Source organism: Selaginella moellendorffii, unplaced genomic scaffold, assembly GCF_000143415.4.
Source record: "Selaginella moellendorffii unplaced genomic scaffold, v1.0 SELMOscaffold_31, whole genome shotgun sequence".
NCBI classification, from domain to species: domain Eukaryota; kingdom Viridiplantae; phylum Streptophyta; class Lycopodiopsida; order Selaginellales; family Selaginellaceae; genus Selaginella; species Selaginella moellendorffii.
In genome coordinates, this window is record NW_003314292.1 from 401453 (window position 1) to 535537 (window position 134085).

The 134085-nt window shown below is 44.7% G+C and overlaps 23 protein-coding genes across 31 annotated transcripts; 13 read left to right on the plus strand and 10 right to left on the minus strand.

The window, feature by feature from the left end:
• Positions 1-36231: 36231 nt before the first annotated feature.
• On the plus strand, positions 36232-38073 carry LOC9649383 (probable glucan endo-1,3-beta-glucosidase A6). Its single transcript, XM_002976454.2, has 3 exons — positions 36232-36325; positions 36397-37737; positions 37926-38073. Exons 1-3 carry the CDS (start codon positions 36268-36270, stop codon positions 37961-37963), a joined length of 1437 nt encoding a protein of 478 aa, XP_002976500.2. The 5' UTR covers positions 36232-36267; the 3' UTR covers positions 37964-38073.
• A 2288-nt stretch (positions 38074-40361) lies between these two features.
• On the minus strand, positions 40362-44270 carry LOC9649037 (protein TRANSPARENT TESTA 1). 4 transcript variants are annotated; one of them, XR_002993119.1, is made up of 10 exons: positions 44035-44270; positions 43889-43970; positions 43677-43814; positions 43037-43612; positions 42389-42963; positions 41688-42330; positions 41164-41615; positions 40940-41089; positions 40733-40883; positions 40362-40644 (listed from the first exon to the last, which is right to left on the minus strand). XR_002993119.1 is itself a non-coding variant. In XM_002976600.2 (8 exons), exons 6-7 carry the CDS (start codon positions 42324-42326, stop codon positions 41169-41171), a joined length of 1086 nt encoding a protein of 361 aa, XP_002976646.2. In that variant the 5' UTR covers positions 42327-42330; positions 42389-42963; positions 43037-43612; positions 43677-43814; positions 43889-43970; positions 44035-44270; the 3' UTR covers positions 40906-41089; positions 41164-41168. The 4 variants fall into 4 exon arrangements, 1 of the variants encoding a protein (XP_002976646.2); XR_002993118.1 differs by having other exon boundaries at positions 40362-40517; positions 40593-40883; XR_002993117.1 differs by having other exon boundaries at positions 40362-40883.
• A 332-nt stretch (positions 44271-44602) lies between these two features.
• LOC9649384 (phosphoenolpyruvate carboxylase 4) lies at positions 44603-49155 on the plus strand. 2 transcript variants are annotated; one of them, XM_002976455.2, is made up of 21 exons: positions 44603-44960; positions 45031-45194; positions 45262-45376; positions 45438-45515; positions 45567-45635; positions 45691-45769; positions 45827-45903; positions 45955-46050; positions 46109-46250; positions 46299-46409; positions 46459-46520; positions 46570-46773; positions 46835-46960; positions 47011-47112; positions 47162-47308; positions 47374-47472; positions 47536-47624; positions 47677-47803; positions 47856-48062; positions 48121-48995; positions 49052-49155. In XM_002976455.2, exons 1-20 carry the CDS (start codon positions 44805-44807, stop codon positions 48946-48948), a joined length of 3078 nt encoding a protein of 1025 aa, XP_002976501.1. In that variant the 5' UTR covers positions 44603-44804; the 3' UTR covers positions 48949-48995; positions 49052-49155. The 2 variants fall into 2 exon arrangements, with proteins under 2 accessions (XP_002976501.1, XP_024537259.1); XM_024681491.1 differs by having other exon boundaries at positions 48121-48959; positions 49052-49136.
• A 29-nt stretch (positions 49156-49184) lies between these two features.
• On the plus strand, positions 49185-52581 carry LOC9649038 (putative receptor protein kinase CRINKLY4). The gene is made up of 5 exons (XM_024681492.1): positions 49185-50654; positions 50728-50841; positions 50903-51726; positions 52070-52345; positions 52435-52581. The coding sequence occupies exon 1, from the start codon at positions 49255-49257 to the stop codon at positions 50650-50652; it is 1398 nt and encodes a 465-aa protein (XP_024537260.1). The 5' UTR covers positions 49185-49254; the 3' UTR covers positions 50653-50654; positions 50728-50841; positions 50903-51726; positions 52070-52345; positions 52435-52581.
• On the plus strand, positions 51675-54632 carry LOC9649040 (DEAD-box ATP-dependent RNA helicase 58, chloroplastic). Its single transcript, XM_024681437.1, has 11 exons — positions 51675-51945; positions 52070-52167; positions 52635-52888; positions 52946-53039; positions 53114-53227; positions 53273-53518; positions 53584-53739; positions 53798-53866; positions 53920-54009; positions 54056-54217; positions 54266-54632. The coding sequence occupies exons 1-11, from the start codon at positions 51675-51677 to the stop codon at positions 54521-54523; spliced, it is 1812 nt and encodes a 603-aa protein (XP_024537205.1). The 3' UTR covers positions 54524-54632.
• A 1-nt stretch (position 54633) lies between these two features.
• LOC112348674 (leucine-rich repeat extensin-like protein 5) lies at positions 54634-55899 on the minus strand. The gene has a single exon (XM_024681658.1). It carries the CDS (start codon positions 55820-55822, stop codon positions 55022-55024), a length of 801 nt encoding a protein of 266 aa, XP_024537426.1. The 5' UTR covers positions 55823-55899; the 3' UTR covers positions 54634-55021.
• A 1690-nt stretch (positions 55900-57589) lies between these two features.
• LOC9649385 (probable E3 ubiquitin-protein ligase LUL2) lies at positions 57590-59406 on the plus strand. Its single transcript, XM_002976459.2, has 5 exons — positions 57590-57697; positions 57783-58243; positions 58293-58800; positions 58866-59007; positions 59069-59406. Exons 1-4 carry the CDS (start codon positions 57656-57658, stop codon positions 59001-59003), a joined length of 1149 nt encoding a protein of 382 aa, XP_002976505.2. The 5' UTR covers positions 57590-57655; the 3' UTR covers positions 59004-59007; positions 59069-59406.
• Positions 59100-59420, minus strand: LOC9649042 (pollen-specific leucine-rich repeat extensin-like protein 3). The gene has a single exon (XM_024681438.1). It carries the CDS (start codon positions 59418-59420, stop codon positions 59100-59102), a length of 321 nt encoding a protein of 106 aa, XP_024537206.1.
• A 1186-nt stretch (positions 59421-60606) lies between these two features.
• LOC112348655 lies at positions 60607-61170 on the minus strand. The gene is made up of 2 exons (XM_024681587.1): positions 61042-61170; positions 60607-60975 (listed from the first exon to the last, which is right to left on the minus strand). Exons 1-2 carry the CDS (start codon positions 61143-61145, stop codon positions 60747-60749), a joined length of 333 nt encoding a protein of 110 aa, XP_024537355.1. The 5' UTR covers positions 61146-61170; the 3' UTR covers positions 60607-60746.
• A 76-nt stretch (positions 61171-61246) lies between these two features.
• Positions 61247-62450, minus strand: LOC9649386 (peroxisome biogenesis protein 19-1). The gene is made up of 6 exons (XM_002976603.2): positions 62364-62450; positions 62262-62310; positions 61997-62219; positions 61617-61936; positions 61446-61542; positions 61247-61369 (listed from the first exon to the last, which is right to left on the minus strand). The coding sequence occupies exons 1-5, from the start codon at positions 62401-62403 to the stop codon at positions 61485-61487; spliced, it is 690 nt and encodes a 229-aa protein (XP_002976649.2). The 5' UTR covers positions 62404-62450; the 3' UTR covers positions 61247-61369; positions 61446-61484.
• Positions 62451-62470: 20 nt separating this feature from the next.
• Positions 62471-64097, plus strand: LOC9649387 (putative receptor protein kinase CRINKLY4). Its single transcript, XM_024681585.1, has 2 exons — positions 62471-62622; positions 62789-64097. The coding sequence occupies exon 2, from the start codon at positions 62800-62802 to the stop codon at positions 63991-63993; it is 1194 nt and encodes a 397-aa protein (XP_024537353.1). The 5' UTR covers positions 62471-62622; positions 62789-62799; the 3' UTR covers positions 63994-64097.
• Positions 63253-65043, plus strand: LOC112348653 (serine/threonine-protein kinase-like protein ACR4). Its single transcript, XM_024681586.1, is given in 3 exon segments — positions 63253-64138; positions 64212-64521; positions 64523-65043. Coding segments are annotated over 3 exon segments (789 nt in total). The 5' UTR covers positions 63253-64046; the 3' UTR covers positions 64910-65043.
• A 257-nt stretch (positions 65044-65300) lies between these two features.
• On the plus strand, positions 65301-67705 carry LOC9649043 (serine/threonine-protein kinase-like protein CR4). The gene is made up of 2 exons (XM_024681439.1): positions 65301-66736; positions 66799-67705. The coding sequence occupies exons 1-2, from the start codon at positions 65301-65303 to the stop codon at positions 67703-67705; spliced, it is 2343 nt and encodes a 780-aa protein (XP_024537207.1).
• Positions 67706-79091: 11386 nt separating this feature from the next.
• LOC9649044 (tRNAse Z TRZ4, mitochondrial) lies at positions 79092-82031 on the minus strand. Of its 2 annotated transcripts, none has more exons than XM_002976604.2 (5): positions 81814-82031; positions 81633-81761; positions 80368-81573; positions 79894-80298; positions 79092-79831 (listed from the first exon to the last, which is right to left on the minus strand). In XM_002976604.2, exons 1-5 carry the CDS (start codon positions 82003-82005, stop codon positions 79568-79570), a joined length of 2196 nt encoding a protein of 731 aa, XP_002976650.1. In that variant the 5' UTR covers positions 82006-82031; the 3' UTR covers positions 79092-79567. The 2 variants fall into 2 exon arrangements, with proteins under 2 accessions (XP_002976650.1, XP_024537287.1); XM_024681519.1 differs by lacking the exon at positions 81814-82031 and having other exon boundaries at positions 80368-81254; positions 81311-81573; positions 81633-81746.
• On the minus strand, positions 82015-84324 carry LOC9649388 (pentatricopeptide repeat-containing protein At5g16860). The gene is made up of 2 exons (XM_024681520.1): positions 83973-84324; positions 82015-83857 (listed from the first exon to the last, which is right to left on the minus strand). The coding sequence occupies exons 1-2, from the start codon at positions 84232-84234 to the stop codon at positions 82059-82061; spliced, it is 2061 nt and encodes a 686-aa protein (XP_024537288.1). The 5' UTR covers positions 84235-84324; the 3' UTR covers positions 82015-82058.
• Positions 84325-84452: 128 nt separating this feature from the next.
• Positions 84453-86248, minus strand: LOC9649389 (pollen-specific leucine-rich repeat extensin-like protein 3). The gene is made up of 2 exons (XM_024681440.1): positions 86069-86248; positions 84453-85932 (listed from the first exon to the last, which is right to left on the minus strand). Exons 1-2 carry the CDS (start codon positions 86246-86248, stop codon positions 84562-84564), a joined length of 1551 nt encoding a protein of 516 aa, XP_024537208.1. The 3' UTR covers positions 84453-84561.
• Positions 86249-86338: 90 nt separating this feature from the next.
• Positions 86339-87808, plus strand: LOC9649390 (protein S-acyltransferase 11). Its single transcript, XM_002976462.2, has 3 exons — positions 86339-86702; positions 86788-87086; positions 87159-87808. The coding sequence occupies exons 1-3, from the start codon at positions 86420-86422 to the stop codon at positions 87663-87665; spliced, it is 1089 nt and encodes a 362-aa protein (XP_002976508.2). The 5' UTR covers positions 86339-86419; the 3' UTR covers positions 87666-87808.
• Positions 87809-87919: 111 nt separating this feature from the next.
• LOC9649045 lies at positions 87920-88567 on the plus strand. Its single transcript, XM_002976463.2, has 3 exons — positions 87920-88066; positions 88123-88182; positions 88250-88567. The coding sequence occupies exons 1-3, from the start codon at positions 87982-87984 to the stop codon at positions 88468-88470; spliced, it is 366 nt and encodes a 121-aa protein (XP_002976509.1). The 5' UTR covers positions 87920-87981; the 3' UTR covers positions 88471-88567.
• A 1378-nt stretch (positions 88568-89945) lies between these two features.
• Positions 89946-92637, minus strand: LOC9649046 (U-box domain-containing protein 1). The gene has a single exon (XM_002976607.2). The coding sequence runs from the start codon at positions 92354-92356 to the stop codon at positions 90302-90304; it is 2055 nt and encodes a 684-aa protein (XP_002976653.2). The 5' UTR covers positions 92357-92637; the 3' UTR covers positions 89946-90301.
• Positions 92638-92875: 238 nt separating this feature from the next.
• Positions 92876-93959, plus strand: LOC9649391 (ADP-ribosylation factor 2-B). The gene is made up of 7 exons (XM_002976464.2): positions 92876-92923; positions 93043-93196; positions 93249-93319; positions 93369-93488; positions 93553-93671; positions 93728-93809; positions 93864-93959. Exons 2-7 carry the CDS (start codon positions 93049-93051, stop codon positions 93867-93869), a joined length of 546 nt encoding a protein of 181 aa, XP_002976510.1. The 5' UTR covers positions 92876-92923; positions 93043-93048; the 3' UTR covers positions 93870-93959.
• Positions 93960-93988: 29 nt separating this feature from the next.
• On the plus strand, positions 93989-95271 carry LOC9649047 (protein COFACTOR ASSEMBLY OF COMPLEX C SUBUNIT B CCB1, chloroplastic). Of its 2 annotated transcripts, XM_024681547.1 has the most exons (5): positions 93989-94377; positions 94427-94560; positions 94617-94769; positions 94830-95014; positions 95117-95271. In XM_024681547.1, exons 1-4 carry the CDS (start codon positions 94024-94026, stop codon positions 95011-95013), a joined length of 825 nt encoding a protein of 274 aa, XP_024537315.1. In that variant the 5' UTR covers positions 93989-94023; the 3' UTR covers position 95014; positions 95117-95271. The 2 variants fall into 2 exon arrangements, with proteins under 2 accessions (XP_024537315.1, XP_002976511.2); XM_002976465.2 differs by lacking the exon at positions 95117-95271 and having other exon boundaries at positions 94830-95091.
• Positions 95008-96238, minus strand: LOC9649048 (transcription factor HY5). 3 transcript variants are annotated; one of them, XR_002993124.1, is made up of 6 exons: positions 96110-96238; positions 95866-96018; positions 95631-95790; positions 95382-95538; positions 95208-95320; positions 95008-95159 (listed from the first exon to the last, which is right to left on the minus strand). XR_002993124.1 is itself a non-coding variant. In XM_024681549.1 (5 exons), the coding sequence occupies exons 2-5, from the start codon at positions 95951-95953 to the stop codon at positions 95264-95266; spliced, it is 450 nt and encodes a 149-aa protein (XP_024537317.1). In that variant the 5' UTR covers positions 95954-96018; positions 96110-96238; the 3' UTR covers positions 95064-95263. The 3 variants fall into 3 exon arrangements, 2 of the variants coding, with proteins under 2 accessions (XP_024537317.1, XP_024537316.1); XM_024681549.1 differs by having other exon boundaries at positions 95064-95320; positions 95631-95778; XM_024681548.1 differs by having other exon boundaries at positions 95064-95320.
• A 20080-nt stretch (positions 96239-116318) lies between these two features.
• On the plus strand, positions 116319-116735 carry LOC9649392 (copper transporter 5). Its single transcript, XM_002976466.1, has one exon. The coding sequence runs from the start codon at positions 116319-116321 to the stop codon at positions 116733-116735; it is 417 nt and encodes a 138-aa protein (XP_002976512.1).
• The last annotated feature ends 17350 nt before the right edge of the window (positions 116736-134085 follow it).

A 134085-nucleotide genomic window follows, 5' to 3' on the forward strand; every position in this document is an offset into this window, starting at 1 on the left:
GATGGTGATAGAGAACCGGCCAGTCCAGGAGGTGGCTGCAAAAATCAACCAAATGGCAGATGGAACGGTATATCAGAAGCCATTTGATCGGACAGACACCAGTCATCATTTATGGCATGTATATTGTCTAGCCAAGCACTATCCACATCTCCATAATCTGCTCAACCGGATGGGTTCTTCGACCACTGAACATGAGCGTGGACGTATTAGAGAAGAGATGGCATTACTATTGAGTTTAAATCCTGATAGTGTGGAGAGTGATGAAATTCCAAGATTATTGTATAGGCGTTGGACCCTCCCTAGGTTAGACTGGATTTAAGGTTTGGCTACACTTCCCGCAGACACAAGTAGCCAAGCACACCAAGCCTCTAAAAGCTCTATTTCGTTAAAGTGGGAATTGTCATTATCCCACTTGTAAAATAAGGTTTCCAAACCTTTATATAGTATATAAATATAACAAAATTCAACTGCATTGAGGCACATGCCATTTTATTTTAAACAAGGAAATGTCTACTCAATCACTTCTCCTCCCCCTACCACTGCTTCACCTCTCTCTTCTCCTTGTCATCGTCGTCCAATTTCTTTCCATCCTTTTAATATTGGCTCAGTTGCTCCGAGTCTAGGTGGAGCCCAAGTCCCCATTCAATCTTTACTTTCCCCTTATTAATAAAACAACTTCGTAGACTTCCAATAACATGCTGTAACACTTCTAGTATAATGCAAATCCTCTCAAAGAATTGTCTTTTAATATTAATACAATGGCATGGAACCCCATGCCATAATAAGTTACATTTTTAAATAAATACATGCCATCTCAGACTGTTATTTTTTGCCGGATTGGGAAAGATTTAGAAATCTGTGGATGAATGGCTAACACTCCGTCCCTTGTGCAATAGGTAGCTGAAACCAAGTAGGACCAAGTAGGAGCTAGTATGATAAGCAGGAATATTGGCAAGGGAACTTAGCTAAAGCTAAAGCCATGTTGGTTGGATAGACGAGGTAAACTGGCAAATTTGAAAGAAAAAATTTGTAAATTACACTATATGGGATCTGAGGGTTAAAGGCATCTGCAGGCATTTTATGTCTCCATCTTTTGGACTTAGGGAAATGTTGCCTGTTCAAGTACACAGCAGGTCCACCGTCACTGATATCACCTTCAACATCATTAATAGCAAGTCCTCCTTTGTGGTGCTCGGCCTTCCTTGGTTTCAACTACACCAACCTCAGATTTATTAGAAGGAATTACAGCTCGTCTCTCCCACGTAACCATCTCTCACGTCTTCCCCTACCATTCATCGAGTCCAAATCAAGAAAAGTTCCCTAAACTCAAATTGGGGTTCTAATCCTGACTTTACGAAGTTTTCACCCTCTTTGCTCCCTATCCCTCAATCTTCTTTTCTCTCTCTTCCATCTTACACTAGACAGTATTCTCGTCCCATCATTCCATTCAGTCTTACGCCTTCTCCTATCTCCACAATCACTATGAAAGAACTCCTTCACAAAGAACTTGTTTTCCTTTTTGCTTTGCATGTTTCTCCTATCAGTCTTCTTAAGAAGTATCATGATTTTGGGGATGTGTTTGACAAGAAAAAAGCTAGTGTATTGTCTGTTCATCAGCCTTATGATTGTCCCATTGATTTACAGGAAGGAGCATCACCTCCGTAGGGGCCTATCTATGGGTTATCTCCATCCGAGCTTAAGACCCTCAAAGAGTACGTGGACAAGAACCTTGCCTCAGGGTACATTCAGCATTTGCAGTCTCTGGCTAGAACGCCTGTCTTCTTTGTCAAGAAGAAGGATGGGAGTTTGTGGCTAGTCATCCACTATCGAGGTTTGAACAAGGTGACTGTTCAGAACTGTTATCCACTGCCCCTGATCTCGGACCTATTGGAACGCCTCAGCAGTGCCCGCTTCTTCACCAAGATCAACCTCCGTGGAGCATACAACCAAATCTGGATCTGGCCTGGCGATGAATGGAAGACTGTGTTCCAAACCCACAATGGCCACTTCAAGTACACTGTCATGCTGTTTGGCTTGACAAATGCTCCAGTAGTTTTCCAACACATGGCGAATGACATCTTTCGAGAGTTTCTTGATCAGATGGTGATCATCTACCTCGACAACATCCTCATCTACTCAAAAACTTAGAAGGAGCATGACGAGTATGTGTACAAGGTGCTAGCAAAGCTACAGGAATACGGCTTATACACAAAGCTTGAGAAATGTTCCTTCGATCAAGAGTTTATGGATTTCCTTAGGTACATTGTCACTTCTGAGGGTGTCATGATGGATCCTGCCAAAGCCAAGACTATTCTCGAATGGGAGCCTCCACAATCAATGTCGGACGTTCAGGTTTTTCTTGGCTTTGCCAACTTTTACTGCAAATTCATTGATCACTACTCTGACATTGTCCTTCCTCTCACGCATCTCACTCGCAAGGATGTTCCCTTCTCTTGGTCTGCTGCTGCTCAGTAGGCCTTTGACACACTCAAGGCGACCTTCAATTCTGCTCCCGTCTTGATCCACGCTGATCCCTCACAACCTTTCTTCATCGAGGCTAATGCCTCCAACTTTGCCATCGGTGCTGTGCTATCTCAGTTTAGAGTGGATCAAGAATTTCATCCAATCGCTTTCCATTCTCGGAAATTCGAGCCTGCGGAGATCAATTAAGAAATCCAAGACAAGGAGCTCCTTGCCATCGTGGATTCCTTTGGAGAATGGCGTCGTTTCTTGGAGGGGGCAAGCCATCAAACAATGGTTTGGATGGATCACAAAATTCTCGAGTACTTTGCCACGTCCCGAGTTTTGAGCCATCATCAGGCAAGGTGGGCACAATTCGTGAGTCGGTTTGACTTTGTTATCAAGTACAGACCTGGAAAGCTTCAGGGCCTTCTTGATGCTCTTTCAAGGCGCTCCTATCTCAGTATCAGGCTTGGTAATCCTGTCTTCGATCAACAGAATTAGGTTATCCTTAGTTCTAATTGGCTTCAAGTTATGGCAATTGCCCTGGCCCCTCAGGAGTCTTCCTTGATGGATGCAATCAGAATTAATCTTTAATCCGATGACCTCGCCAGTGACATTTTCCCCCATCTTCAGGCTGGACACCCAGTGACTCCCGACTGCCGGTGATTTGATGAGTTCGAGTTCTTAGATGGCTTGTTGTACCGTGGGGAGCAGCTTTACATTCCTAAAAGTGATGCTTGAAAGTTGGTCCTGACGATATGCCATGATAGCCCAATTGCTAGTCATTTCGGCATTGCGAAAACCTATAAGCTAGTTGCATGGTACTTTTGGTAGCCCCACATAGATGACTACATCAAAGCTTTTGTTACCTCTTGTGACATTTGCACCCGGAATAAGGTACCTTGCCACCTTCCTTCAAGTTTGCTTTGTTCCCTCCCAATCCCTTTAGATCCTTGGGAATCCATCTCCATGGATTTCTTGAGTGATCTTCCGAGTTCTAGAGGCTTCAACAACATTTTAGTCCTAGTGGATTGCTTCACAAAGATGGTGCACTTCTTGCCATGTACCAAGGAGTTTTCCAGTGAGGATATGGCAAAACTAGTATTTAGGGAAATTTTCCGACTTTATGGGATTCCTATAGGTGTGATTTTGAATCGGGGACCTTATTTCATCTTTCATTTCTGGCAACAGTTCTCGCAGTTGTTTGGAGTGAAGACCAACCTCTCTTCGGCGTATCATCCTCAAATTGATGGATAGTCTGAGCAAACAATTCAGATGTTGGAACAATTTTTGAGGTGCTTCATCAACTATCATCAGGATGATTGGTTCGATATCCTTCCCCTTACTGAATTCTCTTATAACAACTCTGTTCACTCCTCCCTTTGAGTTTCCCCCTTCTTTGCAAACTCTGGCCGAAATCTTTGATTCAATCTCTCACTTCTTTCTTCATCTGAATTCTTTCATTCAAATCCCCGCTCTAAAGCATTTGTTTCCAACCTCCAGGAAATCCACAACTCCATCTCCTTCCATCTCCATTGTGCTCAGGAATCTCACAAAACATTCGCCAATGTCCATCGTTAGGATTGTCCCTCTTACAATATCAGGGATAAAGTCTGGCTCCTCAGGTGAAATATCTCCACCATCAGGCCATATCCCAAACTCGATTTCAAACGCCTCAGTCCTTTCCCTATCACTGCCATCATTAATCCTGTCACTTATCGCCTTGCACTTCCCTCCTCATATCAAATTCACCCTGTTTTTCACTCCTCTCTCCTTGAGCTTTATATTCCCATTCCTATTCCAAATCGGGTCATTCCTCCCCCTCCACCAGTGCATCTCGAGGATGGGTCTGAGGACGAGATCTAGGACATCCTTGATTCCAAGATCTCACAGTCTAAACTCTACTATCTGGTAGATTGAAAGGTTATGGACCTAAGGAATGCACTTAGGAACCTGTGGACAACCTGATTCATTCTCCTGACCTTGTTCAGGACTTCCACCACCGCTATCCTTCTTGTCCCAGCCTCATTCTTTTCATTCTCCCTCTCTTGTCCCTCGCCGCCCAGCTCATCCTCCTCTTTGTTCTCATTCACGTCCTCATTCCACTCGTTCTTGAGGAGGGGTGCTGTCAGGAATCCCTCCACATTTCTGACTCTCACCGGATTCCTGAACTGCAGACCATATTTCTGACTCTCAAGACACTTCCCTATTCCTGACTCTTTGATTTCCCATACGATTCTTGAGTCTCGAACCACATTCTTGATGATGACGTGGCACCTCCTTGACCTCTGCTATATTTAGGCCATCCTCAATCCAAGAGTGGTGGAGCTTTATCAACCTATAGTATATATAGGTTAGCTTTGTTCTATTTCTCCACAATTTGAATCAATGCCAATCTAAGGCCTTTTCTTCATCTCCACTAGCTCATCTCCACTTTCTTCTTCTATAGTTTCCAGTCCTAATCTTGTTGGGGGTCTTGATATATTCCACTTTGTTGTCCTTAGACATGTGATATGTAGCATATAGCATATGACATGTGGCACATAGAGGGTTAAAGTTCTGCTTTGTGGTTATCCTATGGTAAATCACCATACGATAAAGGGTGAAAACCTCGAGCACTACAATGACTTATCTTGGGTACTGTATTTTTCATGATGGTTTGCAAGTTGATCCTAACAAAATTGTGGCTTTTCTAAAGTTCCTTGCTCTGAAGTGTGAATGATGTGGAACATTTTTGTCAGGAATCCCCCAATTCCTTCCACATTCCTGACTCTCACTGGATTCCTAACCCACAGACCATATTCTTGACTCTTGAGACACTTCCCTATTCCTGACTCTCTGATTTCCCATACGATTCCTGAGTCTCGAACCACATTCTTGATAGGGCGAACCATGGCCAAGGTGGTGTGGCAGTCTACAGTGAGGCCACGCATCCTAGGGGGGCTTGGGATCATTGACCCCAGCGACATGGTGAAGGCGATGAGGTACAAGATTTTTCTCATGGGCCAGCAACAGGGGAGACAGCTGTGGCGACTCATGTTCCGGCAGAGCCTCCTAGTGATACGCCCCAAACACAATACAGCCAAACCGTGGGAGGAGGACCCATGGTGGCTCTTCGCAGAAGGACCAACTCAAGTAGTGAAAGGGGGCAACTTCATCCAGAGCCTTCACCGACTGTGGAGAGCCTTTCTGTTGGAGCAAACACCACTGACCAGGGCAGAGGACTGGTTTAACTAGCCTCTGTTTTTAAATGCATTGTTCAAAGTGGGAGGTGTGACACTAGGATGAGAGACACACCACACAATCTGGAGGAAAACGCATGCAAATGGCTTCCAAACCATGGAACAACTGGTGGGAGTGATCGACAGGGATTGGTGGCGAACAACAAGAAGGACTCAAGTTTTTGGACCTTGGAAGCGATGCAACATCCTATTGGACATTCTGTGACTCCTCCGAGTGGTGAACAACACGAAAGCATGGACGAAGTGGCCGAGAAGATGCCTTAAAGCAGGGGACTTTGTGGCAATCCAGCAGCAAACAGAGTGGGAGGAACATGATGCAGTGTGACGTCCATTGGGGATATGGCTCGAGCATTCACTACACCTACACCAGCATGGGAAGAGAGGTGTGGTTCGTCGCCACACCAGAGCACAACATAGGATGGTATTTTTGCGTCACGAGAGGAGATACGCTTCTCCAGATGGGTGAGAGACAAGTGATGTCAGACGTCACAGATGATGAGGTATGTGGGAGGATTTGTGTGCTTAGGTAGTCACCCAAGAGGCTGGAAGTGGTGGAATTGGAAGATCTACTGGAGGGCAATGGATCACTAAAATGGTGGCAACAGCAACTACTTGAAGATCTAGATTGGGACCCTACTACATGGCGACAAGGGACAGGAAGCTTTTTCTCCTATGCAGTCAAGGAAGCACGGAATGGACTACTGACATCACAAAAGGAGGCAAAACAGGAGATTCTAAAGCTGTGGCAGAAGTGGATAGCACAGGGGGTTGATGTGGAGCAAGTGGTGGAGAACACGATTCACTTCTGGAAGCTGCCCATGCAGGAAAAAGTGAAAGTCACCTCGTGGTTGGTAGCGAACAACGGGCTCCCAGTTGGATAGAGATTCCAGGATGACGAGAGTTGTAGGTGCAGGGAGTGTGGTGAAATCGAGACAGTCAAGCATGCGTTATGGGAGTGCAACACTGCAAAGGAGGTGTGGTGCTAGATCATTAAGGTAGGGAAGGAGTTGGGCGTTATTCAGGATTTTGAGGCCCGCAGTGGGGATGTGCTTCACTAGTTCGAGGGAGTGAGGGGTCTTGCCTAGGGCCCAGCCCTGCGACACATCAAGTGTAGAGGACGACACGGCTGGGGGATTCAAGTCCGCTGGGATGCAATTGGGGCAGAGATAGGACTCCCCGTATGGGAGGCGCTTGGCCATGCTCGATGGGTGGTATGGTGTGCGATAGGAGTCCAGGCCCTTTGGGAAGCACATAACCGGGCGCACTTCGACGGGACACAGGTCAGAGTATCATAGGTACTGGCAGAGTGGTGGAGGCTTACACTAGCGGTAGTACGGCTTCACCATGCTATCCTCCGAGACAGGGGGAAGCTCAAGAGGCTCAAGGAGTGCCAAAAAGAATGGCTGCCATGTTTTGGTGAAGGAGACCACAATAAGGTTCGTTGGAGATGGCGCCCCCCGAAGTCGATCTTGCTATTAGCACGAAGGGGGGACTTGGATCTGGACATGATATGACGGAGGCGACTACAGCCACTTCTACTGTAGGCCTAGTCTCACTTTAGATGAGGGAGATCTTCACTAGGTAACATGAGCTTCAGGCAGCATGCTTGGTTTTTGTATTAGTCCCTACGGGACATTAAGGAATGTACATATACATTTCATCAAACCACACTCTTAATGATGATGTGGTCCCTCCTCAACCTCAACTATATTTAGGCTGTCCTCAATCCAAGAGTGGTGGAGCTTTATCAACCTATAGTATATATAGGTTAGCCTTGTTCCATTTCTCCACAATCTGAATCAACACCAATCTAAGGCTTCTTCTTCGTTTCCACTAGTTTTTCTCTTTGTCTTCTACATTTTCTAGTCTTGATCTTGTTGGGGATCTTGACAATTTGATTTAGATTGTGTTTTTTGCTTTTGCTTTAGCTTGTTTTGATTATTTGACTACCTTTGCTTTTTTCCCCCCTTTTATTTTTTCTTTGCCGATGGAGTCTCCAAGCCATCCTGATTTCTTTGCCGAAGTCCTTGCAAAAATCCAGTCTGAGAATACTAAGCTGAAGGTGACCCTTCTTCACATGCAACAGGAGCTTGCTTCACTTTCGATTCAAGGATCAAGCAGAGTTCCTGAACTGAAGGTGAGTTTCCCAACGAAGTTCTCAGGCAAGCGTTTGAAGCTTCACGGACTCCTGAACCAGATGGAGCTGATCTTCTCACTTCAACATCGACGGTACCACACTCCCGAGTCTCAAATCGGTGCAATTGGGATGCTGTTCGAAGGTGCAGCTTTGTCATGGTTTTTTCCTCTCCTGGAGAAGAGCATGAAAGGGGTCATAGTTCTAGAGCTGACAGATCTTCAGTTGTTCAAAGAAAAGCTCAAAGCATGTTTTGGCAAGATGGATCGAGTTTGGGTTGCCACCACAAAGATGAGACGTCTTTCTTAGGGGTCTCGTCCTGCCTCGATCTATGCTACAAAGTTCCAACTCCTTGCCTTGGACACTCAGTGGGATGAGCAGGCCTTGATTGATCAATTTTGTTTCGGCCTCAATAATGGTGTCAAGGATTTGTTGCTCACCATGGAGGATCCCACGGACATGTCGGACACCATCAAAAAGGCTATTCAATGCGATAATCGTCTCTTTGAACGTCATTAGGAAAGTTGCTGTGCCGCCGTTTTCCCATCCCAAACTCAGGAATCCCAGCTTGAGTTTTCAGGGCATACTCCTGAACCTACTGCTCCGGTCCCGATGGATATTTCTGGTACTCTCCGACTCATCAGAGGGAAGTTGAGTCCTACTGAGAAGCAACATCGAGTATCTCATAATCTTTACCTCTACTGTGCTAATCCTAATCACAAAGCAGCTGTGTGTCCCAAGAAGCCTCCCCAACTACTCGAGTTCACTCTGCCTCAAGGTTCACCTCTGTTGCAGTCAGGAAACAACCCTGTCCAAACAGAGTAGGAGCTATCTGTTTTGACTCCCCAAATAAAAAATCACTTTTCTTTTTTATCAAGCTCCTCACCACCTTTCATCAAAGCCACTACCAATTCCCGTAACTTCTGCATCCCATGTCTCCTTTCTTTCACTGGATAATCAGGACTCAAGGCTCTGGCGCTACTAGACTCAGGTGCAACTTCCTGCTTCATAAACACGAACTTTGCTGCCCAACATCACATTCCTCTTTCTCCTACCATACAGGATCTGAGGGTTGAAGACATCGGTGGGCATTTTGTGTCTCCATCTTCTGGACTTAGGGAAACATTCCCCGTTCGAGTACACATCGGGTCCACTGTCACCGATATCACCTTCAACATCATCAACAGCAAGTCCTCCTCTGTGGTGCTCAACCTTCCTTTGTTCCAACTGCACCAACCTCAGATATGTTGGAAGGAATTACAATTCGTCTCTCCCACATCACCATCTCCCACGTCTTCCCCTGCTGTTCATCGAGTCCAAAACAAGAAAAGTTCCCTAAACTCAAATCAGGGTTCTGTTTTTGACTCTACAAAGTTTTTACCCTCTTCTTTCCCCTCTCTTCCATCTTACACTAGATAGTATCCTCGTCTCATCATTCCATTCAGCCATACGCCTCCTCCTATCTCCACAATCACTATGAAAGAAATCCTTCATGAAGAACTTGGTTTCCTTTTTGCTTTGCATGTTTCTCCTGTCAATCTTCTTGAGAAGTATCATGATTTTGGGGATGTGTTTAACAAGAAAAAAGCTAGTGTACTGCCTGTTCATCAGCCTTACGATTGTCCCATTGATTTACAAGAAGGAGCATCACCTCCGTGGGGACCTATCTACGGGTTATCCACGTCCGAGTTTAAGACCCTCAAAGAGTACGTGGACAAGAACCTTGCCTCGGGGTACATTCAACAAGATCGACCTCCGTGGAGCATACAACCTAATCCAGATCTGGCCTAGCAATGAATGGAAGACTGTGTTCCGAACCCGCTATGGCCACTTTGAGTACACTGTCATGCCGTTTGGCTTGACAAATGCTCTAGCAGTTTTCCAACACATGGCGAACGACATCTTTTGAGAGTTTCTTGATCAAATGGTGATCGTCTACCTCAACAACATCCTCATCTACTCAAAAACTCATGAGGAGCATGACGAGCATGAGCGCAAGGTGCTGGTGAAGCTACGGGAACACGGCCTATACGCGAAGCTTGAGAAATGTTCCTTCGATAAAGAGTCTATGGAGTTCCTTGGATACATTATCACTCCTGAGGGTATCACGATGGATCCTGCCAAAGTCAAGACTATTCTCGAATGGGAGCCTCCACAATCAATGTCAAACATTCAGGTTTTCCTTGGCTTTGCCAACTTTTACTGCAAATTCATTGATCACTACTCTGACATTGTCCTTCCTCTCACACATCTCACTCGCAAGGATGTTCCCTTCTCTTGGTTTGCTGCTGCCTAGCAGGCCTTTAACACACTCAAGGCTGCCTTCAATTCTGCTCCTATCTTCATCCACACTGATCTCTCACAACCTTTCTTCATCGAGGCAGACGCCTCCGACTTTGCCATCGGTGTTGTGTTGTCTCAACTAGGAGCAAATCAGGAATTTCATCCAGTCGCTTTCCATTCTTAGAAATTCCAACCTACGTAGATTAATTATGAAATCCACGACAAGGAACTCCTTGCCATCGTGGATTCCTTTGGAGAGTGGTGTCGTTTTTTTAGAGGGGGCAAGCCATCAAACAATGGTCTGGATGGATCACAAAAAGCTCGAGTACTTTGCCACTTCCCGAGTTTTGAGCCGTCGTCAGGCAAGGTGGGCACAATTCCTGAGTCGGTTTGACTTTGTTATCAAGTACAGACCTGGAAAGCTTCAGGGCCTTCTTGATGCTTTTTCAAGGCGCTCCTATCTCAGTCTCAGGCCTGGTAATCCTATCTTTGATCAACAGAATCAGGTTATCCTTGGTCTTGATTGGCTTCAAGTTATGGCAATTTCCCTGGCCCCTTAGGACTCCTCCTTGATGGATATGATCAGAAAAGATCTTCAATCCGACGACCTCGCCAGTATTTGAAGGTTGGTCCGTATGGCATGCCATGATAGCCCAATTGCTAGTCATTTCGACATTGCGAAAACCTATGAGCTAGTTGCATAGGACTTTTGGTGGCCCCACATGGACGACTGCATCAAAGCTTTTGTTACCTCCTATGACACTTGCGCCTGGAATAAGATACCTCGCCACCTTCCTTCAAGTTTGCTTTGTTCCCTCCCAATCCTTTCAGGTTCTTAGGAATCCATCTCCATGGATTTCTTGAGTGATCTTCCGAGTTCTAGAGGCTTCAACAACATTTTAGTCCTAGTGGATTGCTTCACAAAGATGGCGCAGTTCCTGCCATGTACCAAAGAGTTTTCCGGTGAGGATATGGCAAAACTAGTATTTAGGGAAATTTTTCGACTTCATGGGATTCCTGCAAGTGTGATTTTGAATCGGGGACCTTAGTTCATCTCTCATTTTTGGCAACAGTTTTCGCAGTTGCTTGGAGTGAAGGCCAACCTCTCTTCGGCGTATCATCCTCAAATTGATGGATAGTTTGAGCAAACAATTCAGACGTTGGAACAATTTTTGAGGTGCTTCATCAACTATCATCAGGATGATTGGTTCAATATCCTTCCCCTTGCTAAGTTCTCCTATAACAACTCTGTTCACTCCTCCCTTTGAGTTTCCCCCTTCTTTGCAAACTCTGGCCAAAATCCCCAATTCAATCTCTCACTTCTTTCTCCATCCGAATCCTTTCATTCAAATCCCCGCTCTGAGGCATTTATTTCCAACCTCCAGGAAATCCACAACTCCATCTCCTTCCATCTCTATTGTGCTCAGGAATCTCACAAAACATTCGCCAATGTCCATCATCAGAATTGTCCCCCTTACAATATCAGGGATAAAGTCTGGCTCCTCAGGCAAAATATCTCCACCACCAGGCCATGTCCCAAACTCAATTTCAAATGCTTCGGTCCTTTCCCTATCACTACCATCACTAATTTTGTCACTTATTGCCTTGCACTTCCCTCCTCATATCAAATTCACCCCATTTTTCACTCCTCTCTCCTTGAGCCTTATATTCCCAGTCCTATTCAAAATTGGGTCATTCCTCCGACTCCCCCAGTGCAGCTCGAGGATGGGTCTGAGGACGAGATCTAGGACATCCTTGATTCCAAGATCTCACAGTCTAAACTCTACTATCTGGTAAATTGGAAGGTTATAGACTTGAGGAACGCACTTAGGAACTTGTGAACAACTTAATTCATTCTCCTGACCTTGTTCAGGACTTCCACCACCGCTATCCTTCTTGTCCCAGTCCTCATTCTTTTCATTCTCCCTCTCCCGTCCCTCACCGCCCATCTCATCCTCCTCTTCGTTCTCATTCACGTCCTCATTCCATTCGTTCTTGAAGAGGGGGTGTTGTCAAGAATCCCCCAATTCTTGCCACATTCTTGACTCTCACTGGATTCCTAAACTACAGACCATATTCCTGACTCTCGAAACACTTTCCTATTCCTGACTCTCTAATTTCCCATACGATTCTTGAGTCTCGAACCACATTCTTGATGATGTGGCGCCTCCTTAACCTCAGCTATATTTAGGCCGTCCTCAATCCAAGAGTGGTGGAGCTTCATCAACCTATAGTATATATAGAATAGCCTTGTTCCATTTCTCCACAATCTAAATCAATACTAGTCTAAGGCCTTTTCTTTGTTTCCACTAGTTTTTCTCTTTGTCTTCTACATTTTCCAGTCTTGATCTTGTTGGGGATCTTAACAATTTCCTAAGCAAAGTGTAGTATAGTCATTTTATTGATCTTTCTGATCACACTACACTGTTATGAGTGTTATTGAAGTTGTTAACATTATCTTTCATTTGATCCATAGACTATGAGTGGGCATCTACAGATTTCAAAGAGATATTGACAACTTCTTTAATCTTGGCATATCCTGACTATACTTGACCTTTCATTTTATGTATGGAAACTTTTGATATTATGGGTTTTGAAGTTTTAAATATATAATTTCGATGTTGTTCATCATCCGGGGATTTCTATGGTAGATGGAGTCCAAGAAGAAGAATTTTATTTTACTACCTTAATCACTTTTTACACTTTTGGTCTTTATTACCTTTCCAGGAATATAAAGACCATTGTCACTACTGTTAAAAATACTCTTATTACTATCTACCAATCCTTCTATTATGTAGACTAGTTATTTCATGTGAAGCAATTAGTCATCCACCCATACCGCAGTTCCACAGTAAATATATATAAAACTTTTAGTCCACACATGTTATACTCATTTGGCTATCGCTTCAGCCACTACCACATAACACCCTTTCAAGTCCACTTATGGGGCTCTGGGATTTGTGTCTCACACAAAGCTCTCAAGAGAGTTGTGGCTCTTAACTTCCATTCACAAGGGCGTGAACTTGTAGGGAAGTGTGGTGGATTGTAAGAGAATAATTTGAGAGAGGTAAATAAAAATGCACACTTTTTTTTAATTGGTTAAGAGTTTTTGAGTACTTGGGGTTAAATGTCCTTGGGTTGGAATAGTACTAGATTGGGTGATTTCCTAAATTCAAGAGCTTACAAGATACCCCACAACAAAAAAGATATATATATAGATGCCTTATACATATGATTTAAAATTTAAGGGTAGGAATATAGCTTACCGATGGATACCTTTGGGGACATTTGGCAAGAAGATGACCATGGACAACTTCATCGCCATGCAAATGAGGATCATAAATATGAGGATGATTGTGTCTTTTAAGGTGGGAGAGGGCAACAGTCGACAACAACAGCAAGAAGATAAAATCTTTATCTCTGAATCTGGCACTATTATGCATGGGTAGTGATCTCCAACACAAGGTGGGCATTAGCAAATGGCTAGTTTCAAATTGCATATGCTTGAGTAGACAGAAATTGAACTTCTTGAGTGAACAAGAGTAAGTGGACAATTTTCTACTTGGAGCATCAGTTGCTAATATTAAGGGAATGCTTTCATGCTCTCAAAACTCCAAGTTTTAATCTACTTTAATTTATATTGGCACCAATGCATTAGCCAACAATATTAACGAGTCTAACATGCTAATTATAAGTTCATTATTTTGAGTATATTTGTGACAACCATATATATGCTAATGGCAATATAATGGATATATTCAAGGAATTGATGAATGATTTTTTTTCTGGAACTGCTTCATAAACTTACAAGGAGATAGGAGAGCAAATGTTACTGGCATGAGCATCATTTCAAGTGTAACAGAAGATGTTAAGATAAATTTCCTTGAAACAATTTTTCAGAATATTGCAAGAGAATGCACTGGGGTATGGCTCTGAGAAACATATTAAAACAAGTGCATGTTTTTTAAAAAACAAATTGCAGATACCTGGATACTTTGAAGTTGACAAGCTTTATCTAGTCTCTATACATACAGTTTGTTCATCATGCAAAGGATCAAGCTTGCAACAAACTTCAAAAAATGAAGCAAACCGTAAAATATGTAATTATGCAAAGAGCATGTCACATTAAAAATCAGTTTCACCTTGGAAAAGACACATACCAAGTAACTATACCTTCACATTTGTTTGACCAATTGTATGGACCAAAAGTATCTATACCATCTTACTGGAATGAAGACCCTACAAAGGCAAAACATTATATGTTTGGACATCTACTAGAAGGAAAATTCTGAGTAGATGTACCAGACAGGTAAAAGTTCAGTTCAAATTCAAAATGGGAAGAATATCTTGAATTACTTTTTCCAAAACTATATTCCTTTGTCTAGGTTCGAATACTAACACAATTTTATTAGAAGAAATAGATATAACAAAAAAAAGGAAATAAAGTGCTTTTGATCCTGAGTTCTATGAATCCTAGCTACTGATAGCATGTACTATTTGGTTACACTGTTCAAACACCTCAAGAATTTATTAGCCGTATGAGGCCACTTGGTCTCTCTCCACATGCACCATGAGGTTATCAATACCATCTGCCTGGTCCCTATCCCTTTGGTGATACTCAAAAATTGCCAGTGTCATCCAAATTGTTGTCATTCTTGATGACTTACATGATGAGTATCAATCCGAATCAGGGCCACAATCTCTAAGCAATCATCTACCATGTTCAACCGTTATTTGTCATCTATGATTATCTTGCTGATGACCACAAACATAGGGCAATAAAAATATATATATAATTATTTATTTTCTTAAAATATTTCAAGGCCTTTCATATTAAAAAAACATCATGATAGTAAAATGGAGAAAACACTTGCCTTGTTTTATATCCTTTATCCTTTGCCAAACTAACAGCAAGAAGGCTAACAGTAGAAAGCCTCACATAGTTTGTTAACTTTTGCTAGAAAAAACAAATGAGTGTTTTCAGCACATGTCTTTGGCTAGGAAATCTTGGACAATAGAAAATGAGTTTTTGTTTCCTCTCTCTATATCTTTGTCTTTTTCCTTGTCACCTTTTAGGTTCATTCATGCCTTCCATGTATTTTTCTTCAAACCCTAAGCGTAGTGCCTTTTCATTTCTTTGGTTTGGTTTGGTTGGTGACTTCAATGCTGATTTTTTGGTTCATGATTGGTACAATATGTGTTAGTTGTTTTTCTTTCTTATCCTGGGAAGTGGTTATTGTTGACAACGGGCTTTGATTCAAGGTTAATTTTTTGGAAAAAAATTTAAAAATGAGGTGTCCTAAGCAATGTCGCACTGGAAAATCATAAGAAAAGAGGTGGAGTTTTGAAAAGAATAGGGTCCTAGATCGTTCTCTGTCTTCAGACAGAGTTTCAGTATATTAGTATGGCCTTAAGAAAAAAAGTAAATGCATCTAGGTGAGAATGTATTGAAAGTGCTATGGATGTGGAAAGAATAAATAGCTCCCACGGGGGTTATTATTGTATGAGCCTGAGAGATCCTTGTCTTAGGAATCAAATTGAACAGAAAACCATGATGGGGCTAAGTATTGTATCCCTTGGGTTTTTTATACAAAACTCAAGTTCCACTCCATTGTCCTTGGATATGTGATATGTGGCAGATGGCATATGACACGTGGGTTTAAGTTCCACTTCGTGGTTATCCTATAATAAATCATCATAGAATAAAGAGTGAAAACCACATATGTTACATTTAGTATTAAAGGATGAGTCTCAGCAAGTATTATCTAATGAGATTGGGCAACTAGTCTCATTGCATACATAGAGATGAAAAAGATGATCCAAGTGGATACACATTTGGGTGCAAAGACTTCACATTCGTTATTTGGGTGTGGATTTTAATTATCTTTTTATACTATATTATATGAGCTTGTGTTTGGGCTCATATGATGGATTGAGATGTTCTATTTATACGAGTTTGCACTTGGACTTATGAGTGAGGCATATTAGCAACTCATGGTTACACTTTGAGTTCGTAGGATTAATATTAGCCTATCAGTGTTTCCGTGAGTGATTCCATGTACCGTGAGTAAAAGTAAACTTTCTCTAGGTTTGCTATAAGTGTCAAATATGTTAGTCCATAGCTGTTTAGCATGGCACTAGTGCATCCTTTTTAGGCATGATTATAAATGGATCAATCAAGATGTAAAGATTAGTCTATTGATTCAAGTATTCATTGTTGTGGCTTTCTCATAAACTTTTCTTGGATTGGACTAAAGACAGTGTGAAAGCAAGCTTGAGGTTTGGTCAAAGTAGAGTCCAAAAAGAGAGTTGTCAGAGACAAGGGATCAAACACATAAATCATTTTCTTTTTTTGAAAAGATGATTTGCAATTGCAATGATGTGTTAATTCATTACTTGTATTCACATCATACAATCAAAAGTCCCTATTTTTATGTATGTTGGTTATAATGGTCTTACAAGTAGTGAGTCATTGGGTGAAGCACTAAACTATTTTGTCTAGGCTTCCTATTGAAAACTTGGGTTGCAATGCTTAATTCTTTTCTAGGAAGCCTTGTGTCACGAATGTGACTTTGGGTATTGAAAGTTACTTGTCAGCTGTCCTTTCGGATATTCTTTCCTTATTGCTGTGATGGCAGGAGGTCGGTATTGTTAGTTCCCTTTATCAGCCCCTCTTGTTCAAGTGTTAGTTTATTGGGTTTAGCATCTGTACTTAGCCAGATGGACATAAAGTAGGAACTCCTATGTGTTTTTAGCTGAGTATACTCGGCCTAGCTCTTAGTTCTCTTTTCTCTGTCTTGCAATGGCTTGACAATAACCTTCGTGTATTAAGACTAATCCCTTAATAACATTAATTGATAACTTACCGTGTCTGCTAAACACCCTCGTTATCATGCCCTTTGTGTTAATCTCATTGTAGTCCCAAATGTTATTTATGGAAAGTGTCTAGATTTGCTCATTTGGCATATCTACGGAATGTAGAGATTGTCTTGAACACAATGGTGTTCATCCCATATCCAAATTTGCAATTTTGGGACATTTCATATTTAGTAAGTTTCAAACTTGTCCTAGAGATTAACTCCTAGTACTAAGGGAGGCTTGAGGTGAAAGCCCAAAGCGTGTGTTCCTAAAAGGGGGGGGGGGGGGGGGGGGGGGAGGTGAGGGGTTATAAGGGGTTCCAAATGTATAGCAAGGATAGTGGGTAAGTTAAGTATAGCTGACCAACCTGAGGTATAATTTAACTCCCACTTGTGTGCATGTCCTTCTTTTACATTTTGCTTGGCTTTAAGCCTAAGCTCCACACCATACTAGCTGGTGGAGTACCCATATCCTTGCGTTAAGCCACTGGTATGTTGAAATAGCACCAGACTCCGTTTGGCTCTGTTTTCCATGTTGGTCTTGGCATTTGGATGCTAGATGCTCTAGGACTGTTCAAAGTCGCTCCGTACTCCTGTTCCTTCGCTCATTGGGCTATATGCTCAGGCGTTGCTCCGTGATCTAGTTCCGTCACTCCTTGGCTCCATACTTAAAAGTTTGGCTCCGTACCATCATTCAATGGCCCAAGGCTTTGAAACTTGGGTTCCACACCACTGTCCTTGAACATATGGTATGTGGCACATAGAGGGATTAGGTTCCACTTCGTGGTTATCCTATGGTAAACTACCATAAAATAAAGGGTAAAAACCACGTGCGCTACACTTTACTATTACTCCTTGAATAGTTTGGTGTAGGATTAGTTTTTAATTTGGTTAAATAGAAAGTGGCATAAACTTGTTTGTGTTGTGAATAAAAGTCAATGGTGTTAGGTGTTATAAATCTCTATCAATAAGGTGTGGCATTTATGTTGCATTTTATAGAATCGAGTTGACACTTGATACTTATATAAACCTTTGTAGTAGTGATATGGGTGTTGCTTGTACTATTGCTTGATTGATGATTAAATCATTGTGATTTTCATATCATACTTATGTGATTATAAGCAATGTGTTTACAAAGTTACTTGGTTAGCTAGTGGAGTACCCATATCCTTGCGTTAAGCCACTGGTATGTTAAAATAGCACCAGACTCCATTTAGCTTCGTTTTCCGTGTTGGTCTTGGCATTTAGATGCTAAATGCTTTGGGACTATTCAAAGTCACCCTGTACTCCTGTTCCTTCACTCTTTGGGCTATATGCTTAGGAATTGCTCCGTGATCTAGTTTTGTCACTCCTTGGCTCCATACTTATAAGTTTAGCTCCATACCTTCATTCAATGGCCCAAGGCTTTGAAATTTGAGTTCCGCACCACTATCCTTGGATATATGGTATATGGCACATAAAGGGTTTAAGTTCCACTTCGTGGTTATCCTATGGTAAACCATTATAGGATAAAGGGTAAAAACCACATGTGCTACACCTTGCTATTGCTCCTTGAATAGTTTGGTGTAGGATTAGTTTTTAGTTTGGTCAAATAGAAAGTGGCATAAGCTTTTTTGTGTTGTGAATAAAAGTCAATGGTGTTAGGTGTTATAAATCTCTATCAATAGGATGTGGCATTTATGTTGCATTTTGTAGAATCGAGTTGGCACTTGATACTTATATAAACCTTTATAGTAGTAATATGGGTGTTACTTGTAATTTTGCTCGATTAATGTTTAAATCATTGTGATTTTCATATCATACTTATGTGATCGTGAACAATGTGTTTACGAAGTTACTTGGTTAAACAATGATTAACCCCAAAGTGATTGATAGTGAAGCTAGTCTACTTGGAAGTAGTAATATTAAAATAATTTTGACTTGGTTCTCAATAGTGGTCCATTATGCTAAGCTTGAGTTGGTACTTTAGTCTTTGAGAATTTGTCTATTAGGTGTTGGAAAAGGTTATAGCATTCATTTGCTATGACTTCCAACAAGCACTTGGAATAGATTGTTGGATGGAAAAGGTGTATAATTAAGGCATTAACATTGCTAATACCTGTGCTAGTGGAAATTACATTATTATGTTGAGTGATAAGGGATTTTTTTTAGAGCTTGATTTTCCATGTCATTTTTCTTGTTAGTGTTTTGGCTTCACATTGGATCTTGAAGGTGGTTGAAAAAAAGTGTTTGTGCAATATGGATATTTGATAATATGGTCCTTGTGATCAAGTATTAGATGATCATTTTATATTTTACATTTTGTGGATGTTGGTGTCAAATGTAAAATATATGGGCATGTTGATTGATACTTAAGCATTATTGGGTCATAAGAATTTATGCTGAGGTGAACCTATATGAAATTATTATTAGGAAAAAGTTGGTTAAGCCTTAAAAGTTTATAATCCCAGACTGAGAATTATTCTTTCTTTGGGATGGAAAATTTTTCACAAATTTTCTTAGACTTTTCCAATGGCTTATCTATTATTCATTTTACTTGAAAACCATTCCATTTTTGTAATTCAATACAAACTAGTGGAAGGGCTAGAATTGACTTTAGTTGGTTTAGACCTTAGTAGTTAATTTGTATGATGCAACCCGAAAAAGATACTAACTTTTGGGGCTAAGGCAATTGAGTTGAATAAAGTTTGGAATTGGTGTAAGAAAGTGGCTATTTAGAAATGTGACTTTTGTGCTTTTCTTCTGTAAAGTTATGTGTAAGCAATCAAAGAGAACGACTTGAGAGACGGTCCATGAGGTTCAAATATAAAAAGAAAGGGCCCATGAATAAGAGTGCACCCCCTTTTTCAATTGGTTAAGGATTTTGGGATATTTGAGGTTAAGCGTTTTTGGGTGTGAATAGTACTGGGTTGGGTGACCTCTTGGGAAGTCCAAACTCAGGAGCTTACATTATGCTAGGTAACAAGTTGCACCTTAAATTTTGTTAAATTCTATGAGAGTGATCTTGACTTGATTTTGGTAACCTTGCACCTTGGTGTGAGACACAAAATCCCTAGGCCCCAAAGTGGAGCTGGAAGGGCGCCACATCGTAGTGGCCGAAGCGAGAGCCAAACGAGCGTAACACGTTTGGACCAAAAGCTCCGACTTGAAAAGTCAAGAGCGGGAGTGGAACTCCCAACGAAGTGCTCGAGGAACGAGCACGAAGCGAGCAAAAGGCGAGGCTCCAAAAAGGGACCCAAAAGGACCAACACATGACACGTGGGAGTGTCCGAGATGGACTCGACTTGGAGTCCGAAGTGGAGTCCGAGATGGACTCGAGTTGGAGTCCGAAGTGGAGTCCGAGATGGACCAGAGTTGGAGTCCGAAGTGGAGTCCGAGATGGACCCGAGTTGGAGTCCGAGATGGAGTCCGAGGTGGACCCGAGATGGACCCGAAATGGAGTCCGAGATGGAGTCCGAGATGGACCCGAGATGGAGTCCGAGATGGAGTCCGAAGTCGAGACCGAGACCGGGACCGAGACCGGGACCGAGACCGAGACCGAGATCGGGACCGAGACCAAGACCGAGGCCGAGGCCGAGACCGAGCCCGAGCCCGAGTCCGAGTCCGAGTCCGAGTCCGAGTCCGAGTCCGAGTCCGAGTCCGAGTCCGAGTCCGGAGCCTGAGAGGGTGAAAGCCCAAAGCGTTCGTCTCCCAGACCCTGGGGGGTTTGGTGAGCCCCAAAAGTATAGTAGGGGGAGGACTGCAGTGGAGCCAGTTTGGCCAGGAAAGGCCAATTTGGCCCAGGAAGGCCAGACCCAGTGTTGGGTGATGAGCTGCCCACTGGGAAGTCCAAGACTAGAGTGAACACAGACCGACAAGCGGGGTAGCTTGGTGAAGTGTTCAAGAGCCGGCTCTAGTTCCCCCGGGAGATCGACTGGCCGATGCTCCCAGTCCAAGTGTGGGTGGCACTACCTACTTGGATACCAAGCGTGGCTCAATGGAACCTCGCTCTAAGCCCATGGCTAGAGCACCTAAAGGCGATAGGTGGGGAGAGTACCTAGGTGGCTCGCGTAAGGCCACGGTGTTCCGAAATGTTGTCCCAAAGGCCCAGACTGTGGAAAGGAAGAGGAGCAGTCCTCTGGGGTAGTGACCAAGGACACAGTCATGTGGTGAGGAAGTCCCAGAGGACCGTGGGACTTAGTGGTCGGGCCTGTGGGCCTCGATCCAGTGGCAGTGTTGGCAAACACGGCCAGGGGCAGAAAGGGACTTGGTAGGAACTGACAAAGGGACTTTGGGGAAGGCAACTCCCCAGGTCTGTGGGCATCCTAAGGATGCTAAGGAGTGGATCTAGGATGACCACTCGTGGACACATGGCCCAGTCTTGGAGAGACGAGGTGGTGATGCAAGTGGTGTTGAACCACTAGTGCAGCAAAGGTGAATGGGCATGGCCTTAGCGTAACGGGCCGAGATGTCAGTGGTACCTTTGGGTGTCGGTCTCAGGACTGGACACGTGGAGCACTTGGACCAGGTGCAAGTGTGGAGTGGCATGGATGCCATTCTTGGGACTAGCAAGTCCCAAGTCCTGAATTGGATTGATGGAGGTTGTGAATGAGACTCCTCCAAGTGGTCGGAGGTGTGGTTAAGTGACTAAAGTAGAATGGAAAATTTAGTCGCTTACAACTTGGTATCGGAGCTGTTCCTTAGTCCGACTTTTATTGGTGCTAAAGTATATCACCACTAGTGTTGGCATTGGAAGGTCTGAGGAGTGGGCCTATCCTTGAGGAGTAGCAAGTCGGGAAGACATGGCTCTCCATTACAGTTCGTGTGTGAACTTGTAGACGAGGTGGTAGATAGAAAAGGGCCAATAATGGAACGACTTTGGGATCTTGGGAACAGTATATGGTTTTCCTCAAAGGAGTTGAGGATGTGATCCAGATGAGCATTTGACTTAGCAAACTGGCTAATGTAGTTGTGGTAAACAACTACAATTGGGATCACGGGAAAGATAAAGACTCCAAAGCAATAAAGGAGTCACAAGATTTTCCTCATATAGTTGAGGTTGGTGCTCATGAATGTGAGACCAGAAGTAATGACCGTGGGAGGTCAAATATGGAAGAGGACTCAAGTCCTTGAAAAGGTAGCCGGGGCTACCTCTAATAAATGCTGGAACAACCCCAGGAGTTGGGGGTGTATTAAGTGGATGAGTTGGTGTTCTCATCACATGGACAAGTAGTCCTAAGGGGCAAAGGTTACCCCTAGAGAACAAAATCAAGTGTCGGAGTAACACTTGTGAAAATAGTCCTTTTGAGTAGGACAGGAATGCAAGAAGTGTATTCCAGTGAGCTAGTACCTCACAAGTAGGACCTTACGGGTCTATGGATTAACCAAGTCCAAAACTGCTGGATGACTCAAGTAGAGTCAACGGATGGTCCTAAAAGGACTGATGGAAGCATTTGGACTGAGGTGTGTTGTACCCCATAAAGGATGGGGGGGAATCATAGGATCCAAGGATGAGAACAGAGGGTATCTCATCAATGGCAAAATGTGCCATGCTAAAGTTATAGGAAAGGTGTTCCCAGAAGAAAACAACTTTGACATAAAGTTGTGTGTGACCTCTATGGTGCAGTGCTAACGGATGGTTGGCATGAGAAAGAGCGGTGTTGGTCTTGGCAAAGACTTAGACACGAAGGGGAAATGTCATAGAGGTAGGCTCGTGGAGCCAATGGTGTGGAGACACCAAATGTGCCAAGGTGTGATACCTTGAGGCTATGTTGGTGGGTTCATGAGAACCCCTTGCCAAAGGAATCCCAATGGAAATGGGAATAGCATAGCCTAAGTTGCAGAGCATGCAGTTGGAGTGTGGTGACCCAGATAATGATGGAGGTGTGAAAGCACCAAGCAATGAGTTGTAGGACTTGACAACTATAAGGCAACTAAGCAAGAGGTGCAAAATAACTGGTTAAACGGGTAGAAGGTAGCTACCCAAGACTTCTTAATAGCATAAGGAAGTTGGATATACCCTTACGGGGGATAAGTTGCTTGTGTTGCGATATAGTAAGTCAATGTCATAAAAGGAAATACTCATTGTCAAGAAAGCCATCATTGGGACACCCGGACACTCTAGAACACCAGAAGGTGGTGTTTGATGTCGCGAGGGCAATGGATAAAGCCCAAGGGACTAAGTCCCTAGCGAATGATGGATAGAAGATGCTATCCAAATGTCCAAGGTTGCGGAGACAGGAGAGACTGTCTACCCGAGTTGGACAAAGCCAAAAATGGAATTTTGGCAAGGCTAGTGATGGGCATGTAAAGGCCCATAAGCAACAATGTAATCCCAGTGTGTGGGATTATAAGGTGAGCATACCCGGATTGAGGAACCACTCCCTAGGCTATTGGGTAGGTTCATCCCTAAGAATACTTGCTAAAGCGTGATAGAAAGTGCAAAGCTACCCTCCTGGTCTGGAGGAGAATGACCAAAGGAAAGGTGTGAAGCCAAAAAGCAAGTAGTAAGGGGATAGAACCAAACCATAGGAATCGAAGGGCATAACCAAGGTTGGTTATGCCAGCTGGGAGTGGAGAATCAAGTGGGGGCTCGAGGGTGTTGCCGCTAGCAACTATGATGCCATGGAGAGTCTAAAATATGGAATTGTCCATGTTAGACTATGTGGCATTTTGAAGGCTTGCAAAAAGGGAGGCCTTAGCAAGCTGAGGGACAGAGTTCCTTCAAGGTTCCCAAAGACGATTCTAGGTAGCGTAGTACCTAGAAAGGCCAAGTGTAAATGGTTCATGGAATGCGCGAAATCAGAGTGGCGCAGCAAAAGCGTGGTCTTGAAGCTTGCCATGAGGCAAGGTTATCAAGGTTAGGGAAGAAGTTCCCGAGTGTTCAAAGAGAGGGCTTTGAACGAAAGTCGATGGTCAAGGACTTTCACGCTTATGCAGGAACCATGTTACAATGGTCGGAGGACTTGCCAAGTGAGATTGGCACGTCGGGGGAACAAAGACCCTAGTTGAAGGTGATAACTTCAAAAAGGGTGGGCCATGGGGCCGAGCATGGAGGAGTCCATGCATGATCACAGACATGTCAAGTGAGAGGACTTGGCAGTGTGGAGGAACTAGGTTCCTAAGCTGTGATCTGTAGCGCGCTTTAAAAATAGGTTGGTGCACCGGCGTGGGGAGTCACGCCAGGCATCTTGTGTGATGCCGTCCGTAGATGCATATACGGAGGTTGGGTTCGAGTCCCGACCCTCTAGTGCTTGGGTTCGAGTCCCAAATCACTAGGGCGTGGTGATGGTTTGGAATATGAGGACACTCATATTTCGGTGGTCATGGACTCTCAGTGGGGAGACTGGTTTGGGCACACCGCCAAGCGAGGGATGCCTCGGAGTCGTGATGCACGGTTATATTGCTTAGTGTGAAAGCTTGGCATATCTAACTTGAACGCTTTGGTGCAAGTGGCACCAAGGTCGTGGTGAGTGAGATGGGGACACCTAATCTCAGTTGCTATGAACCCTTGGCCGGAAGGGCTGGCTTGGGCGCACCGCCAAGTGTGGGGGATGCCCCCGGGGTCGTAGTTAACAAGTTAAAGGTCTGGAAGACCTAGTACCTATTGGCAAACCTGTTAAGGTGCCAAGGTGAGATCACTAGGTGATCTTGTGGCTAAATAAGGACAAGGTCCTTGTTTGGGTTAAGGAATAAGGTTCTTAGTTCAAAGTGTTGATTTGAACTATTGATGATGGTGTGGCTTGGTCAAAGTGACCAAGTGGGAAAAGCACCTTAGGGAAATGAGCTATGTCATTGCGATGGCATAGTGTGTCCAAGGAAAGTAGTCTCTAAAGAGACCCATGAGAGGGTCACGAAGTTGGGCCGTGGATAGAGCCCATAGCAGAAGATGCTAAAGAGACATACTAGGGGTGAACGTCCTCCGGACTTGGCAAAGAAGAGTCTTTGCTATGGAACCGAAACAATACCTCAAGGAGGGAGGTAGAGATTTGATGTTGCTTGGTGCAACAATCAACGGATAGGAGCAAAAGATGAGTGGCCAAGATAGGGCCGTGGAATCCCTTGGAAGGAATCCAAGTGACAAAGTTAGGCGAAGAACACTAATGTGTTGGACGCTAACAAGTTGCGGGAAAGGAAGTGTGTTTCCAAGGAGGGATTCCGAAATGCTTCGATTTGGCGAAAGTGGGAGCTCCAAGGGAGGGAGCGGTAAGGTAGCCAAATGATAGGGCCATGAACAGCCCTAGCACAAAGTATGATAACTGGAACTTTGGCACGAAATAGAAGAGAGGATGATGGTGCCCTCGAGTAGAGAACTTCCTAGGATGGGAAGTGGAGTTGCACAAAAGGTGCAAGGCAAGGTGTCGGAGACACCTAAGAAATTGACTCCAAGAAGTCAAAATTCAAAGTTCCAAAGTGCAAAGGTTATATCGATGGAAATTGAGACTACTCGAGAAGGAGTAGTGGGATTGACTTAGAGAAGGGTCTCTAAGAGGTTTAGCGAGAACTAAACCAATAAAAGGATGAACCATTACATGTGGTCCAATCAGTCTCTAAATTGGAGAGACTACGCTCCTTAAAGGATGGACAAGGCATGGTGAGCCTTTGATGTCAAACCATAGACAAAGATTGGCTAGGTGCCAAAGATGGAAATGGTAACACATGTGGGTGTTACTTTATGAAAGGGTTTACCGTTCGATGAGGACATCGAACTTCGTCTATGGGTGGTGGAGTTGTGAGACACAAAATCCCTAGGCCCCAAAGTGGAGCTGGAAGGGCGCCACATCGTAGTGGCCGAAGCGAGAGCCAAACGAGCGTAACACGTTTGGACCAAAAGCTCCGACTTGAAAAGTCAAGAGCGGGAGTGGAACTCCCAACGAAGTGCTCGAGGAACGAGCACGAAGCGAGCAAAAGGCGAGGCTCCAAAAAGGGACCCAAAAGGACCAACACATGACACGTGGGAGTGTCCGAGATGGACTCGACTTGGAGTCCGAAGTGGAGTCCGAGATGGACTCGAGTTGGAGTCCGAAGTGGAGTCCGAGATGGACCAGAGTTGGAGTCCGAAGTGGAGTCCGAGATGGACCCGAGTTGGAGTCCGAAGTGGAGTCCGAGATGGACCCGAGATGGAGTCCGAGATGGAGTCCGAAGTGGAGTCCGAGGTGGACCCGAGATGGACCCGAGTTGGAGTCCGAAGTGGAGTCCGAGGTGGACCCGAGATGGACCCGAGTTGGAGTCCGAAGTGGAGTCCGAGATGGAGTCCGAGATGGAGTCCGAGATGGAGTCCGAGTTGGAGTCCGAGGTGGACCCGAGATGGACCCGAGTTGGAGTCCGAAGTGGAGTCCGAGATGGACCCGAGATGGAGTCCGAGATGGAGTCTGAGGTGGACCCGAGATGGACCCGAAATGGAGTCCGAGATGGAGTCCGAGATGGACCCGAGATGGAGTCCGAGATGGAGTCCGAAGTCGAGACCGAGACTGGGACCGAGACCGGGACCGAGACCGAGACCGAGATCGGGACCGAGACCGAGACCGAGGCCGAGGCCGAGACCGAGCCCGAGCCCGAGTCCGAGTCCGAGTCCGAGTCCGAGTCCGAGTCCGAGTCCGAGTCCGAGTCCGAGTCCGGAGCCTGAGAGGGTGAAAGCCCAAAGCGTTCGTCTCCCAGACCCTGGGGGGGTTTGGTGAGCCCCAAAAGTATAGTAGGGGGAGGACTGCAGTGGAGCCAGTTTGGCCAGGAAAGGCCAGTTTGGCCCAGGAAGGCCAGACCCAGTGTTGGGTGATGAGCTGCCCACTGGGAAGTCCAAGACTAGAGTGAACACAGACCGACAAGCGGGGTAGCTTGGTGAAGTGTTCAAGAGCCGGCTCTAGTTCCCCCGGGAGATCGACTGGCCGATGCTCCCAGTCCAAGTGTGGGTGGCACTACCTACTTGGATACCAAGCGTGGCTCAATGGAACCTCGCTCTAAGCCCATGGCTAGAGCACCTAAAGGCGATAGGTGGGGAGAGTACCTAGGTGGCTCGCGTAAGGCCACGGTGTTCCGAAATGTTGTCCCAAAGGCCCAGACTGTGGAAAGGAAGAGGAGCAGTCCTCTGGGGTAGTGACCAAGGACACAGTCATGTGGTGAGGAAGTCCCAGAGGACCGTGGGACTTAGTGGTCGGGCCTGTGGGCCTCGATCCAGTGGCAGTGTTGGCAAACACGGCCAGGGGCAGAAAGGGACTTGGTAGGAACTGACAAAGGGACTTTGGGGAAGGCAACTCCCCAGGTCTGTGGGCATCCTAAGGATGCTAAGGAGTGGATCTAGGATGACCACTCGTGGACACATGGCCCAGTCTTGGAGAGACGAGGTGGTGATGCAAGTGGTGTTGAACCACTAGTGCAGCAAAGGTGAATGGGCATGGCTTTAGCGTAACGGGCCGAGATGTCAGTGGTACCTTTGGGTGTCGGTCTCAGGACTGGACACGTGGAGCACTTGGACCAGGTGCAAGTGTGGAGTGGCATGGATGCCATTCTTGGGACTAGCAAGTCCCAAGTCCTGAATTGGACTGATGGAGGTTGTGAATGAGACTCCTCCAAGTGGTCGGAGGTGTGGTTAAGTGACTAAAGTAGAATGGAAAATTTAGTCGCTTACACTTGGTTGAGGATAATGATGTCCAACTTAGTTATTTGAAGTTGAAATGTTAAATACTTATACTTGTCTAAGAAAGTTGTGTACCAATATGAGTTCATTGCATGGTCTTCATTTTAGTGGCAATTAACTATTAATCATGCATAGTTAGCCTCTTTAAGGCATGCTTAGAGTTATTGGTTAAATGTGTTAGTGAGCTTATTGTGGTTCAATTTGATTCGAGTGGTCCTTTAATTCATGTTTGTCCATGTTTTTATATCTTATATCTAGGATATTACTCTCATGATGGACAAATATATGACTTGATGACATGAGTTTAGTGTTTGGGTCTTGTGAAAGGCAAGTTGAAAAGTGATTGTTAGTTGTTTTGCGATTAATGATTGCTTGTAGACTTCGTCGAGGACTATTAACACTTGCTTCACTTGATAATAATTTAGCAATGATAAACTTGCTTTACCGGATAGTGTTGTGTGGAGGATCATGTTGTTAAACTTATATGGTTCTCTATTTTGGCATATCGATTCTACCTCTATCAATATCATTTAGTTACGTTTAGTTTATAGAGTTAAATTACATTGAGTTTTAGATGTGGTGATTCACTCTTTGATAATATTTTATCTATATGATTAGTCTTGGGTACTGATTAAGGTATCTTTGACTTTGGATAACTTAGTTGCTAAAAAGCTTTAAATGGTGATTCATTTTGCTTTCTTCTAGCTTTATTTTGGTGTTGATAGCATTGAGATGATGCTTTGTTGTTAACATTGTTAATGTTGAAATTTAAGTGAAATGAGATGTCTCTACATAGGATTGATATTGAATTTAAATAGTCTTGATGCAAATAATATTGATAATTTAGCTGTAGCTTTGTGTTATTGGCATTTGTGCATTCGCTAGTTAACAACTATACTAGCATTTAAATAAATTGAAAGACAAGTTGAGTTAGTTATGTTCTGGATAAGATTGTTTAGTACTTTAACTTTTCCTTGAAAAGTGATTCAATCATAGACTATACTAACTTTATAAGAGGAAGAGTTAGTGATCGATATTAAAATGTTTGAATATTTATTGGATTTATGTATGATTTATGTATTAAAATGTATGAATATTTATATCGATCATTGATGATTCTTTTTATGCTTGTTATGAAGTGAGTTACATCTTACTATAAAAGATGGATTTATGGAGGATCGATTTGGTGGTCACTTGTTAACTATAACTTTATTATGTTTGGCTTTTAGATTGATGCAGAAATGCTCTTCATTAGCTTTGCATTATGAAGTTTAGTTTATAAATGTGTTGAATGGTTATTGTGGGTTGTACCATGATTTCTTCTTTAGCATTAAAGTTAGTTCATATGAAACTCATGATCATTGTTAAGCGGATGGTGAATTCTATGTTTTCCAACTATAGTGATTTTAGTGGTTTCGATACTCTAATATTAGTTTATCAAATGATAACTTACTTAGAATACTTTTGTGTTTTAATCTAAGATTTATTCACTAATACTTAAGTCTCTAAAATATCATTGTCTTTAACTTTGATATTGTCTATCTCTTGATCTTTGGGTTTTGGCTAATACAGGCAAACTTGCTTTGGCACTTTGTATATATGGTGAAATCTTTAGTCATGGGGTAACTACTGTCGACTAATCATATCACCTGCTTCTCTCTTGATATTCCTTATTTTGTTTAAAAAAGATATGACTGTGTAAACAACTCTAACTACCTCTAAACCTATGAGGGTTAAGGCCTCTAGCTTCTCTCTTTATACCACTTGCAGATAAAGGCTATCATCTTTTATAAGTTAGGTGACACCTAGAGTAGCAAGGGTGGTTAACTCCAGTAGTCATTTCCTTGTTAGTGATGACCGAAAGGTGTATGAGTGTAGCATATTTGCATTAGATAGAGAAATTACCCTAACTCATTTGGTTCATTTCTCACAAAGTGTGAACATCATGAATTTTTTCTGGAGTTGTTTCTTTGGCAATGTTCTAGACTAAAATATGTATCAACAAGGATGTCGATCTTCCCTAAGGGGAGAGTGTCACAAATATGATTGCAAGTATCAAAAGTTATCTATTGGCTAGTCTTTTCGGATATTCTTTCTATACTACCACAATGGCAGGAAGTTAGTATTGCTGGGTCCTTTATCAATCTTCACTTAAGCTAGTTGAGAAATTGGTCATCATGTATGTACTTATATCGGATAAACATAAAATAGGGACTTTTATATGTTTCTTGTGAAGTATACTTGGCTCAGTATGAGAAACTCATATGTTAGCTTGCACTTGCTAATGTTGGGAACCCCTGTGATATTGAGTTTAGTCCCTTAATATTCACTAGATGATAACTTACCATATCTACTAAACACTCTCGCTATCATGTATTTAATTCCCCAATTGCGTGTTTAGATTTGCTAATTTGGTATATTTATAGAATGTAATTTTGTGTCCAAATTTGCAATCTAATGCCATTCTATATTTAGCTTTTTGCAAGGGCAAAGGGCCTATGGGGGGGTTCCAAATCTATTATAGAGGTAGATTGGGTATGGCTGACCAAATTAAGGCATAGTCTAGTTCTTATGTGTGTTTGTCTTTATTTTACGTCCAACGTGGGTCTAAGCCCAAGTTCCACACCATGTTAATTGGTGGAGTACATATATCCTCATAGTATGCTGAAATAGCATAAAACCCCATTTGGCTCTGTTTTGGATGCTATTCCTAACATTAGATATGTTAAATACTCTAAAATTGTTTCAAGTCACTCTATGCTTTTATCCTTTTGCTTCTTGGTAAGTTCCATTTTATGGTTATCCTATAGTAAATCATCATAGGATAAAAGGTGAAAACTATATATACTACAACGAAAGTTCCCAATAGTAGTAAGTGTAAGCCAACATATGAGTTTCTCATACTAGGCCTAATATACTTAGAAAGAAATATATAAGAGTTCCTGTTTATCTAGCATAAATACATATATGATGATTGATTTCTCAACTAGCTTGGATGGAGATTGATATAAAGTTCAACAATACCAACCTCCTATTGTCGTGGCAATAAGGAATGAATATTTGAAATAACTCGTTAACATGTTATTTTCAATACCCACAGTTATATTTACTATATGGATATGAGACCCCTCTAATACCAAATGTAAGCTCCTGAATTTAAATTTCCCAGAAGGTCATCTAACTGAATACTACTCCCATAGACACTTAATCCCAAATATCCCAAGACCTTTAACCAATTGGAAAAAGGGGTGCATACTTATTTATGGGCTTTTTTCTTTTATATTTGAATTTTTGTTTTTTAAGTTATTCTCTTTTATTTCTTATATGCACCATATGTTGAGATTAACATCTGGTAGGTCTAGTTCTAGGTCAATGGGGCTCTTGGGAAAGCTTCCATTCATAAGGGTATAAATTTGCAAGGAAGCGTGTAATGGATTGTAAGCAATCAAAGAGAACGACTCAATAAATGATTCATAAAGATTTAAATATAAAAGGAAAGAGCTTATTAATAAGAATGTATCCATTTTTTCAATCAGTTAAAGGAGTAATAACAAAGTTCTCTAGAAAGAATTGAGCATTATAACCCATAGTAAGCCTAGATAAAAATGGTTTAGCACTTTATCATTATCCATCCCATGATTCATTACTTGTAAGATTATTATAACCAATATCCATTGAAATGACTCTTGATTGCATGATGTGAATACAAGCAATAAAATCATACTTTGTTATAAATCATTTTTTGAAGAAAAAAAGATGATTTATATATTTGATCCTTTATTTTTGATACCTTAAGTTGCTAATATACCTCACTCATAAGCCCAAGCACAAACTCATGTAAATGGTACATCATAAATTCATTATATAAACGCAAACAAAAGCTCATACAATATAGTATAAAATTGTAGAAACCAAAATCTATACCTAGGAACACATGTAAAACCATAACACCTAAATATATACCCACTTGGATCATCATTTCCATCTCTATATATGCAATGAAACTAGTTATCCAATCTTATTAGATAATACTAGCTAAAATATATCTTCTAATACCAAATGTAACACATATAAATCCAAACTTCATTTGTTCCAAGTCATATTCCACCATCAAGTTGATACATCCCTATGACATTCAGGTTCAGTGCTTATTGCTTGTACCAGCTGAGTGTAGAAATCAGATGTCAAGTAGCTCAGAAAGGTGGTGTCAATGACTGTTCCACCAGTTCCATTGGAAAGAAATCCCTGAATTGGAACTTGAAACTTATAGAAATGGTAAGTATAGCTTGGCTGCTTGTGGGTTTGTGATCATGGGGGTGTAGGCCATGGACGAAGAAATAGGTCCCAATTACAAGCTTTCCAAGGGCAAACAGTAGATAAACTTGCTCCTCCAACGGGCTCAATTGCCCCATGAATGACACGTTACTCTTCTCAAAACCCACAAAACCAGACGTGTGGAGGAGTTCAAGCAGCCCCCCACTGTCGCGGCCACAACCCAAAGGACAAAATTGACCGCCACCTTTGTTTTCGTACGGAATCCATTGTTCTGACCAAGTCACCGGCAGAGGAGAAGTTAGTGCCGTACGATGTGTTGTAGGATGGTCCACAGCTCGTAGAAACGGCACTGAATGCCGAGCACGATGGAGAACCGCATGGAAGCTTGGTGTGAGAAGTTGACAAACCTGGCTGGAAGAGAGATGCGGTGGTGCAACTGATTGCACAGGACGAGGAGCATGCCACCCAAGAAAACCCGTAATCCACCGCGAGAGTGAAGTTGAGCGGCTGAGGCGGAGTTCCCAGGCTGAGATCCATGGCGAAGTTGAGTGCACCATCGAGAAAGAAGTTGGCTTCCAAGGCTTGGCTGCTTTTTCGAGAAGAGGGCAAAAACAGGCTAGTGTTGACAATTGGCGTCCTGTTGGCCTGGAAGAGACCAACACAACGGGAATCCTTGCACGCTGTCCTTGAATGCATCCTGCAAAAGTTACCAACAAGAGCGCAATTGCTACACAAGATCTCCTCATTTGGAAGCAAATTGCAAAGGCGAAGGAGCTATATATCTCGAGTTTACAATCAACATATGTTGACGCGGTTTTGTTCAGTAAAATTGATAAGATAAAGTTTTGAAGGTGTCTTACTTAAACAAGCAGGAGAGGAAAAAAAGAGAACGCTTGAGTTGTAGAAGATTTCAACACGAAGACGTATGTAAAACCAGAAGAAGTGTCAAGGTTCATGCTGACATTACATCCTGCTGTTCCAAATCCAATCTCCTGCTTTTCCAGATCAAACTCCACTGCCACATCCAGCTGCTGGTAGGTTCCTATAACATTCAGTGAGAACCCCACCTTCTGTGAGTTTCCAACAGCCAAGCACACAGTAGCATTTTCAGCATCATCATTTAGCAGAAACCATGTCCGAAATTCAACCTGTGTGCCATTCTCAAAGTAATAAGTCAGAGTTTGTGGTGGTGGTGTGTCACCATTTACAGAAACATTGTAGCAAATATCATTGCCGAGCAGGGTTGCAGTTTCGTTGCTCGATACTTGAATAAGGTTGGAGTTGAGGTTTTGTATCGCTTGCACAAGAGGGGTGTAGGAATCTGGTGTGAAATAGCTGAATGCAAACATGGAATCAATGATCGTTCCTCCAGTTCCATCTGCAAGAATGCCTTACACCGGAAAAGTCAACGTATCGTTGATACTTATGGATCTCAAGCCGATGTAATACAACGCAGTGGAATTTGGATTTACAGGAGTTCGATGATATCTTATAGTTGCCGAGCACGATTTTGCCGCTAAACGTATCAGATGGAACACAATAGATAAACTTGCTTGTATAGTCCATTTCTGCAAGCTGTCCAATGAATGACTTGTTTGTCTTTGCAAATCCCACCAGGCCTGATGTATTGAGAATTCCCAGCAATTTCGTGCTTTCTCGACCACATCCAAGTGACATTCTGAGGCTCTTATTGCCTCTAGTTTTACGTGGAGTTTTCATCGTTACAATATCACTAGCCATCTCACCAGCTGAGGAGTATTTGGGGCTGTAAGAAACATTATATAAGCAAGTCGTTCTGAAGATCCGCAAGCGTTTGTGGAGAAATCTCTCGAGCAGAAAGAAGAGGTGCAAGGGATTCTAGTGTAAGATGTGGATAATACCGGTGAAAAGCGGGGTTCGTTTGTGGAAACATTGCAATCAACGCAAGGAGAGCACGCAGCCCAGAAGAATTCCGAGTTAAGTGCCATGGTCAAGTTGTGCTGCACAGGAGGAGTTCCCAAATTGAGATTCACGGCGAAGTTGAGGCCGTTATCTACATAGAAACTCGTCTCTAGGCCTTTGTCTCCTCCTCTCAAACTAAAGTCGGTGAAGTTGGCTAGAGTTCGTCTTTCCTTCCATATGATCGCGCCTCCCTTTTTTAGGGCAGGCAAGAACTTGCGCGCAATAGGAACAATCCCTGAGATAGCAGCAGTCTCGACGTGAGGACGACTAAACTCCCAAATGCACACAAGAGCCAGTAGGAAAAAAAGCACAGAGCAACGCCTCTCCATGGAGGATTGAGGCAAGATTGGGGAAAACTAGATTGAGAAACTCTTCAGGCAAGAGTGAGGCAAGGATAATTGACATATATTTGATGACATATCTGACTCTTTCAATTAATACACGTAACAACAGTTTTCATAAACATCCTTTTTTGTAAAAGATAAGACCTCGGTTTAAGGGATTGATCTGGACACTTTAAATTATTTCGGTTTACCTTTAACCAGTATAAAAACGGGCACAGCACCATGTCACAGAGAGACAAAAAAAATGGCTGGATTGTGTATCACAATTTCTGCTTCTGCAATTGCTTTGCATGAGTCTGAATCCATGTAATGCAAATTTAAAGATCCTTTTCATCTCCTTACTGTAATTGAGTAGAGCATAAGCTCCAATGAGAGCCGTGCAAAATCACCACAGTTCTCTCAGGCATTCTCTCTTGGGAATGTCCCATTTGATTTATCTCACTCAATCTGTTTTGCTTGCAAGTCTGAGCAAACTCCCAATCTCTTAAGTCTCATGTTTTTTTGCAAGAAATTTACATTTTGACCCATGCATTTTCTGAGAATATCACCTAAATGTTCTATCCCTTTGATTGAGTTTGGCTTTAGTATTAGGTTTTTTTTTTCATAAATTGCTAATGCATAAATTACATTCACTACTTTCATCTTTTGCCTTGGTGTTGAAATGGGCCAACACAGAGAAAGAAAGGCAAGCTCAAAAGATGCAAAAGTCTCAAATGCTATCTCGTGCAACAAATGGTCCTTTGGCCACTCTTTTGCCTGCGTTTGCATCATTTGGAGACTTTTTATATTCAAATTTCAGCCCTTAGATTATAAAATCTTAGAAGAATATGTTACATTTGGCTCTTTTGTTTAAATATATGAGTATGATTCCCAAATCCACAATTTAAACACCTTATATTCCATGAAAAATATATTGCTAGTATAGAATATAATAATTTGAACATAAGAACTATATATAAATCCTACTGCATTAACTCAACAAAATGTGAAATGAAATTCATTTGAAACATCATACTCTTATTCTGAGTTTTCAGATATTGGTGTTTTAATACCAAATTTATGGTCATCCAAGATGGCCTTATGACGCTTGTAAAGTTTGCCTATCTTGAAATTTTAGCTAATAGCAATCATTTTGACCATGCAATAATAAAAAATATATAATGTATGCTTAGATATTGAGATGCCACATAATCTCTTGAGAGTTCTTTCCAACCTGTGAAAGTCTCCCATTGGTAATCTTCTGGGCAACACTTGGGCTGATCAAATTATTCTGGATGCCTAAGAAGCACCAATATCATACTCATCAGTTGGCTTTAACAACCCCTCCTCCATAGCTTTTGAAGCTTTGAGGGAGTCTTGTCAAGGCAACAGAAAACAGTTTACCAAAGAATTTGAAAAGATCTGTAAGAAGAGATCATACGGTGCCAGTTCTTGATGAATCTTGTCATTCATTTCTTCACTGCATACGGGTTGTGGATGCTTGTCATACTTTAACCACCTCAATTAACTAAAGGATTCGGACAGTTTTGTTTCTTGGTGCCCATATTCTCATCAGGTAAGTTCCCCTATGCCTTTCAAAGTAAATTTGAATGTATGAAGTGATTCTATATGCTCTTTTTGGGTCACAAGAAAATGATTGCATACAGCTTGTTCGTTGGAGGCGTGAGTGCTATCTGTTCTACAATGAGCATGGATTGGAGGATGGTACTTCTACTGTGGGCGATCACCTTCTGTGGATTTCTCACACGGGTTTGTTTGACAAGTTCTATGCAGTTTTGGTGATGAGTAATTTACAGATTTACATTGCTTCTGGTGCATTTCTACATGTTAGAGTCTCCACTTGAATTCCTATAAGCTTGTGACAATCAGCTCCAACATTCCAACTACTTGGGAATGGATATTGAGAGCTTGATGTGAAGCTGAGATTTCAAGAGATGCCTGACTTAATTATATTCTTACCTTTGGTTACTTTTAATCAAACTGATCAATGATTTTATTGACAAATATTTTTTTACAAAATAAAATATACAGCGTTGATTATATTTATAATTATTTTAAAAAATGTTTAGGGCCGTTTCAATTTCTTGGACCACCAAACACTAGCCAAGGAAAGAAGAAAATGGCCACAGCCTTGCTACTGTTGCTGCTCCTACTCGGACCAAGTGAGGCAATCCCAGGTGAGCTTCATTTTTTAGGATCTAAAGTAGTCAAGATCTCTGGATCTAACATCATCCATGATCTTCCAAAGTTCACAATCATCGCTACCACTACTACCCAATCGGCGTGAACTATGGTCAGCTTGGCAACAATCTCCCCGCGCCGCCCAAGTCCGTGGAGCTCATCCGGCAGCTCAAACTCGGGAGAGTCAAGATCTACGATGCAAATCCTTCGATCCTCTCCGCCCTGGCGAACACGAGCGTCAAAGTGACGGTCATGGTGCCCAACCAGCAGATCCCGAGCGTAGCATCCAGCCAGAGCTTCGCGGACGAATGGGTCAAGTCCAACGTCACGGCGTACTACCCATTCACTAGAATCCGGACGGTTCTCATCGGGAACGAGATTCTCTCGGACTTTAGCATCCGGCAATCCACATGGCCAAAACTCGTGCCGGCCATGAAGAACATCCACAGATCTCTTGCCAAGCTCGGGCTCCATCGCAAGATCAAAGTTAGCACTCCTCACGCCCTACTAGTTCTCCAGGGCTACGTCTTCCCTCCCTCCAATGGAACTTTCAGGGACGACATAGCCGAGCCCATTATCCGCCCCATGCTGGAGTTTCTGCACTCCACAAACTCGCCCTTCTTCGTGGACGCGTATCCCTTCTTCACCTGGGAGTTTAACCGCGCCACCGTTCCCATCGACTTTGCGCTCTTCAATGGATCCGGAACTCCATACCGGGACCCCGGGAATGGCCTCGTCTACGACAATCTCCTCGACATCCAGCTCGACTCGATCACCGCCGCCATGGCCAAGCTCGGCCACGAGAGCGTGAAGCTCGGCTTGGCCGAGACCGGGTGGCCAACCAAGGGTGGAATCGACGAGCGAGGCGCCAACTTTTACAATGCCGCGCTCTACAATCGCCGCCTGGCCAAGAAGCTCGCAACGAAGCCTCCTCTCGGCACTCCAAAGCGACCACACCAGCAAATCCCAGCTTTCATCTTCGCGCTCTTCAATGAGAATCTCAAACCCGGCCCGGTCACCGAGAGAAACTGGGGACTCTTTGCGATTGCAGACAATGGTTCCACCGCGATCCAAAAGTACGAGATCGATCTTACTGGCAGGCTTAGCGATGGTGACTACAAACCCATGGCATTGCCGCCACCCGAGCCTTTACCAGGTACTGCTAAGCTATGGTGCGTTGCTAACCAGAGTGCTTCGACTAGCCAGCTCCAGGGTGGCATAGATTTTGCTTGCGGCCCGGGTGGTGTCAATTGTAGCTCGATCACTGATCCCGGCCAACCTTGCTTCTTGCCAAACACCACAATCTCTCACGCCTCGATCGTTTTCAACGCGTACTACTTTTTCCAGAGGACGAACGGAGGGAGCTGTGTTTTCAACGGGGCTGCGTTTCTAACTTCCAGCGATCCAAGTAAGATCAAAGCTCTCCTTATTTTCTCTTTGAATGCTTTTCTTTTTTTCTTCTTTGTGTTCTTTTACTTCTGAGAGGTGTGCTCCATGCTTGAGTGAAAGAGCTGCATTGAATTTTAAGTACATCGTAAAGGAATTACTGATGTTTGTCCTCGTGATTGATAACGATTGCATGTACTGCATTCTCAGGCTACGCATCATGCGAGTATGCTCCAACTATTATCTGAGCGCTATGATCCTGGAGAAGTCAACTTACAAATTATGTTTCACACAAAACCAAAAGATTGAAAACTGGTGATTGCTTCTTCAAGTTGAAACATGATTGAAATGGAAAGCTCACAGGACACTAACTTCCTTTAAACACTTTTAACTCTCTCTTGTACCTCTTACTCCGTATTTTCAGTGGCTGCTTTGAAACGTAGTGTAATTTAAATACAAGTTTTATGATGGCTGAAAACATTGACGTGCTTGTTTCTACTTTGTGGGTGGAACTTGTGACGCAGACAAATTCAATATGAGGAATTTGGGCTCAAACTCGAGCCAAAACGTTAAGTATTTGATGGATGGAAAGGCAAAATATCTTTAATATGTTCTGCGTATATATGTACGCACCCCGCCCTGACCAGATGTGCACTTCTAGAAAAAAGACCTCGAACGAGTATTAGAAAAAAAGAAAAACAAGCAGTAGACCAAGTTGGTCCTTCTCCACACTTGAATCGGCAGGCGAAGTTGTGATGAAGAGAAAATTCCTGCCAGGATCATTTGATACGATGTTTTTTGTCAAGTCAATAACTTGGGTGATCTGGATCGGTGTGAGCGAGTGGTCCCCATGTGATTAAAGTACCTGTTTGATTGATGGATGTGGTGTGGACCTGGCAGGGCCGGCTAGCTGGAGAGCTTGTGTTGTTGAGAAGGGAATGTGTTGAAGGCTCCCTTGCCATAACTTACGTGAAGTATACGTTGTCTGTGCTGGGACGGCTTTTTCCTGGGATGAATGCTCTCCATGTTCAAGATGTGATAATCTTTGGTTTTTGTGATCACAGATAAGATTAAGAGCCATGTTTTCCAGATCAAAAGTCTGCGAGAAAGAGACGTGATCGCTGCGGCATATATACTGGGCTGCAAATTCTTTGGACTGATTATGCTGGCTTTGGTGGGACGAAAAGACTTGCAAGAGCACCACCCTTCAACATATATAGTGTTTATATCAAAGACGATGGACAGCGACACTGTGAGCAACGTAAGGCCTTTCTATTTATGCTAGAGCGCTCTGGAGGAGGCGAAAGCTTTGTAACAACGCGAGGTAATTGTCAAAGCCAAGATGTCAAGTCGGGTTGAAGAGACACAGCTACGGTTCCATGAAAGTCTGGCCTGAGTTTTTGTAGCTTTTTTCTTGCTGGGGGTATTCCTCTTGCGTCATGCCTCGGAGCTCTTGGCAGCAAGTGAAAACGAGTGATCAAATCCCAAGAAGGTTATCCAAAGGTTTACAAGCGCGTAACTTTAGAGTTGAACAAGACAGAAGAGCTTTGTTTGATGATGATCTCTGATCTTTCACGATTCAAGAATAAATCCACGTCCACGTTTTCGTCCTAGATGCTGGCATTGAATGCGATCAGGGGTCAGTCACCAGTTTTAAGGAGCATGTCCAGAAAGAACAAGGCGAAGCCTGGCCATGGCGATATCATAATTTAAAAGCAAAGTAGGGGAAAGCCATCGAAAGAGAGGGAGAGGCGTGCATGCATTGTTGCAACGCAGGCTGCAGGGCAAGGACAAGCTATCGTGCTCTGCTGCCAAGGAAAAGGAGAAGAAAATTTTGCGAGATCTTCGTCTCGCAACTCGGCTTTATCGGCTGCAGGCAACGCAGGCAAATCTGATCGCTTTTTCTTTTGTCCAGTCAGAAGTCCAGAACGCAAGGAAAACAAGAAAACGAAAAAAATTAACAAAAGAGCCAATGAATAGTCTCTTGAAATTTTCTTTTTGGAATTTTTTTCTTAAACTTAGCTTGTTTTATTTTCTCTCCTTTGCCCCCATGCGCAATCATATATTCGTTGCCATATATTTCATGTTGCTGAAAGAAGTCTTCTCTTCTCTTGATATAGATCCTGAGCCTGTATTTTTAATAATGCCTTTCATACTTTTGATCAAGGAAACTAAAGAACAAAGAAATGTCTTGTACTTTATTCTTCACTCACTTGAGTTTGTTTTTTTTTTCTTCTCTGTAATGTTTTTTTTCATTGCACCGACCAACAATGACAACGTCCTTCGTATCCTTCGTTTTCTTTTTTTTGCTTTTCTCGTTTTCCCGGAGCACAATGTAGCTGAGAAGGAAGGTCAAACACAATTGACTTCGAGACTAATTTGTAAGGCAATATTTTCTCAACCGAAAAAACAAAACAAAGAAAATAATACCACCACGCCGAGCAAGCCCGGTCGCGAGGCGGATCTATAGTCAACTGCCACGTGTCGCAGCCGGCGATCTTCCCGCCGGCTTGTCGGCCGTACGGTGTGCCTGAATCTATGACCTCACGCGCGGGCCCATGTGGTCATGGCACGTGGCAGATGTCCACGGTGAACATAACGGCGGGCACCGACAAAACGGGAGCACGTTCCCTGTAAGATTTCCTGTTAGAGAAACGAAGATAAACTTGCCATTTATAAACTTTCTCTTTTACTTTAGGTCCATATCTTTTGTCCTTGTCCCCCACTTCGAACCAAGCTAGAGACACGTTCCATTGTTCTTCGAGAAAATGCCACTCCTTTTGCGGAGTTCGTGCACCAAAACTAGACGAGAGAGAATCAACCAACCGATCGATCGATTAAACAAGCGAGGAAAAGATGTGGTCGAGAAGAACTGACCAAATCCGTCACGACGATCCATATTCTTTGCTTGAATCCGCCTTTGTCTCGTCTGCGAGGAAAACAAAAAGAATGCAATCGCTGGTGATCGATCGCAAACAAACTTTAGAAGTGGATCGAGGAGGGAAAAAGAAAATCACTCTCGATCGAGCAGCCTAGAAACCAGAGATCAAAGTGTTTCTTTCCTGGCGAGTTACAGGGATTTCTGTCCTCGACCGTGGCAACACGGAGCATGTGAGCCTCGAGTTGTTTTCACTTCTCACGGGCGAGAAAGAGGCCCCCAGCGCTGATCTGATTTGAGAAATCTGTAGGATGAGAACAAAAGTCACTGGTCATATTTACAGTACCTCAACACAAAAGAAACACATGAAGAGCCTAGCTCGACTCCGCACGAAACTTGGCTCCGTTTCAACAGCGCATTGGTGCGCTGGAGACCGCTGGACTTTGCGACTCTTCTTTCTTTCCTTCGATTAGATCCTAGTTACAGCCAATTCCTCCTGCAAGAGAGAGCAACCATTGATGAGTAAAAACCACCGAAACCGTTAGAAATGGAACTTAAACTCCGACTTACCTGCGTCACTGCGAGCCAGCGGACTGCTGCGAGTTGGAGCAGTCATCGTCCTCAGAGTGCTGGCCGTCGAAATCCTCCTCAATTCCGCAGGAAGCATGCCCGTTTCCAAAGGCACGGATGTGGTCCTTGAGGGAGCGCTTGTGCTTGAAATCTGAGCCACAAGAGCAGTACCACAGCTTGCCGCAATTCTTCTCGTGAGTCCGCCAGTCCCCTCGCACAGCAAACGCTTTCCCACACTTCCGGCAAGGAAACGGCTTGATGCCGTGCTTCCGCTTGTAGTGCGTCTGGAGTGTCCGAAAGTCCTTGAGTGGCCTCGCACGGGGATGGTCGATGTTGTTACGGCATCCAACAGCGCAGCAGTAGCATGGAAGCCTTAGCATGGCTGTCGGCTGAGCACCTCGCAAAGACTCTGGTCCCCGCCGATACTGAGAACCGTGCCCCCACATATGCATCTGGAAGAGAAACAAACGACATAGAAGTTTGTCTTGAACTTGCAGTTTCGAAAGAAACGAAAAGAAGTGAACCTGCATGTTGTTGTAGCGATTGAAGTTCTTGCTGCACACTGGACAAGAAAATTGTGTTGGACCGACTAAAATCTGTGCTGGAGTGGGAATCCAGTACTGTCCTTCGGAAAGCCTTCCTTTGCACCGCTGAAGCCGCTCTACTTCGTAAGCCTTCTTTATCTCGTCGTCACTTGTCTGGACTGGGGGACCGATGCTTAGTGCCACTGTTACGTTACTGCTCCCAATTCCATCACTTTTAGTCGAATCCTGGTCTTCTTCTTCTTCTTCATTTTCTTCCCGATACAAAGGCTGTAGGATGGGAGTCGATATTGGTAGGATTTCCTTCTTTGGATCAGCACGAGGCCCCAGGCTCAGAAAAGGCAATGTCTCCTCCTTGGAACTGGATGGCGAGGCCTGCACTGAAACATATGGGGTGTCCGATTGCTGCGCTTCTGTTTTGATCCCGGGCGACGAAGAAGCCTTCCAAGGAAATGTTTTGACACGAGCGTCGAAGAACGGAATAGCAACTGGCAGCTGCGAGACGGGTTGACTCACGTAAGGCTTGAGCCATTCCGAGAACCTGAGCGAATAGGCAGGAAGAAACCGAGTGTGCTGCTGAACCACAGTGACAGAATTCTCTCCATTGTATCTAGAGTTCATTCTCCTGCGATCAAGTAGCAAAACCGTGAGACACTCCACACATCTAAAGGCCGAAAGCCTACCTTTCAAAAGCACAGAGCTCTACAGCAAGGGTGAATTGGAATCAGAGGTTAGAGGTGCTGAAGACCATTATCGGTGTTGAGCTAAACTGGTTACATCGGCACGTGGGCAACCACATACGTACATATTTATCGATGTCCGCAAGAAAACACATACAGTGCGAGGACTGCGAGCTTTTGCTCGATAGAGCGAGAGCAGAGAGGAAGAGAGAAAGAGAGTGCGAGCTAGAGTGGCGGTGTGGCAGCTCTATCGGACAACAGACGGTGTGGAAAAGGGAGCTGAATAGAGACAAATAATTGAAAAGAGAATTGCAAAGACAAGCCCGGGTGGTGTGAAGGAACGATGGAAAAGCCGGGTGAGAGTGGGACCCGAGGAATCAAAAACTGATCGGTGACACGATGGGGAGTGAGGAACGTTTGGAGCAACACGTACTCAAAACGAGGAGGAAACGTAGTCCTAGAAATTCAAGAGGGTAAAAAGAAAAACTTAGCTGATCTCGAGCAGAGTGCTTGTAGTAGCAGAAGCAGCAGCAGCAGCAAGATCCACTTGTTTGCTCGGTAGACCTCCTTTCAACATCCTGTCAAAGCCGCCACCACCACAGGATTAGAACATATCAACAGTCTTATAGCACAACGTCACGGGACACAGACCATCTCCAGGTGGGACCAGTTTGTCAACTGTAGATAACAAGTGTTCTTCACGAACTGAGAGGCCGGTCAGCAAGACTATGCACCGCACGCTTATAGGAAACAAACAAAACACGAGTCCAAACACCATTCAGCGGTAAAGAAAGCAAAAACAAAGCTAAAGGTTTCAACCAATGCATTGATAAATACGTAGCTGCGAGTTACTTGCTCCTACAAAACCAGTCAAGAAAACATGCACAGCGGAAGAAGTTGACAACAAAGAGTCGGCCAGTTTGAGACAAATGATAAATGCTTAACTTAAGGACAGCAGCATTCGCCTCGATCGAGAGAGAAAGCGATTCGTCTGTTCATGCAACGAGCATAGCCGTAGCACCCATGAATGATCTATAGATCGCACAGTTAAAGTTTGCCGTGTTCTGTGAGCAACAAGAAAGAAAAAGCCAGCTTGATGTATATGCTTAACTTAACCACGGCAGCATTCTCCTCCACCAAGAGTCTTTGATTTGTCTGTTCATGCGACGAGCGTATGCGTAGCACCCATGAATGATCTTAAATCGCACACTAAAAGTTTGCCGTGTTCTGTGAGCAACAAGAAAGAAATCAAATGAAAAAGAAAGAAGAAAACTGGTACTAGAGAGAGTACCTTGCTTGATGCTTATATGCTTAACCATGGCAGCATTCGCCTCCACCAAGAGAATCTTGGATTTGTCTGTTCATGCGACGAGCGTATGCGTAACACCCATGAATGATCTTAGATCGCAGACTAAACGTTTGCCGTGTTCTGTGAGCAACAAGACCGAAAAAAAAGAAATTGAAAAAGAATGAAGAAAACAGGTACTAGGCTAGAGAGAGTACCTTGCGTGATGCTTAAAGTTCTTCGTAGTCAAAGGAGGCTATTGAGAAGCTGTTATCGATGCGTCCATCCAGGCTAGGCTCCCTGGAAAAATGTGAAGTACACATGGAAGAAATTTTCACGAACGACAATTCTCGGAAGATTTTACCTGGTGGAGTCAAGCCTGCCATCGCAGCGGCGCAAAGGATACTGTCAGGAAGGATGAAATCGACATGCGGCAAAGAAGCGCCACATCTCTTTTTTAAAAGCTCGCCGATCGATCCGACCCCGCCGAGTAAAAAAGATTAGAAATCTAGATCGAATCGAGGCGAGGCGAGGCGAACTTACATTTTCTTTATAGTTGCCCCTCCTCGATCGGCGGCTCCAGCGCCAGAAAACAACGCGATCTTTCCCCCAATTCTTTAGAACCCTAAATCCCGTTGAAGAAGCATATACCAAAATTGTGCTTGGCCAAATGGCCAATGGTCCATGGTCAATAGAACTCCCTTCGGCAATGTCAACTTCAAAGACTTCTTCGTGTACACCTCCACCATGTGGAGGTAACATTGAGTTCCAATAGGTGGAAATATATTAATGGTTCTCTTATCAGCTAATGGATTCGCATCTAACGTCATGTTTTGTATTTTCGAGATAGAATCTAGCACAGCATCAATGGATATGCCAAGGCATCTTCGGCAAAGGCCACGTGTCCGTAGGTTTTAGAGCATATTCCTGGGTATAGGGGAGAAATTTTAAGCTTCTTTCTCAAAGGTCGGATTTCTGGGGACGGCGCTAGCTCCAGCGCTCTTGCGGCATCATCCGGGCGCTTAAATATCGATCGCTCGCAAGGCATCGCCACCGATCTGAGCGAGAATAGGTTCGTAAGGGTCAGTAATCCGCTAGATCTGTCCGTCGCGGCAGCGCCCGGCTCTAGCGATCATGATCGACACCACAGACGATATTGCGGAGGAGATTTCGTTCCAGTCCTTCGAGGATGACTGCCATCTCCTGGGAAATCTCCTCAATGACTGCTTGCAACGCGAGGTGGGGCACGAATTCACCGAGAAGGTGGAGCGTCTTCGCGTCCTGGCACAGGTGAGTTCTTATCTTATCTCCATTCGTTTGTGTTGTCTTTATATCTCACTGTGGCTTTTGGATTTTATAGAGTGCTTGTAACATGCGAGCTGCCGGGGTTGACGACGCATCCGAATGGCTTTCCAGAAAATTGAGGGACGAGCTGGAGAACATGAGCTCGGAGGAGGCTGTGCCTTTAACCAGAGCTTTCAGCCATTACCTCAATCTCATGGGCATAGCTGAGACTCACCACCGGTACGTGCTGTGCTTTTTCCTTTCCTTCACTTTTTCTCACTAAAAGTGTCAACAACCTTAAATGCAGGGTGCGTCGCAACCGATCCACGCCGGTGCTGTCCAAATCCTGCGACGATGTTTTCGAAAAGCTGATTCAAACCGGTTATTCTCGTGAGGAAGTGTATGAGGCAGTGTGCAAGCAGGTCATTCATTTTCGTTGTGAAGTTTCCTGCGATGTGACGATTTTCTGTCTTCTCTGACCAGGAGGTTGAAATAGTTCTAACAGCGCACCCCACACAAATCAACAGGCGTACGCTACAGTACAAGCATGTCCGCATTGAGGTTAGAATATATTTTGTTTTGAAAAAAGCTCATGCTTATCTATCTGCGCAGCATTTGCTGGAAAGGAATGATCGACCGGATTTGACGCACGAAGAGAAAGAGCAAGTTTACGAGGATCTGGTAAACTGTTTTTCTATTGGTAGAAAGAACTGATCGGCAATGTCTTGCTTTACAGGTGAGAGAGATTACAGCCCTGTGGCAAACAGACGAGCTAAGACGACGTAAACCGACTCCTGTGGACGAAGCTCGTGCAGGTCGATTGCCTCGAGTTTGGAATATTGTTCTGATATTGTTTCTTTACTTGAGTTTAGGCTTGCATATAGTTGAGCAGTCGTTATGGAAGTCTGTGCCGCAATATTTGAGACGAGTGAGCACTGCTCTCAAAAAGGTACATATAAGTGGTTGATGATTCTGTACACTAAAAAGATTGACTCTTTAGCACACTGGTAAACCACTGCCTCTCTGTTGCACGCCCATAAAATTTGGCTCCTGGATGGGTGGCGACAGGGACGGAAACCCAAATGTAACTGCCAAGGTACTCGATTGACGTCTCGCCCCTTGGACGTCATAACTAACCGACTGATTTTTTGCAGGTGACAAAAGATGTCTGCCTATTAGCGAAGTGGATTGGTGCAGATTTATATCTGCGAGAACTTGATGCTTTAAAATTTGAACTTTCAATGAGCAATGGCAACGAAAAACTTATTCGTATGGCTTATCAAGTTCTTTCGGAAGGTATATGTTTTCTATTTTTCTTAGTACTGACGAGTAGTTTCCTTCAAGAGCATGGACAGACGGAAGAACACCATCGAAGTCATGCAAGACACACAGAGCACCATAATTTTGCGCTTCCTGTTCACCTTCCAGCTGGAGCAGATATGTGCGCTTCTACTGGTAACTATAATGCCAAACTTCTAAGCTGTTGTAATAACAAAAAGCCCAGAGGTCGATGGAGAGGCTCAATTACCGTCTTTGAAACTCCCGTTCAACCAACAAACTTATCAGGTACATCTTTGTGTTTGCTTTGCCTCTAGATTAACTTCCCTTATAACAGGCTCTGACGGCCAAAGAGGCCACATCCTCCCCTAGAGCTGTGAAAACGGAGACAGAGAACGGGCTCCCTCCAACCCCCGTCACCCCAAGGAAAAAACCCGGATCTGAAGTTCGCTCCAGCCTTGAGAAACTCTTAAATCCAGGTTTGGAAGCTCGACATATGGATTCTCCATACCGAATTGTTCTTGGACACGTGAGGGATAAGGTGAGAAGGATATTTGATTTGTTTGTTTGTCGATTGACTATCTCACATGTCACTCGGACAGATATTTAGCACTAGACGACGCCTCGAGGACATACTGAATGGTTTGCCAACCGATTACGAACCCGGCCAGTACTACGAATCAGCAGATCAGCTTTTGGAGCCACTATTGCTTTGCCACGAATCTCTGGTATGTGCGTTATATTTTGATGTTGCCGGCTGATCCAGCGCTCTTTTCAGCAATCGTGCGGCTCCGACGTTTTAGCGGATGGAAAGCTGGCAGATCTGATTAGAAGAGTGGCAACGTTTGGTTTAACGCTGATGAAGCTGGACCTTCGTCAGGTAATGAAATGCACTTGGAAGTCCAAAAAAGCTCACACTTGTTTAATAGGAAGCCGATAAGCATACAGAGGCCTTGAATGCAGTAACTGAGTTTCTTGAAATGGGGACTTATAGTCAGTGGGATGAAGAAAAGAAACTGGACTTCCTGACATCCGAGCTGAAAGGCAAACGACCGCTTCTTCCTCCTTCAATTGAGGTTTTATTTTATAATGTTTCTTTTCCTGAAAGCAAAACATTTTTTAATCCCCCGTAATGTCTCAGGTGTCCAGAGAGGTTCAAGAAGTTTTGGATACATTCCGTGTAGCTGCAGAACTTGGAAGCAATTCTCTTGAAGCGTATGTTATCTCCATGGCTTCAGAGGTCAGTCTTGTCTTCTTTTTTTTTTTTTGGTTTTTGTAAATAATTCCCGAAATTCTGCTACAGGCTAGCGACGTTCTTGCTGTGGAGTTGTTGCAAAAGGAAGCACGACTTATTGTGAGCGGGGAGCAAGGCAGGCCTTGTCCAACCGGATCGTAAGCTTCCCAGTTACACGTTGGTTATCACTTACATCACTGTTTGTAACAGGCTCCGGGTTGTGCCACTCTTCGAAACCGTAAAAGATTTAAGAGATGCCGGTACGGTTATCCGCAAGCTTTTACGGATTGACTGGTATCGAGCACACCTAATTGCAAATCACGATGGACATCAAGAGGTATACTTTTTCTTTTTGTCACGAGAGCTTGGATTAATCTCTTCCTCCGCAGGTGATGCTTGGCTACTCGGACTCCGGCAAGGATGCCGGCAGGTTTTCGGCAGCCTGGGAGCTATACAAAGCACAGGAGGACGTAGTGGCTGCGTGTAAAGAGCACAACATCAAAGTCACACTCTTTCATGGACGAGGTGGAAGTGTTGGACGTGGAGGCGGGCCTACTTATCTCGCTATTCAATCTCAGCCTCCGGGATCTGTCATGGTATGAACTGTTTCATGTGAGTATCCATGGTCACTGATTGTTACTTCAAATGTATCAGGGATCTCTGAGAGTGACAGAACAAGGAGAGATGGTCCAGGCGAAGTTTGGCGTCCCGCAGACAGCAGTCCGGCAGCTCGAGATCTACACGACTGCGGTACTTTTAGCCACACTCAATCCTCCAGACCCTCCACGCTCCGAGAACTGGCGGCTGATCATGGAAGAAATCTCCGACGCAAGCTGCACAAACTACCGCGACGTCGTTTTCAAGAACGAGCACTTCATCCCATACTTCCACGAGGCGACTCCGGAGGCCGAGCTCGGCAACCTCAACATTGGAAGCCGTCCAACTCGACGCAAAAAGGCGGGCGGCATCTCCCAGCTCAGAGCCATCCCGTGGATCTTCGCGTGGACGCAGACGAGATTCGTCCTCCCCGCTTGGCTCGGCGTCGGCGCAGGCCTGGAGAAAGTTTTCCTCGAGGGCCACAAGGAAGAGCTCCAGGCCATGTACAGGGAGTGGCCGTTCTTCCAGTCGACCATCGATCTCATCGAGATGGTTCTCGCCAAGGCCGACCCGTCCATCGCCAAGTACTACGACGACGTGCTCGTGAGCTCCGCGGCTCGCAAGGAGCTGGGAGAGGAGCTCCGCCAGGCCTTCCACACGACCGCAAAGTACGTCCAGGAGCTCAGCGGCCACCAGAAGCTGATCGAGAACAACAAGACGCTGCGGCGGCTGGTCGAGAGCCGGCTTCCATATCTCAATCCCATGAACATGCTCCAAGTGGAGGTGCTGCGAAGATTGCGCCAGGACGAAAACAACCAGAAGCTCCGCGACGCGCTGCTCATCACCATCAATGGAATCGCCGCTGGAATGCGAAACACTGGCTGAGAGGAGCTACGGTACTCCTTTCTCTCGATTATAAATTCTTCCTGGAGGTTTGCTCTTTCCTTTCTCTTGGATTTCTCTGGACTGATCCTTTCACTCTTTTCAGGGACTGCTTCCTTCCTTTTGCCCACCGAGTGTATGATATGAAGAACACCGAGTATATGATTACAATAAAAAGTTTTAAATTTGAATTTCCCGCAACTTCTTAAAGTTAAAATTCCCTCCAGGAAAAATATTTAGGGCAAATGGTTTAGGGTTCTTCATGGAGCTCGGAGCGCCAGGGTAGGCTCTGGATTGATCAGGGCAACAATGCTGCGCTGCAGTAGCAAGCCACTGGAAATCTGTGGGAGCTTTCTGGCGCTGGCGCTGCTGCTCGGGCTAGGGATCGACACGGTGCTGGCCCTTGGCGCCATGACGACCTTGGCGGCGATGCGCGGCAGCTTCACTGACGCCAAGAACTCGTTCGCGCTATGCGTTCTCCGCGCTGGCACAATGCAGCCTTTCTGCTGGGGTACCTTTGTCATCGACAGCAACATCTCCCCGCCAGGGAATTCCCTGCTCTGGGCGATGAATGGGGGCGCCTACTTCGCTTGCGGCCTCCGGGCGGATTCACGGTCTCCTCTCTGCTGGGGGCAATCGCCAGGCAGCGATGTCCCGGACGAATTCAAGAACGTCAGCTACGCGGAGATCAGCTGTGGCGGTTGGCACGCCTGCGCTGTGCGGTCCAATTCCTCCTCCACCGCTCCAGGCCAGATCGATTGCTGGGGCGCCAGCGATTTCGGTCAGATCAGCCGCCCGGATCGCCCCTCTCAGATGGTGTCCATCACTGCCGGGGACTACTTCTCGTGCGCATTGGTTGCTTCCACGAGGCGGCCGAGGTGCTGGGGGAAGATCTCCAAGTCCGGCAACACCACGGAGGTGATTCCTCACGACTCGGTGTTCTTCCGGATCTTCGCTGGAAGAACTCACGTCTGTGGCATTTTGCTCGCGAGCCGCGAGGCTCTTTGCTGGGGGAACAACGAGTCCGGCCAGTGTGATCCTCCAAAGGGTCTCTCCTTCGCGACTCTAGCCGCCGGGATCGACCACTCTTGCGGGATCCGAGACGATTCTCACGAGGTGGTGTGCTGGGGGGATAACAGGCACGGTCAGCTGGAAGTTCCATCGGATCTAAAGTTCTCCACGATAGCGGCAGGGGATTTCTACACTTGCGGGGTAACCCTGGGCGAGCGCCAACTTTTGTGCTGGGGAAGCGCCAGAGCTCCGAAAACTATCCGAGTGAAAGATGGACTTTGCGTGGCCGATTGCGAGCACGACCAGTACGATCTCATGAACACCGACGTCAAGGACTGCGCCGGACCCGAGGAGAAGATCTGTTTGCCGTGCGCGAGGTGCAAGGCTGGGAGCTACGAGACATCGCCCTGCGTTCCTTTCAGTGACAGGAGCTGCTCTAGCTGCAAGTGGTGTTTCTCGAGGGAGAAGCGGGATCACCCGTGCCGGCGAACTTGTCCAGCGCCGCGGAGCTTGTCGATCTCGGGACCGCAACCATCCGCCGCTGTAGCTTCGGAGCCAGCTGCTTTGGATTCTGGCAACGTGACCTTTCGACCACCGGTCGTCGAGCACTCTGATCAAAGTTTCAAGCGTTACCGGGACGTGAACGGAGTAATGCTGGTGATCACCATCTCTTTGGTTACAATCTTCACAGCCTAAACGTAAGCGTCTTTCAAACTTGCTTTCCTTTTTCTCGTTGGTACTTAACATCGAACTTTTTTTCTGCGAAAGCAGGGCAAAGTTTTGCGAGCTGACATCGAACCGTCAGATCGGTCTGTCGGTACCAGTGAGAAAATAAAAACTACGTATAAAATCGTGGAAATGGAAAGGGAATGTCAACCTTTGTTGGTAAGCTTTCCAGTTTCCATGTTCTCATAGGTAGATCTAACAAGCAACATTGTTGTGTCAGTGCTGCTAGCTCCATAATTTTTGGCGTCCGGAAGAATTTGAGCTGGTTTTCAAGCTCTCGAATGTCAGCCATCTTCTCGTTCTTACGGTAAGAAAGAATTGTTTCAGGTAGGAAAAGCTATGGTTCTCTTTGCTCTTGATTCTCAAGCTCCGATTTTTCTATTCGGTGCCTTTAAAGCCTGATGCGATGCTACAGCTGAGATCTCTTGGGCCATTTTGATTGATTGACTTCCAGCTAGCAAACTCCAACAAAGACTACAGTGATTTTCATCAAAGCTCCGCGGCATCGCAAAAGGCATCGAGAATTCTCGCGAGCGCGCCAAGAAACTCCGTTAAAATTTGTTAGAAGGGGATATTCGTCCGGCGGCCCACCGAAACCATGTGAGAAGCACCGAATAAAATTTGTGCCAGGAGAGCAAAAAAAGGAGTGATTTGACTCGCAAATTCTGTGCGCTCCCCAGCTCTCAATTGATCGTGAGAAAGTGACAAACGAAACGAGGACGAAAGAAAGCCCTAAATCTAAACTTCGCTACCAAATTGGAAGGGAAGGGGGGAAGAACAAATCCATGCTTTTGTTGCTGCTTCTACACACCGACATACACCGCCAAGAATTTAACCCATGGCGCAAAGTTCTTCGTTTCCTCTCTCTTTTTTTCCCTCTCTTTTGCCCCCAACTTTGTTTGCTTTTGCCTTTAAGAACAGGGTCTTATAATTTCCAGGAGGCCGCGGGGAGTTCGCAAGCACGATAGAGAAAAAAAAAAAAAAGGCGTAGAATGAGATCAGCAGTAGTAGCCACGATCTTCCTTGTGCTCGCAGTGGTACCAGGTACACACCGCAAAACATTCTCCCCGAATTCTAGCTATCAGGATCTTTCTTGGGTCTCGGCATTGATTGATTTCCTGGTTTTCCCATCGCGAATCCGCGTGATCAGAGCTGCTGGGCAGCTGCATTTCCGCTTAGACTCCCCAATTCGCCATCTAAGCCCCGATCTGGCCACGAGATATTTGCTTGTGGGCAGTGTGCCAATCGGGGGAAAATTCGCTTGTGGGTGACTGAATTCCTGCTCGATCGCCTTGTGGGCACTTGCATTCTTGCCTGGAATCCACTCCCCAGCCTCCAAAACCTCCGATCTCGCTGACCCAGTTGTGGATTTGGTTCTTGTCCACAGGTGCTCTGTTCCAGGACGCTGGAGCGCCTCCTCCTCCAACCTGGTGCATAGCGCAGCGCCGGGCGAGCCTCGCGCAGCTCCAGGTCGCGCTGGATTGGGTGTGCGGCCCCGGACAGGCGGATTGCACCAACATCATGGCCGGGCAGCCCTGTTTCCTCCCGGACAATTCCAGGGGCCACGCTTCCTACGCTTTCAATAACTATTACCTCAAGAACAACAAGGCCTATGGATCTTGCAACTTCTCGTTTCTAGCCACCGTGACCACCCATGATCCAAGTATGATCTCTTCTTCTTCTTCTTCTTTTCTGGGTTTTGGTTTGATCCTTCCTTCGATTCTACTAAAATTTCTACTTCTTTGGCTCTAGGCTATGGATCGTGCTACTATCCCTCGCATCTGTGACACCAATCTCACCGAAATCTATGTATCAATCATGGATTGCTTGGCTGGATGATCCGGGAAATACTTTTGTAATCGTTGAGTAAAAATCGAATCAAAGCACCTTATAAGAATATTCACGTTCAAAATGATGCCAGGAATATGCTTAGTGATAAGTTTGCTTATTAGGGTTTTAGAGAGGCGGGAATGGAGTGCCTACATCCATGGCGGCATTCCATCGGCATCGATTGGCGCAGGAGATCTGGAGCTCAGATTCTCGGGCCTGCGCGGCCGTTCCAGGTGAGCAAGCCCTTGGCGGCGCGGGCAAAATGCGCCAGGGCTTTGATGGATCGAGAGGAAATTTGTGGGATTGGAGGAGTAGACGCGATGCCTACATTGCGAGATCTCTGTGGGAGCAAGGTGCCTTCTCATGTCTTGGACAGGTAGTTTGTTTCCCTGAGGGCGTTTCAGATGGGATTTCTAATTTTTTCTTCTTCCAGAGCAGAAGAAGCTGGGCTTAGATTTCCAACGCAAGTCCAGATGGAGGCTCTTCCAGTGGCACTCGAGGGACGGGATTGTATTCTCCACGCACAGGTGCGTATAATGCTTGTTTTAATCCCCCCCTTCCCCCCCCCCCCTCCTTTTTTTTTCTACTAAGCTTTGAGCAGACAGGCTCCGGCAAAACTCTAGCATATATGCTGCCGATATTGAGCAAAATCTCGTGCCAGAGATCAGCAGTACAAGCTATTGTCGTGGTTCCCACTAGAGAACTTGGTATTCAGGTAAGGAAAGTGATTTTACTTGATGTTTCTTATCCTTTCTTTTAGGTGGCTCAAGTTGCTAGATTGCTTGGTGGTGGTGTAGTCCTGGAAGAAACCGATGAGATAGACACCGGAAAGCGGACTTCCGTGAGCGTCATGACTTTACTCGACGGTGGAACCTCAAGCAGGCAAAAGAAGTGGCTGAGAGCTGCTCCCCCTCAGCTAGTAATTGGGACGCTCTTCACAGTTTGCAGGATGATCGAGACTGGAAACTTGAAGCTAAACGCGGTGTCCACAATTGTGGTCGATGAGGTAGAATCAAATTTATCCATGAATGGGAATGTGTTTAAGCAGTGTCTTGCTTGGTTGCAGCACAGGTAGATACGGCTGTGCACAAAGGAACACAAATTCTCGTGTCGAATCTTCTCACCAAGTATTCTTTTGCGGAAAAGCGGCAAACCATCTTTGCCAGTGCTACTGTGCCTCAACACAATCGGTTTATCCACGATTGCGTCCAGAACAAGTGGACCAAGGTAAGCTCTTCACAACTCACACTGTTCAATCCATTAATGCTTTCTTCTTCTTTTGTAGCCCAAGATCGTACATATCTACGTCCGGCCAGAAGTGAAAATGCCATCCAATCTTTCTCACAGATATGTGGTAAGCTCTCCCTAACAATATGAATTCTACAAACTTGTTTTCTGTGCCTACAGATATGTGGAAACGAAGACAAACTTAGTGTTTTGCATGCGACCATCATGGCCGACGCTCCAAAAGCAGCGTTTGTTTTCGCCAATGAGCAAGTAAGTCACTATCTTTGCTATTCTCGTACTAAGGCTCCTGCTGTAGTCAGAAAAGGGGAAGAGAGAGGGGCTGGTTCCCAGAACAAGAGCAATGCTAGATTTCTTCGAGCAAAAGAAGGAAGAAATGCCCGAGTCGGAGGCAAGCCAGTGGGAGCTGCTGATACTGGAGGAGTGCATGAACATCCACGCGAGATTTGCAAACTCTCGGGTAAGTTTGTGTACCAGCTGCTTCCGATCTCTAAAACCATCCACGCAGAAGCTCAAAGACAGCAAGTTCCTACTGTTTGCGACGGACTTAGCTGCCAGAGGACTCGACGTCCCGGAAGTCACTCACGTCTACAACTTGGAGCTGCCTTCGAGCACCGTGGCGTACATCCACCGCGCCGGACGAACAGCCCGCAAGCCGCTGGAAGACGAGCAGTGCGTGGTCACGACGCTGTTAAGCGAGCGAGAGGAGTTCGTGATACGCAAGCTGGAGAACGAGATCGATTGCAACTTCGAGCTCGTGAAGTGACACGATCTACTCGAGGCAAGCTTTCCGGATGTTTACAAATGGATCTGTCTAGTTTTTGTAAGTTTCTCGTTCTTATTCTTGTTATTGATTAACGACCGATTCATGGACAGTTGGACTTGGTCTTCTAGCATTCCATGAGGAGAGAGTTCACGCTATACACGAGCACGTCATTGTGGTCCGTGGAATCAAAGGCTAGAGTGCCGCGTGCCAGGCGAGAGTGGCGATTCTGGCACTGGAAAGGCAGCGTGAAGAGTTCCACCCAAGCCGCGCAATTCTCCATGCTACCGCGAAGCGGATGCCGGAACTGGATCTTAAACTTGCCGTGCTTGTCCGTGGTGGTGACGAAGCTGGAGTGCGAGCAATCCACAGCCACCGTGACCCCTGCGCATGATCTCGGAGAGTTAGATCACTGAAGAACACCAAAGATCTTTGATCCTTGGAAACATCTTGGAGCGAAGGAATTCTCCATGCATACGTGAAATGATTAGGGAAGGGGAATTAGTTACCGGAGAGTGGCCTGCTTTTGCCATCATCGCCACACTTCTTGCATAGAACTTGGCCGCGAATCAAGATCTTGCTTGGCTGGCGGCAGTGATGGCCGTGGCCATGCTTGTGGCGATCACCACTGCTTGTAACAGGAACTTCTTCCTCGGGATCAGGAGTTCCAGCCGGAGAAGGGGCGAATTTACGCGATGGGAGAGAAAAAGCTGGAGGAGGAGAAAGAGGAGGAGCGAAAGTGGAAGATGATGGAAGAGGAGGAGGAACTCCTTTTGCGGCGGTGGTGGAAAGTTCTTCCTTGGGCTGGGTCGATGATCCAGGAGCTGGAGCGCTAGCTTTCGCGGGAAACGATGAAGATCCCTCTGGAGCTCGCGCTGGGGCGAGTAAGCTCACATCCTCCTGCCCGGGCGACAGCGCCACTGCTGCGTCGGAGCTCGATGGAGTCGTGGGCGATGACGATCTTGGCTTGGGCGGAATGGGATTCGGCTTTGGATCGCCGGGACTGGGCTTTGGATCGCCAGGGCGAGGAACCAAAAGAGGATGTGGGATACCGGGAGGACTGAGAACTGTGCCTCCAGGAGCTGTGCTTCCGGATTGCGCGGGAACGGTGCTTCCGGATTGTCCGGGAGCTGTGCTTCCGGATCCTGGCGACTGATCGCTGCCGGCAGAGGAGGAGAACGATGGCGATGGAGCTGAGGCAGCGAGTTCTTCCGCGGTTAGAGGAATCGTGGTGTTGCATTGAATCACTGCTTCCGACACGACGATCAGCGAGAGCAAGAAAAAAAACTCTAGATTTCTCATTCTTTGCTCTTTTTTTTCTTTGTTCCTCCTTCCTCGCTCAAGATTTGGCAGTGTTTTTAATTCGCCACGAATCGATAGCCGTGCAAGCATCGCTCTCGCGCTGCCACCATCTTTGCATTGCCATAGCTCGGCATTTTTTTCTTCCTTCTTTGTCCTTTTCTTATTGGGTGTAAGAGCGCATTAGGGCTTTTTCTAGGGTTTTGGGACGCGAGCGAGGCGCCAGGTACGTCGCCTACGATTCTCTGCTCGATCCTCGCCGGATCTTGCATTCTAGATCAGGAAGTTTTTGTGTGATTTTCTTGCAGAATCCTTGCTCCAAATTCGTGTTTCTTCGCAAATTCTTTCTCTTGAGTATTTTTCTAGAGATTCTAGTAGTAGTTCTTCTCATTCGCATTCTTCCTTCCAGAATTTTTCTTGCTTTCGTTCGTGTTCTCGAGCATTTATTCTTTCTTGTGCTTATTTTTGTTTCTACGTAGAAGAGTATCGAGTCGTACTGAAGAATCAAGGAATGGAGGACGGTGGTCGGACAACCGAGACTGAGCCTTCGGGAGGAACCAGGAGAATGTCCTTTGGTGGAGTGGAATCGGACGCTGGCGAAAGCGCTGCCTCGGATGATTTTGGAGGAAGAACAGCCGATGGAAGTGGTGGAGAAAGGAGAAGCTGTTCTGGAAGAGGTGGCGAAGCTGGAGTTTCAGCACTCTCCACGGGAGGAGGCGACAGCGTTGGAGTTCCAACGCTTTCTTCCGGCTGAGGTGGTGGCGCAGTGACCTGCCGGATGAAAGTCGAGGAAATCGGAGCTTTAGCACCGGGTGGCGGCCAAACGTTCTGCTTGGGAGGAGGTGCCTCAACACTGGGCTTCTCAGGTGGCGGCGAAAGAACTTGTCCGTGCGGCGGTGGAAGAGCAGTCGCGGTTGGCGCTGCACCCACAACATCGTGTCAGCTCGAAAGAGGTGAAAGAAGTCATACCTGGGGGTAACTGTCGAGGTTGGAAGCTGGGTGGAGATGGAGCTGGCGCTTGGAATGAAGGTGCCGGTACTTTGCTAGGCGGTGGTGCTAGGTGCTGCTGAGGCCTGTGGCCATGACCGCGGCCGTGTCCGTGTCTGTGACCAGGAGGAGCCGGATGCTGGTCGTGGCTTCCAGGAGAGCTACTCCTCGGGGAATGGTGGTGAGAACCTTTGGAGGGAGGATAGAAGCCTTTGCTGGGGTGATGAAAACGGTAGCGGTGGTCGTGGCGCTGGTGGTGGTGCTGGTGCTGGTGGTGATGATGAGGAGGAGGAGGAGGAGATTGAGGAGCATGGTGATGCGGAGGCGGTGGATGGTGGTACCAGTGGTGGTGCCCGTGGTGGTGGTGAGAATGAGCAGGGTGGTGGTGAGAGCTCTTGCTCGAATGGGTGACGCAAGCGGGAGGGCCGAAGACGAACCTTTTGACAACGAAAGTCGTCCCGCTGATGGCACTGATTTCGACGTCCCGGTGGAGACTAGTTTTCGCTCGGCTACAAGAGTATGGGAGGGTGGAAGTCAGCACGGACACCCTGCATTTCATCTTCTTCCTCGCGTAGACGTCGAAAACATACCGCCCTCGGTAGTGGGAGTTCTGGTAATAGGTGTCTCCATCGCACGAGAGCCTCAAGGTTACATCTGGTATGGGGATACAAAATCAGCGAAGAGTTTTCCAGAGCTCGGGAAAAGTTTCAAGTACCTGAGAGCGGAGTCGGCTCCTCGGAGGAAGAGCAGGTCTTGCACTCGACGCTGCCCCTGACGTAGACGAGCTCTTCTCGACTCAGCGCTACCGACGCAGCTTGCAAGAGGCAGAGAAATGCGACGACGAGGCGAATGCTGGCCATTGTCAACGCTCCCGGTTTTTTTTCTCTCGAGGTATGTTTCTTATAGCGGCAGCTATTTCAATCTAATAGTATTTGCGTGCTTGGCATTGTCCTGACGCCATAACTTTCGCATGCAGGTGAAAGGACGCGTTAGGTTCCCCCCAACTACAACAAACTGTTTTCACGGTCCCGGGAACCGGAAGAGTTCCGTTGGATATCGACGGTTCACGTCGAAAAGTGCGATACACGTCAGCCGCTCTAGGGTATGCGTTGCGGCTCTTTGCTCGTTCGTGGTTGGCACGGGGGCCATGGGAAATGGTCCGAGCACGTCCGGAAACAGTCAGGTGCAAAGGCGTCGGAGCCCGGAGTTTCGTTTCCCATTCTTCTACCAGCAGGGATACAGAAGTGGACAGTACTTGATGAGGCTGTCCGAGCATGGACTGGGTGTTGTTATGGTGCCTCCGCAAGTTCATCAAAAGGCCATCACTATCCGAAACGATGTGAACTTGAAGAGGGGAACTCTGCGGCTGGAGGAGGATAAAGAAAACGCGGGGAAGCACTTGGTGTCGTTTTTATTCGATGCAGCCGTTCCTGGGAGGTAAGCACTGCGTTTCTTTCTCACCTCCAGCAACATTTGTTATGTGCAGCGCTTCGATCCTGTTTCTCGCTGGCGCCGGCCCGAACTTTAGCCTTGTTCCTCTGAAGCCGCATTTGTTTCGGCCTCAGCGTGTCACCTTTGACAAGGGACTGGGACAGAGGTTTTGTCAGCTTCCAGGATCAGGTGTCAATCTCTCTCTCTTTGAGGCTGACGACTTATCCAAGGACGGGAAAGATGAAGTTTTCTCTTTGGTTGTCAGACTGGAGTCGATGCCAAAGGAGCAGTCGAGCGATGCCTCGTTACCAGTCGGTGGCCCTCTGCCGCGGAGTATACACGCACAGACAACGTACGTTCTTTTGGAACGGAAGGCTAGCGGTCAATATGGAGTTCGAGTGTTGAAGCAGATCATCTGGGTTGAAGGAACACGCTACGAGCTTCAGGAGATATATGGTGTTGGAAACACCGGTGACGGACATCCTGACAAACACGCAGGCAGGGAATGCGTCATTTGTCTCACAAACCGTCGAGACACAGCGTTGCTACCTTGCAGGCACATGGTAAATCTTTGCTTTGAGTTTCTTTCTTCTTTTTCTTCTTTGTCTAACTCTGTTGGGTGGTGCAGTGTATGTGTTCCGAATGCGCCAGGATTTTGCGATTCCAAACGCAGCGGTGCCCGATTTGCCGTTGTGTAGTTGACAAGCTCTTGGAAATAAAAGCTCCAAGAGCCGAGGACGATGACTTGGAGAATAGACTCGACTAGCTCGGTGAGCTCTTCAAATTTCTTTGGAACAGACATGAGTATAAGGATTCTTCTTTATCTTTCAGGATTTTCTACGAGAGCTTTTCTGTGCTCTACTCAGGCATGGGCTCGTGTATCGTCCGTGCTGCAAATGTTGCCGCGTCCTGGAGGAGGAGGTAGTGCCCGCCTTACAGGTGGCGGCGGTGTTCCGGCTACAGGCGGTGGAGGAGCTTGGAGAACTGGACTTGGTGTCGATGGCGAAGGGGCCAGGGAAGGCAAACGCGTCACCAGATGTCCATCTTCAGAACCAGGAAATTCAACCAATGCTGGAGAGCGTGGAGCTTCTACAGGATGAGTAACAGCTTCTAGAGTCCGTGGAGAATGGAAGTATTCGGGAAAATGGAAGTCATGAGGTGACGGGGAATGAGGAAGTTCCATGGGTGCTGGAGAATGGGGAGCTTGGACGGGTGGTGGAGGATCCGGAAGAGCTTGTGGTGGCGGTGGAAGCGGTGGTCGAATTATGAGCCGCTTGGCTGGTGGCGGCGGTGAGTGCACTGGTGGTGGTGGTGGTGGTAAATTTTTGCGGTGGGGTGGTGGATTGTAAGGAAGGTGACGGTGTTTATGACGACGGTGATGGTGATGGTGTCGATGATGGTGAACAGGGGGACGGTCGATGTCACAGGAACTGGGATAGAAGGCGAACCGGAGTGTTGACGGGTGTCTGATGTTGAGGGTCTTCACGGAGGGATAGCGGGGAAGAACTTTCGAGCACGATTTTGGCAAGGAGGACTTGTCGACTCGGAGCTTGCACTTTGCGACGCTCGGCTGACGGAGGCTGAAGTGGTAAGATCCATTTGTATCGGTTTTTGCATTGATCTCAAAGTCGTCACCGCAGGATAAAACGAGGCGAACACCTGCCCGGGAGAAGTCAGGAGTGTTCTTACAAAGCTGGAAAGCGAAAGCGTACGTACCTGCGATGCCTTTGATCGATCGGAAGCAGTCGAAGCAGAGGACGCTTGCGGCGAAGCTCGTGGTGGAGTGATGCTGCTCGTGGTGGTGGTGGTGGTGGTGAAGAGCTCGAGAATCTCTCCATAGCTCCGAGGCTTGCGAGCTCGCTAGAGCGAAGAAGAGAGTGCGCAGCAGCCAAGAGGCGAGAGGTAGCCTCATGGTTAAAGTCGGAATCACTTGGACACACATCTAAGGTATGCTCTCATCCTTTATACTTCGTGACTCAAGGTTTCTAACGTTTTTGTTTATTCGTTTGTGCGTAGAGCGCAATAGCGCGTGCTGTCCTCGCGATGAATCCATTCTCTTGGCATGCAAAGGTTGGTAACAAGAGAAATCTCTCCCTCTCTTCTAATAGTTTCTTCCAGGATTGTAGACTAGATTTGGAACGTCAAAAGAGTTACAGTGGAAGGTTATCTAGACCGAGAAGGAAACTAGTTAGATTAGCAGGGTGGTGGTGGTGATGGTGGCGGCGGCGGCGGTGATGGTGGTGGTACGATGGTTCTCGGTGGAAGTGGGTGAAGTGGTGGTAGCGGTAGCGGTAGTGGTGGTGGCGGTGATGGAGGTGGTGGTGGTGATGGTGGTGGCGGAGATGGTGGTGGTGGTGGTGGTGGCGGAGATGGTGGTGGGGGAGATGGTGGTGGTGGTGGTGATGGGACGGGTGGCGGCGGTGATAACGATGAAGATGGTGGTGGAACAAAGCGAGGAGGTTGTGGTTTTGGCAAGTGTGGATGACCATGGTTGCAGTGGGACTCGAAGTTAAAGCTGCTGCAGCGATAGAAATCGAAGCCTTGACGGAGCCCCGAGACGTCGATCTCCTCCACGGCGGACTCCGGGCGGCAGGACTCTGGCAGGGAGTCGCTGTCTACTCCAAGCTTGCATTTCTTGGATCTCCTCCGGTTGAAAGTAACGTCGATCCAGAAATTTCCAAAGAAGCTGGTCACGCTCTCGGCCGAGGCGGAGCCGCACGAGACTGTCACGCGGATGCCTTCATCAAACATTTCTCTCACAGTTAGAATGGAAACAGCACGAAAGAAGTGGAAGAAACAGGTACCTGGAACTCCCTGTGCAGCCAACGAGAAGCAACGCTTGCAACTCACTCGTCCCGACAGCCTCAAGAACTGCAAGTCTGGATCTCGGCGAACAGGAACCGGCCATGGATTGCGTCCCGGGAGACGATGGTGCCAAGGAAAATGCCACTGAGATGAAACTGCTGGCAAAAAAACTAGAGCGACCAGCAGATTAGCAACACTCATCGCTGAGTCACGGTAAAACTCCACCGAGAGAGGTATGTGCTTATATAAAAAAACAAAGGCCTTAACGTTCGCGCTCATACGTACCATCATCTTTGCATGCTGCTCTCTTCTTGTTTTCCGGTTGAGCTTAGTAGCGGAAGGAAAGCAGACAAAGAAGGAAATGGCTGCTCTTATTACCAGAAAAAAGTTTTTAAAAGTGTACCTTGCAACGGCCTCAGCGTGGTGGTACGTCGCATCCCATCTACATTACGCTACAGTTTGCATTCTCGCCTCCTTGTTCTCCAGGGAGAATAGGCAGCCTGGACGAAGAAAGTTCATCAAAAGAGCAAACGAAGAAGAGAAAAGAAAACTTTAGCTCTCGCTATATACTTACTGTGGCAATCCATCTTCGCCGAGTTGCAACCCAGGAGCAAGCTCCGCGACAATCTCAGCTGGCGGCTGTCCGCAGCCCTGCATGCTCTGCATAAGCTCCGTGATCTTGTCGAAATCGCCTGGAGTGGTGTCGTAGACTCGGCAAAGTTCCAGGATAAGTTGGTGCTGCTTGGAAAATCGGTCGCGATCTTCCTTGCTGAGCTTGGATTTGTTGGCTTCCAGCCAAGAAGGATATCTCTCGCCAATCTCCTTCATTGGCTCGTGGAGGATTTCCTTGGAAAGGATTTGCTGCATAAAATTCCCCACCAAGGATTCCAAGTCCTGGACGACAAAAAAAAAACATTCCTTTAGCTCAAGAACAAAGAAGGAAATGAGAGATACCTGTCTTCCTAGCAGACTTTCCAAAAGGCCTTCGTCCGGCTGTGAATCGATGCTATTGACCGTGTTCCTCGTCGTCTCAGCGAGTTTCTCTAGCGTTGCGGCCAATGGATCGGCCGGTGGTGCCGCCTTCGCCATGGATTTCTTCTTGGATTGTTGCAATGACGGCAATCCCTTCCCCAGACCCGCTGGATTCTCCGGAGTGACCGGCGCCTCTTCACTCTGCCTGAAATATCCAGATTCAATCGGAACTGGCTCTCCTTCTCACCTTGTCATTGAGCTCGCTGCCAAATCCCTCGTTAGATCGTCCAAAGCACCTAGAATCACGATCGCGATCAGAGAACCAAGGAATTCCATCTGCAACACTCACTATCGAGGAGGCTGTCGAGCGATTCATCCGTGCCCGCCATGAAAAACCCTACCGCCGTTGGCCAGGCTCGAACACGCGACTTAGTTTGAATTGCCTCGAATTTGAATTTTGGCGCCAAACTATGTTCTAGGGCTTAGGGTTCTTAGGTTTTATCCGCCGCTGCCGTGGCCGCTCCAGCGCTCGCCATTCGGCTCGATTCTCCACGCCCGATGCTTCCGCAGCCTCTTTTGCGATGGAGGACAGATCGCAACAGCGCCTGGTAAGTGATTCTCGCCATTCACTTCCTTTCGCTCCTCTCCCAGGCAACTCTCTTGCTCCATCTGGCCATCCTCCATTCTCCTCTGATTTCCATCCTCAAACCATGCTAGCTCCCAAAAACTTTTCGTTTGCCATGATCGGGTTTTTACTTGTGGCTTCCACGACAGGCTTTGGCTACATGAACACGATTAGTTCTATGGAAACAAGGGGCCTTCCATTCCACGATCCAAGTGGCTCCTTCCCGATATGTGTCTTGCAAGCCCAAGTCCTGACACCCATCTGTATCGACGACACGCATGTCACGCAGATGCCTCCTCCAGAGAAGAAGTTCTTCGCCATCTCTGGTGGAGCTCGGTTTACCTGTGGACTTGACTATGGCTCTCGCTTTCCACTGTGCTGGGGTAAGCTCCAGGTCCCAGCTCTTCTCCAAAACGTTAGCTACACGAGTTTGAGCTCCGGTGCAAATCACTGCTGCGCTATCCGGAGCAATGACAGTAGAGTGGACTGCTGGGGAGAGGAGCTAGCGATTGCCCTTTTGGAGGACGAAAGCCTGGTATCTGTGTCTTCCGGGGTGGATTTTTCTTGCGGGGTGACTCAAGGTGGAGAAGTTCTTTGCTGGGGATACGTGCCGGATCAAGTTCCACAGCCCAAAAACGAGATTTTTACGTCGGTGTTCGTGGGAGGCTATACGATCTGCGGGGTGACGAGCTCCACAGGGGAAACACTTTGCTGGGGACAGGACTCGTCGGCTTTCGTGGTTCCCGCTGGTTACAAGTTCTCTAGATTAGCAGGAGGATATCACCACATGTGTGGGATACGATCGGACAATCACCAGGTGGTTTGCTGGGGTTTGAACAAGGCTCAGCAGCTCCAAGTTCCCAGGGACGCCACCTTTTCGGCCATTTCGGCTGGAGACATCTACACTTGTGGGGTCACCCGGGATGCGAATGCAAGGCTTCTTTGCTGGGGAAACAACGCCGTCCAGTACCGGGAGATCGACTTGCATGTTAGCCAGGCGGTGTGCACGAACGAGTGTGGGAAAAACCAGTATCGGGTAAACAGGACCTCCTCTCCGCAGCAGTGCCCGTCTTTGTCTGACAAGGTGTGCTTGGAGTGCTCGGCATGCGTCGGTGTCGACTTCGAGATTTCTCCATGCGGAGCGGACTCTGATCGAAAGTGTGGCATGATAATCGGCAAAAACAACTTACCAGCAAGCTTCAAGGGCCCAGGGAGGAGAAATCCAACGGGTTTGTTCTTCATCATGCTGCCTTTGGTCGTCACTTCGTCGCTTGGAATCACGCTCATAGGAGTCTGGGCTTGTCAGGAGTACAGAGAGAGACTTGTTTCAAACAAGCAGCGGCTTAGGAAGTGATCTCTCTATCTTCAGTGGAACTCCGGGCAGCAACAAACAATTACAGCGAGGAGATGATCTTGGGGAGAGGTGCTTTTGGGACGGTATACAAGGGAGTGCTCCAAAATGGCCACCAAGTTGCTGTAAAGCGAGCAAATTCTTCCAGGTAAGCTACTAGAGTTTTGAAGTTCCTTCTTGTGATGGACACCTTACCAAAAGCTTGGTTTTCTTTTTACCAGCTCGCATGAGATGTTTGACAAGGAACTGGAGCTCCTTGGGAGAGCTAACCACTCTTGCCTGGTAAACCTCATGGGTTATTGCCAGGAAGACAAGCTGCTCGTCTTCGAGTTCATGGCCAGAGGCACACTTCTCGAGAACATCTCTAGCTGCGAATGGATAAGCCGGATGAGAATCGCGGCACAGGCTGCGCGGGGGCTCGAGTATCTCCACAGGTATGCGTCGCCAAGCATCATTCACAGGGATGTCAAGACTGCAAACATACTCCTCGACCGTGACTGGAACGCTCACGTCTCCGACTTTGGCTTGGCACTGTGTGGACCTCAAGGCAGCGCGAGGCTACTTGGATCCAGAGTATGGCCTCTCCTCCAAGATCACAGCCAAGAGCGACGTCTACAGCTTTGGAGTGGTTCTCCTGGAGCTGCTCTCCGGCCAGAAGCCGGTGGATTCGTCGAGAAAGTTTCAGAGCCTGGTGGCCTGGGTGCTCAATCTGGTGGAACGCAGGGAGTGGAGCTCGGTGCTGGTTCCGAGCTTGCCAGCGCCTTTGCAACCAGAGCCGCTCTATCGCGCGGTGAAGCTGGCTTTAGAGTGCTCCAAGTTTGCGAGCAAGCAGAGGCCATTTATGACGCTGGTCGCGAAGAGGCTCGAGGAAATCGTGGAAGCTATGGCTGGAGCTCCTCTTCTTTCCATCTCCTCCTAGATAGTTTGCTTCTTTGCTTTTCTCTCTGGAGCAAAGGAAAATCTTGAAGCGTTGTAGGGAGAAAAAAAAAAGAGAAAGATGGTGTGTTTGTATCGCTCGATCGACTTAAGAACTATCTTCCAGATGTGGAAAAATAGATACAAGTTCCAAAACCAAGTTCCAAAACAAAGTTCCTTGGAAGGGTTCTTAGATTTTCCCAGCACAGAGTGGAAGCGTTTGGACTCGACAATCGTCCGCTACGTCCCTCCTCGACGCAGGACAAAGAAACACACCTTGGGCGGTCTCAGCAATGCGCAACGCTTTTGTTTCCTTTCTCTTTTTTCTTTTGCTTTTTAACTCCATCTTCCATGAGCGACCAATGCGAGCGCGAGCGTTTTCTCTGTAGATTATCATGCTAGCTCGCAAGAAAATTCCATGGGCGATCACTATTCTCTTGCTGGGATCATTGGGATCTCTTTTTGTCCTTCCTACCGCAGGCTTTGGCTCCATGAGCACCATAGCTTCCATCTCGGCCCGCCCTCCATCCGTCCAGCCAGGTTCTTTCTCTGTGTGCGTTCTAGAATCGAAACTCTTGACACCAACTTGTATGGGCACGGACATAGCAGAAGTGGAGCTGAAAGACAAGAAGCTCTTCGCCATCTCTGGTGGAGACAACTTTGCTTGCGGCCTAGAGTATGGCTCTCGCTTTCCAGTTTGCTGGGGCGATCTCCAACTCCCAGCTCGTCTGCTAAACGTGAGCTACACGAGCATAAGCTGCGGTTCCAGCCACTGCTGCGCGATCCGGAGCAGCGACAGTAGAGCCGACTGCTGGGGAAACAACGGCAGCCCTCCAGGGGAGAACTTCTTGTCGGTGTCATCGGGAAAGAATTTCTCTTGTGGTCTCACCCAAGATGGCGCACTGCACTGCTGGGGCGGAGTTCCAGAGAGCATTCAAGAGGCAAAGAACGAGAGATTCGCTTCAGTGTTCGTGGGAGGACGATCGGTTTGTGGGCTTGCGAGCTCCACAATGGATGCTCTTTGCTGGGACGAAGACCATCATGGGCGATCTTCTCTCGTCCCTCCTGGCTTGAAGTTCTCGTTTCTCGCTGGAGGCCTCTCGCATACGTGTGGGATTCGAGCGGACAATCACCAGGTGATGTGCTGGGGGGATGATCACTTGCGGCAGCTCCAGGTTCCAAAGTCCGCCACCTTTTCCTCCATCTCGGCTGGGAACTTCCACACTTGCGGGGTGACGCGGGACGATCCCGCAAAGCTGCTGTGTTGGGGAAACAACGTGGCCGAGTTTGAGATCGTCAACTTAAATGCAAGCCAGGCCTTGTGCATGGGCGAGTGCGGCAAGAACCAGTTCCAGATGAACAAGACCTCGTCGCAGTGCCCGTCTCTGTCCGACAAGGTGTGCTTGGATTGTTCCATCTGCGTCGGGGGCAACGTCGAGACTTCTCCGTGCGGTGTGAACTCCGATCGACAGTGTGGCAGCGTCAAGATTGGCAGTGGCCGCGACGCCAAGAGGCAGGGTGGCAAGAGTGTCTTCGTCGTGGTCTTGTATGTCTCGGCGACGCTCTCGCTTGCTCTCATCTTCATGGGAGCTGTGTGGAGCTACCTCTGCCGGATCAGGAGAAGGAAGGGCAAGCTACGGGTCTTGTCCACCAGGAACAACGAGCATTTTGGCAATGGAGTTGTTTCTATCTCCGCGGAAGAACTCAAGTTGGCGACAAAGAACTACAGCGAGGAGATGATCCTGGGGAGAGGTGCTTTCGGAACGGTGTACAAGGGAGTGCTTGAGAATGGCTACCAAGTCGCGATCAAGCGAGGCAAGGCTTGCGAGAGGTAAGTACTTGAATCCTCGAGCTTATATAGCGAAAGCTTGCTCTAACTGGAAACTTATACAGGTGTGATGCGATGTTTGACAAGGAGCTGGAACTTCTCGCTAGAACTCACCACTCTTGCCTGGTAAACTTGTTTGGATACTGCAAAGAAGAGAATGTCCTCGTCTTCGAGTTCATGTCTCGAGGAACTGTCCATGACAACATATTCCAATCGCCAACTTCTAGTTCCGGCCCTCTGGAATGGGTGAGCCGGATAAGAATTGCGGCACAGGCTGCCCGGGGCCTCGAGTATCTCCACAAGTATGCATCGCCCAGCATCATCCACAGGGACATAAAGTCGGCCAATATTCTCATCGACTTTGACTGGAACGCACACATCTCCGACTTTGGGATCTCGCTTTGCGGGCCTCAGGACAATGCAACGCACCTGAGCAACATGACAATAGTTGGAACTCCCGGCTACTTGGATCCCGAGTATGGGACCTCTTCGCAGCTCACGATCAAGAGCGACGTCTATAGCTTTGGAGTGGTTCTTCTCGAGTTGCTATCCGGTCGTAAGCCGGTTGATCTATCGAGACAGATCCAGAACCTGGTGGCTTGGGTGATCGATCTGGTGGGACGTGACGAGTGGAGCTCGGTGTTGGATCCAAGGTTGGCAGTGCCTTTGCAACCCGAGCCACTGTTCCGGGTGCTAAAGCTGGCGCTCGAGTGTACAAGGCTCAAAGGCAAGCAGAGGCCATCCATGACTCAAGTCGCCAAAACTCTAGAGGAAGTATTGGAAGCGATTGCTTCTTCTCCTCCTCCTGGTGGTGGTGATACTTCTCCTCTTTCTTCCACTGTCGATGCCAAAAGCCTTAAGGAGATTTTTGAAGCGATGGTTGTCAATCCTGGCTCTGGTACTGTGACTTTCTTTCCCCCTTTTTTTGGAGAATTGACATTGATTTCTGCAGTTTCTGTGAAAATTGGCTAAGTTTCTTGTGTCCATCTCACAAACCAAACAAGCCCGTTCCTTTGAGAAACTTTTCAGATCCATCAACAGTGTCACTACAGGTTTGTATTTCCTTTTGGCTGTTCTCTAATATTTAAGAACTTTCTTTGTCCCAGGCAATTGCTACTGGATGACCTGGGTTTCTTCCACTGGAGATCCTTTCATGAAGACGCTGCCTCACATACGTCTGTAGTGGGTACTTCCTGCACCGTCAGAAACTAGCAGATGCTGCCATCCAGGAGTCACAAGAGATGGCGAACTCACGTCGAAAAGGATGGTGGCATGACTTTCGAAGCTGGACTTCCTCCTTTGGGTTGGACTTGGATTCCTTGCGCACAGAGCTATTTGGAGACCTTGAATATTGGACGTGGCAAGCTCTCCAGGCATGGTGCTGAGTTAATATGGTAGATAACGTCCTCTACAACAGCTACATTACCACAGTCAACTTTGACTTCCCAGGATCGCAATAGAAGGCTATCAAATGGGACAGCATCTACTTATGGAGGAGTTAGGACGTAGCACCAAGCAAAAAATCTCATGGCCCCACCGTGGTCCGACATATAAACACCTATCCCCTGGGGTGTCATCCTTGGTGGTACAAGATGGATGCGTGAACTCTTACAGGGCAAAGCCCTCATGATAGACATACCCAAAGGGTAAAAGTGAGTCATAGAGCAAAACCCCAGGAGGAGTGGTGGCCTCAGGCACACTAGAAGTGGAGATAGCAAAAGACATTAGCTGCCAAGTGGCAAAGACAATCATATTTAAATCCTTTGGTCTCATCAGAAGACCATATATATGAATATTATAAAAAAATTGGAATATTTACTGCAAAATGCAGAGATAAGCACGACAGCCCGCAATCATTTGCAAGTTGGTACATCAGCACCACTCTTTGTTTGTAGGCTTAAGCTGTGAAAGGGCCAAAACATTTTTTTTCAAGGACGCCTTTGCAAATCACACATGTATCTCCTTTGCTCACGCTGGCTTGGATTTAAACTCCCTTTCAGGTCTAGCAAGGATGCCAATATGCAAAACACAAGAGATCTTGATCAAAGTCACTCTCTTTTCATGGACAAGGAAATATCGCAGCTCAGGAAATATCCCTGCTGGTTAGCTCGGACCTTCGGCAGGCCTTCCATATGCAGGATTTAGCTTCAAAGATTTCTCGATAGATTTCTTGTTGTGCTCTCGAAATATATGTCGGGGTTTTAGGGCTTTACGGCTTTTCTCTGCCTTGCACAGCCACGAGGTTTTCCCAAGTTCCTACACTTTCTAAACTTACTGCACAACTTGGTCGTTCTTTAGAGGGCTTTGTTCGTGTTAATGCTCATGGAGTTTTGGATGGATCACCACTTTGCAGGGACGCTAGAGACACTGGTATGTTTGCTAGATTTGTGTGTAGGCTATTCAATAATTGATTGATGCAGACTCATCTTTCCTCCACAGATGCCATTGCAAATACATCATCCATAGGAAGGAAAGGTACTGAAGCGATAGGGTCAGGTAAGTATGAATTTTCAATCACTAAGGCTAGAAGAGATTTCATTGTTTTGCTTTATGTTTTGTAATTGGGTTGGGAGTTTCTTAATCTTATATGCTGTGTTCCCAGTGTCATTGATTCTTTGGTTCTATCCTTCTTGGGCAGTGCCGACAAGAGTGGAGCAAGCATACAGGAAGCATTATGAGGTGATCAAGGAATTTTTATGTACTGTAAATGACACCCACTTTGTGACTGCCCACATTCTAGTAGTGAAATGTATTAATCCTTGTAAAGAATAAATATTACTTTAAAATAATAATTTAATTTTACTTTTTCATATGTGAAGGTCATAATTTTAAAAACCCCAAGTATAACAACAATTTTTATAATTTTTTTTTCTTCCTCATGTTTATTTCGGAAATTTGAAGTCTTTATCTAAACCAAAAATAAAATATTTTTAGAAAAAAAATTTAATGAATTTTAAATTCATTCATCTCAAATTGAAACAAATACTACTATGTGGCAATTAAGCTTTTCTAATTGAAAAATATAATTTGTGAGTGCTTGGAATATGGAAAGGGAATATAAAAAATATGCATATCCATTAGCCCAAAAAACCTTAACTTATATCTAAAAGCAAGTGATCCGGATTGAAACCAATCTGACAGTTACCAAAATCTCACTACACTAATATTAGTATATAGCATTGTAGCCGTACACTTGGCCCTCACATCATCCCTTCTTTTCGGAATAATGGAAGACCATCAAGGTTCTCTTGTAGATGAGCCAGGATCTAGAGGAACGTTAGGAGGAGACATTGGTAGATCTATAAGTGGTATTAACTACTCCTAATCCCTTTGTATAAAGCGTTTTAATGTAAGCAATTAATTTTTCCATTCTCCTTTAATCACTTAACTGCATTTCCGACCATTTGGAGGAGTCTCATTCACAACCTCCATAAGGCCCATTCATGACTTGGGGCTTGCTAGCCCCGAGAATGGCGTCCATGCCACTCAACCTTTGCACTTGGTCCAAGTGCACCACGTGTCCGATCCCATGACCAACACCCCAAGGTACCACTGACATATGAGCCCGTTACGCTAGGCCACGCTCATTCACCTTGGTCACATCGGTGGTCTAACACCACCTGCATTGCAATCCCGTCTCTCCAAGACTGGGTCATTCACCCATGAGTGGTCATCCCAGATCCACTCCTTAGCATCCTTAGGATGCCCATAGACATAGGGAATAGCCTTCCCCAATGTCTCCATTCCGGTCTCCACCAAGTTCCTTTCTGTCCTTGGCCATGTTTGCTAACACTGCCATTGGATCATGGCCCACGGGCCTGACCACTATGTCGCAATGTCCTCTAGGACTTCCTCACTATGTGACTGTGTCCTTGGTCACCACACTAGAGGGCTATTCTTTTTCCTTTCCACAAACGGGGATTTTGGGACAACATTTCGGAACACCGTGGCCCTATGCGGGCCTCATGGGTACTCTCCCCGCCTTCCGCTTTTAGGTGCTCTAGCCATGGGCTTAGAGCGAGGTTCTATTGAGCCACGCTAGGTATCCAAGTAGGTAGTGCCACCCACACTTGGATTGGGAGCATCGGCCAGTCGATCTCCCGGGGGAACTAGAGCCGGCTCTTGAACACTTCACTAAGCTACCCCGCTTGTCGGTCTGTATTCACTCTAGTCTTGGACTTCCCAGTGGGCAGCTCATCACCCAACATTGGGTACAGCCTTCCTGGGCCAAACTAACCTTTTCTGGCCAAACTAGCTCCACTGCAGTCCTCCCCCTACTATACTTTTGGAGCTCACCAAACCCCCCAGGGTCTGGGAGACGAACGCTTTGGGCTTTCACCCTCTTAGACTCGAACTCGGACTCGGACTCGGACTCGGACTCGGGCTCGAGCTTAGTCTCGGCCTTGGCCTCGGTCTCGGTCTCGGTCCTGATCTCAGTCTCGGTCTCGGTCTCGGTCTTGGTCTCGGTCCCGGTCTCGGCCTTGACCTTGGACTCCATCTCGGGTCCATCTCGGACTCCATCTCGGACTTCATCTCGGATCCCTCTTGGACTCCATCTTGGACTCCGTCTCGGTCCATCTCGGACTCCATCTCGGACTTCGTCTCGGTCCATCTCGGGCTCCATCTCAGACTCCATTTCGGACTCCAACTAAGGTTCATCTTGGACTCGAACTCGGGTCCATCTCAGACTCCATCTCGGGTCCATCTCGGACTCCAACTCGGGTCCATCTCGAACTCCATCTCGGGTCCATCTCGGACACCATCTCGGACTCCACCTCGGACTCCAACTCGGGTCCATCTTGGACACTTCCACGTGTCATGTGTTGGTCCTTTTGGGTCCCTCTTTTGGAGCCTCGCTTATTTCTCGCTTCGTGCTCGTTCCTCGAGCACTTTGTTGGGAGTTCCACTGTTGCTCTCAACTTTTCAAGTCGGAGCTTTTGGTCCAAATGTGTTACGCTTATTTAGCTTTCGCTTCGGCCACTACCATGTGGCACCTTTCCGGCTCCACTTTGGGGCCTAGGGATTTTGTGTCTCATATTCAATTGCTGCACATGCACAATCTTTAGAGAATTGGCTTGCTAGACGTTATGCCAAGCCTCATAAACTTGTGGTCCAACTTGCCGCAACACCCAATACAGTCATTTCCATTGCACAAGGAGCCCTTTAGATGAACCACGTACCATAAAATGGGGAAAAAGGACTAACACTAAATCATCCACTTTATACTCTGCAGGTGGACTATAATGGGAGTTGTAATGCCGTTGTTGTCCCACTTGTATACAGCCTAAGTGCTCAGCAGACTCTACTCGGACAAGTGGAAGAATGTTGGTTAAATACTGATCCCATGACCTAGCATCGGCAGCTCGTGGCAATCGCAAAAGTAAACTGTTGGTAATATTGGATCATGACCATATAAAAGTTTATATAGTGAAGCACCAACAAAACTCTGCACCCCTGTGACATATGCATACCGAAGAGACAGCAAATAACCATCCTAATCCAAATGCTGAAAGTTCACATACTTCGCAATCATCCCTTTGAATGTTTGGATGAGGTGTTCCACCAGACTGTCTAATTGTGGATAATAAGCACTCGTGAAAGTGTGGCGTATCCCCAACTGAGACGTCAAAACATGAAATGCCTCAGCCATAAATGCGGGACTATTATCTGAAAGAATCCCCTCTGAACAAAAATGCTGGAACACCACTCGATTGAGAAGGAAGTATCCAATAGCAGTTGCAAAGGCGCTAGCAAGAGCACCAACCTCCACCCAATGAGTCAAGTAGTTAGAAACAATAATAATATAGTCATTGCCAGCAGTCGACTGTCCCATAAGATCAAATGCCACCAACTCAAACAGACGGGAAATTACAATTGACTTTAACTGTCCTTTCGTAACACGAGGGGGAGTATTACGAGCTTGGCACTAAACGTAGCTATGCATGTACCAAATAATATCACGTCACATTTTCAGCCAATAGAAAGACCTGTGCAACTTCTCCGTTACACGACAATGTCCCATATGCCCACCTAGAACAGAAGAATCATGGTAGGCATGGAGAAACCGCGGAATAAAAACAAAAGGCACCACTAGCCATAAATGATCATCAAAATCCATCCCCATAAAATAAAGAACGCCATCTTCAAGGTGATATTGAAAATTTAAATGCCGAAAAGGCAAGTCATTAGCAAGTGATGCAGGATTCTCAAACCCATCTCGAAGCCTTCAAATCCACAGCTCAATTATTTGAGCCTTGCGAACCTCATCAAGAGAATGTAAATCTTGCTCTGTGCCTTGTGAGCATTGAATGTCAAGTACAGCAATCGCCGACGGCACAAAATCCTCATTTAGAAAATCCACAAATGCTGGAACAACAAGTTCATCAAAAACATGAGAAGAGAGTGGAGAAAGAAGAGGAGCTTGAGAAAGGGCATCAGCATTAGCTATAGAACTCCTTGGGTGATGAACAACATCAAAATCATATATCTAAAGTTTCAAAGCCCATCAAGTAGTATAACCAACTAGGTTCTTTCGCTTTAATAATGAAGTAACAACAACATGGTCACCTTCAAGTAACGTCCGAGAACCATATAGATATGCATGAAGTTTCTCGAAACCCCAGACTACTACTAAACACTCCTTTTTTGTTGTGGAGTAGTTCATCTCTGTTGGTTGTAATATATGGCTTATATACGCAATGGGATGGCGCTAATCAGGCACACTCAAACTCTCTTGCATCAACACACTTCCAAAACCAATGTCAAAAGCATCCATACGCAAAATAAAAGGTCGAGTGTAGTTAGGATATGCCAAAACCAAAGGAGTTGTCAATAACCCTTTGAGATCCACAAATGCCTACTCACAATTTGAAGACCAGATGAAAGATGACATTGATGACTTCAGCAACGCTTGCAATGGTGCAGTGCGATAAAAAAGATGATCCACAAAACGACCGAGATACTGCACCTTGCCGACAAGAATTATGGTACCCAAGATAAATTGTGTCCTTGGACCCAAACATGCACTTCGACCGCTTCAGCTTTAAACCAACGTTGCGTAGCTAATTCAACACTTTACAAACATCACGAACGTGCTCCTCCCACATCCCCTCCGAGTGGATCAAGACATCATCAATGAAGTCAGTAGTCACCTCTGGCATATCACAAAGAACCTCGTCCATCATCTGCTGGAAAGTTGTTGGAGCATTGTTCAAACCAAACAGCATCACCAAGAACTCGTACAAATTAAATAGTGTATGAAAAGCAGTTTTAGGAATATCTTCTTTAACCATTGGTACTTGCTAGTACCTAGAAGCAAGATTTAGCTTGGTGAACCAACGACTTCGCCCTAGACAATCCAAGAGATCGGCAGTGTGAGGAAGAGGGTACACATCTGGGATCGTCATTTCGTTTAACGGACGATAGTCGATGCAGAAACGAATACTCCCATTAGGCTTCGTCACAAGATGAGGTTCACATGCCCAAGGACTTCGTGACTTCTAAATAACACCCTTCTCCAACATCTCTTTGACATTTACACGTAAAATCTTGATCTCCTTGGGTAACCGATGACAAACAGGAACCTTGATTAGACGAGCATTCCCGGTTGGAATCGGATGACGTGTGGCAATCTTGGCTCTGGACGATAGGTCAAATTCAAAGAGATCAGAATACTCCTTCATGAGCTGGTTAACCGCTGCAACACAAAGATCGTTGGAGGGATCGGAGAAAGGAAGAATAGAACAAGACAAAAACATAGGAAGAAATAATGGGGGAACAAAAGTAATAGAAGCAAAGGTAGAAGTAGAGGGACGAAGAGGTATGGAAGTGAGAGGAATGGATGAAACATAAGGAAGTATGAAACAAGAGGGAGAAGCCTCAAAGTCACACTTAGCATTATTGCACTGCAACCAATCTATACCAAGAATGAGGTCAAAAGTTTGACTTGGCACCACCTGCAATGACTGTAACTCAAGCTCGAAATTGCCCACATGTATAACTAGGTCCGCCTCATCCCGTGCACATGCATGTGTACGGCTGTTGCCATAAAAAATGAAAACGGGTTCCACCGCACGACACAAGTGTAGATGGCAACATATGGCAATAGGTTGAGCAATAGAAGATAAACTTGAACTTATATCAACCAACACGGAGAGAATAATAGGAGACCTCTTCTTATAAAAGTGAGTTTGGAAAGTAAACACTGGATGAACTGGTGCCGAGTGAACCCCTTGATGATACTCCTAAAAGAAAGATAGAGGGGTCATTGACTTATTCGCACAAGGTCCCTCCGTTACTTGCGCGACTCTTCGTTTCGCAGATGCATCTCGGTGTCCAAACCTTCCACTGCAGCAGCACCAATAGGACGTTGCTGACACCAAGGTCTCCACCCAGAAAATGGAGGTCACCAATTTGGAAAACACCGACAATGCTAATAAGTATGACCAATTTCACCACACGCCCAGTGAACATCACGGCCACGACCACGTCCTCGCCCTTGTCCTTGGACTCGAGCAATAGCAGCATCAACTTCCATTGGAACAGGACCATCACCCATAGGAAGTGAAGCTGAAAGACGTGTAACGAGAAGTGGAAAAGGCGACGTTTCATAATGTTGTGCCAAGTGAAGAGTATCATCAAGGGTGGTGGGAGCAAGTGCATGCACAAGACCGACAAGATCCTGACAAAGTGCTAGCCACAACATTCATAGCTTAATTCGCTCTGCTCTGCATGAAGCAAAAGACTTCGAAAACAAACGCTAAATTGCATCATCGACTCAAATGGCCCTTGGCGAAGACGATGCAATTGTTGAAAAGCATCATCACAGTCGTCGGTATGTTCGAAAGTGCGTTTGAAGACGTCTGGGAGAACATTCCAATCCCCACGAGTGGCTGCGCTCAAACCATTGTACCACTGCAATGCTATCCCTTGAAGACACATGGGAAACTCATGCAAACGTCGAGCATCATCCCAAAAATAATATGTGGCAATCACTATGAAGTGATCGAACCAATGGTATACATCATCCCCAGGATTCCCACAAAAGAACTTTAGCTGAATACAAGGATTGGCACCAAAAGTAGGAGGAGTTGTACCACGTGCCATGAATGCTACCATCAACTGAGTTTAGTTGTTCAATTACAAGTGCATAGCATCAAGCAATTGTACCAACTGTTTCTCTAGAGTCAAAGGAGGAGATTGTTAATCTGCCATAAAGACGAACGAAAAAAGAGCAAAAGAAAAAAAATGATAAAAAGTTAGAAGGACATGGTAGATCTAGATAATGTAAAAAGCTAGATCTAAACCAAAATCCTAAAAGGAAAGAACAAAAGAAAGGAAATGGAAAAAGCTAGATTTAAATGATGCAAAAATTAGATCTAAACCAAAATCCCAAATCCAAACACTCCTCAGGGACAATCAAAGGTGCCCCTCACCTCCACTAGTGTGAATGCTTGGAATATGGAAAGGGAATATAGAAAATGTGCATATCCATTAGCCCAAAAAACCCTAGATTGTATACAGGAGCGAAGGGTCTGGATTGAAACCAATCCAACGGTTTTATGCTAATATTAGCATACGGCATAATAGCCGTACACTTGGCCCTCACAAATTTACTTATTAAATTCTTTAAAGAAACAATTTCAATAAATATTCATAACGATCAAAGAATAAGTGAATTCAAATTTTTGAAGGAAAAATGTATTTAGTAAAACTCTTCAGTTATTAGTGAAATGCATTTTAGATAACACGTTATAGTTTAAAATTATCATCTAAATTCAAGCAGATAACAAATATAAATTATATGATGTATAATCTGCTATTTTATTCGAGTTGTAAGGAAGAGGTCGTTTGTGAATTCCTTTTAAAGTAATGCAAAAATAAACTTAAAAAACTTCAAGATTCTAAATTTCAAGAAATTCAAAAGGATGTAAAATTTACATAGTATAATAATATGTTATATAAAACTTCAAATAAATTTGTTATGTAATTTTTGGTAATAAAAATCTATATCAGTTCCTATAAAGAGTAAATATTAATTTAAAAAATAACAATTTGGTTTACTTTTTTATAAAAGAAAGCAAAAATTCTAAAGATCTCAAGTAACTACATTTTTATGAACTTTTCATTAGCATATTGATGCCTTTGCTATATATAATTCTTTGAACTATTGTTAAATTTTATGACGAAGTTATTTTAATCATTTGATTGCATGATTAGTAAAGCGTTTCTTCAACACTGGTGACTTAGATAATTTTTTAATTCTATAAAATAATTAAATTATATTTTTTCTTTATTATCAATGAAAAAAGCTAGTAGCCTTGCTTTCAATTTTTAATTCCATTTAAGAGGTATAGATTGAAAACATGTTAAAAAACTTTTAGATATAATTTTTCCTATTTAAAATTAAAAATGAGTTTTTTTTCTTTTTTAAGATAAAGACTTCAAGTTTTATGCAAAACATGTAAAAAAAAAGAAGGTAAAAATAGAGAAAAAAAATTATAAAAATTGCAATATTTATTGTGATTAGTAAATAAATGAATTTAAAGGTTTTTATAAATAGTAAATATTAATTTAAAATAATAATTTAATTTTACCTTCTTTTATATGAAGGCCATGACTATAAAGAGCCCAAGTATAATTATAATTTTCATGATTTTCTTTCTATTCCCTATATTTACTTCTTTATTCTTCTCTACTTCTTCCAGATGAATTTGAAGTCTTTATCTGAAAAAAGAAAAAAATCTCTTTTATTTGTTTTAAATAGAAAAACTATACCTAGAAAAAAAGTCAACATATCTTTTCTCAAGTTGGATCCAAAATCGAAACAAATGTTATTATATAATGATTAAGCTCTTTTAACAAAAAAAAACACAATTTACTTGTTTTATAAATAAAAAGGCTACTTTTACAATAAACTATTTCTTGAATTGATTGCTAAGTTTTATGAAAAAACCATCTTAGTCAATTTTCATTGCGATCAGAAAAGAAATGAATGTAAAAGTTCTTGTAAGAAATAAGTATGAAATCTAGAAGTTGAAAGACCCCAAATATAACCACAAATTTCATGATTTTTTTCTTCTTCTCTATAATTACCTCCTTTTTCTTTTCTACTTCTTTTATACAAAACTTTATCTGAAAAAAGATAAAAAAAACTCTTTCTTTTTCTATGGAACTCTAAGCTACTTAGATCTCAATTCCTGAGTATTGCTGGAGATGCTTTTCCTCTTTCTTCCACAAGAGACTTTGAAGTGATGGTTGTTTGTTAATACTGCAATTTTCTTTCTTTGTTCCATTTACTTCATTGTTTTCATTCATTTCTCAGTATTTGGTTCTGCATCTCATAAAATAACACAGGTTTGTATTTTCTTTTGGTCTTTAGGAACTCAATCTAATCTTAATTTTATGATTGATAATTCAATCAATTATTACTGAGACATGTGGGATGACAACGTCCTCCAAGTCTGGAACGAGATCTTCCACTATGCATGGAGCATTGCCTCCCAGCTCCATAACCACCTGTAAGAGGACATGTTTTTATTGTATGTTCAGGACTGACAAGAGTTGTGGGTGGAACTTATGGGTGCATGCAAGACTGAGAAGAAGGCAAAGAGTACCAGTGCTCCCAACGGATATGGGTGCATGCAACTGTGTGAGCCACCTAAGAACTACTCATGCTGCCTCAAGAATGGATATGGCTGCATGTGGCTTTGCAGGAATGGTGTGGAGCGCACTACTAGAATGGCTATGGCTGCACCAAGATGTGCCCCAAGAGAGTCACTTCTGGAAAGAGGTCAATGTCCAAGCGCTCTATGGTGTCGACCACCCATAAACTTTCGAAGACATCAATGTGTGTATGTGTGCTACTATAGATCTATGGCAGCCAGCTTTAAATAAAAACTCCGATTTTCTTTTCTGAGTCTCGAGCTTAAAATCCACTTCCTTCTTTCAAGATACCCCGTGAAGTTTGCTTTTCAATCAAATTGATTGTGTGATTGTGTCCAGTTCCAAAGCAGGAGTTTCTACAAAAGATCAAAGGTGAATAGATTCAAGCATGTATAAATAAAACAAGCCTTTCTCATTTTCATAGCTCCTTTTAGATGTGCCATTGGTGAATCGTGATTCCCATTGTTGGCAAGGGGGGATCGCCTCATGCAGCAGAATTGCGAACTTTGAGCATCAGATCGTCGTAATGCTTTATTTCCGAGGATCTACGCCCCCAAATTTCATGATCAACTTTGAAACTCTTGGATCGAAATTTCGATACGATCAAAAGCTTCTTGATGTTCTTGGTGATATTTCCAAAGTATGTTTATAAATATTTAGTGAATTTAAGCAGTTTTAATAGAATGCTGCCAACTTGCAAACAATTGCAGCATTACATTGTGAAAAGCTCCGCAATGTTTTCTAAATGTCCTAAACTACACCATTAAACTCTTGTGGCCTGATGCTGGCTGCAGCAACAATCTGCTGGGGAGAAATGCCTGATGCAATCCCAATTCTTTGTCAAACGAAAGAATTGAGCCATTCAAGTTCGTAAGCTCCACCTTCCTACAAAGTCCTCAAACATCCTCTAAGAACTGGACTGCATTGCCAATGAACCGGAGTATGAGGTTCGTGCCATTCTCGATTCCAAAATCCTTCCTCAAAACCACCAACTGCCCAGAAGTTCGTGGCTTTGGTTGCTGGAGCGCATGTAGCTTGTGGAATAGCAGCTTAAGGTCTGCTGGGGAGGTGAAAGGAGTAGTTTTAAAAGCTGTCGTAGCTTCTCCTCAAGCTTGTAGTGACACTGCTTTTGCCGGCGTATAGATTTTCGGGAAGTCTCGAGATGGCTGTTTAGTCTGATTCCCATCTGATGTGCTTGGGAACCGAGGGCGGCTTTGGAGCGTCGAGACTTCCTTCCAGATGTCGTTTGCGTGTATCACTTTGCCAGCCTTCAGGGCTTGGAGGAGCCTTGGCAATCCATGGATCCTGTGCTGCCAAAACCATACGCACTACTCCTTGCAATTCTCTCAAGCCCCTCATGCTCGAGCTTGTCACCACCATGCCGTCAAACGCCACACACGCATTTGGATAGCTGGTCACATCAATCTCCACAACCTGTAAAACGAAAGAAAAACAACATTAAAACTTGGCTTGTCCGAAGGTGAATCCATCCATACCTTGGGATACCTCTGGCTGAAGTGCGTCAAGATGACTTGCTCCGCTTGCATTCGACTTCCAACTTGCAGAGCCTCGCTCACGGTACAGTGCCGTTTCTTCCGAGCGTGACTTTCCAAGCAATCCTCAAACGTGGCCTCGTGAATGAGCAGCGTGCAGCCGGCTCCAGCTTGAATGAGCCGGTCCGAAGGTCGGGTGTCACCCGAGTAAACCAAGTGCCATCCAGTTTGTCCGTGTAGCACCAGACCATAGGCCTCGTAGCAGTGATTAACGGGAACACTGGCAATGCTCTTCAGCTGTAGAGTCTCTAGGACACGTCCAAGGTGGTGCGAGCCTTCAAATTCTTCGAAGTGCATCACTACGAAAGCTGGTAATGGAAAACCCGACTGTGCGTGAGCATTGCAAACCTGATAAGCAAAAATGATATGAGGAATTCGCAGTCCTTGTCATGAAGCAAGAAAAGAAGAAACCTGTACCTCAGTAAGCCACTTTACGACGGCAGTGGATCCAATAACCAGTAGGGGCTTTGTTCTCTCCCGTGCTTGCGAGCAAACAATGGCCACAGCTCCCAGGACATGGTCGGCATGTTTGTGGGATAACCACAGACACTCGATAGAGTTGACGGCTTCCAAAGCTTTGGCCTCGCCGTAACTCCTGAAAATCTGTCCGAGCACGCCTTCACCAGCATCGAGCAGCATTGCAGCGGAGCCTCGGAGACGAAGTAAAACACCACTGCTTCCCCGGTACTTACTCGGCTCTGCCGAGCCCGTGCCGAAAAACTGCACCTCAAAGTCATCGCTCGAGCACACTGCTGTGCGGCTTTGTCCACAACTCTTGCGTAGCATACTTCGTTTCATGGCTCTTGCCACGAGCTGGTTGGAACTGCAACGCTGGCTCTCCATGTTGAGAAGTTTGTCTCTGAGCCAAGGCTGCAGTTTTAAGAGGTCCTCTTGATAGTTCGTGAAGTTGAAGTTTTCGATACATTTCGAGTGATCCATGCGCACGACAATGTCACCGCAGCTTCCCCGTTCCAAAACTATCCGCGAAAGAAGGTGACCACTTGTAAGGCTTGAACGTTTCGCTGCTGAAGGCTCGCACTCATTGCAGTTAGCTGGGATGGGAAAGAACTTCTTGCTAACCATGTTGAGCATCGCTGTGGTTCGTAAGGAAGCCTGGAATCCATACTGCGGCGAGCTTGCATTAACCAGGACATGGAACGACTGATAATTCTCAATCCATCTGCTGTACTCTTCAGACGTCACCACTGGTCCCGGGCTCAAATGAATCACTGCTGCTATTCCTTGCGGGTGCTGCTCGCAGTGCAAGATGGCATCGGCTTCCATACCAGACAACGTCGAACAGTCTGGGATATCCAGTATGAGCAAAGAAGAATTAAGCTTCTTCAAGTAAAAAGTATACCCGAGGACAGTGGTGACAGGAGAAGAACCTGGAGCTGTACAATCCGCAATGCTGTGGTTGCCTCTGGTATCTCTGACGAAAACAGGATTGGAGTCTTCATCGAGCTCAGGCAAGAGATCTTCCTCATGATGCCGAGAGAAAGATGCGTTTTGCTGGTAAACACAAGACTGGCAGCGGTTTCCCGACGCCAGAATGGGGAAGATAACGACATACTCGTCTTCAAAAACAGGTACGTTTCCCTCTGTCCATTCACTGACAAAAACCTGTAAGAAGCTGGGATCAGTTTTGCAGTAGCCACTTAAAATGCAAACTTGAAACTCACTTTTGGATGCCGCCAGCGAAAGATGTGACGAAGTGCGTGAACAAACGCAGCAGAACCCCGTGGCCCAGTCACTTCTAGTTTTTCGTGACCATCTTGAGCGAGCCTTAGAATGAGACCACCGATGCCACCCTGTGCCAAAAACAGAATCAAGTCATAGGTGATGGCAAGTCCGAAAACTTACAGCTGCAACTGGACGAATCGAAGTAAGCACAAGGCAAGACAGCTTTGCACAAGGCCGAATCCTGTGCTCCAGAACAAGTCGACTAAAGCCCTCTGGAACATTCACCAGGTACTGGCCTGCTCCTCCGCCATGCGACAGCAGCAATGAAGGACCGACTCCATCGCCACTAGCATTCAAAATCGTGACTTCCATCGCCTAAAACCCAAAACCTAGTTCAAAACTTCTCTGCAAAACGGGCGAGTTAGCTAGGAGAAAACAAAGAGAGATGACTTATTGCGTGACAGTTCGTTCTTGGAGGCTGAAGCAGCGTATATGTTCGACATAAGCATGCACGCCGTTTCCTCCTCCTCTTCAGTGTCCGCTTTCATCCTTTTCGCCCGCTCGGTGTCCGAATGGATTTTACAGGCACCCAGGATCGTCGTCCATGCCACTGGAGTTGGCTCATACGGCATTCCACCCAGTAGCTCCTCGGCCTCTTTCAGCCTTCCAGCTCTTCCCAGAACATCAACCATTCCAACGTAGTGCTCCACGCCTGGTGCCAATCCAAAGTCTCTCCTCATCGACACAAAGTAGTCTCGGCCCTCGTCCACCAAGCCCAGGTGGCTGCACGCTTGTAGCACTGTCGTGAATATAATCTCGTCCAGCGCCATGCTCTCGAGTGCCATGCACCAGAACGTCTCCAGTGCCTCGTTGTTGAAGCCATGCTTTGCATAGCCGGAGAAGAGTGCAGTCCATGTAGCCACGTCTCTCTTCACCATGTCGTCAAACACCGCTCTAGCTTCTCCAAGGCTTCCACACTTGCTGTACATGTCTACCAGCGAGTTCTGGACGACCGGGTCTCCGTCAAAACCATCTCGGACGATTTCCCTGTGAACCACCATTCCGTCTGCCAGGGCTCCCATGCCTGTGCATGCGTTTATGACGCTAGCGTACGTAAAGCCATCCGGTCTCACGTCCCAAGTCTCCATCTCGTGATAAAGGTCGAGCGCCTTCTCCGGATGGCCACCTTGAGCATACGCCGAGATCATCATTGTCACTAGGATCGTGTCCTTTTGAGGTGTCAAGTCGAACATCCGCCTCACTTCCTCCAGATTGGCACACTTGAGGTACATGTTGAGCAGAGAGTTTTTAATCACAAAGTCCAGCTCCATCTTCTCGGATAGAATCCGAGCGTGAATCTCCCGGCCCTTCGCGAGAGATCCCACGCTCGAGCATGCGCGGAGAACGCTCGCATATACGTACGCGTCGGGCTTCTCCACTCTAGCAATCATCTGTTCGTAGAGCTCCAGAGCCTCGGACGAATGACCATCTTGGGAGAAGGCCACGATCATCGTAGTCCAGGCAACCACGTCCTTGTTGGAGATCCTGTCAAAGACTTGCTTCGCGTCCTTGAGGCTCTTGCACTTGGCGTACATGTTGACGAGGGCGCTGCTCACAACCACGTCGAGCTCACTGCCTCCAGCTCGCAGCCTCTCGTGAACAGCCTTTCCCTGTTCCAAGTCCCCGAGCCTCGAGCATGCGTCCAAGACGCTGGCAAACACGAACAAGTCCGGCCTCACTCCTTCCAGATCCATCCGCCTGTAAAACTCCAGCGCCTCCTTGAAGCTCTCGTGCCGGACGAGCGCTGCAACCATGGAGCTCCAAGAGATCACGTCTCTCCTCACTCCCATGCTGTTAAACACCTCCCTGGCCTCGTCCAATCTCCCACACTTGGAAAGCATGTCGAGCAGCGAGTTAAGCACTGGAGTCGTGGCTTCCAGTCCCTCGGACACCACCCTCTTGTAGAACAATCTCCCCTCCTCCGCAGCTCCCAGGTCCGAGCAAGCTCCAAGAACACACGACACCGTGAAAGCGTTTGGCGCTACGTCCATGGCCTTGAAAAGCTCCATCGCTTGCCGGGGATGCCCAGTGTGGGCATACGCTGCGATCATGGCAGTCCAAGCCACTGTATCCCTGTAGCTCATCCTGTCGAAAACTTCTCTTGCTCGATCCACGCTGCCACACCTCGAGTACATTCCAATTAGCCCGGTTGCCACCACGATATCTGATCCACAGCCACAATCCACGATGTGAGAATGGATTCTCATGCCGGTAGGGAGATCCCCGGGCTCCAAGCAAGCCGCGAGGATCCCCGAGAAGAAGAAACTAGTCGGTCTTACCTTGGCGGTGTCCATCGCTCGGTAGAAATTCAGCGCCTCGCGCATTTGCCCGTTCTGGGTGTAAGCCATGATCATCATCGTCCACGAGAAGCTGTTCTTGGCATCGATCGCCTCGAAAGCCTCCCTGGCAAGATCCGGAGCGCCGCATTTCCCATACATCTGGACAAGGAGGTTGCCGATGAGTGTGCTGCCGCTGTGATCGCTGCCTAGGACCCTCGCGTGGATCCGCTTGCTCGCCTCCAGGTCCCTGGAGATCCCGCATTTCCGTATCAGCGCCGAGAAATCCATGAGGCCGACGCTCCTCTTGCGCTCGTCGAGAACCTCCTCCGCAAGTTTTGCCCACACGAGGAGATTCTCTACCTGGAGACGCTTGAATCCGGCGATCCAGGAGAGGTAGCTTCCGGACAGCGATCGGAGCGGCTTGCCGGCGTGCCTGCCGAAGGAGACGATCGTCTCCCCGGCCCCGATGGAGGTATCCATAATCCCAAGAGCCCTAAATTTTCTTTCATTCAAAGGAGCTACATTGGAGCGCCATAGAAGCGCTCTCTTCCAGGTATTCAACTAGGCGATCGATCACTCCAGGGCATTCTCACGGGCACTGGCATTGCGATGGTGAATACGCCCAGGGTGATGGGATTGGGAATGGGGATAGGATCTGCGGAGGCGGTGAGATCGTGGAATTTGGGTCTGGTTCTTGAGGCGATGCCGGTGGCAAGACATCCGGGTCTGGTTCTTGAGACGATCGAGGTGGAGAGGATGGAGAGAGATCTGGAGCGAAGATTTCGGGTTGTTCTTGAGGAGGTGCCGGTGGGGAATGGGATCTTTGAGACACTGATGGAGGAAGGACCAAAACCACGTAGTTTGGTGTTGCTGCCGATGGAGGAGAAGGATTTGTAGAGGGCGCTGGTGATGGATTCGTGTCCTCGTATGCTCGATCAAGTGGTGGAGGAGCTGGAGTTGTGTCTGCTACACCAGTTGTTGGCGACAACGATGGAGAAGATGATGAGCTTGGTGGCGATACTGGGACTTCTTGATCGGGACTTTGCGGGAGAAATGCTTCGGTGGGAGCTTGGCTTTGCGAGTCCGAAGGAGAAAGTTGTGGGGATTCTTCCGGGGTTTCTACAAGAGGTGGTGGTACCGCCGGAGCTTCTGTCAAAGAAGGTGATGGGCTTGAAGTGCCATCTTGTCCGGGCCGAGGACGAAGAAATAGATCAGATGGGGATGGTTCCTCCGGTGGCTGTGACAGTGGAGTAAGAGACTGCGAAGGTGCGACTGGGAATTCTCGAGAAGATGGTAGACTTTGCAGCGGAGAGAATGCCGGTGACAAGTCTGGGCTTTCGGCTGGGCTTTCGGCTGGAGGACTGGCTTCCTTGACAACAGGTTTAGCGATGGATGCTGCTGGAGCTGTTACGGTCGCCGATGGAGATGGAGCAAGAGCAGCGTCTTGGTGACGAGAACTTTTATGCTCAGAATGGTGCCCGTGGTCCGGGCTTTTGTGCCGTGACTGGTGATGGTGGGAGCGTTTATGGCCGTGGTGGCGATTGTGGTGGTGAGACTTTTTGGGATGGGAGACTTGAGGCGGCGATGCAGAAGCACTGGGACATTGTTCCGGTTGGAAGACAAAAGCCGCGACGTGCCGGCTGCCTCTGGTTTGCGCGAAATCTATATCCACCTCTCGACCATCTTGAGGTACAGCATTGTCGCAAGACCGTGGAAGTGAGCTCGTTATCACGCTCAGGCTGCATTTGGCACTCGGGTTTCTGAGATGAGCCACGAACTCGCCACTGGACCGGGTGTGGATGATCCTGGATCGATTGGTATCGGCACAGATCAGGTTGAGATAGACTCCTGCAAGGAAAAGAGAAGAGGCAGCGAGACTAGAAGAGAGAAGCTCGAAGTATACCTTTGAGTCCTTGCTGGGAGTGAGAGCAGTCACGGCAAACGACCGTACCCGTGAGCGCTACGTGCGAGTTTCTCTGGTGGTCATGGCGAACCTCCCTGCTAGAAACAAGCAGGCACGCTTGGAGGAGGACTGCTAGGATCAAACTGGCTCGAGCAAGCTCCATCTTCTTTGGCAACAGTGTAGAGGTAAAAACTCGGTTTTTATGGCTCGATCGATTGGTTCTACCCATGACATCTTCTTTGCATGCAGGCTCTAGGACGTGTGGGATCGACGTGAAGCATTTGATATCACCACCTAATTTTCCAGGCCGCTGGTGGTGATCCAAATCGATAAGTTTGATCAAGCAGGAAAAACAAGCGCTTTCTCGATGCATGGTTCCATCAAGGCAAGTGGTCGTCGGGTAATTCACTATCCAATGCCAATTCCCGTTGTCTTGATCTTCCTTTCGATTTTCTCCAGGTTTATGGTGAGGGCGAGAGGGTGCTAAAGTTCAAATTTTTAAATTGTAATCAGTGATACTTTTGTTCTAGGGTTCTTCGCGGGGATGGATGTAGAAGCTCCTCCCGCTGATGCGGGGGATGCTATCCATCCCTCCCTTCTTGTTACTTCCGCCGACGATGGGAGTCGCGAATGGGAGAGCCAGTGCTGGGGGTGCTCCTCGTATCTCATCCTCCCTTTCTTCTCCGAGGCATTCAAGTGTGGATGGTGTGGAGCGGTCACACTGAGCAAGCCCAAGCAGAGAAGCAGCCAGCGATGGCGCAGGTGTGCTACCATCCGAGACTGGAGCTTGGTGGCAGTGGTTCTCATGATCATCGCTCTTGTCACTGGTAAGTTCTCAAGGTACTTTGCTTTCCTTCTAAAACGATCAAAGATAGGATTTTGCAATCACCCTCTGAGACCTTTGCTTTCCAGGTGGAGGAATATGGACTGTGTACCCGGTTTTATATCCACAGCCAACTTGGAGTGGATGCTTCCACATTTTCATCGCGCTTTCTCTGGCTGGAGCAACGCTTGCGAGTTACAGTCTAGCAGCATTCACTCCAGCAGGAGCTCTAGCGAAGGTGCCGTGGGGATCACTCCAGCCCATTGGCAAATCAGCTCTAGATGGCTACACGTACTGCGCTTACTGCGAATGTCCCAAGCCTCCGCAAGCCCATCACTGTAGAACTTGCGGAACTTGCGTCATGGACATGGATCACCACTGCCCTTTCGTACGTTGTCTTCTTTTTGTGGTTTTGATTTTCACCTGAACTGAAACTCTCTCCTTTTTTGGTATACTCTAGATCGGGAACTGTGTTGGAGCTCACAATCACCGGCATTTCATCCTGTTCCTGGTCTACGCGACGATAAGCAGCTGCTACGTTTTGCTCATGTCCGTGCTCGCGGGCTTAGCGATCTGGCCACCACTGCTGCAAAGATACCAAGGCTCTGGCGAGTGGGGATTGTTTCACTCGGTGGGAACAATTCTAGCAGCGAGCTTTCTCGAGGCGTTTGAAGAGTTTGAGGAGGACGAAGACAAGGGGTTGCCGAGTGTATCGGCGAGGTCTCTGGCACTCATCTATCTCGTCATCACCGCCATGGCGATTCTGATCGGGCTTGCTCTACTCCTCCGCCAGCAGATACAGCTCTTGTACGCAGGGCAGACGTATCTGGAGTCGATCCAAGCAGGCGATGGCGAGCTTTTGCGGCCCGGGTGGCACAACCTGAGGCGATTGTTTGGGAAGAAGCATCCAGCTTTGTGGCTGCTTCCTGGATTCACATCCAAAGGGAGCTACTTGAAACTACAATGAGAGCTCGTTCTTGGCCGAATGGAATAGTTTAGTGTTCATTTAGATAAGATCAAACCCAAGACAATAAGTTTTGCAGAAACAAGTCAATGTAATTGTATGGATACATAATATTAGCTGTCACTGTCCCTAGTTAAGGATCACAATGTAGAAAGTCTTAGGATGTATGATAAAATAAAAGCTAATATTAAATACAATTTTTTGAAAAGAATATTCTCCAAAATTCTAGAATCTAATCCTTCTATAAATTGAGCACATCCGAGCCTCTTTCTATCGCATCCTTCTTTGTTTGTTTCTTGTTAGCTTGCTTCAAATAGCTATGGCCTATCCTCGAGTTTCTTCCGTTCTTGTGCTGCCATTGCTGTTTCTAGCAATTACCAATGCTGCTCGTGTCTATGATGGAGGTAGCAAAGTTTTATTTGCATACATCTATCATAAAATGTGTGTTCTTGTTCCACAGTAACGATCCTTGCCGAGGAGGAGGATGTGAGATATATGACTACTATGGTGGAAAACAGAGGTAGCTCAGCATATATTCACCCATGGCCAGGAGCTAAGCTCGTTGTTTCCATGTTTTGTTTTTGCAGTGCTCACAAGTGTTGTGGGCGACACTTACTGTTGCCTCAAGAACGGCTATGGGTGCCTGCAAAATTGTGACTCATCCAAGAACTACTCGTGCTGCCTCAAGAATGGATACGGCTGCGTGTGGCTTTGCGAGAATGGTGTGGAGCACTACTGCTGTGAGAAGAATGGCTATGGTTGCACCAAGATGTGCCCCAAGTCTACACTCATGTCTGGCAATCTGTAAAATGGATAATGTGTGGATGTGTATGCGTGCCGCTATAGATCTATGGCGGCCATTTTCAAATAAAAACTCAGTGGCTCACTCTCCGATTTTCTTTTCAGAGTCTTGAGCTATCCTCTATCCTCACTGACTTCTCGCATTTTTCCACCACATTTCCCAAGTTCAAATAAAAACCAACTGCTCTTTCATTGAAAGATCTCTCTTTTTCCAGAGTTCTTCTTTCAAGATGTGGCCTCACACACCAGGATTCATTAGCTTTCAGCAAGACTCGAGAGAATATTGTGGAAATCGCTTTGATCATGGAAGCCACTTTCGACTTGGGAAAGCAGACTTCACTAGGAGGAGGATGCAATTTAAGACTTCCAGCGTGCGGGCACCGGTATAGATAGTTCAAAACAAACAAACGAGACTCCGACCCGGTCCCGGCTCCGGCCGCAGCAGTGTGATTTCTTGTTCGTTCGTTCGTATTTCATAAAAAGCAAGAACGATCCAAACATGTTCAATGTTGCAAGTAGTTTCATATAGCTCACTTTGGATGTGAATTCAGGAAGCAGGGCTACAAAGCTGGGTGCTTCTACGCGACATTTTGCGGGCTGGGCTGTATTTGCTGGACAGAGGAGTACAGCAAATCGTTATATGGCAGTTATCAGAATCGTTCTTACCAAGTGAAACAATTCCAACTTTTGGTGAGATCGCTGAATCTGCGAGCACGGACATGAGCAAAACGTGGGACTGTGGCGTAGACTGGCTTGGATGAAGAGCCACTTTGATTGTTTAGATAAGAGTTTCTATGAGCTGCAGAATCATGTGCATGGCATCGTGCTTGCGTAAATGCAGCAAGACAGTAGCTCGCGAGTCGCTGGAGTTGCTCCAGCGAGAGAAATGTCCACTCCAGATTGGCTGTGGATATAAAAAAACTGGAATGACTGCTGGGCTAGAGGTGCGTCTTTTGATTATGTATATTTGTCATAGAGTCATCCGTGTCCATCGTAGCTTCCACATATTTCTTTAATTTGAAGTCTTTGAAGTGCTGCACCTCTTCAAGTGGCTTCAAACCTTGAGGCTATAAAAGTTTAGCACTAAAATCACAAACCTACAACACATAAGCTTAGCAATACCTGATTTCTAATCCTTCTTAAGGGAAGAAAATCCTTGGCAACCTTATAAAATGCAAAGCTAGAAAGCAGTTGTTAAGAAACAAAGTCACCTTTTAGGTCAAGTGAGGGATCATAGCCTTGTTTCACTTTCCTGATGGCATCTGTTGCCATGCTGGAGTTTATAGCATTAAACACAGCCAGAGAGCATAATCTAAGTTTATGCGTTTGGAACATTTATGTGTTTGCTCGGTAAGTATGTTGAGGACTGTAATTGGTCTCACCGGCTTGAGAAGAAAGCTCTTTTCTTGCAGAGGTAAGAGATGTTCATCCACTAGGAGGAAACACACGAGAGAATCCAGAATGCTAATCCTCTCTCAGTTGATGCAAGGCGTTTTCACCAGGCAGCGGACTCTCATTCTTGGCCTCTTTCGAAGTGAAGTTCTTACATTGAGCTAGAGGTCGTGAAGAAAACACGCAGCGCTTCCAGTCCAGAGAAAAGCCCTATGGAGCAAACCTACAACCGGGCTGTAAGAGAAACACATCAAAGCACAATCTTCGCAACGGGGAGCTGTCTGGAACAAAAGGACATCTCCCAACACGCCATTCGTGTTGGCATTTAGACAATCCGTAAGTTCTTTTGTTTTTGCTCTCTTCTTTAATTTAACTTGCAAGAGGCCGAGCAAGAGCCAGAAAGAAGAATTCCCAAGGCTGGACAGGGGAAGCTTATAAATTTCACACTAGCGTACGGACAAGAACTTGAGGAGAGACCTTGCTTTCCTCCTCGCGCGAGGCGATCCAGACGCGATCAGCTCCTGCAAGCTCTCCAGAAGCAGCGCACTGGACGATCCGGAGCTCATGTCTCGCGATTCCTGCTGCGTCTGCTGCTCCACCATGAGGCAGTCCCGGATCATATCGCCACCGTGCTTGCACAGCGCCAGAAGCACCGACAGCGAGTTCTCCTTCCCTTTGACGCTCCCAGTGCGCAGCAGATTCACCAGCAGTGGAATCGCCAGTAGATCGTCGCTGAGAGCTTTCAATCCTTCGTTGCTCTCTCCTAGCAGAGCTAGCACCGCCAACGCATCGTCCTGGACATCGCCATCTTTCGAGAGCATCGCCATCAAAACTTCGATAGCTCCCGCGTTCACCACCCTGGCCCTGTTCCCCGGATAGAGCAGCAGATTAAACAGCGCGCTCGTCGCGTCCTTCTTCGCCTGGAGCGATCCTTCCAGCAGCAACGTCACCAGCGCCGGGATCGCCACTGCCCTGCTGCCGATCCGGATCCGGTGCTCGTCCGTGGAGGACAGACTAAAGATCGCCGCTGCAGCGTTTTGCCGAGCCTCCATGCTAAGTCCCTGTTCCACCACCGAGAGTATCGGGTCCAAAGCATTCGCGGCCATGATCAGCTTCTTGTTGTTGTCGTAGATCGAAAGGTTGAGCAGCGCAGTGACAGCATTCTCTTGGGTCTTGGAGTCATTACACGCGAGCAGCGGGACCAGGAAAGGGATAGCGCCAGCTTCCGCAATGCAGATCCTGTTCTCCGTCCCGTTCTTCGCGAGTAGTCTAAGCTCGTAAGCCACTTGTCTCTGGACATCGATCGAGCCTGTGGCCAGCTTGCCGACAAGAAATGCCGAGGTGGTCTTTGCGATCTCGAGAGCCTCTCTCGAGTTGGAAATGTCGTCGTCGGGAAAGCCAGCGTCGAATAACTCGAGGCTGACGTTGTTGTCGTCACACCAATGGAAGATGAGGCTTCGTAAAGCGTAGTTTGGAATGAGGCCGAGGTGTATCAGCTTCTGGCCGCTTGTGGGGCACGTAAAGTGACCGGCAGCAATCCATTTCTGGATGTGTTCCTTGTCGTATGTTTGCCCGGTCGCAATGGTCACCGGGTTCCTCATAAGTTCCAAGGAGATCGGGCACCGGAACTCGTCTGGAAGAACTCCGACTCTCTCCTTGAAACCATCAAGCTCGGCCATAGTCTCCTCGAAGGCCTCTTCCCCAGCTCTATACAAGAGCCTTGCCGTGGACCGGACGAGACGTATCAAACCTCGCAATGTCGAGTATGCCACCTTGTCTCTGGACGCGACCTTCTCTCTCAATTCTTCCAGCAGTCCCGTAAGTTCCAGCTTACAGTCGCTCCAATTTTTCAAGCCGAGGCCAGCAAAGAGCTTCTGGAGTCTCTCGAGGGAAACGTCTGATGATGGTCCGTCACCTCTTTCCATAAGATCGCATAGCTCGGCTTTGAGGAGCTCCTGCCCGGGATCTAAGGCCTTGCACCAGCCTCTAGCGCTTTGCAACTTCAAGAGCAGGACGTGCTCCTTTATCTCGTCCGAGATCTCCAGCAAACTTAGCGGAATTACCTCCAAAGCCGCGGCCATCTCCTCGTTGGCCACCTCAAACTTTTGGATCGTCTCTGTGGAGCTCACCATCGCCCACGTTATGCTACTGCTCTGGCTACACGAATCCACGAGGAGATTACACTTGGCGAGGAACTCGTGCATACTCCTAAAAGCCAAAAGTGCTGACGGAGGCAGCGGTGGATTTGTATCCCTGATCTCCTCGAAAAATGGACCCAAGAGCTTCACCCGCCGGACAATCCCCGAAACGCAGTGCCGGTAGCACGCCTGTGGTCTTTCGTGAACCGAAACCTGGTGTGCCAATTCGATCAAGTCCCTCACTAGCAGCATTCCCGGATGGCTTGGATACGTCTGATGATGGTTCGCGGCATGGAGCAGCGCAAACGGCCTCTTGAGCTTCATGATCCTCCTACGCTTGCTAAAGTACCAGAAATCGGCCATCCTCGAGCCAGAAGAATCCTGGAAGGCGATCGATTCGCGGAATTTCTCGCGCCTAGTGGAAAATTTCTGCCAAGAACCTACTAGATCACGACGAAATATCACAAGAAAACCCCGATTCTCTGCGTGCCGTGGTCGATCACTGGAAGATTCTCAACGCCGTGCTTGATTGGGACTGCGAGAGAATCTGGCACCGAGAGAACTCGCCGTGAAGAATCTTGTCCGAGAGTCTAGAGAGCCCTAAAACCCTAGCGCTAGATAGAAGGATGTGATAGCCGAGGAATGCGACAATACTACCTCCTCGCGCCTTGCCGTCCATAGCGTTTTTCAAATATGTGCCATATGGCCGCTAAAAGAGTTAAAAAAGGATTCTTCCGGAATGCCGCCATTTGGCAGCACCACAGGCCTCTAGCCCCGCCATTGGCCAGAAGGAACAAACTGCCACGTGGATGGTGACGATGGGCACTATGCCAACGGTTGGATGTGCCAATTGGCGGTTGTCCTAGCTAGGGCTGCTTGTCTTGTCCGGTCAAGCGTGGAAGAAAGAACGCAAAGCGCCAAGGCAGTGAGGTAAAAATCTTCTTTCGTGGAGATCGTCGAGCGATCGATCCTCGATCGATCGATTGATCGATTGGATCGGCGTGCGCGGCCGTGGATGGATCTTAAGAAGCTAGATCTGGTGCTGGCAGGGCAAAATGGGGCTTTCTTTCGCGAAGCTGTTCCAGCGATTCCTGGGGAAGAAGGAGATGCGCATTCTCATGGTGGGGCTGGATGCCGCTGGAAAGACCACGATATTATATAAGCTCAAGCTGGGAGAAATCGTGACGACGATTCCTACGATCGGTATGGTCGCTACCTTTTGGTTTTTCGAGATTTATTTCTTGGTTTGGAGCAGGATTTAATGTCGAGACTGTCGAGTATAAGAACATTAGCTTCACGGTGTGGGATGTTGGCGGTCAGGACAAGGTACTAGATTTTTTTTCTCATGCTGACTGAGAATTTATCTGTGATCTAGATCCGGCCACTCTGGAGACACTATTTCCAGAACACTCAAGGTTTGATCTTCGTTGTGGATAGCAACGATAGAGATCGTGTTGGGGAGGCTCGAGATGAGCTCCATCGCATGCTAAACGAGGTTTGCTCTTTGAAGTTCCAAGTTGACATTGTTGTCTCATTGATTTTCTTTTTCTCAAGTCCAGGACGAGTTGCGAGAAGCGGTCTTACTCGTGTTTGCCAACAAGCAGGATCTACCAAATGCCATGAACGCTGCTGAAATAACAGACAAGCTCGGGCTACATTCACTCAGGCAGCGCCATTGGTAGCATCTCTTTTCCTTCTCTGAGGGGATCCTAACGCTCGTTCTTTTGGCTCTAGGTACATCCAAAGCACTTGTGCTACCTCTGGAGAGGGTCTCTACGAAGGTCTCGACTGGCTTTCAAACAACATTGTCACGAAGGTATTAGTCTTTCATTTTGTGAGCTCTTTCCAGCTTTAATCTTGTTTGTGCCAGTCTTGAGCTCGTGGAGATTTTGTTTTCCTTGCGATTGAGTTTATCCACCACTGTTAGCATTGAGTACCGGTTAATGCAAAGGCATTTCTTCTTCCATGGATATTTCTAACGAGGTAAGGAAATAACTGAGATCTATGGGACGCACACAAAGGTCTTGACAATGGCAAAGTCATGGGCATTGCAATTGCCATCATTGTCACTAGTTCCAAAGATTCAGCCGAGAAGGACTCCCTTATGCCGGTCACACAAGGTAACTATTTGTTCGTCTCTGCTGGAAGAAACATCAGAGTCTTCGAGGATTCGAGCCAGAGGCCTAGAAGATGAGAAGGCCGGGCTGTGCGCCACACTCCTCGGGCTACATGCTCCTTTGCTACTTTTTCAATCGGACATAGCCATGGCAGCGGAAGAAGCAGGTCCTGGCTACTCGGCCGCGAGTTATTACACTTCGCTGGGATTGTTCGTGCTCGCATTGCCGGGTCTCTGGTCGCTCATCAAACGCTCGGCAAAATCTAAGGTACTGTTTTGAGTATCTGAAAACTAAATAATCTCTTTTCACCTTTCAGATAGTCCGGAAGACTTACGTAGTTCCTGGCCCATCTCAAGAGAGTGGCAAAGCACCAAAACAAATTGCTGGTGAAATCTCATCGTTTTTCACCAGAAACAACTTCACCATTGTCGACAGCGGTGAAGTAGTCAGGTAAACGTTTGTTTCTGCTTTCCAGCAATTCCCGTCATTTTGTTTCCGTGTTCTAGATTCGAAGGACTGATGGTTCCAAGCCGGGGCCAAGCTGCTTTCATCATCTTTTGCACGTTTTTGAGCTTAGCTAGCGCAGCTTTGGTACTCACGATCACAGTTCCAGTGGTAGGAGACAAGTGGTATTGGCTCACGGCTTTCAGTCCCCTCGCGTAAGTTTGTCACAGATTTCTTAAGTTTCTCGTTAGAGGTCACTCATGAAACTGATGCAGTGGCGCTTACTATTGGACGAATGCATCTCGAAAAGAGGAAATCCAAGTAAAGCTCGTGGTGGCCGACGATGAGTCTTCCACAGATGTATTGGTTCAAGGCGATGACGAGCAAATCGAGCAGCTTCGTAGGGAGCTGGGATTCATGGAGAAAGGCATGGTTTATGTGAAAGGCATTTTGCAATGAGGTAACTTCGGATACATAGCGAGCTCGTCGAACTTACAATACAATAAAGGGAAGACTTACAGCTCTTTCTCTTTCTTTTTTTTTTTTTCCCTGTTGAGGGCAGAGAGAATTCCTGTGATGAAACAGGAAGCAAATTTACAGTGCGGCTGCCGAGAAGATGGTTACCAAAACTGATTGTGGAGAAACAATCTTACAGTGGTGGCCGACTTTCGTTGCTACGTTGGCCCCCTCAAGTAAAGTTTTTGGTTTTTTACTGTGCTTGTTCTAGTCCAGCAGTGGAGCCATTGTTCTTTATGTTCTTCAAAATCTGCGATTAATTTGGAAGCTTTGATTCAATGTAGGAACAAAAAAACTTTCGCTTTTTTCACCTGTCGCAGCATGAATGTTTCCTTTTGTAACGTGTTTACCCGTTCCTCTAGCTCCGCATTCCTGAGCTCCAAATCCCGGGCTTTTGCTTCGAGCTCAACAACGTAAGCCTTTTTTCTCTCCCTGGCTTGTTGTGCCGAGACTCGATTGCGTAAAAGTCTGCACAAAGAAAAGCTTTGTTTCAAGTTAGAGAAAAGAAACAAACTGTCAAAGAAGCCGAGCTTAGAACTACGAGTGAAAGATGGGAGTACCTTTTCAATCGCTTGTGTTCTTTGTCAGCAGGAACAGCACCCCTCTTGCGAGAATTGGATGCTGCCGTGTCTTGCTCTGGCAACGCAGTCACGATTTTACCTCCAGGTAAGTCGGGAACCTTTCTTACTTCCGAGTCACTCTCATTTCCTGCCCAATCCTCTACTCAATGCAAGAGCTAAAACGAAGAGCGAAAGAAGAGAAACGAAAGGAAGAAACAAAAACAAAAGAACTTACCGTCCACTTTCATCTCGGCGTTGGGAAGAGCCATCAAATCGCTGAATTGCTTGTGCATTGTCGGCGACGCTGATGCCGCTGCTTGCATCCTGGAACAAATCTGGAGCTGGCTGGAGGCAGAGAGAGAGAGAGAGGAACTTCTAGCAATCGTTCCTGCCCGCCCGCCCGCCCGTCCAAGAAAACCAAGAAAAAAAAAAACCAAGCGAAATGAGGCTCGACATCTCCCGTTTCGCTCGTCGCGTACCTCAGAATCATCGCGTCGATTGCTATGGATGCGTCCTCTCGTCGCGATTGGGGCAATGCCGAGCTGTGGAAGCGAGAAACACCAGCACCAAGAAAACTCCTCCACTCTAGGGTTCCTGACGCCAGCCCGTCCGGCACGTCACAAACAGGTCAGATTTGACGGGCATCAAAACGGCATCCGACACGCAACCGTTAAAATTGACGGCTAGAAACGTGCCGCGTGGCAAATATTAGTTATTTTAATCTGAAAATCATGAAAAAGAAGAGTTTGAAATATTGATTATAAACAATTTAAAAATCCAGAAAGGTGGAATATGGATGTGTGATGATAGAATTCCTCAGTCGGAGCTAGAGACTGTGCAGTAATAGGCTAAGTATCCATGGTTCAATCAAGGATGGCGATGATCCCTTTAAAGAATCTCTCATAGTTGATTCATTAATCTAAAATTTTAATCTTATGGCCAATGGAAACCAGGGAAACTTCATTATTTCTACTCTCGACTCTCTCGACTCCAGCAAGTTCTCCCGTCGGTGTGCCGCGTCGGCTATGGAGGAGGAATGACGAATCACGCCTTCTGTAAGATCCTCCCCGGAGCTACCGTGGCTATACTTGGTTACTAGGGTTTGCGGGCCCGCGGGCATGGATCTGGTGGTGACGCCTCTTTGATGCAGCTGCTAACATCACTACCATTATAGGCAGACATAAAAAAAACCATCGCTCAATTCAGTCTGGCACCCTTGTTAGTAAGCCCTTTAAAAAATATAGCCTCTGCGACAATGACAGCAACGCTCGGAGAAGCCATCCTGTTTTCTTTTTCGACCTTTGTGCTGATTCCCTAAGCTTGCGAGCTTCCTTTTGTGACTCCATCTCCCACATACATTGTTAATAACCTAATATGATGCCTTTTCCCAAAATCTTTATATATTGAAATTGTAAACTAAATATAGATATTAATATTTTCCATGTTCACACCCTTCGAAATAGGCCAAGAATGCTAATTTGCTGCCTGCTGGCACAAAACCATGAGATTGAGGAAACCCAAACCTATGCAAAAGCTTCTGGATTCTTTTAGTGTGTTTTAGAACATCTCTTCCAACTTTTCTCGCGTCCTTTATCTGTCAAGAAACAAGAAAATCGAAATCGCTCAGGAACTTAAAAAGCCACTAGTTTTAAAGCTGAGCGTCTCACCTCTCTAGCGCACGCATACCTCTGCATATACGAGTTTTCTCTAAGCCAGCGTAAGTTGGAGCTGTCTTTCTGGTGCTTATTAGTTTTCCAGTTGTCTGAAAGGAGGAAACAGACCTCTCCCTTCAGAAACTCCATCAGATCGTGGAGTTTATGGTGGGAGCTTGGACATGGTGCAGTGACATCGCCCGATCAAGACCGAAGATCCGCGTTCTGAAGAATCCATCTGTAGATTGAAAGGAGATATTTCTTTCCTGCTCACCTGGAGGAAGAGGATGAGGCTGATAGCTCGTCAGTCTAGACCAGGCCAGGAAAGAAAACGAAGCAACTAGAACAAAAACCAGGGAAATGACTTTGGTGATTATAAGATGTGAGCTCTTCCCGTTGAAGCATTGTTAATTCCATTACGTTGAATAGAATGATTTGCCAAATAAATGACAGCTTGGCCGCGTTGGATTTAGGCTCCAATCCTCAAGGGCGTGGGTTCAAATCCCACAGTTGTCATGAACTTTCTAAATGTTTCATGGGTATTTTTCTGGCTTGGATGCGTCAAGCCGCCTCCAAGCAAATTTGTTTGACCAAATGTGCGTGATCCAAAAAGCTTCCGAATATTCAGTTGAATACGAAACGCCATATCATGTACACCTATGCTGAAGTTGGTGATGCCTTGAAGCAATCCTATGGAAAGAATATTTTCTCTGCTGACTGCTTTGTAGATTCTCTTTCTTGCGCATGAGAACCGGCTGGAAGATCTCAAAGTGCCAGGCTGAGCTCCACGATCTGAGGAGAAGCAGCTTGGCTGGAACTTGGATCATCCTCCACATCCGGCAAATGTCTCAAGGCAAATAGCCGGTATCACGGATCAACTTGCAAGGCTGAAAGAACACCTTGAATACGGTGGGTATGTAGTGAAGTCTCCTCTTTGTCGTCACAGATGTTGCTCCACAACAAAGGGAGGTTTTCCAGACATTTACGAAAGTTCTCTTTTGATTTTGATTCTCTTTTTTTTAATCCAGAGACAAGACAGTGCCCCCTCAGTGAAATAGTGAAGAAAATTCTTTGTTGGGAAATTACGACCTTACGACCTTTTGATGATAAGCTTCTTGTATGTGGCAATACTCTTGGCCAAGCAATCTACTACAGATTATTGATGATGTTTTCAGAATGCAAAAAGCTTGGAGTGGAGTTGGTGATCTACCAAACCTCTTTTGCTGAAAATTGTCCACCAATACATCAATTGAAACCTTCTCAAATAGTAACAGTGATTCAGCCTAATCCTATGCTGAAACAAAAGGAATTGATAATGAGCCACTCCAAAGTTCTCAATCCAGTAAGAGAAAGATCATGATTGGGATATCATTTAATACCCTCGCTATATTTATACCATGCATGATTGGATATTCCAAAGCATCTTGTATTTCCAAAAATGCCAGATGTTCAGCTAAATAAAGAATGGTAATTGAAATAACTGTCAAAACACTCAAGGTGCTCATGTGTGTCATTTGAGGAATCTCCATAGCATGGTGGAAATATCTATTTAGGGAGGTTCACTTGGAGCTACAGAGAGCCTGAAAATTATAGGCTATAAAGCTAATGTCTTACAAAACTAACCAATGCACCTTGAACACTCCAAGGAAGGAAATCCTAGTGTATAGATCCTTCCTTCTGTAAGAGTCGAAGTTTCAGATTGAAGAAAAGCTGCGTTCTCTCTATCAAAGCAGGATCCACAGCCATGGCTTTTACACAACGATGGCCACTGGAGGCAGCACTGATGACTTTGTGCTGTAAGTACCGAGCTTGGAACATGAAATCCTGGATTAAAGTTCTTCCACTCAAAATCTTTTGCCACTGATGCTGCAGGTACTGTTTCACCTATTGGAAAGTGCAACACATCAATACCGAACAAGAAAATGACTACTATATCATATGTTTCAAACAATAGCCTAGAGTCTTGGCATCTCACTGTTTCAATCCCAAGTAGGAGTTTCTTGAGTGGGAGATTCGTAGCCATATCCCATATAATGCTCACTTTTTCCATCTTCGGGGCCATGGGAGGAGGATTTACTACATGATAAAAGGATAGTCTACATTTGAGTTGAGCTCAATTTAGCTCAAGTCAATGTTAGTCAATGTCAACTATAAGTTTTATAAAGAAATGTTATGTAAAAAAAAATGTTATTGTTTGGTGAATTTAAAATTCATGAATTTAATTGTCAATGGTTCAAAGAAATTTCTATCTTTTGAATTTATTCATGGAGAAAATTTCTAATTTCTAACACGACCTATACAATAAAATACTGATTGAGTACTTTTCAGAATTAGAAGTTTGTCTGAACCCATAAAAGGTTTTGGGCTTTTTTGGTCCCAAATAAAAATGGGAATATTAAATTTTGCACGAACTTGAAATTTCTATTAAACATAAAAATATATAAATAATTTAAAACACTAATTCATTCATTCTTTAGAGTTTTACAAAGATGGGAAGCAGAGAAGACAAAAAATTTATGAGTAGTTATAACATATAGAAATATGAGAATGTTAATTTTATTTCACTATCACAATCTTTATATTACACTTTTGGTTCTTATTACTCATCTAGGAATGTAAAAATCATTGTCTTTATTGATAAAAATTCTTTTGTTATTTCTGAAACAATAGTCTAAAACAAGAGAAAAGAAGAAGTGAACAGCAAATCCACTTTATAAATTTTTCGATAACTTTTGTAATCTATAAAAATATTACAAAGAAAAGTAAGTTTTTTATATATATCCTATTCCTCTTGATAAGTTGTATCTTTGCAAGGAGTATAAGTGTGTAGTATATATGATATAAACAAATCAAAAAGCCAAATCTATATATATTTTTAAGATTGAAAGGTAATTTTGTAAAAAAGCATGTTTGCATGCCTGTGTGCTTTTGCTATTATTATATATGGTAGGCTAGCTATATAAAATAAGGCTACGTACTAATTTTTAGCTTTTGGAACCTTATAGCCACTAATAGTAAATTGTAATTACCAAGACTGACAATTATGATTCAATATATTGCTATGTCATAATTAAATGTCATTCTTGAGATTGAAATATAATATATTAATCAAAGAATTTGTATTATTAAAGAGTTTATTTCTTCTTCTGTGTTGCAATGGTTTGGAAGAAGTTTACTTTTGGTCCTAGATGCCTCTAATATAAGTCTCCACTTTCATTTCTAAGCTCAACAAAAAATCCACTTTCATCTCTATATAATAATTATTTTTTCCATTTGAGGGGTGTTGTGAGGCTTTTTCATTTGTGACCTCGAGTACAATTGAATACAAATTCCCTTCTTATGATGTTTCTAAAAGAGTTGGATTACTTTCAATGCTCCAAGAGTGATGTTAATATTTTTTTCAAGATATTGCTTCAGATATGGCAAAAGTGCTTGATGTATATATGTATTATCTTCAATGTCCTATATTTTACTTTTATTTGAACAAAATAGATGGTTGCATAGGTTTGGTATATTTTCTTGAGTATTGTCTGAAATGCCTAAAAGTGGGTTTGGAAGGTGTGCATATGTGGATATACAAGAAAATCAAGAAAGAATTAAAGATACACAACTATTATGATTTGATCCCAATTAAATTTATTTGTACCGTCTCCAAGCAGAAGCAAGGTAAAATAAATTTGGCTCAAATGCTTGAGTGTGAGATTTTCTTCACGAAGTACATCACTATGCTTGTAAAGGAATATATAGTTAAAATAGAAGGTGGAAAGTATACAATTGTCATTCAAGACATTCTATTTTACATATATCTAGACTTTATGAAGCACAATATACTTTTTATAAGCATATGTACTACATCTTCATCAATATCTTGCACTAGGATCCTAAAGGGGATATTCATATACACCAAACAAACTTTACTATTACTAAATTATAAAAGACTTTTGGAATTAACTAGATTTTTTAAGACTATCAATGTTTATTCTCTATCAATAATATAAACTTATTATACTTTATAAAATTAATAAAAAACATTTTTCATTTCATTTTTCATTTTGTGCTCTTTTCACAAGTATTCGTATGTTTCCATTTCTGTCTTTACCATCTCAAAAAATATTGCATGGTAATCTTTTAGGTCCGTGATGTTATAGTGTGTCGCAAAAGCATATATACTATTATACTAATCATCACCATTTGTCGCGAATGTGACTTCGGGTATCGAAAGTTACCTGTCGGCTAGTCCTTACGGACACTCTTACCTTACTGCCACGATGGCAGGAGGTCGGTATTGCTGGACCCGTTATCAGTTTCCACCTAAGCTAGTTGAGAAACTGGTCATCACATGTGCACTTAGACCGGAAGGGCACTAAGGAAGGAAATCCTAAGTTGTCATTTAGTCAAGCAGACTTGACACGGTGATGAGAAACTCATGATGTTGGCTTGCACTTGCTAGTGTTAGGAACCCCCGCGATATTGAGATTGGTCCCTCAATATCGCTACATGATAGCTTACCGTGTCTGCCAAACACCCTCGCTATCATGCCCTTAGCGTTAGTCTCAATTCGGTCCCAAATGCTATTTATGGAAAGTGTCCAAATTTGCTCATTTAGCATATCTACGGAATGTAGAGATCGGCCTGAACACAATGGTGTTCGTCCCGTGTCCAAATTCGCAATCTAAGGACATTCCATATTTAGTAAGTTTCGAGCTTGTCCCAGAGACTAACTCCTGGTACTAAGGGAGGCTTGGGGTGAAAGCCCAAAGCGTGTGTTCCTCAAGGGGGGGGGGGCTATGGGGGGTTCCAAATGTATAGTAGGGATAGTGGGTAGGTCGGGCATGGCCGACCAACCTGAGGCATAGTCTAGCTCCCGCTTGCGTGCCTGTCCTTGTTCTGTGTCCGGCTTGGGTCTAAGCCCAAGTTCCATTCCATGCTAGCTGGTGGAGTACCCATATCCTCACGTTAGGCCACCGGTATGCTGAAATAGCGCCAAACTTCGTTTGGCTCCGTTTTGCGTGCTGGTCCTGGCATTGGGATGCTGGTTGCTCTAGGACTGTTCCAAGTCGCTCCGGGCCTCTGTCCCTTCGCTCCTTGGGCTATATGCTCGGGAGTTGCTCCGTGGTCCGGTTCCACCACTCCTTGGCGTCACGCTTGGGAGTTTGGCACCGTTCCTTCGTTCAGTGGCCCAAGGCCCTGAACCTCGGGTTCCTAAGGACACGTGGCATGGACACGTGGCATGTGACACGTGGCATCTGTCACGTGGCACAAAGAGGGTTTAGGTTCCCCGTCGTGGTGTTATCCTATGGTAAATCACCATAGGATAAAGGGTCAAAACCACGTGCGCTACATTTGGTATCAGAGAATGAGTCTCAGCGAGTACTATTCAATGAGATTGGGCAACTAGTCTCGTTGCATACGCAGAGATGAAAACGATGATCTAAGTGGGTACACGTTTTGGTGCAAAGGCTTCGCAATTGGTTCCTTAGGTATGGATATTGTTACCTTATTGTACCTTATGATGTGAGCTTGCGCTTGGGCTCATAGGATGGTTTGGAGATGTTCCATTTGCACGAGTTTGAGCTTGGGCTCGTGAGTGAGGCGCATGAGCAACTCGAGGTTACACTTAGAGTTGGCAGGATTAATATTAGCCTATCGGTGGTTCCATGAGTTGTTCCATGTACCATGGGTGAAAATAAACTTTCCCTGGGTTTGCTATGAGTGGCAAATAGGCTGGTCCGTAGCTGTTTAGCACGGCACTAGTGGATCCTTCCTAGGCATGATTATAATTGGATCAATCAAGACTGTAGGGAATAGTCTATTGGTTCAAGTAATCATTGCCGTGCTCTCTCATAAACTTTTCTTGGATTGAACTGAAGGCAGTGCGAAAGCAAGCTTGAGGTTTGGTCAAAGATGAGACCGAAAAGAGAGTCATCGAGGACGGAGGATCAAATACATAAATCATTTTCTCTTCTTGGAGAGATGATCTGCAACGAGATGTTAACTCATTGCTTGTGTTCACATCATGCAATCAAGAGTCCCTATCTTGATGCATGTTGGAGATGGTGGTCTTACAATGGTGAGTTGTAGGATGGATAGCGGTGAAGCGCTAAACCATTTTGTCTAAGCTTGCTATTGGAAGACTTGGGTTGCAATGCTCAATTCTTTTCCAGGGAACCTTGCTATTGCTCCTTGAGTAGCTTGGTGTTGGATTAGTGTTGAGTTTGGTCGGAAAGAGAGTGGCATGAGCTTGTCCGTGTTGTGAACAAAAGTTAGTGGTGTTGGGTGTCGTAAACCTCTATTGGTGGAGTGTGGCATTTATGTTGCATTTTGTCGAATCGAGTTGGCATTTGATATTCACATGAACGTTTGAAGTAATGACATAAGCCTTGCTCATTGCGTTACTCAATTGATGATCAAGTCATTGTGATTTATATCATATCCATGTGATAATGAGCAATGTGTTTACGAAGTTGCTTGGGTAAATGATGATCAACCCCAAAGTGGTTGATGGAGAAGCTAGTCTACTTGCACGAAGTAGCATTATAGTAGCTTTGACTAGATTCTCAATGGTGGTCCATTATGCTAAGCTTATGTTGGTACCTTGTTTCCTTGAGGGTTTGCCCATAAGGTGTTAGGAATGGGTTGTAGCATTCATTTGCTATAGCTCATCTGTTGATCCGTTAGCACTTGGAGTAGATTATTGGATGGAGAAGGTGTGAGGTTGATGCATTGACATCGCTAGCACTTGTGTTAGTGGAAGTGGCATTGTTGATTCGAGTGATGAGGAATTTTCCTTAGAGCTTAATTTTCCATGTCATTTTTCTTGTTAGTGTTTTGGCTTCACATTGGATCTTGAAGGTGGTTAAAGAAAAGTGTTAGTGCAATGTGGATATCCGATGATGTGGTCTTTGTGATCAAGCCTTGGATGCTCATTTTGCACTTTGCGGATGTCGGTGTTGGATATCGGAAATATGGGCAAAAAGTTGTTCGATGCTTAAGCATATTATGGATCATAAGAATCTGTGTCGAGGTGAACCTATGTGAAGTTGTTAGTAGGAAGAAGTTGGTTGAGTCTTGAAAGTTTGTATTCTTGGACTGAGAGTCATTCTTTCTCTGGGATGGAAAATTTTCCACAAATTTTCTTAGACTTCTCCAATGGCTGATCTGTTGGTCACTTTGCCGAAAACCATTCCATTTTCGTAAGCCAGTACAAACTAATGAAAGGGATGGAGTTGACTTAGGTTAGCTTAGACCTTAGTAGGTAGTTTGTATGATGCGACCCGAAAGGGATGCTGACTTTTGGGGCTAAGGCAATTGAGTTGGATAGAGTCTGGAGTTGGTAGAAAAGTGGCTGTTGCGCTTTTCTAAGAAAGGTGACCCTTGTGCCTTTCTTTTGTAGCGTTGTGCTTGGTGACAGTTTGCACCTTGCATTACGTTAGACTCTATGAGAGTAGTGAACTCTCACTGATCTTGACTTGGTCTTGGTGGCCCTGCACCTTGGCTGAGGATGGTGATGTCCAACTTAGTTGTTTGAGGTTGAGATGTTGGTACCCGTACTATAGCTTTGTCTATGAGGAGGTTGTGTACCGATATGAGTCCATCTCATGGTCTTCACTTTAGTTTCGACTGAGTGTTGATCACATAGCTAGCCTCTTCAAGGCATGCTCAGAGCTATTGACTAAATGCATTAGTGAGCTTATTGCGGTTGAGTTGGATTTGAGTGGTCATTTAGTTTGTGCTTGTCTATGAACTTTTATCTCGTACCTGGGGTATTATGTTCATGTTGGACAAGTATGTAACTCGATGACATGAGTTAGTGTTCGGGTCTTGTGAAGGCAAGTTGAAGGGCGATTGTTAGTTGCTTTGCGACTAGTGATTACTTGTAGACTTTGTCAAAAAGACCGTTGACACTTGCTTTGCTCAATGATGATTTAGCAGTGGTGGGCTTGCTTGACCGGATGGTGTTGCGGAGGATCGTGTCATTAGACATACATGGGTTTTCCATGTTGGCATGTCAATTCCTTTGTCGATATCATTTGGCTACATTTGGTCTATAGTGTTGGATTTCATTGAGTCTTGGGTGGTGATTCACTCTTGCTTTCTTCTAGCTTTGTTCTGGTGTTGATGGCATTGAAGTGATACCTTGTCATTGATATTATTGATGTTGAGATTCAAGTGAGATGAGATGTCTATCCTTAGGATTGATATTGAGTTTCATTAGTCTTGATGAAGATAGTGTTGATGATTGGCTGTAGCTTTGTGTTGTTGGCATTCGTGCAATTGCTAGTTAGCAACTGCATTGACATTCAAACAAAGCTGAGTGGCAAGTTTGAGTTAGTTGTCTTCTAGACAAGATTATTTAGTAGAGGGTTGAGCTTTAGCTTTTCCTTGAAAAGTGATTTAGTCGTGGACTATGCTAACTCTACGAGAAGAAGAGTTAGTGATCGATATTAGAATGTTGAGTCCTTGCTGGATTTGAGTTCGGGATATAGCGATCATTAATGATTCTTTTTGGGCTTGTTATGAAGTGAGTTATGTCTTGCTATAGATGGATTCATGGAGGATCGTTTAGTGCTCACTTGTTGAGCATAGCTCCATTGTGCTTAGCTTTTGGATTGATGCAATAATGCTCTTCATTAGCTTTGGCATTATGAAGTTTGGCTTATGGATGTGTTGAAGAAGACATTGTGGGTTGCACTATAATTTCTTCTTTGGCATTGAAGTTAGCTTCTATGAGACTCGTGATCATTATTAGGCAAGACTTAGCTATAGGCTTCTTCGAGCTTTTGGTTCTTTGAGTTTTCATACTCATTGTTCCATTTGTCCGGAGTTATTCGGGGAAGGCATTTTTGGCTCTTTAGCTTCAATGTTGAAGTTAGTATTTGCATCTAGCAATCATTGGTGATGATTGACTATCATCTAGGATGATTGATTATCCTTGTCAAAAAGTTTTGCTTGATTATTGTTTTTTAGAATGGGTTGCCGTTCTTCGGGATGGTGGATTCCTTCTTAGACGATGATTATGCATCTCTTTATTGATGGAATGATTGATGATCTTTCATGATGGTTAGTTGTTCTCTTTGATGGCTTATGGCTTTTCGCAATACCATATATTCTTTGTGGTTTGCTCTGGATTGGTCTCTTAGGTTTGAGACATCAGCAGGATGTTGCTGACACTTGCTTAGGCAACTTGAGTTCCTTGGTATTGTTGGCTGGGTTCTATTCAGATTGGCTTTTGTGATAGTTAGCAGGCATGAGTGTTTGTTGGTCTTCCCACATTCATTCTCTTCTGTTGATTATTGCTCGAGTTAGTTTTGATAGATTTGGATGTTATTTCCTTTGGGTGATACATTTGCGAGCATTGTGCTTGTTAGTCAATGATACTTTGTGTTCTTTGAGTTCTCTTTAGTAAGTTGTTGGCTTACTGTCTGCTATCTTCAGTAGTTAAGTTTTATCATTGCGTTTACTTGATGATATACTAGCTATTGAATTTTGTTGGATGGTCATTCCTGTGTTTGCCAAATTATGATGATCTGTTGGTGGTTCCTATCTACAATACTACTGGTTTATCGGATGATAACTTGCTTAGAATACTTTTGTGTTCTACTCTAAGATATAATCACTAGTAATTAAGCTTCTCAGATATCATTGTCTCTGACTTTGATATTGTCCATCCGTTGATCTTTGAGTTTGGGCCAGTAATGGGCAGACTGGCTTCGGCACTTCGTGTGCATGGTGAAATCTCTAGTCATGGGGTAGCTACTGTCGACTGGTCACATAACCCGCCTCTTTGTCGATGGTCCTTATTCCGTTGAAAGGGCGTGACCGTGTAAAAAACTCTAACTGCCTGTTTACAGTAGTCTATCTAAACCTTACCGACGGGTTTGGTTTCTTTGCTTAGGAGGGTAGGGGCCTCTGGCTTCTCTCTCTATGTTCCTGCGGGCAGGGCATATCACACTTTTGTAAGCTGGGTGACTCCCAGAGCAGCAGGGGTGGCTGACTCCGTTGGTCATTTCCTTGTCGACGACGGCCGGAAGGTGTCTGAGCTGGTAGCGCATCCGCGTTAGACAAAGAGGTTACCCCCTAACTCATTTAAGTCGGTGCATTTCTCACATAGTGTGAGTACCGTGAACTTTTTATGGAGTTGTTTCCTTGGCGGTATTCTAGACTCGAGTATGCATCGACGAGGACGTCGATCTTCCCAAGGGGGGGAGAGTGTCGCGCATGTGACTTCGGGTATCGAAAGTTACCTGTCGGCTAGTCCTTACGGACACTCTTACCTTACTACCACGATGGCAGGAGGTCGGTATTGCTGGACCCGTTATCAGTTTCCACCTAAGCTAGTTGAGAAACTGGTCATCACATGTGCACTTAGACCGGAAGGGCACTAAGGAAGGAAATCCTAAGTTGTCATTTAGTCAAGCAGACTTGACACGGTGATGAGAAACTCATGATGTTGGCTTGCACTTGCTAGTGTTAGGAACCCCCGCGATATTGAGATTGGTCCCTCAATATCGCTACATGATAGCTTACCGTGTCTGCCAAACACCCTCGCTATCATGCCTTTAGCGTTAGTCTCAATTCGGTCCCAAATGCTATTTATGGAAAGTGTCTAAATTTGCTCATTTAGCATATCTACGGAATGTAGAGATCGGCTTGAACACAATGGTGTTCGTCCCGTGTCCAAATTCGCAATCTAAGGACATTCCATATTTAGTAAGTTTCGAGCTTGTCCCAGAGACTAACTCCTGGTACTAAGGGAGGCTTGGGGTGAAAGCCCAAAGCGTGTGTTCCTCAAGGGGGGGGGGCTATGGGGGGTTCCAAATGTATAGTAGGGATAGTGGGTAGGTCGGGCATGGCCGACCAACCTGAGGCATAGTCTAGCTCCCGCTTGCGTGCCTGTCCTTGTTCTGCGTCCGGCTTGGGTCTAAGCCCAAGTTCCATTCCATGCTAGCTAGTGGAGTACCCATATCCTCACGTTAGGCCACCGGTATGCTGAAATAGCGCCAAACTTCGTTTGGCTCCGTTTTGCGTGCTGGTCCTGGCATTGGGATGCTGGTTGCTCTAGGACTGTTCCAAGTCGCTCCGGGCCTCTGTCCCTTCGCTCCTTGGGCTATATGCGCGGGAGTTGCTCCGTGGTCCGGTTCCACCACTCCTTGGCGTCACGCTTGGGAGTTTGGCACCGTTCCTTCGTTCAGTGGCCCAAGGCCCTGAACCTCGGGTTCCTAAGGACACGTGGCATGGACACGTGGCATGTGACACATGGCATCTGTCACGTGGCACAAAGAGGGTTTAGGTTCCGCGTCGTGGTGTTATCCTATGGTAAATCACCATAGGATAAAGGGTCAAAACCACGTGCGCTACACCTTTACACGAGTTTGTGCTTGGGCTCGTGAGTGAGGCGCATTAGCAACTCGAGGTTACACTTTGAGTTGGCAGGATTAATGTTAGCCTATCAGTGGTTCCATGAGTTGTTCCATGTACCATGGGTGAAAATAAACTTTCCCTGAGTTTGCTATGAGTGGCAAATAGGCTGGTCTGTAGCTCTTTAGCACGGCACTAGTGGATCCTTCCTAGGCATGATTATAAGTGGAACAATTAAGACTATAGGGATTAGTCTATTGGTTCAAGTAGTCATGGCCGTGCTCTCTCATAAACTTTTCTTGGATTGAACTGAAGGCAGTGCGAAAGCAAGCTTGAGGTTTGGTCAAAGATGAGACCGAAAAGAGAGTCATCGAGGATGGAGGATCAAATACGTAAATCATGTTCTCTTCTTGGAGAAATGATTTGCAACGAGGTGTGACCCATTGCTCGTGTTCACATTATGCAATCAAGAGTCCCTATCTTGATGCATGTTAGAGATGGTAGTCTTACAATAGTGAGTTGTGGGATGGATAGCAGTGAAGCGCTAAACCATTTTGTCTAAGCTTGCTATTGGAAGACTTGGGTTGCAATGCTCAATTCTTTTCTGGGGAACCTTGCTATTGCTCCTTGAGTAGCTTGGTGTTGGATTAGTGTTGAGTTTGGTCGGAAAGAGAGTGGCATGAGCTTGTCTGTGTTGTGAACAAAAGTTAGCGATGTTGGGTGTTGTAAATCTCTATTGGTGGAGTGTGGCATTTATGTTGCATTTTATCAAATTGAGTTGGCACTTGATACTCACATAAACCTTTGAAGTAATGACATTGGCATTGCTCGTGGTGTTGCTCAATCGATGATCAAGTCATTGTGATTTCTATATCATATCCATGTGATAATGAGCAATGTGTTTACGAAGTTGCTTGGGTAAATGACGATCAACCCCAAAGTGGTTGATGGAGAAGCTAGTCTACTTGCACGAAGTAGCAGTGTAGTAGCTTTGACTGGATTCTCTATAGCGGTCCATTATGCTAAGCTTAAGTTGGTACCTTGTTTCCTTAAGTTTGCCCACTAAGGTGTCAGAAAAGGGTTGTAGCATTCATTTGCTATAGCTTGTCGGTTGATCCGTTAGCACTTGGAGTAGATTGTTGGATGGAGAAGATGTGGAGTTGGGGCATTGACATCACTAACACTTGTGTTAGTGGAGGTGGCATTGTTATTTCAAGTGATGAGGAAGTTTCCTTAAAGCTTGATTTTCCATGTCATTTTTCTTGTCAGTGTTTTGGCTTCACATTGGATCTTGAAGGTGGTTGAAGAAGAGTGTTAGTGCAATGTGGATATCCGAAGATGTGGTCTTCGTGATCAAGCCTTGGATGTTCATTTTGCACTTTGCGGATGTCAGTGTTGGATATCGGTTAGATGGGCAAAGATGTTCGAGGCTTAAGCATATTTTTGGATCATGAGAATTTGTGTTGAAGTGAATCTATATGAAGTAGTAGGTAGGCAGAAGTTGGTTGAGTTTTGAAAGTTTGCATTCCTGGATTGAGAGTCATTCTTTCTCTAGGATGGAAAATTTTCCACAAATTTTCTTAGACTTTTCCAATGGCTGATCTGTTAGTCACTTTGCTCGAAAACCATTCCATTTTCGTAAGCCAGTACAAACTGTTGAAGAGGGTGGAGTTGGCTTCGGTTGGCTTAAACCTTAGTAGATAGTTTGTATGATGCGGCCTGAAAGGGATACTTACTTTTGGGGCTAAGGCAATTGAGTTGGATAGAGTCTAGAGTTAGTGTAGAAAAGTGGCCGTTGCACTTTTCTAAGAAGGGTGACTCTTGTGCCTTTCTTTTGTAGCATTATGCTCGGTGGCAGGTTGCACCTTGCATTTTGCTAAGACTCTATGAGAGTAGTGAGCTCTCACTGATCTTGACTTAGTCTTGGTAGCCTTGCACCTTGGCTGAGGATGGTGATGTCCAACTTAGTTGTTTGAGGTTGAGATGTTGGTACCCATACTATAGCTTTGTCTATGAGGAGGTTGTGTACCGATATGAGTCCATCTTATGGTCTTCACTTTAGTTTCGACTGAGTGTTGATTGCATAGCTAGCCTCTTCAAAGCATGCTCAGAGCTAGTGGCTAAATGTTTTAGTGAGCTTATTGCGGTTGAGTTGGATTTGAGTGGTCATTTAGTTTGTGCTTGTCTATGAACTTTTATCTCGTACCTGGGGTATCACGTTCATATTGGGCAAGTATATAACTTGATGACAAGAGTTGGTGTTTGGGTCTTGTGAAGGCAAGTTGAGAAGTGATTGTTAGTTGCTTTGTGACTAGTGATTACTTGTAGACTTCGTCAAGGACCGTTGACACTTGCTTTGCTCGATGATGATTTAGCAGTGATGGGCTTGCTTTACCGGATGGTGTTGCGGAGGATCGTGTCATTAGGCTGGCATGGTTTTTCCATGTTGGCATGTCAATTCCTTTGTCGATATCATTTGGTTACGTTTGGTCTATAGTGTTGGATTTCATTGAGTCTTGGATGTGGTGATTCACTCCTTGATGATGTGTTATCTGTCACTGAGTTTTGCTAAAGGATTGGTCTCGGATACTAAGTATAGTATCTTCGACTTTGGTTAGCTTGGTTGCTAGAAAGCTCTGAGTGGTGATTCACTCTTGCTTTCTTCTAGCTTTGTCCTGGTGTTAATGGCATTGAAGTGATGCCTTGTCATTGATATTGTTGATATTGAGACTTGAGTGAAATGAAATGTCTTTCCTTAGGATTGATATTGAGTTTCATTAGTCTTAATGAAAAGTGTTGATGATTTGGCTTTAGCTTTGTGTTGTTGGCATTCATGCATTTGCTAGTTAGCAACTGTGTTGACGTTCAAATGAACTGAGTGGCAAGTTAAGTTAGTTGTGTTCTCGATGAGTTTGTTTAGTAAGGGTTGAGCTTTAAGCTTGTCCTTGAAAAGTGATTCAGTCGTGGACTATGCTAACTCTACAAGCGAAAGAGTTAGTGATCAACATTGGAAAGTTTGAATCCTTATTGAGTTTGAATTGGAATATATTGATCATTGATGATTCCCCTTATGCTTGTTACGATGTGAGCTACGTCTTGCTATAGATGGATTCATGGAGGATCGATTAGATGATCACTTGTTGAGCATAACTTCGTTATGCTTAGCTTTCGGATTGATGCAGACATGCTCTTCATTAGCTTTGGCATTATGAAGTTTGGCTTATGGATGTGTTGAGGAAGATATTGTGAGTTGCATCATGATTTCTTCTTTCACATTGAAGTTAGCTTTTATGAGACTTGTGATCATTATTAGGCAAGACTTGGCTATAGGCTTCTTCGAGCTTTGGTTCTTTGAGTTTTATGCTCATTGTTCCATTTGTTAGAAGTTGTTGGGGAAGGCATTTTTGGCTCTTTAGCTTTGATGTTGAAGTTAGTATTTGCATCTAGCAATCATTGGTGATGATTGACTATCATCTAGGATAATTGATTATCCATGTCAAAAAGTTTTGCTTGATTATTGTTGGTATAGAATGGTTTGCCATTCTTCGGGATGGTGGATTCCTTCTTAAACGATGATTATGCATCTCTTTATTGATGGAATGATTGATGATCTTTCATGATGGTTAGTTGTTCTCTTTGATAGCTTATGGCTTTTCGCAATACCACATATTCTTTGTGGTTTGCTCTGGATTGGTCTCTTGGGTTTGAGACATCAGCAGGATGTTGCTGACACTTGCTTAGGCAACTTGAGTTCCTTGGTATTGTTGGCTGGGATCTATTCAGATTGGCTTTTGTGATAGTTGGCAGGAATGAGTGTCTGTTGGTCTTTCCACATTCATTCTCTTCTGTTGATTGTTGCTCGAATTAGTTTTGATAGATTTGGATGTTATTTCCTTTGGGTGATACATTCGCGAGCATTGTGCTTGTTAGTCAATGATACTTTGTATTCTTTGAGTTCTCTCTAGTAAGTTGTTGGCTTACTGTCTACTATCTTCGGTAGTTAAGTTCCATCATTGAGTTTCCTTGATGATATACTAGCTATTGAATTTTGTTGGATGGTCATTCCTGTGTTTGCCAAATTATGATGATGATGGTGGTTCCTATCTACAATACTACTGGTTTATCGGATGATAACTTGCTTAGAATACTTTTGTGTTCTACTCTAAGATATAATCACTGATAATTAAATCTCTAAGATATCATTGTTTATGACTTTGGTATAGTCCCTATATATTGATCTTTGAGTTTGGGCCAGTATAGGCAAACTGGCTTCGGCACTTCGTGTGCATGTTGAAATCTCTAGTCATGGGGTAGCTACTGTCGACTGGTCACATCACCCGCCTCTCTGTCGCTGTTCCTTATTTTGTTGAAAGGGCGTGACTGTGTAAACAACTCTAACTACCTGTTTATAGTAGTCTATCTAAACCTTACCGACGGGTTTGGTTTCTTTGCTCAGGAGGGTTGGGGCCTCTGGCTTCTCTCTCTATGTCCCTGCGGGCAGGGCATATCACACTTTTGTAAGCTGGGTGACTCCCAGAGCAGCAGAGGTGGCTGACTCCGTTGGTCATTTCCTTGTCGGCGACGGCCGGAAGGTGTCTGAGCTGGTAGCGCATCCGCGTTAGACAAAGAGGTTGCCTCCTAACTCATTTAAGTTGGTGCATTTCTCACATAGTGTGAGTACCGTGAACTTTTTATGGAGTTGTTTCCTTGGCAGTATTCTAGACTGGAGTATGCATCGACGAGGACGTCGATCTTCCCAAGGGGGGGAGAGTGTCACGAATGTGACTTCGGGTATCGAAAGTTACTTCTCGGCTAGTCCTTACGGACACTCTTACCTTACTGCCACGATGGCAGGAGGTCGGTATTGCTGGACCCGTTATCAGTTTCCCACTTGAGCTAGTTGAGAAACTGGTCAATGACCATGCACTTAGATTGGATAAACATAAGGTAGGAACCCTATGTGTTTCTTGCTGAGCATACTCGGCCTGGTTTGAGAAACTTGAGTCATTGGCTTGCACTTGCTAGTATCAAGAACCCCCGCGATATTGAGATTGGTCCCTCAACATCGCTAGATGATAGCTTACCATGTCTGCCAAACACCCTCGCTATCATGCCCTTTGTGTTAGTCTTAATTCGTCCCAGATGCTATTTATGGAAAGTGTCCAGATTTGCTCATTTGGCATATCTATGGAATGTAGAGCTTGTCCTGAACACAATGGTGTTCGTCCCGTGTCCAAATTCGCAATCTAAGGACATTCCATATTTAGTAAGTTTTGAGCTTATCCCAGAGACTAACTCCTGGTACTAAGGGAGGCTTGGGGTGAAAGCCCAAAGCATGTGTTCCTCAAGGGGGGGGGCTATGGGGGGTTCCAAATGTATAGTAGGGATAGTGGGTAGGTCGGGCATGGCCGACCAACCTGAGGCATAGTCTAGCTCCCGCTTGCATGCCTGTCCTTGTTCTGCGTCCGGCTTGGGTCTAAGCCCAAGTTCCATTCCATGCTAGCTGGTGGAGTACCCATACTCTCACGTTAGGCCACCGGTATGCCGAAATAGCGCCAGACTCCGTTTGGCTCCATTTTGCATGCTGGTCCTGGCATTGGGATGTTGGTTGCTCCAGGACTGTTCCAAGTCGCTCTGGGCTCCTGTCCCTTTGCTCCTTGGGCTTTATGCTCGGGAGTTGCTCCGTGGTCCGGTTCCATCACTCCTTGGCTCCACACTTGGGAGTTTGGGCACCGTTTCTTCGTTCAGTGGCCCAAGGCCCTGAACCTCGGGTTCTTATGGACACGTGGCATAGACACGTGGCATGTGACACATGGCATCTGTCACGTGGCACAAAGAGGGTTTAGGTTCCGCTTCGTGGTGTTATCCTATGGTAAATCACCATAGGATAAAGGGTCAAAACCACGTGCGCTACACCATTGTTTCCACCAAAAGCCAAAAAACATATAAAGCATTTTTTATAAGTCATGAAATTACAATTTTCTAAAATAAATAGAAGAGAATTCGTTTTCACCCAATTTGTTACACCCTCTGTCATTGCATTTATCTCCAACTTGTGATTATTATCTTCATAATCCTTTCTTTCTTTCTCTTATATAATTTAGTTATGTTATGCAATGGAATGATTATTGTAACTTCTAACTCTTGAATTACTACTTTGGAAAGAAAAATTACAAGAGTTAAAATTACCAACATTAGAACTCATAAATGTTTGTGTGTATTTCCTTCTTTTTGAATAAAAGTACAAATGAAGATCCATAAATTCTAGACACTATATTATAATAAACCCTTCAAAAATGTATTTTAAAGAAAAACTAAGTCTCTCTTTTATATGCAACAAGTTTACGTTAATAGTTTTTTTTTTCATTTCAAACGGTTATATAGCCTTACATAGAATCTTATTTCAAATTTAATAATTTTTAATTCTGACAAACCTGACATTTACTAGCAAAAAAGCACAAAGTACAAATTTAAGGAAGTGATAAGGATACTTTTTCTGCAAATATTTTAGTTTATGTTCTAACAAACATCTTTATTATAGCATGTAGTAAATATTCAAATTGTTAGAACAAAAAGTATCCTTTAGAACAATAATGTGTAGAGGGTTCTGAAATTATTAGGTTCCCTATAACTTTAATATTTTAAAGTTTATAATGTTTGTACTAAATTACAATAAAAAATTGAATTTAACTCATGAAGTCAAAACTCAAGAGTGACCATGCTTCTTATATGATGTGAAGGAAGCAAGGATGACAAAAAGAAAAATGCACCTTCTAATCCATTTCATTGACTCTTCACTTCTTGCAAGAAGCCTTTCATAGCTGAAGAAGACCGATGCAGATTTGTCAGTTGTGAGCTTTCAAGCAAATCATATTCATGCACCGGTGGCTACAGATCCACATGGATTTTAAAACTTATGAAGAACCTCCACAACAAAATGCTTATGCGGCTGTGGAGAAAAGAAGCTCTCGTCAAGTCCTATCCCTGTAAAACAACTCCATAAGAAACATACCATGCAAAATGATGGCAGACTGAAACAAAGTTTTACACTGTCCTATCTGGCTACGAGCAAGCAGCTTACAAGATTCTTCGCACCTATTGAAGACTGCACAAGCATTCTTCTTTGCTCCGAAGAGAAAGTGAATCCTTGCAGAGAATCGCTGCAGCATCGTTGATGTCAGAATAAGATCTTAAAAGCTATTAAAGTCAAGAGATAAACCCTAGATGTTCTGTGCGATGCTTTATCCTGAGAGCAAACTTGTCGTGATGAATCCGAAGATAACCAAAAATCTTTAAAATTCTACCAGCATTTGGCGCGGCTGAAACGTTGAGTACTTAAAGTTTCCTTTTCCGCCCGTTCAGCATGCCGGGTAAAGGGGATCTAAAGCGCAAAGTTTTAGATTCATTCCCGCTAGATTGTAACCTATCTGAATGAAAAATAAAATTGCGACAAAGAGAAGTACCAATGCTTATCAATGAATTCATGAGTAGCGTTATGAGTAATGTTGACGAGCCATTTCATCGGTTAGATCGTCCTGGAGTCGCCATTCGAAACATAAATAGTTTCGAAAAATCACAGCCTTCAGATTTGGTCCCATCCTTATAAAAAAAGGTTATATCCCTATAAAAAGGGAGAATTCCTTCATGTGATTTAGGGTTTACATCAGAAAGGAAAAGCATGGATATGAGTTTCTTCTGGCGGATCAAGTTCACACTTCTCTTCCCAAGCTGGGTGCCCGATAGTCCAGTCAACTACGCGTTCATGCTCATGTTGACTGCGGGGCTCGGAGCTCTCCACGAATGGATTGCTCACAAGAACTGGATGATTCTCACTGCCTATTCCACGCCAGAACCCATCATGGGCAAGGATCCGCAGAGAGACTACCCCAAGCAACATGACGACGCGATACTGGTTGCGGTGTTGATGCATGGCGCCTATGTGACCACGAGCTACTTGCTAATGATGATGGCTATGTCGTTCAACGCAGGGATCTTCATTGCAATCACTGTGGGATTGTGCATTGGATTCTACGCCATCTGGCCCCTGGAATCGTCAAATCGTGCCAGGATTGTGCCAGGGCCAGCATCTTGTTAGAGAATTAAGATTAAGATATTTCTATCTAATCATGGGTTTAAATTATAAACATTCTCATAGCTTAAAAACTTATGAATTATTATTATTATTTATATAACAAAATCAAGGCTTGGCACTCACTCAGATAATTCTCCTTACTGATGGATTCATTAAACTTACAGTAGAGATGCCAGAACCGTTTCTGGGTTTCAAAATGAAATTTAGTTGCAACAAGCCTTAGATATCAGTCTAGGATTCTAAGGGATTTTAGAGATTGCGTCCCTTGAACAAAAGTTGCCAAGAACGGGGAAGAAACACAGCGGTTCCATGGCTTTCATGACTTGAGAGGCAAGTTGACGCACCGACTTGATGATGAGAAACACCCATGAAGGCCTTCTCGTAGTTGTGTAGAGCCAGCATTGTCCTCAAGTACTTGAGCTGAGAAACCATCTCCCAGGACTCTAAATCCGATTCAATAGTGGCCCTAGCATATGAATCTCCATTGCTTTCAAATCGGGGACCTGGAACTTACAAAGAACTACTTCATTTCTTTCTATATCACCTTTTGCAGATCATTTTCGATTGATGGTGGTGAGTCCATCAAATGTGGGACTCAAACATTTATGCCTCTACAACTGGGACTCAAGCTATAGTATCATATAGCCACATTTCAATGGGTATTTTTTAGGCTTCCAAGAGACTAGGAGAGAGGTCTTAGAAATATAAGTATTTTGTTCTTATATATTTAAAATAGCAAAGGCCTTATATTCCAATCTAAATTTGGATCTAATAAGGTTTCTTTCTATCAAGAGCCTTTAGCTAGCTTTCTTTCTATTTATACCTTCGGGGACCTCGGATCCCAAAGCAGCAGTACTCTGAGTTGAAAGCCTCCCCACTGCGCTACAGTTCCACCCAAGCATCCCACCACTTCCTGTAGCGTTTCTCATCCGGCATTCCCTCATTGCTCCGGCAGTGTGTGGGAACGTCTTTGACCGGGAAACTTAACGCAACGAAGAAGAGCCGAGAAGCTCCTGGAAAACCCTGCCGGAATCACGAGAGCCCGAATACCGGGGCTTGAATTATTTCCCCTTGGTGAGTCCCTAAACATGCTCTTTGCAACAAAAGACTATTTAAACGAGGAACTTACTAGTGTGCAGCACAAAATTAATGCAAGCACTAAAGAGAGCCAGGGCTCCTTACACACTCACAAGGCGGACCTCTCAACATTTTTTCCCTTCCAGTAGAGTGACGAGCTGCCCAAGAAAAACACATGCTCCACCAATTGACGCCACAATGGAAATCCAGAAATGTCCGTCGTGGTGTTCGACCGTGTCGCTGTAGAACACCCAAAGAAGAGCGGCTATGGTGTTGAGCATTGATGAAACCATGAACCTTGGCTCCGTGGTGAAGCCCAACTCTGCCCCTTCCCCCCACACGCCGACATACCAGCGTGCCCACGAAGCAAACGACCTCATGAGAAACGGGAGACCCCAGAAGATGCCATACGAGACGGCCAAAGCATTGTAAGCCCAGCCGTGGGGGTCATGACGGAAAGCTCGTCCAAAGATCGATGGAACAACACACGCGATGATGTAAAGAATGGGTGTGGCAATCCCCCTCACGAATTTCGGTAGCGACTTCCTGGTGATGGCGAGCTGAGCGGCAGAGATGCCGTAGGCGAGAGCTGTGAAGGTCGCGCTCCAGCGACAGAAAGCCGACCACTCCGCCATGGTGAAGATCCACTTTTCAGTGGTCGCCAGGAAGTTGAGAAAGCCCAATGACGCCGAGCACAGTAGCACGAAGCATCCTGGCGCTAGGCCCGCTGAAGCTGGCGGTCGACGAGGGTAGTCGTAAGCGATCAAGACAACCGGGACGCTCGCGAGGAAAGACGCGACACTAGAGCCGGTGCCGATCCAAAACCCGCTTGCCGATGGCGATGGCGGTGGCGATGGCGATGGCGATGGCGATGGGGTTGCCGATGCCGATGCCGATGCCGATGCAGCGCTTGCCGCCGAGAGATTCTGCTCGAAGATCGATCCGCGCTGCCGAGGAGGCGGGGGAGGAGATCTCTCGAGCCATAGCCGCAGAATGGAGACACAAGACACGAGAAGGAAGAGAACGAGAATCGACCTCATCCTCCTCTCCTCCGGAGCTAGGGCTCAAGAAAACGCGGCTCCGATCGAGGAAAGGCCTGAGCTTTGGCCGCGAATTTGCCACTCGAAGCATCAAGAAAACGCGGCTGCCGCGGCATTTCAAATCAAAGGCCTTGGCGAATTTGCAACTATAGAGGCAATGTAGGTCAATCAAGCGACGCAAGAGGGCTGGAAACAACGAGCGCCTAGAGAGACCTCGGCCTCCGGTAAGATTTTTCTCTTCTCGAGTTCCATGGAACGTCGGCTTTTCCTGTTTGTGTTCGTGTCTAGTTCTTAGCAGTCGCCCAGCGAGGCGAGAACGAGTAAGAGCTTTTTCGTCTCTAATTCTTAGCAGTGCCATGGAACTCGGTTTTCCTGTTTGTGTTCGTGTCTAGTTCGTTTAGCACTTGGATTTTTCCTGGTTGTGTGTGATTCTTTTCGTCATGGAACTTCAGTTTTTCCTGTTTGTGTGTGAGTCTAGTTCTGAGCTGGAACTTGGTATTTCCTGTCTGTGTGTGATTCTTTTCTCCATGGAAGTTTGTGTGTGATTTTTTCGTGGAACTTCGGTTTTCCTCTTTGTGTGTTGTTTAAACTTTTTTGGACATGGGAAAGTGATCCGATTTACTGGCAGGCGATCGTCGTTCCTGAGAAGGAGCTCGCGCTTTTTCTGGGTTTCGCCCCGGCTGCTAGAATTCTTCGTTCCTCCACCAGTTTTTGGAGTACTACGTTCTCTAATATACACTTCACAGAGCTTTGGCTGAGCTCAAAGGTGAGAGGTTTCCTTTAGTTCTGCTTCATTTCTTTGTTTACTGATCTCACGTTTCCAACAGCAGGGATTCCTCCACCGGGGCCGAGCTTCAAGGTTGGAGAATTATTTGTCTAGTTTTGGAATCTCACGAGTTCTCTTTCTGGCAGCAGGATGAGATGGTAATGGCCAAACACGTAACGTTTATCCGTGAACTTCAAGAATGGATCGCTGCTAGTATTGATATCAAGTTTATGGACGACAAGCTGACCGAAAGCAGTGCCTCGGGGCGGTCCAAGAACGTCGTCGGAGCTTCATATCGCTAAGAGAAGGTGCGTGTTCTACGCGAGCTAGCGATTAGGATCATCTTTGACAGATGCCTGCGCCAGGAAACTCGAGAAAGACGTCTCAGTTTCGAGTGTTCATGCACTGACGTTCTACTCTCGTTTTCTGGAGGCGATCTATGAGTTTGAAAGATCGACGAACTGGTGGTGATGAGGTTGAATCCCGCATCACGGGGTTTTGTTGAAGAGGAACCAAGAGCGTTGCTTCTTTCAAGTTTTTGTTTTATCATCTTCGTGCCAGGAAACTCGAGACATGGAATCCGAGTGATCTATGTCCGAGTGTATGGGGAATATGCTTTTCGTTTGAAAAAAACCGCGCTCAAAGTTTTGCCTTATCCAACTCGTGGGTGGGGCCGAATTATTTTTTATATCTATTGACAAATGGGGCCCGACCAAATCAAATTCACTGCAACTAGACAGGAAAAAAAACATCTTTGGTCCAATTGATCTCTGCCGTGAATCTTGGAGAAAAGCTAGTTGTATAAGGGCACAAAGAGGGACATGAGAGAAAATGTGCTCATAGAGATTTCTCCTGGATGAATGACACTACAGGTTCCATTCTTTTTTCTATTTCCTCAAGTGAATGAGAAGATCTCAACAGAGGTTTCTTCTTGCAGAGAGCTTTCTCGCCATGTTCAAGTTCTTGAGTGACTCGTCCGAAGGAATCACCTGTGATTTCAAAGGTGAGATTCCAAGTTTTGTCTTTGTACCTCAGGTCGATGATTTATCAGGAGTCACCATGCCAGAAGTTCACCTAGAAGTCGAAGGTAAGTTCTCCTCAAACCTTCCAAAGTTCCTGGAGTTTTGGAGCAACGTAAGTACCTCAAAATGCAAAGCCATAACTTCACAGAGACTCTGTTTCCTTACCAAACTTCCTGATCCAAAACCAAGCTGGTGACGAAGATGATGAGGAAGAGAATCTAATGAAGCTGCGAAAGGAGAAGCAGACGCAATCCAACCGTGAGTCCACCAAGCGCTGCACCTCAAGAAGCAAATCCAGCTTGAGGACAATAATTATCATTTTCATTTTGAGGCGGTGTTGTGAGGTTTTTTCATTTGCGACCTTGAGTGCAACTAAACATGAGTGCTCTTCTTATGATGTCTCTAAAAGAGTTAAATTGACTTCAATGCTCCAAAAGTGATGTCAATATTTTCTTCAAGATTTTGCTTCAGATATTGTTTGATATAAATATGTATTATCTTCAGTGTTCTATATGTTACTTTTTATTTAAACAAGACAGATAGTTGCATGGGTTTGGTAAATTTTTTTGAGCATTGTCTAAAATGCCTAAGAGTGGGTTTGGAAAGTGTGCACATGTGGATGTATAAGAAAATCAAGAAAAAATTAAAAACATATAGCTATTATGATTTGATCCCAATTAAATTTATTGGTACTGTCTCTAAGCAAAAGTAGGGTAAAATAAATTTAATTTAAATGCTTGAGTGTGAGATTCTCTCCATAAAATACAGTACAGACTTTATGAAGCACTTTATGAAGCACGAGAAATATGGGAAGGCATATACTCCTTACAAGCATATATACTAGATCTTTATCAATATCTTGCACTAGGATCTTAAAGTGAATATTCATATATACCAAACAAACTTTACTGTTGTTAAATTGTAGAAGACTTTTGGAATTAATTAGATTTTCTAAGACTGTCAATGTTTATTCTCTATCAATAATATAAACTTATTATACTTTATAAAATTATTAAAAAATATTTTTCATTTAACTTTTTATTTTATATACTTGTAAGTGCTCTTTCCACAATATTGCCCATAGTATTCATATGTTTCCATTTCTGTTTTTACCATCTCAAAAAATATTTCATAGTAGTCTTTTAGATACATAATGTTATAGTGTGTCACAAAAGCACATATACTATCATATTGATCATCGCCATTGTTTTCATCAGTAGTGAAAAAACATATAAAATATTTTTTAAAAGTCATCGAATTATAGTTTTTTAGAACAAGTAGAAGAGAATTCTTTTTCACTCAATTTGTTGCATCCTTTGTCATTGCATTTATCTCCAACTTATGATCACTATCTTCATTATTCTTTTTTTTTTTTTTTCTCTTGTATAGTTTGGTTATATTGTGCAATGGAATGATTATTATAGCTTCTAGCCCTTGAATTACTACTTTGGAAAGAAATATTATAAGAGTTAAAATTACCAATATTAGAACCCACAAACGTTTGTATGTATTTCCCTCTCTTTGAATAAAAATGCGAATGAAAATCCATAAATTCTAGACACTATATTATGACAAACCTCTCAAAAATGTATTTTAGAAAAAAACCAAGTCTCTTTTTTATATGCAACAAGCTTATTTCAATAGTTGTTTTTTTTCCTTTCAAATAGAATCTTATTTCAAATTTAATAATTTTTAAATTCTGACAAACCTAATATTTACTAGCCAGAAAACATAGAGTACAAATTTAAGGAAGTGACAAGGATACTTTTTCTGCAAATATTTTAGTTTATGTTTTAACAAACATCTCTATTATAGCATGTAGTAAATATTTAAATTGTTAAAACAAGAAGTGTCCTTTAGAACAACAATGTGTAGAGAGTTTTAGGTTTGCTATAACCTTAATATTTTAAATTTTATAATGTTTGTACTAAATTACAATTAAAAATTGAGCTTAACTCATGAAGTTAATTCTTCAACTCATGAACTCAAGAGTGATCCGTGCTCCCTGATAAAATGTTAAGGAAGCAAGGATGACAAAAAGAAAAATGCACCTTCTAATCCATTTCATTGTTTATTCACTCTTGTGAGAAGCCTTTCACAGCCGAAGGAGACCGATGCAAATTTGTCAGTTGTGAGCTTTCAAGCAAATCGTACTCATGCACTAGTGGCTACAGATCCACACGGATTTCAAAACTTATGAAGAGCCTCCATAGCAAAATGTTTATACGGTTGTGGAGAAAAGAAGCTCTAGTCAAATCCTCTTGCTTTTGTCCCTGTTAAGAAACATACCATGCAAAATGATGGCAGACTGAAACGAAGTCTTACACTGTCTTATTTGGCTAAGAGCAAGCAGCTTACGAGCTTCTTTGCACCTATTGAAAACTGCAGAAGCATTCTTCTTTGCTCCGGAGAGAAAGTGAATCCTTGCAGAGAATCACTGCAGCATTGTTGATGTCAGAGATAAACCGTCTAAGCTTCTAGATGTACTGAGTGACGCTTTATCTTGAGAGAGATCTGACCAAACTTGTTGTGATGAATCCAAAGATAACCAAAAATCTTTAAAATACTACCATCATTTGGTGCGGCTGAAACGTTGAGTACTTAAAGTTTCCTTTTCCTCCCGTTCAGCATGCCGGGTAAAGGGGATCTAAAGCGCAAAGTTGAGACTTCTAAGAGTCCATTCCCGCTAGATTGTAGCCTATCTGAATGAGAAATAAAATTGCGACAAAGAGAAGTACCAATGCTTATCAATGAATTCATGAGTAGCGCTATGAGTAATGTTGACTCTTCATGTGTCAAGCCAATGCCACTATTTCATCTGTTAGATCGTCCTGGAGTCGCCATTTGAAACATAAATAGTTTCGAAAAATCACAGCCTTGTGAAGCTTCGTAAGGTTGGAATTGCGACGGCACGTCAGATTTGGTCCCATCTTATAAAAAAAGGTTATATCCCTATTCCTTCATATAGTTTAAGGTTTACATCAGAAAGGAAAAGCATGGATATGAGTTTCTTCTGGCGGATCAAGTTCACACTTCTCTTCCCAAGCTGGGTGCCCGATAGTCCAGTCAACTACGCGTTCATGCTCATGTTGACTGCGGGGCTCGGAGCTCTCCACGAATGGATTGCCCACAAGCACTGGATGATTCTCACTGCCTATTCCACGCCAGGACCCATCATGGTCAAGGATCCGCAGAGAGACTACCCCAAGCAACATGAGGACGCGATACTGGTTGCGGTGTTGATGCATGCCGCCTATGTGACCACGAGCTACTTGCTAATGATGATGGCTATGTCGTTCAACGCAGGGATCTTCATTGCAATCACTGTGGGATTGTGCATTGGATTCTACGCCATCTGGCCCCTGGAATCGTCAAATCGTGCCAGGATTGTGCCAGGGCCAGCATCTTGTTAGAGAATTAAGATTAAGATATTCTCTATCTAATCATGTGTTTAAATTAGTTTAAAAACCTATGAAGTATATACTATTATTATTATTATTTATATAACAAAATCCCAATCTTGTATGCTTTATATCGGCACTCACTCAGATAATTCTCCTTACTGATGGATTCATTAAACTTACAATAGAGATGCCAGAACTTCTCCCTTCTTTCGTTTCTGGGTTTCAAAATGAAATTTAGTCAAGCCTTAGATATCACTCTAGGATTCTAAGGGATTTTAGAGATTGCGTCCCTTGAACAAAAGTTGCCAAGAACGGGGAAGAAACACCACAATAGCTGCAGCGGTTCCATGATGGGTTTCATGACTTGAGAGGCAAGTTGACGCACCGATGAGAAACACCCATGCAAAGGCCTTCTCGTAGTTGTATAGAGCCAGCATTGTCCTAAGTACTTGAGCTGAGAAACCATCTCCCCGGACTCTAAATCCGATTCAATAGTGGCCCTAGTATGAATCTCCATTGCTTTCAAAACGGGGACCTGGAACTACTTCATTTCTTTCTATATCACCTTTTGCAAATCAGTTTCGATTGATGGTGGTGAGTCCATCAAATGTGGGACTCAAACATTTATGCCTCTACAACTGGGACTCAAGCTATAGTATCATATAGCAACATTTCAATGGGTATTTTTTAGGTTTCCAAGAGACTAGGAGAGAGGTCTTAGAAGCCTTATATTCCAATCTAAATTTGGATCTAATAAGGATGGTTCGGCTGGGATAGTAATATGTGTTGCATTTCATTAGGTTTCATGTATTTTTTGGGCCTGAGAAGCAAATTGAGGCTCATTATCTGAAGTTGATTGGAGTCCCTAGATTTTTATGTGGGATGTATGGGAAAGAAATATTGTAGGAGTCAGATATGAGGTTTTAGTCACCAAGTTGGATGTGAGGCATTCTTTTTGGAGTGCCAAGATCGAGTGCTTGCTTAATTCCAGTGCTTTGAAATTATCGAGAATATTCAAGGAAAACGATTTGCAAGGAAGGCAAGAACATCGTCAAAAAGAAGTTACACCAGATCAAAGGACTGAATAGACTTCTATGCACTGAGGGCAGCCTCTCAAGTGTATTTCAGAGTTTGATCAAAGGCAAGTCTGCTTCTCTTTTCAGAAGAGAAAAAAAACAATTTTCCAAACAGGTTGCAAAGTAAGAGGACAAACTGCTTGTGGAGTGTTTTTGACAGAGAGCGGCAGAGGAAAAACCGTGATCAGAGAGGTAAGCTCTTGAGTTCTTAAAAACATTTAAGTTCTTGGCTAATTTACTTTCTAGGGGTTCACATGACCGTTGCCAATGTTGATAAAGCTGTTTGAGGGCTTCCTGATACCCACCTCTATTGTCTATAGGCTGAGGGTGTACAATCAAAGGCTGCAAAACATTGCCATCACATTTGACAAGGTACTTTTTTGTTTTTGTTATTGATGATGTTTTCTTTTGCCAGTTTTAGGTGAGGTACACCTCTTTTGAAAAAGCTCAATTAGAAGGAACTTGTTTTGTGGCTGTGGGATGCAGAAAATTTGATTGTGAATGAGGCATAGTTGTATAATGCTGCACATCCTGGCGGAAATTGAAGCAGTAGGTTCAAAAGCATATGCCAGATGACAGGGGAAGTCTCCGGGAGTCATTCGTATGGTACATTTTCTCCTTCTTGTTTATAAATTATAAACATGTTTATAATTATAAAATTTTATTTTGGATTAATAAGAAAGAATATAAGCAGACCAAGTGTTGCTACATGCAACGCATAGCAAATATTTCTTACAGTTACAGTCGAGCCTGAGTCATGCAACACATGCCCACCAACATGCACTATTCATAACAACCAGGTCTGCAGCTGCATCATGTCTTGACAACACTGTCAGCTCCAAACCTCGCAGCATATCACTTAGCCTAAATAAATTGTCAGCAAGGACAACACACAAGATTAATCTTATTGCATAAATGGTAAAATAAAAAGAATATACTAGAAAGTGTTTAAGAAAGTTTATAAATTATAAATATGTTTATAAATTATAAATACAAAATTAATCTAAATGAATAACAACCGTTAAATGGTAGAATATTCTAGAATATCCAAAAATATTCTAGGTACATTACAGGTTTGCATAAGCAAACCAAATTTTTTTTTGGATAAACAGCCTTTAAGTTCTATAGAGTTCCTACCTTAGGTTGAGTTTCTCTAAGCTTTATTATTAAGCAACGTAAGAGGAAGAATTTAGGAAACTTTGGACTGTACCTTCACATTTTCTTGTTCCCACTTCACAAAGCTGTCACTGAGTACTCAATAAAAAACCAAAGAACCAATCAGATTTTTGGGCAATGAATTCAAAAGAAAAGATTACCAAGTGAAGTTGCTGCAAAAGATTAATAAGCAATTGCACTGGATAACAAATGCTAATTAGATGCATATTGTAGGAAAAAGACTCAAGAAGCCAGAAGGAATGCTTGCAAAGTTGATTTGGCTGTTGCAATATAGCAGGTCGATTATGTGGAAATTGTGTTTTGTGTTTATTGAGCAGGAATGGAATCAAAATTTCCTGGTGTACCTGAGCTTAGAGAGTATATTGCTTACAAAGTCATAAACTAGAGCTTTTACTGCCCCTTGTCCTTCTACTTGGATTTCCAGAATGCATTTCCAGATTATCTGGGTGAACCCTGGATCGATCCATAATTTTCTAGTGATTGTATATTATAAAATTTCTTAGAGATGCTTTTCTTTGAATTTATCAGATAAAAATTAATAAAAATTAGTTATAATGTATTAAATATTATTTATCAATTATCATAGAAAAATAATCCAACATCAATTGTGTCTAACTGAGATCTATTATGAATACTATAAAAAACAGAGAGTCATAAAGTTTTGACCAATAAGATTCTTGACAGCCACTCTTCTTGAAACCATATCTTGATACAGCTTTCAAGCACAAGCAATTCTAAATCACTATTTCCAGAAAGAATGACACAATCCCTATCAGTTCCTTTATTTTGAGCAGCTGTCTCAACCACAAGGCTATAAAGGATATTGTCTCAACCAAAGCTTGATGAAGCTTACTAATATTACTACATGTGATAAAAAAAAACAGCCATAAACAAGATCTTGTTTGGGATCACTACTGGAGTGAAATGATCTATGGCTTGTTATCTAAAACCATTCACCAAGTAACTATCTAACATTACATTCCAACTTATCAAATCCTTCTTGGGCATTGCATCGAATGTGGATTTAGCAAGATAACAATCTGGAATGCCATCTAGGGCCATCAAACAGATCCTTGGCACCATCAATCTATGTTTAATAGGGGCAACCATTTAATATACACCATGATGTTGCAAGTTACTCAAGAGTGGAGTTTCATTTGATCTTTGCCTCAGTAATGTGGAGGCTACCACCAAAACTAGCAAGAATTGCACATCAAAACACTTTGTTTCTTTGTGACATTCAACCAAAGAATAATTTTTCTTCATTCAAGAAAATACACCATAAACTAGTTCCAAATGACCACATCTTGCTTTGACATTCTCAAAGAATATATATATAAAATACTTAGCATTGCCACCTCCTTTTAAAGATTATTGTGCATTTGACAACTTAAGGAAAACTTTGTCACCAACTTTATACTCCTAATAATAATGATGCTTATTAGTGAATTTTTGGTCTTAATCTTGAGCTTGCCTCAAAACAAGGAGCAAACCTTAAGCTAACCTATGAACCCTTAAGGCATTATGGCCTTAAATCCCATAAACTATAGAATATTTTTAAAATATTCCCATAGTTTATGTTATTCTCCCCTCCCTTATGACCCAACCATGAATGGCAGGTTCTAGAAGTTAAACAAGCCTCACATGAAGGGAGTCCAAGGCAATATGGCCATAGAGAAAAGATGTGCAAACAACAACACTAACATCACGATAAACAACTATGAAAGAAAGAAAGCAATACAATTGTCTCGCATAACAATACAATAATGAAAACAGGAGAATGAGAATAGAACAAACAACTCAAATTATATAATAATACGGCTATAGAACTCAATTCTCTTGTTCTTTAAGAATGTCATCCAAATCGTAACCAAAACTTGGAAACACTCTCTTCACATTGTCCTTAGTTTCCCATGTAACTTTATCTATGGAATAATCATTCCACTAAATTAGCAACTCCCGAAGCATGTTTTCACCAATCTTTGAGCAAGAATATTGGCTAGATTAGCCTTCTTAGCATCAATATCTAGGACTTGGATGATGACCAATCCACGACATCACTAAAGTGCAAACATACTTTAAGTTTACTCATATGAAATGTTGGATGAATCTTTGAACTAGCTAGCAAGTTTAAAGTGTAAACAATATCCCCCATTGTAGTGCACATGATTTTTACCCTTTATCCTATGGTGATTTACCATAGAATAACCATGAAGCGGTGCCTAAACCCTTTACATGCCACGTGTCATATGCCACGTGCCACATGCCATGTGTCCAAATGACAGTGGAGTGGAACCCAAATTTCAAAGCCTTGGGCCACTGAACGAAGGAACGGTGCCAAACTCCCAAACATAGAGCTAAAGAGCAATGGCACTGGAGCACGGAATAACTCTTGAATATATAGCCCAAGGAGCAAAGGGATAGGAGCATGGAGCAACTTGGATTAGTCCTAGAGCAACCATCATCCAAATGCCAGGACTAACACACAAAACAAAGCCAAATAAAGTTTAGCACTATTTCAGCATACTAGTGGCCTAACGCAAGGATATGAGTACTCCATCAGCTAACATGATGTGGAACTTGGGCTTAGACCCAAGCCAAACGCAGAACAAGTACAGGCATGCAAGCAAGAACTATACCTCAGGTTGGTTGGCAATGCCCAACTTACCCACTATCTCTACTATACATTTGGAACTCCTTATAACCCCCCCCTCCCCTCTTGAGGAACACATGTTTTGAGCTTTCACCCTAAGCCTCCTTTAGTATCAAAAGTTAGTCTCCATAAAGCTAGATTAGTGGAATTGAATAGAAGGAGTAGTCTTTCTTGATAAGCTCAGATAAGGATTTATTCATTCAGAATAAAGAGAAAATACATGTCCCCTAGGAAAGATTTGTTTTTATGCTAAAGAAACCCTTATATATCTAAATGCTTTCTTGGATGGGGAAGTCCAAGGAAAGAAATCAAAGGGTACATTGGATAGAAATTTCTTTCTGGAACAAACCTTCCCTCAAAATTTTGCTGGTATGGCATATAAAAATTTTCTCCAGGCAATATAAACTTTGAGGAAAAGAAAAGAAGAGACAAATACTCTAAGAGTAATGTCTACATATTTTTTTCTCCATTCTATAACTCTGTCAATAAACCATGAGGATTAATGAGCAGAGATTATTAAGCTAACAAGGAAAACAATTTTCCACAATATGTTTGCATACAAAAGCAAATTAGGCAAAAGGACAAAGCTTAAGGCTAACATAGTAAGGTAGAGTGACTTAGGTAATTTAGAGGCAATTAGAGAGCTTTTTTTTCCCTATCATACTTTCCCTCTCACTCACTCCACACCTACACCTTTGCTAAGATATGCCAACACTCTAATCTTAGCTTAAATGCCACCTAGAGCCATACAAGGGCAAATGCCATCACCGCCACCTACTGGATTGAGCACATTTGTGAGACATAAAATCCCTAGGCCCCAAAGTAGAGTTGGAAGGGTGCCACATGGTAGTGGCTGAAACGAAAGCCAAACAAGCGTAACACGTTTGGACCAAAAGCTCCAACTTGAAAGGTCGAGAGTGGGAGTGGAATTCCCAACAAAGTGCTCAAGGAACGAGCACGAAGTGAGCAATAAGCGAGGCTCTAAAAAGGGACCCAAAAAGGACCAACACATGACACATGGAAGTGTCTGAGAACAAGTCTGAGATGGAGTTTGAGATGGATCCGAGATGGACCCGAGATGGAGTCCGAGATGGACCCGAGAAGGAGTCTGAGATGGAATTTGAGATGGATCCGAGATGGACCCAAGATGGAGTCCGAGGTGGACCCGAGAAGGAGTCTGAGATGGAGTCCAAGATGGACTCGAGATGAAGTCTGAGATGGAGTCCGAGATGGACCCGAGATGGAGTCCGAGATGGACCCGAGATGGAATCCGAGATGGAGTCTGAGATGGAGTCCAAGAAGGACCCGAGATGGAGTCCGAGATGGACCTGAGATGGAGTTCGAGATGGACCCGAGATGGAATCCGAGATGGGCCCGAGATGGAGTTTGAGATGTAACCGAGACCGAGACCGAGACCGAGACCGAGTCCAAGTCTGAGTTCGAATTTGAGTTCGAGTCCGAATACTAATACAGACAGTTGGGTGAAAGCCCAAAGCGATCGTCCCCCGGGAAGGGGCTGTGGGGGGTTCCAAAAGTATAGTAGGGAGAGTGTGGGCTAGAGCCCAGTGGAGCCAGTTTGGCCTAGGAAGGCCATACCCAGTGTTGGGTGATGAGTTGGCTACTGGGAAGTCCAAGGCTAGAGTAAATACGGACCAACAAGTAGGGTAGCTTGGTGAAATGTTCAAGAGCCGAATCTAGTTCCCCCGGGAGATTAAATGGTCGATGCTCTCAATTCAAGTGTGGGTGGCCTACCTACTTGGATATCTGGCGTGGCTCAATGGAACCTCGCTCTAAGCCCATGGCTAGAGCACCCAAAGGTGGAAGGCGGGGAGAGTACCTATGAGGCTCGTGTAGGGCTACAATGTTCTGAAATGTTGTCCCAAAGGCCCAGACTGTGGAAAGGAAGAGTAGCCCTCTTGTGTAGTGACCAAGGATACAGTCGTGTGGTGACGAAGTCCCATAGGACTATGGGACTTAGTGGTCGGGCTTGTGAGCCTCGATCTAGTGGCAATGTTGGTGAACACGGCCATGGGCAGAAAGGGACTTGGTGGGGACCGGAAAAGGGATATTGGGGAAGGCTATTCCCCATATCTGCGGGCATCCTAAGGATGCTAAGGAGTGGATCTGGGATGATCATTCATGGACGGATGGCCCAGTCTTTGAGAGACAGGATTGTGATATAGGTGGTGTTAGACCACTAGTGTGACCAAGGTGAATGGGCATGGCCTTAGCGTAACGGGCTGATATGTCGGTGGTACTTTGGGGTGTCAGTCATGGGATCGGACACTTGGAACACTTGGACCAAGTGCGATGGTTGAGTGGCATGGATGCCATTCTTGGGGCTAGCAAGTCCTTAAGTCCAAAATAGGACTTATGGAGGTTATGAGTGAAACTCCTCCAAGTGGTTAGAGGTGTGGCTAAGTGACTAAAGTAGGATGGAAAATTTAGTAGCTTACAACATCTTCGATTGGGTAGAGTGATCTTGTCCTCACGCCATCATCACAAGCTGTCGACTTCACTCTTAGAGCATTGTTGATGCAAAATTTCTTTTGGGCACCTCCATTGGCACTGCACTACATCTCTTAGTTGCCTAACCCCAAGTTTTTTGCCTATAATTTTCACGAATGACAAAAATGCCTAAGCAAGATGAGCATGTGGAGGAAATCTCATCCGATGATGAGGAGTTTGATTATGGCCAAGTAAAACTGTCTAAAGAGCTTATGCTTTCTCTTTATGATAAGTTTTGGCTTAATGTTTTTGGGTTATTTGCCTATGTAAAGCTACTTGAAGGAGAAATATCGATTGAACAAGGGATCAAGCTCATGCAGAAGTGGTACATAGCGGAGCATGCTTTTCTTTCTGCAATCGAGTCCATCCCTTTAGACTCACCTAGTTTGCTCAAATTTTTCACCTAGACAATGAGGGTGAAATAATTAAGATGAGTAAAAAGGATTGCATGCCCGATCAATACATCCTCCCAAAAAACACATTCGAATGAGGATGCATTTTCACCTACTTGAAGCCCAACTATCATGCTAGACTTAAAGTGTTGTGTGCCATCATCAATGGGAGGACAGTTGTGCAAAATGCTAGCATTAAGATAACTTGCCTATTAGAAGCTATTGAGACTAAATGGTAAATAAACATAGCTCATTTTGCCTATAATAGATTTGTGGTTGAAATGAAAAATGTTGTCTTATAGATGGGCAAGGGAAGGCAAATGAAAATAGGAGTTTTCATCTTTTTGTGATGCATCTACGAGAACTACACTACTCAGGAGAATTCCACACCTCACCTTGCCATTGAGCTACCACCTCCGTATCTCCTTCGATGTGGATGTGGAGAAAAATCCCGATAATATGGATTCAAGCAAGGAAAATTCTCCCCTAAAAAAAAAACTCCACCTAGATCCAAAAATCAAGCTGCAAGACCTCCAAAGCTCATTTTGCAGAAATCCAATGGCCAAGTATGCCATGGAAAAGCTAGATGCAGCAAGTATAGTGATAAAACATCATGCCGGATTAGGAACAAAGTCATGACTCATCTATGTCTATAGAGACAACTTTGATGCCAACAAAAATCTCTCCAAGCATCAGAGAAGTGATGAGTACACAAACAGACAACACTAGGTAAACAATGGATGCTAAAGTTGTGGAAGAAATTCCAAAACTTAGGCCACAAAGTCCAACACATGATACATATATAGATGTTGCAAAACTATTGGTTGTAGATACAACTAATGAAGTGAGTTTAGGCTAAGAAGATCACGGCTAAGAAACTCAATGGGACAAAGAAGACGAGGCTACAAAAAAAGGTCTAGGTGAACTAGAGGAGTACAAACTAAGTTTTCTCTAGTCCACCTACGCATCCAACAGCGACACACCCTCAATTGACAAGTCTAACAAGATGAGGCAGCCATAGTAGTAGTAGACACCACAGTAGCACTACAAGGTCAAGGCTAGCCACACCTTTGTGCACAAGTCCGTGAGTCAGTCTAGCAAGCTAGCAGCTTGAAGCTTTATGGAGGAGCTCACTCAACATATCAAGGGAGGAGGCAAGCAGCCAGTTAACAAGTCAATGTAGCCAGTGGAAAATGAAAAACAACAAAATATCATGTATAGGTCTTGAACTACCTCAAGACAATCACCAAGAAAGTGGATGGAGTCATAGGCTAGCAGAATCATCAATGACATATAATCCAAGAACTCAAGAGCACAATCTCAATTTCCACATCCACTGATGCAAAGCACATCAGCTGCTAGGACCAATGCATTGCTATACTCAACTAGGAGAATCAAATCATGCATTAAGAACTCAACGATTTATGCTAATGCATTGAGTTTGTTACTATAAAGATTAAGCTTAGCAACCTGGAGCAAGATTTGGAGAATCCGACTGCCTGAGGACAAACAATAGCTGGGAGTGATGAAAAGGTAAATGTTTTATTTTGTGTATATTCCTAGGTAGAGCAAAAAAAGAAACCTAATTACACTTAATCTTAGGTATCTAAAAAGAAAAACTTGACCTAGATGAAAAGTAGTTAGGAATGGTTATAAAATCATATAGTATATAAGTAACATTTAGAGATGTTGAAAAATAACCCCCACTCACTATTGTATGCATTTGCATTGAATTAATCATCTTTCCTCTCGCCTATAACTGTTTGTGCAAAGTAAAGTTGAAAAAGTGACACATACTTATTTTTACTCACGCTTTTGGGGTTCAAGGTTGAGTTCTCTTTTATTCTCTTCTCAATCTTCTCTTCTTCTTCTCTTCTCCTAAATTCTTGTCTTTGTTTGTTTGTCACTATTTTGCAGGCAGGTAGTGAGTATATATATATTGCAAGTATAGATCAAAGTTTCAACATATGCATGTATAGAAGCCTACTAAAATTGTTGTTGAACCAATTTCAATGTCTTACAAAGACCAAAATGCCCTACTGCTAAGGTGTTATGGCATGCTTTGACAACATGTAACTGCATTTTGACATTATATATATATATATATATATATATATATATGTGTGAGGGCCACGTGTATGGCTATATATATATCTATATATATATATATATATATATATATATATATATATATATATATATATATATATATGTGTATATATATGTAGGTATGTGAGTG

What these genes read in the sequence shown, in the direction of transcription:
- LOC9649389 (XM_024681440.1), bottom strand. Translation starts at nt 86,248, where the DNA reads ATGCATCGAGAAAGCGCTTGTTTTTCCTGCTTGATCAAACTTATCGAT. An exon ending in GATCGAGCCATAAAAACCGA is followed by an intron (nt 85,933 to 86,068) that starts GTTTTTACCTCT and finishes ACTCGCACGTAG; the next exon opens with CGCTCACGGGTACGGTCGTT.
- LOC9649388 (XM_024681520.1), bottom strand. Translation starts at nt 84,234, where the DNA reads ATGCGGGATCTCCAGGGACCTGGAGGCGAGCAAGCGGATCCACGCGAG. An exon ending in GAGCGATGGACACCGCCAAG is followed by an intron (nt 83,858 to 83,972) that starts GTAAGACCGACT and finishes GCTGTGGATCAG; the next exon opens with ATATCGTGGTGGCAACCGGG.
- LOC112348655 (XM_024681587.1), bottom strand. Translation starts at nt 61,145, where the DNA reads ATGGCCGGTTCCTGTTCGCCGAGATCCAGACTTGCAGTTCTTGAGGCT. An exon ending in GGCTGCACAGGGAGTTCCAG is followed by an intron (nt 60,976 to 61,041) that starts GTACCTGTTTCT and finishes TGTTTGATGAAG; the next exon opens with GCATCCGCGTGACAGTCTCG.
- LOC9649384 (XM_002976455.2), top strand. Translation starts at nt 44,805, where the DNA reads ATGATCGACACCACAGACGATATTGCGGAGGAGATTTCGTTCCAGTCC. An exon ending in ACCCAAATGTAACTGCCAAG is followed by an intron (nt 46,051 to 46,108) that starts GTACTCGATTGA and finishes GATTTTTTGCAG; the next exon opens with GTGACAAAAGATGTCTGCCT. An exon ending in TTGGACACGTGAGGGATAAG is followed by an intron (nt 46,774 to 46,834) that starts GTGAGAAGGATA and finishes TCACTCGGACAG; the next exon opens with ATATTTAGCACTAGACGACG.
- LOC9649387 (XM_024681585.1), top strand. Translation starts at nt 62,800, where the DNA reads ATGAACACGATTAGTTCTATGGAAACAAGGGGCCTTCCATTCCACGAT.
- LOC9649391 (XM_002976464.2), top strand. Translation starts at nt 93,049, where the DNA reads ATGGGGCTTTCTTTCGCGAAGCTGTTCCAGCGATTCCTGGGGAAGAAG. An exon ending in TCCATCGCATGCTAAACGAG is followed by an intron (nt 93,489 to 93,552) that starts GTTTGCTCTTTG and finishes TCTCAAGTCCAG; the next exon opens with GACGAGTTGCGAGAAGCGGT. An exon ending in TCACTCAGGCAGCGCCATTG is followed by an intron (nt 93,672 to 93,727) that starts GTAGCATCTCTT and finishes TTTTGGCTCTAG; the next exon opens with GTACATCCAAAGCACTTGTG.
- LOC9649038 (XM_024681492.1), top strand. Translation starts at nt 49,255, where the DNA reads ATGCTGCGCTGCAGTAGCAAGCCACTGGAAATCTGTGGGAGCTTTCTG.
- LOC9649037 (XM_002976600.2), bottom strand. Translation starts at nt 42,326, where the DNA reads ATGAACTCTAGATACAATGGAGAGAATTCTGTCACTGTGGTTCAGCAG. An exon ending in ATCGCTACAACAACATGCAG is followed by an intron (nt 41,616 to 41,687) that starts GTTCACTTCTTT and finishes TTTCTCTTCCAG; the next exon opens with ATGCATATGTGGGGGCACGG.
- LOC9649392 (XM_002976466.1), top strand. Translation starts at nt 116,319, where the DNA reads ATGGATATGAGTTTCTTCTGGCGGATCAAGTTCACACTTCTCTTCCCA.
- LOC9649046 (XM_002976607.2), bottom strand. Translation starts at nt 92,356, where the DNA reads ATGGCCGATTTCTGGTACTTTAGCAAGCGTAGGAGGATCATGAAGCTC.
- LOC9649383 (XM_002976454.2), top strand. Translation starts at nt 36,268, where the DNA reads ATGGCCACAGCCTTGCTACTGTTGCTGCTCCTACTCGGACCAAGTGAG. An exon ending in ACCAAGTGAGGCAATCCCAG is followed by an intron (nt 36,326 to 36,396) that starts GTGAGCTTCATT and finishes GATCTTCCAAAG; the next exon opens with TTCACAATCATCGCTACCAC. An exon ending in TCTAACTTCCAGCGATCCAA is followed by an intron (nt 37,738 to 37,925) that starts GTAAGATCAAAG and finishes CTGCATTCTCAG; the next exon opens with GCTACGCATCATGCGAGTAT.
- LOC9649047 (XM_024681547.1), top strand. Translation starts at nt 94,024, where the DNA reads ATGGCAAAGTCATGGGCATTGCAATTGCCATCATTGTCACTAGTTCCA. An exon ending in AACGCTCGGCAAAATCTAAG is followed by an intron (nt 94,378 to 94,426) that starts GTACTGTTTTGA and finishes TTCACCTTTCAG; the next exon opens with ATAGTCCGGAAGACTTACGT. An exon ending in ACGGCTTTCAGTCCCCTCGC is followed by an intron (nt 94,770 to 94,829) that starts GTAAGTTTGTCA and finishes AAACTGATGCAG; the next exon opens with TGGCGCTTACTATTGGACGA.
- LOC9649390 (XM_002976462.2), top strand. Translation starts at nt 86,420, where the DNA reads ATGGATGTAGAAGCTCCTCCCGCTGATGCGGGGGATGCTATCCATCCC. An exon ending in GATCATCGCTCTTGTCACTG is followed by an intron (nt 86,703 to 86,787) that starts GTAAGTTCTCAA and finishes TTTGCTTTCCAG; the next exon opens with GTGGAGGAATATGGACTGTG. An exon ending in TGGATCACCACTGCCCTTTC is followed by an intron (nt 87,087 to 87,158) that starts GTACGTTGTCTT and finishes GGTATACTCTAG; the next exon opens with ATCGGGAACTGTGTTGGAGC.
- LOC9649040 (XM_024681437.1), top strand. Translation starts at nt 51,675, where the DNA reads ATGAGATCAGCAGTAGTAGCCACGATCTTCCTTGTGCTCGCAGTGGTA. An exon ending in AATCGGGGGAAAATTCGCTT is followed by an intron (nt 51,946 to 52,069) that starts GTGGGTGACTGA and finishes TCTTGTCCACAG; the next exon opens with GTGCTCTGTTCCAGGACGCT. An exon ending in TTGTTTTCGCCAATGAGCAA is followed by an intron (nt 54,010 to 54,055) that starts GTAAGTCACTAT and finishes CTCCTGCTGTAG; the next exon opens with TCAGAAAAGGGGAAGAGAGA.
- LOC9649385 (XM_002976459.2), top strand. Translation starts at nt 57,656, where the DNA reads ATGCTGGCCATTGTCAACGCTCCCGGTTTTTTTTCTCTCGAG. An exon ending in CCGGTTTTTTTTCTCTCGAG is followed by an intron (nt 57,698 to 57,782) that starts GTATGTTTCTTA and finishes TTTCGCATGCAG; the next exon opens with GTGAAAGGACGCGTTAGGTT. An exon ending in TGCTACCTTGCAGGCACATG is followed by an intron (nt 58,801 to 58,865) that starts GTAAATCTTTGC and finishes TGGGTGGTGCAG; the next exon opens with TGTATGTGTTCCGAATGCGC.
- LOC9649386 (XM_002976603.2), bottom strand. Translation starts at nt 62,403, where the DNA reads ATGGCGGGCACGGATGAATCGCTCGACAGCCTCCTCGATA. An exon ending in GCAGCGAGCTCAATGACAAG is followed by an intron (nt 62,220 to 62,261) that starts GTGAGAAGGAGA and finishes TGGATATTTCAG; the next exon opens with GCAGAGTGAAGAGGCGCCGG. An exon ending in GGCGAAGATGGATTGCCACA is followed by an intron (nt 61,543 to 61,616) that starts GTAAGTATATAG and finishes TTCTTCGTCCAG; the next exon opens with GCTGCCTATTCTCCCTGGAG.
- LOC9649048 (XM_024681548.1), bottom strand. Translation starts at nt 95,953, where the DNA reads ATGCAAGCAGCGGCATCAGCGTCGCCGACAATGCACAAGCAATTCAGC. An exon ending in GAACACAAGCGATTGAAAAG is followed by an intron (nt 95,539 to 95,630) that starts GTACTCCCATCT and finishes TTCTTTGTGCAG; the next exon opens with ACTTTTACGCAATCGAGTCT. An exon ending in AAACATTCATGCTGCGACAG is followed by an intron (nt 95,321 to 95,381) that starts GTGAAAAAAGCG and finishes AATTAATCGCAG; the next exon opens with ATTTTGAAGAACATAAAGAA.
- LOC112348674 (XM_024681658.1), bottom strand. Translation starts at nt 55,822, where the DNA reads ATGAGAAATCTAGAGTTTTTTTTCTTGCTCTCGCTGATCGTCGTGTCG.
- LOC9649045 (XM_002976463.2), top strand. Translation starts at nt 87,982, where the DNA reads ATGGCCTATCCTCGAGTTTCTTCCGTTCTTGTGCTGCCATTGCTGTTT. An exon ending in TGCTCGTGTCTATGATGGAG is followed by an intron (nt 88,067 to 88,122) that starts GTAGCAAAGTTT and finishes CTTGTTCCACAG; the next exon opens with TAACGATCCTTGCCGAGGAG. An exon ending in TACTATGGTGGAAAACAGAG is followed by an intron (nt 88,183 to 88,249) that starts GTAGCTCAGCAT and finishes TTGTTTTTGCAG; the next exon opens with TGCTCACAAGTGTTGTGGGC.
- LOC9649043 (XM_024681439.1), top strand. Translation starts at nt 65,301, where the DNA reads ATGCTAGCTCGCAAGAAAATTCCATGGGCGATCACTATTCTCTTGCTG. An exon ending in CGAGGCAAGGCTTGCGAGAG is followed by an intron (nt 66,737 to 66,798) that starts GTAAGTACTTGA and finishes AAACTTATACAG; the next exon opens with GTGTGATGCGATGTTTGACA.
- LOC9649044 (XM_002976604.2), bottom strand. Translation starts at nt 82,005, where the DNA reads ATGGAAGTCACGATTTTGAATGCTAGTGGCGATGGAGTCGGTCCTTCA. An exon ending in CGATTCGTCCAGTTGCAGCT is followed by an intron (nt 81,762 to 81,813) that starts GTAAGTTTTCGG and finishes TTTTTGGCACAG; the next exon opens with GGTGGCATCGGTGGTCTCAT. An exon ending in TCAGCCAGAGGTATCCCAAG is followed by an intron (nt 79,832 to 79,893) that starts GTATGGATGGAT and finishes TTCGTTTTACAG; the next exon opens with GTTGTGGAGATTGATGTGAC.
- LOC9649042 (XM_024681438.1), bottom strand. Translation starts at nt 59,420, where the DNA reads ATGGAACTTCCTCATTCCCCGTCACCTCATGACTTCCATTTTCCCGAA.